The 110,243-nt window shown below is 37.8% G+C and overlaps 7 protein-coding genes and 1 pseudogene across 7 annotated transcripts; 6 read left to right on the plus strand and 2 right to left on the minus strand.

Moving 5' to 3' along the window:
- The first annotated feature begins 21,591 nt into the window (after positions 1–21,591).
- On the plus strand, positions 21,592–24,138 carry LOC121769922 (PGR5-like protein 1B, chloroplastic). Its single transcript, XM_042166704.1, has 10 exons — positions 21,592–21,800; positions 21,960–22,042; positions 22,401–22,497; positions 22,622–22,722; positions 22,948–23,004; positions 23,141–23,217; positions 23,310–23,352; positions 23,441–23,551; positions 23,625–23,722; positions 23,807–24,138. Exons 1-10 carry the CDS (start codon positions 21,641–21,643, stop codon positions 23,874–23,876), a joined length of 897 nt encoding a protein of 298 aa, XP_042022638.1. The 5' UTR covers positions 21,592–21,640; the 3' UTR covers positions 23,877–24,138.
- Positions 24,139–27,126: 2,988 nt separating this feature from the next.
- LOC121771339 lies at positions 27,127–33,648 on the plus strand (annotated as a pseudogene).
- Positions 33,649–38,141: 4,493 nt separating this feature from the next.
- On the plus strand, positions 38,142–42,367 carry LOC121772035 (protein FIZZY-RELATED 2-like). The gene is made up of 10 exons (XM_042168962.1): positions 38,142–38,756; positions 39,037–39,159; positions 39,242–39,346; positions 39,641–39,820; positions 39,936–39,998; positions 40,119–40,313; positions 41,219–41,320; positions 41,427–41,489; positions 41,609–41,677; positions 41,896–42,367. The coding sequence occupies exons 1-10, from the start codon at positions 38,268–38,270 to the stop codon at positions 41,947–41,949; spliced, it is 1,443 nt and encodes a 480-aa protein (XP_042024896.1). The 5' UTR covers positions 38,142–38,267; the 3' UTR covers positions 41,950–42,367.
- A 5,825-nt stretch (positions 42,368–48,192) lies between these two features.
- LOC121772425 (protein STAY-GREEN homolog, chloroplastic-like) lies at positions 48,193–50,098 on the minus strand. The gene is made up of 4 exons (XM_042169533.1): positions 49,699–50,098; positions 49,448–49,618; positions 48,893–49,060; positions 48,193–48,805 (listed from the first exon to the last, which is right to left on the minus strand). The coding sequence occupies exons 1-4, from the start codon at positions 49,816–49,818 to the stop codon at positions 48,449–48,451; spliced, it is 816 nt and encodes a 271-aa protein (XP_042025467.1). The 5' UTR covers positions 49,819–50,098; the 3' UTR covers positions 48,193–48,448.
- Positions 50,099–52,947: 2,849 nt separating this feature from the next.
- On the plus strand, positions 52,948–62,661 carry LOC121772598 (ubiquitin carboxyl-terminal hydrolase MINDY-1-like). The gene is made up of 12 exons (XM_042169762.1): positions 52,948–53,238; positions 53,821–53,939; positions 54,090–54,196; positions 54,324–54,411; positions 55,465–56,458; positions 56,620–56,674; positions 56,758–56,839; positions 57,965–58,045; positions 59,046–59,150; positions 59,222–59,271; positions 61,400–61,514; positions 62,251–62,661. The coding sequence occupies exons 1-12, from the start codon at positions 53,079–53,081 to the stop codon at positions 62,329–62,331; spliced, it is 2,037 nt and encodes a 678-aa protein (XP_042025696.1). The 5' UTR covers positions 52,948–53,078; the 3' UTR covers positions 62,332–62,661.
- Positions 62,662–87,323: 24,662 nt separating this feature from the next.
- LOC121772686 (homeobox protein HD1-like) lies at positions 87,324–91,656 on the plus strand. Its single transcript, XM_042169880.1, has 5 exons — positions 87,324–88,219; positions 88,399–88,519; positions 90,757–90,947; positions 91,034–91,165; positions 91,246–91,656. The coding sequence occupies exons 1-5, from the start codon at positions 87,911–87,913 to the stop codon at positions 91,384–91,386; spliced, it is 894 nt and encodes a 297-aa protein (XP_042025814.1). The 5' UTR covers positions 87,324–87,910; the 3' UTR covers positions 91,387–91,656.
- A 4,694-nt stretch (positions 91,657–96,350) lies between these two features.
- On the plus strand, positions 96,351–101,787 carry LOC121772685 (phospholipase D beta 1-like). The gene is made up of 10 exons (XM_042169878.1): positions 96,351–98,136; positions 98,418–98,531; positions 98,766–98,960; positions 99,123–99,371; positions 99,438–99,506; positions 99,594–99,741; positions 99,847–99,995; positions 100,314–100,487; positions 100,580–100,777; positions 101,293–101,787. The coding sequence occupies exons 1-10, from the start codon at positions 97,174–97,176 to the stop codon at positions 101,584–101,586; spliced, it is 2,553 nt and encodes an 850-aa protein (XP_042025812.1). The 5' UTR covers positions 96,351–97,173; the 3' UTR covers positions 101,587–101,787.
- Positions 101,788–105,741: 3,954 nt separating this feature from the next.
- On the minus strand, positions 105,742–108,936 carry LOC121770222 (cucumisin-like). Its single transcript, XM_042166993.1, has 10 exons — positions 108,853–108,936; positions 108,694–108,782; positions 108,505–108,602; positions 108,262–108,402; positions 108,086–108,185; positions 107,443–107,947; positions 107,036–107,364; positions 106,856–106,967; positions 106,542–106,755; positions 105,742–106,385 (listed from the first exon to the last, which is right to left on the minus strand). Exons 1-10 carry the CDS (start codon positions 108,934–108,936, stop codon positions 105,742–105,744), a joined length of 2,316 nt encoding a protein of 771 aa, XP_042022927.1.
- Positions 108,937–110,243: the final 1,307 nt, after the last annotated feature.

Raw genomic sequence — 110,243 nt, forward strand, 5'->3', positions numbered from 1 at the left:
GGGGTTGACCGACGAAGAAATAGAAGGAGCGATCAAGGAATTCTGTCAAAAGTCGGCGTTCATTGGAGCCGCAGGGGCCAAGCTTCCAGTCAGTACGGAAGAACCTTCAGGGGAAGACTTAAAGAAAGACGGGGAGGCCCAGAAAAACCCTCTACCCGAAGACACACTTCCACCCCAAGTCGAGCTAAAAAAGTTACCATCGAACTTGAAGTATGCCTACCTCGGGGAGGAGAACTCATATCCCGTAATCATCAACAGCAGTCTCACAAAAGAACAAGAAGCGCGGCTACTGACTGTGTTGAATAGGAATAAGAAGGCAATCGGATGGAGCCTTACAGATCTAGTAGGGATAAGCCCCGACGTTTGCATGCACCACATCAGGCTAGAAGAGGGAGCGAAGGCTCATCGAGATGCTCAAAGGAAGGTAAACCCTAACATGCGAGAGGAAATTTTAAAGGAAATCTTGAAGTTGTTGTCGCTAGGGATTATCTATTCAGTGCCGGACAGTGAGTGGGTCAGCCCGATCCACATGGTTCCAAAGAAATCCGGGATCCAAGTTGTCAAGAATGAGAGGAACGAGCTGATTCCAACAAGGCTGGTCACGGGTTGGCGAATGTGCATCGACTACCGGAAGCTGAACAACGCAACAAGGAAGGACCATTTTCCTTTGCCTTTCATCGACCAGATATTAGAGAGATTAGCTGGGAAAAAATTTTTCTGCTTCCTAGATGGGTACAGCGGGTACTTCCAAATTCACGTGGATCCTGAGGACCAGGACAAAACCACTTTTACTTGCCCGTTTGGAACCTATGCATACCGTCGCATGCCTTTCGGTTTATGCAACGCTCCAGGTACGTTTCAACGATGCATGATGAGCATATTTTCCGATTTGATTGAGGAGTGCATAGAAATATTTATGGATGACTTCACGGTTTACGGAGACTCGTTCGACTCTTGCCTTCATCATTTGGACATAGTTTTGGAAAGGTGTCAAGCAAAGAGTCTGGTTTTGAACTTCGAGAAGTGCCATTTTATGGTCACCGAAGGGATAGTCCTAGGACACGTAGTCTCAGAAAGAGGTATCCAGGTGGATCGAGCCAAGGTGGATGTCATATCCAAATTACCATTCCCTACTGATCAGAAGGGAATAAGGGGTTTCCTGGGACATGCTGGATTTTATCGAAGATTTATAAAGGATTTCTCCAAAATCGCCCAACCCCTTACCAGACTGCTTCAAAATGATGTGGAGTTCGTTTTTGATGAGCAATGCAAGGCAGCTTTCGATCTTCTCAAAGAAAAATTAGTATCCGCACCTATCATACGAGCTCCTGATTGGAACCATCCTTTCGAAGTAATGTGCGACGCCAGCGACTTTGCGGTAGGGGCCGTGCTGGGTCAGAAGATCGATGGGAGGAGGCACGTAATTTTTTATGCGTCCAAGACTCTAAATCAGGCCCAGCGGAATTACGATACCACCGAAAAGGAGATGCTGGCAGTGGTGTTTTCTTTCGAGAAGTTCCGGCCATATTTGCTGGGATCTAAGGTCGTAGTATACACTGACCATGCAGCCCTTAAGTATCTAGTTACCAAGAGAGAATCAAAACCACGCTTGATCCGATGGGTACTCTTGTTGCAAGAATTTGATTGGGAGGTGGAAGATAAGAGAGGAGTCGAAAACAAGGTGGCAGACCATTTGAGCAGAATAGTGCAAGAAGGAAACAGCGAGGAGGTGCACGACCAGTTTCCAGAGGAACACTTATGTGAGGTGATTTTTGCACCCAGAAAAATTGATTGGGAAGAAGTGTACAAACTTACTGGTCAGAATGATGCAGCAAAAGGAAAAGAGAAGGTAGGGCAGGAGCCATGGTATGCGGACCTGGCCAACTACCTAGTAACTGGAGAACTTCCAGAGGTACCAAGTGTTACCAAAGCCCAACGAATGAAGATCAAGAGTGAGGCAAAATATTATTTTTGGGACGACCCTTACCTATGGAGGGTAGGATCCGATCAAGTGATAAGAAGGTGCATTCCTGACTGGGAACAGCGGGATGTGTTGACCCACTGCCATTCGTTAGCATGTGGAGGGCACTTCGGATCCAAGAAGACGGCAAGGAAGATTCTGGATAGCGGCTTTTACTGGCCAACTCTCAACAAAGATGCATACGAGTTCTGCCGGAGCTGTGAGCGTTGCCAACTGACCGGTGGAATATCTGCCCAAGATGAGATGCCGCAAGTACCGATTATTGTTTGTGAATTATTCGACATATGGGGAATGGATTTCATGGGGCCTTTTCCCTCGTCCTATGGCAATTTGTATATCCTAGTCGCGGTGGATTACGTCTCCAAATGGGTAGAAGCGACGGCCACAAGTACGTGTGAAGCAAAGGAGGTGGCCAAATTCTTAAAGAGTCACATTTTCAGCCGTTTCGGAGTCCCAAGGGCGATCATCTCTGATCAAGGTACACACTTTTGTAATCGTACAATTGAAGCTTTAATGAAAAGTACGGTGTGCACCATAGACTTTCAAGCCCCTACCACCCGCAAGCTAACGGCCAAGCCGAGATCTCTAATCGAGAGATAAAGAAGATTTTGGAGAAAACTGTAAATCCTTCTCGGAAGGATTGGAGCGTGAGATTAGAGGATGCTCTCTGGGCATATCGAACAGCCTACAAGACCCCCATTGGTATGTCCCCTTACCGAATAGTTTTTGGAAAAATGTGCCACTTACCTGTAGGGATCGAGCACCGAGCATACTGGGCAGTACAGAAAGTGAATATGGATGCTACAGCCTGTGAGGAGGAAAGGAAGCTGCAATTACAGGAGCTTGAAGAACTTAGATTGGAATCTTTCGACTCGGCCATGTGGTACAAGGAGCGAACGAAATTATGGCATGATAGAAATCTGAGAACCAAGGAGCTCCATGTTGGCCAGAAAGTACTACTCTTCCAGTCGAGATTGAAGTTAATGCCCGGGAAACTCAAATCTAAGTGGACAGGACCGTACATCGTAACAGCCCTCCGAGCTAATGGAGCGGTGGAGATTTCAGGGAGTCTTTCTAACTCTGAGCCTTTTGTTGTGAATGGACATAGGTTGAAAATCTTTAGGGATAATAGTGAGGTGGGGGTAGTGGATGAAATTCCACTACTACCACATACTAAGGTCACATACTGATTAGTAAGATAGGAATTTGGAATTCCACGTGGCTAGTTTCATTTTGATAATATTCTGCATATACTGGCCAGGTAGGATTCCAAATTACCTAAGGAGAATGTAAATACTGTATATACGTAATTAATTTTTGCATGCTTGAAAATTTTCTAAAAATCCAAAAATATATTTTCGGGCCTTAAATTTAGGTTGGGGTACACTTTGACCAAGAGATTACCTATTTAGTGTCACTCCAATTTGTATTTAAGTGCCATTTTGAATTATTTTCCGTAATAGGTAAGTATAGAGGGAAATTGTGGATAGGGCGTAAATTTGAATTAAGCGTGTGCAGCTTTTGCAGGGTGGCAGTGCTGGAATGGTGTGGAGCAGAGAGAGTACACACGCTAGCCAATCAGGAACCAACACCTGTCGCCCAACCACTTTTCACATGAAGCGGCATGACCGGTAACCACTGATAGCCGGTTGAAATCACCTGCAACTGCCATTTCTAATCCGAACTAAACCAACCGACCCTCCCTTTCTCCCTCAAAAACCCTCATTTCCAAAATACCTTTCAAGAAATTCTCCTCTATCCCTCTCACAGAACCATCGTTCTCAAACCAAACCCTAATTTCTACCGTCAAATCACAAATTACAGTCATGGGTAAGAAAGCTATCGCGAGGAAAATCAAGCCCCGTCGTGCGAACACCCAAGATACGCAGCCGCTGCGAGAAGATACCCCGGAGGCCCAACCACAGTCGAACCAACCACCCGCACCGACTGCTCAACCGCCGGCCACTATTTCTTTGGATGCCGTAATGGTATTCCTTCGCCAACAAGACCCGACTAGGGACTGGACGGCGGCATTGACCAATTTCGGCCACACGGGGGGCATAGGAACCGCACCCAGTGAAATTCCTCATGCACAGGTCAGACACGCAGAACTACAGTCGGAGGAAGGATCTCCCTCAGCCACCGCGGCATCGGAACCCTCGGTACCAGATTCGGCAGACCTGGAAGCTATCGCCGCGTTTTACAGCTCCGACTCTGAGGAGCGAAAGAAAAGGTCCAGCCAAGTAAGGGAAACCCAGGGAGAGAGTGGCGGAGCAAAAATGACGCCCGAGAAGGACCCAATATTTCAAGAAGTAAGACGGCCAGAGATAGATCTGAACGAATCAGCCAGGAAACAGGGCCTCATGACGGACGAGGAGTTTGACTCGATAATGAACAGGGTAAGCCGAAGAGAGGAGACAACTGACTTGGTGGCTGAGGGTCTGGACCTCGCACCAAGATCAGTAGGAGAGAATGAACAAGCTTTTAGAGAACCCATACCGAAGGATAAGACATCCCAGTCAGAAGGAGAAGAGGAGAGGGAAAAGCAGAGTGAAGCCAAGGAAGCAGGAACAGAGACAACAGAACCAGAGGTAGAGGCATCCACCCCAGGGGCACCTCCGGTAGTTAAACCGATCCCCGTCAGAAGGAAACTGGTAGTGAAGACAGGCTCCAAGGCAGAGCCACCCAAACCGCAGAGGAAATCGCAACGTTGTTTGGGTAAGTGGGCACCCAACAGGGCGGAACCGAACACGGCGGAGGATCCCCTAGAGATCGTGAGTGACGACGAACCCTGTCCGGCGCAAGAGGATCAGGGTGTGGAAGCCGAGCGGGTGGCTGAGGGACTGGACCTCGCACCCGAGTCAGTGAGCCCCGAACAATTGGAGAAGGAAGATGCCAAGAAAGAGTGTAGCTCCACTACCCAGGAGACGCCACCAACCGAGGCGGAAGAGGAAGCTAGATACCAAGTAGAAAGGAAAAGAAAGGGCAAGACCGTTGTGGAGAAAAAATCAAAACCAAAAGAATGCGTACCCCGAACACAGGCATAGTGATCACTGAGACTGCCCGGAGGACCCCATCAAACCGGCAGACACAGAGCGATAGTGAGTACGAGGCCAGTGAAGAATCTGAATCAGATAGCGACACAACCATGGAAGAGGAGGAATACAAGGAGCGGGAACTCCCCAACGATCATCGAGAACTGTTGCATCCACCTGCCGAACCACTCCGGTATAAGCGTTGGACGGTGGAACTCACGGATGACGTTGTGGAAGAGATGAAGTTGTTTGACGACAAGAAGCTCCAGTCAGTTTACCGCACAAAGAACGCAAAAGGCAAGAAGGTTAAGTGTGGAAAGGTAATTCATCTCCCATCCTTAGATGAGATGCAAATTAGTGAATCGTTTCTAGCCTTTTTGCATGAGTTGGGTTTTGAATGGTTGTTGAGGAATGAGAAGTTAAGTGTCCCGGTCGATTTGGCCAAGGAGTTTTTCGCAACTTTTCGATTCGAAGTCACAACTGATTTGGATATAGAGTGTGTTAGCTTCAGGGTATTTGGAGGAGAAATTAGGATGAATCTGATTGAGTGGACTGTGAGGTTGGGTATATGCAGTTTGGAGGAGGCAATGGGACTTGAATGGAGAAACAGGGAGCGGGGGATTCCCCGCCGGCATGTGGAATTTGAGCCCCAGTCGGCTTGGGAGGAACTTACTCACCCCGGAGCAGGGCAGTTCCAATCCACGATCTCCCGATCGATCCACCTTAGCGACCCCGTTTTACGCCTGGTTCAACTTTTTTTAGACTACAATCTTTTGGGGCAGTCTAATTCGGCAGTCCGGACATCAATGACGGAGTTGTACCTTATATGGTGTGCAAAAAAGGGCAAGAAGCTGCACTTAGGGTTCTGGACTGCATACACATGTCACCTCGTCGCAACTCACCCAGCACGGAATATTTCCCTCTGCCATATATTGGGAATCTTCATGAGGAACAACATCACCGTTTCGGAGGACGAAGACCTAACCCCACTCACGATGGTGAGCGCCCCAGGATTGTTCGACATCCCTCTGTTCGTCCGAACGAACACGGTGTACATGAGGCAGGGCGTGCCCTACTTTTATGCGATGGGAGAAGAGGCAATACCCACTGCTCGGATAACAACAGCTCAGGAAGCACCAGGACATGACCAGAGGCGAGACAGAATTGAACAATCTGTGGAAAAGATGGCTGAGGAAAATAGACAGATGAGGGAAGAGATGATTCGTTTAGCGTCAGAAATGGAACAGGTATTGAAGGAGTCTGTGGAGCAGAGAATACTGACTCAGAAGCAAGCCGCTCTAGAAAGGACAGTCACTGATATGGCAGAGGAGAATCAGCAATTGAAGGCAGAGGTGATCAAGCTGGCAGGAGTTGTGGAAAGGATGTTGAAGGGCTCTGCAGAGCAGGATATGATGCATCAGAGGCAGGCGGCCATGGAAGCTATCGTATCAGATCTCGGGGAGGAAAACTCCAAGATGCAAAAAGCAATGAACAGAATGTTAACCAGTATGGATAACATCTTAGAAGAAATGACCTACCTGAGGAAGGAGCAAGCTGCAGGACCGAGTGGCCATGGTGGCCGGACTGATGAACCACATATCCAAGAGACCGGAGTAGAAGATGAGCAAGAGACAGCGGACGCCGAGGTGCCGGCAAGAGCCGAGGAGCCGGCGAAGGAAAATGAAACTGGAACGGAAGAGGACAACCCGAAGGAACAACCTGCACCACCTGCCCCACGAAGGAGCAGGCGACTTCGATAGACCCCCCCCTACTGACCAAGTTAGTTTTTTTTTAAGCTTTTTTAACTTTTCGTATTTTTGTTATGTTGTGGTATTCGGTTAGGTAGTATAATCTGTGTTTGCGAGCAAACCCCACTTCATAACACTTAGCCTATTCCATAGTCTAAGTGTGAGAAGTTAGGGTTTGTTTCTTGGTAGCATGTTTTCTGTGTTTCTTTTGTATATACGTGTTTCTTTGTTTAGTGGATTTTGTCCGGTGTTCAAACCTCTCCCACTTAGCCTATTCCATAGCCTAAGTGTGAGAAGTTTCTGTTTGAGTTGTTATTTTTGTTTGTTATTTTGTTGTCTGTGCGTCTACCATACTGGCCAGTACTTTTTCCACTTCACAGCCTTATCTGGGGCAGACACTTGTGAAGTAGGAGGAGGGACGTAATGGCCAGTATGATGTATATATGTGTGTTCTGTGTTTGTGCTCGTTTTGTGTTTTTTAGGTCTAGTTTTTTTTATGTTGTGTGCTGATTTGGGCTTAAAACTCAACCGTCCTGAGCTGGAGGTGAGGGGAATTGAGGGAGATAAGACAAGCTGGAAAACCGAAACCACTCTCCTTAGTACCTCCTGACCAGTATGGATGATGTGAGTATGAGAGAAAAGCCCACACTTAGAGCCAAACACGAAAGCCCTCTAAAATGTGAGTTATAAGCCTTAAAGTGGAACCACTTTCCACATACACTTAAAGAAAAGAGAGGCTGCCACAATTTGCCTAGGGTGAAGTGATCACGGGTAGCAAATACTGAAGGCAGTAGGAACCCCCCTTAAAAAAAAAAAAAAAAAAAAAAAAAAAAAAAAAACACCACCTTTAGAACCCTTTTTTTCTTAACCTTTTATACCCAGATAAACACCCCTAGCCCCTGGGACTGTGTGTAAGGCATGAAACAAATGGAGCTTACTGGCTAGGAAGAAGTGTGAAAAAAGCAGAAACCAGCTGGGCAGGAAAGTTAGAAGAAAATCGACCAGGGAGACATTCCAGGTCCAAAAAAAGGGAAGGGATAAGGGTGGCAAAGCCACGAAAAAAAAAAAAGAGAGGAAGGAAGAAAGAAAAGAAGAAAATGGTCAGAGATTTGACCACACAAAAAATGAAGGAATAAGGGTGGCGAAGCCACCAGAAGCCTACTAACCAGTTGGAAACTCAAGCCAGAAGCACCAGCTAAGAAAAGCAACTGATCAGAAGCCTGATGCACACAATCCCCCTTCATAAATTAAATAGAAGTTTTTGAACCTTAGAGCCTTAGGAACATCTACCCAAAACACTACAACCCAACAGCCCCGTTACAAGCCTTAAAGTCCTTCAGTAGCTGCACGTGAGATCTAAGTCCAAAGCAATTGTGGTTGAGCATGATGAGAGAATTCAGTCCTAACGTTCCTGGTGAGGTGCGAGAGACTGAGTGAACCTAGTGGTTGACCGAGAGTGTGGGCGATCTTGACAAGCAGATGTACTGACTGGGAGAGAAAGAGGGGGGCGGCAGAAGTTCAAGGCTGTCTAAGGCCGGATTGCACCTAATCCCGAGGGGAGGGATGGTTGAAAATGTAGCCCAATCTGTTAGTGTTTTATGTATTTCTGTGTTTGTGTTTGTGTTCTCTTTTTTTTCTTCGTCGTTGTAGTCTAGAGTCCAGTTTTAGGTAGAGTCAGGCAGGGAAGTAACCAGGCTAGAATGCGACTTATTGCTTTTTTGTTTGTTCTTCACGCTTGAGGGCAAGCATGTGGTAAGTGTGAGCAGTTTGATAAGTCGTATTCTAGGCCTCGGTTACTGGTCAGTATGACAGGTTTAAATGATTATATTTGCAAAGCAGTTGCTCAAAGTGTGCAGGATAAGTGTTCTGGCCAGTAGGGAAGTTCCGGAGTGTTCGGGTAGAAAAAGCGCCAGCATGGTCTCATACTGATCCGTATACGTGCTAAAACGGCTTGAGATGAAGAAGACGGATAGCTGGGACGGATTACCCACAATTAAGGGCAAAGAAGTCAAATTGCAGCGAGGATTTACCCTAAAATCAAGGGTAGCCTCCCTATAAAAGGTAGCCAAGTTGGAGAGAAAAGGGAAGGAAGAATTCACCATCATCTTTAGGTAGAGAGTTCTCTCGGTAATTTCAGTCTTTCAGCCGTGTCCACTTCTTGCCTCGCCGAGCCATGATCACCTGACGTTCAGAATGTTCCCGAGTTCCAGTCATCGTCCGTTCCAGTTAGCTAGATCGTAGTTCCAGTCAGAGATTTTATCGCCCGGAGTGGCAAACAATCTTTTAATTGCTTTCGTAGTTTAATTAGTTCTCCGTCTTTACGTTGGATTTCTGTTACATTTTGGGATTTTGTTGTTTTGAAATGCTTGCTTTGGATATCCGAATGTGTTAATGCTATGAAGTTGATTTCCGTTTCGTTCATTGTAGTGTTCTTTTCTTTCCTTGTCTAGTTAGCTTAGATCTAAGATTTCTCGGTGTTTTAAGTGCTAAATCTCTAAATTCTGTTACGTAACAAATTTCTTTAGGATAGGTAAACATGTACTATTTGATCTGGAAGTAGATCGTTGCATGCAAGGCTTCGTTTTATTTTCTGAATCGATCTTTCATGTTGACCAGCATGCAGAAGTCCAGTTTCAGCGTTTGATTTCAGATTTGATTTCTTAGTTTTAGATCTGTGTTCGCGAGTTGTTAATCTGCGTTTGCCGGGTTGGATCTGGAATTGTTATCTGAGTTTAAGTTGTGTTGTTGGAGAAGACGATGTCTACATCCAGATTGGGGACCACCTTACTTTTATTTACTTTTGCTTTCTTTTGTCCTTCACCTCTGGTTGTACCTGCAGATCTGTCAGCCTAGTCACCACCACCTCCACTACACTCTGAATATTCTGTTTAGCCAAAAATAGAAATACCGTCCTTTCCAAACAATTTCTGTTACACCATGTCCCCTCATTTCCACGTACACAGTTGCATTCCATGATCTGCTCCCCCATCCTAGTCAGTAGGACGCCACTCTTTAATTACTCGCCTAGGTAGAAACTCAACCCGAGCGTGGTAGCTAACCAACCCTCCAAAACATCATCGCAGTAGTTTAAACGCACCATCTCTGTGGGATTCGACCCTTACCTCCACTATACTGATCAGTAGAAGTGGGTTGAGGAATCTTTGAAGACGAGGTCTAGGCTTAGTTAGGATCTTTATCCTGCCAGTAGGATATACCCTCACTTGAACGACACCTACGCACCTCGTAACCTCTTCAATATTGTTTGAGCAAATCATTTCTTCCGAGTATGTTCTCTCTCTTCTTCCTGTTGTTGTCGCTAGTTGTTTCATGTTGTTTGTTCTGTACTTTCCATGTTGCGATTAACAGAGTAGAAAACGGTGTAACGATGATATTGATTTTTTCATTGATCTCTTTGGAGCTTAATAACTTATCTTTTTGTTGTCTGTAGGGGAAATTCCTTAAAGGATCCAGCTTTAGAAGCTTACTCAGTCTTTACTTCGTAACTTACATTCCTAGTCAATCCATTTGTTCAATTATTGGGGCAGAGTTTTGTAGAAGAATTTGGAGTCCTACTGGATGAAGTAAAAACCTAGTATAATGAAGTATTAAATTTTTGGAATGAAGTAATAAACCTACTGGAATAAATTGTGCTATTATTTACGGTAAGTAAAGTAAAAAAAATTCAATGAATTTGAAATAAACATGCCTTGAATCATGTGAAAACCTATTGGAATGAACTAAAATCCTATTTGAATTAAGTAATGACACATTTGAATGAAGTAATAAACCTACTGGAATAAAGTAAAAATATCTTCATTTCCAATTTATTACGTAATGGATGGAATGAAGTAATACACTTACTTGAATGAAGTATAAACTTACTAGAATGAAGTAAAAATATATTCATTTTCAATTTATTACGTACTGGATTGAAGTAATAAACCTATTGGAATGAAGTAAACACCTACTAAAATGAAGTAATACCTACTGGAAATAAGTTCTGCACTGGTATTTTTCAATTTATTAGTACAATATGTTATACGTCAATATTAATAGTCATTTGGTTCTTTTCATTTCTAATATTATTCATTCATTATATATTAATTCATTTAACCAAGCTATTACTTAATTCAGATAGTTCCATCACTTCATCTATTAGTTTGTAATTTATTACTTCATTTATTTGTTTTCTGACAATATAATGATACATTTATTTGTTTGTAATTTGTTACTTCATTCCAGTAGTTTTGATACTTCATTTCAGTGGTTAATTACTTCATTACATGTGGTTATAACATCATCAAGTACGTTATTTAGTTCATTACAAATATAATTTTTCACAAACTATGCATACAACACGGTTCAATTCATATTACTTCATTACTTGATGTTATTACTCCATCAAGTGTGTTATTTAGTTCATTAAAATTATAATTCTTCACAAACTATGCATATAATACAATTATGTTCATATCACTTAATTATTTGAGGTTATAACTTCATCAAGTGCGTTATTTAGTTCATTACAATATTAATTCTTCGCAAACTATACATACAACACAGTTCTCCAACTGTTCTTCTCCGCTCCCCAAAATTCCTTCAATCTACAGCGACGATTTCCACCAGAAATACTTCTAAATCAAACCGGATGACGATAAATTGTTCTCGAAGCTTCTCTAGCCCGAATCAAGCAATATATGCATTTTTAATGGATGAGATGAGATGATGTAGTGAAAATTTTCGCATTCATTAGGTAGCCAAATTACTTCAACCGAGTATATTTTTGTCAAATTACATTTTTAGTTTATTACTTCATCCAGTAGATTTATTACTTCATTCCAATAGTTAATTACTTCATTCCAGTATATTATTACTTCATTCTACTTTAAATTTGAATTTGTTTAACCTTTTTACAAAATTTAAAGCGAATAGACAGTGTGAAGTGTTTTCAAAATGAAGTATTTACTCTTTATTATGATGTATGTCAATATTGATGAAGCTATAACCTCATTTAATAAGGTAATGGACTGAAGTAATAACCCAATTGAAGTTCAATAAACTAAAATCCTATTGTGATGAAGTGGTATACTTGTTGAATGAAGTAAATGCACATATGAATGAAGTAGTGATCACTCTTCCTCATATGCTCAAGAATCCCTTAATGTAATAACCTAGTCGAATGAAGTGATAAAAATATTTGAATGAAATAATATAATAGAATAAAATGAAGTAGTGATCTAGTCAAATGAAGTAATATAGATAGTTAAATAATGAAGTAGTAATAATGTAGGTGAATGAAGTAATAATGTAACTGAATGAAGTAATAGTCTAGTTGAATGAAGTAATATAGAAATCTAAATAACGATGATTTTTATATTTTTTTTTTCTCCAAATTCGTAGCCAATAACAATACAAGTTGAATAAAATAACAACATAGCAATTACCAAGGGAGAGGCTGTTACCTATTTTGTACACCAAGGGAATTGCATAATTCAATCACCAAAGTGACAACAGAGCAATACCTAATGACAGAGGCGTGTATTACTTCATTTATAGTTTATTACTTCATCCAATAGATTTATTACTTCATTCCAATAGTTAATTACTTCATTCCAGTAGATTATTACTTCATTCCACTTTGAATTTGAATTTGTTTAACCTTTTTACAAAATTTAAAGCGAATAGACTTTGTGAAGTGTTTTCAAAATGAAGTATTTATTCTTTATTATGATGTATGTCAATGTTGATGAAGTTATAACCTCATTTAATAAGGTAATGGACTGAAGTAATAACCCAATTAAAGTTCAAGGTAGTTCAAATTACTTCATTACATGTGGTCATAACTTCATCAATTACGTTATTTAGTTCATTACAACTATAATCCTTCGCAAACGATGCATACAACACAGTTCAGTTCATATTACTTCATTACTTGAAATTATAACTTCATCAAGTACGTTATTTTGTTCATTACAATTATAATTCTTCGCAAACTATGCATATACTCCATCTATTCTTCTCCACTCAGAAATTCTTTCAATCTACCGCGACGATTTCCACCGGAAATCGTCCAATATCAAACCAGACCAGACAATATATGCATTTCTTGTTCGAGCAATTCCCCCTAGTGGTATTATATTTTCCATTGTATACAATTTCCCGTCAGAAATATGTATAACAACTAAATATGCAAAATCAAAATCAGCCACTCTTTTCAATTGAGGAATTTTTTTCCATGATCTTTACCACACGAAGATTAGGAACAAATTCAGTTTACTTTCAACGCAACAATTTCGAGAAACAATAATCTGTAAGTCTTCCCATAACTACAAGTTATGCCACTTTCTTTCAACTCCAAATCCAAGAGAAACCGAGAGGGAATTGGGGCTGCGTCGGTAAAAGAAGAAGAAGAAGATTTTTGCAGTTAGGAGTAGAGAGAGACAGACTTCTAGTTTTGTTTAGAGAAGAGGGACGTTGATGTTGAACTTTGGAAGAAGAATTTGATGAAGGAAGCAAGAAATTGGGAGAGAGACAGAAAGGAATTTGGGGCTTGTTTAGGTGGGGTGAAAAGAGAGAAAGAGGAGAATTGCACAGTAGCGAAGTCGGCGACAGTAGAGGGAAGTGTAACGGCAGAGACGACGGCTCCACCTCGGAGTAGGCTGAGTTCGGGGAGCAGCACCACCTGGGTGTGTTGACAGCAGGCCGGAAACTATGGCGGCTGGAGCAGCGGCGTGATTGGATACCGCCGTTAACTCCGTCGTCGTCGTACTACTCCACCGGAAAAAGCAAATCCTCCCGTAGCAGATCAAGATCGAAGCTCCTCATTCACAGCTTTTCTGAAAAGAATGAATCCGAAGAGCAGCGATAGTTTCTCTCCTTCTCCTCTAATTCCAAAACTACCCTTTTGGCAATTTGATTGAATAAAAAAAGTAGATAAGTTTTAATTTTTAATAACCATTAGATGTGATTAATGGGTGGATGAGATTTGGTCTCTAGTTCGGTCTTTAAAATTGGTTCGACATTGATCACAACTATATATATATATATGATTGTATTCAAATCCTTTTCACCTTATAAATCCTTTCTCCTTCTTAATCTCATCTGTGGATTTATAGTGATCTAATGGTTTAAATCTTAATCTGAAATTATCAAATTTTCTTAATTGTTAACGCTGGGGTAAAATAGAGAATAACAATTGGAGTTAGTTATGGAATGGTCCATGAATTACTCCGTTAAGGCTTTGTGCAGTTTCTCAACCTATTTTCTTCCCAAATTTCGCTGATTTCTTTCTCAATTAGTCCGGGTTTAATTTTGATTTGATCACACTGCGAGAAATTGGTATTTCACAAATTCGTTGTCTCTGTATCAAACGCATACAGTTTTAGATTTTCCACGATTGTTCGATTATCAATGGAAGAAGGTAATTCACCCGCTTTTCGCCCATGTTTATTGATTTCGTTTCATTCTTTCTCCATCGACGAGAGCAAGCTCTACGATCTGTTCAGCCACGTTGCGCCTGTCGCCTCCGTCAGGATTTGCAGAGATGTGACGCGCCGATCGTCGCTCGGATATGCCTACGTCAATTTTAATTCTCCGATCGACGGTGATCGTAATTCATTCTGTTTTTTCATTAGCATGCATCTCCAATTCATTACTCCTCATATTTTTTTTGTTGGAATATCATTGAATTAATAGTGATGATGGTGTGATTTGATTATTCAGATCCCCAATCTGAATGAACTGTGTGTGTACAATTTTCCAATTCGTATTTCCTTATGAATTATGATTCTCATTTAGCAACTTATAAGTGATGATAGATACAATTCCTGAGTGAAATATTTTATGTTTGATGGCTTAAAATTATGATAATGTGCAGCTTCTAATGCAAAAGATGCTTTGAATTTCACTCATGTCAATGGAAAGCCAATCCGGATCATGTTCTCTCACAGAGATCCTAGCCTCCGGAAAAGTGGATATGCTAATCTCTTCATCAAGAATCTGGATCAAGCAATCGACACAAAGGCGCTCTTTGAGACCTTCTCTGCCTTCGGAACTGTGCTCTCTTGCAAGATCGCAGTCGATCACAATGAGAACTCGATGGGCTATGGCTTCGTGCGGTTCGACAAGGAGGAAGCCGCGCAAAACGTACACATAATGTACATATTATATAGTATAATGCGTAGTTTAGTTTCTGTAATGCATTATTTGTGATATGTAATGAACATTATACTGACGCGTTTAATTTAAGTTTTGTCGTGTTTCGATGTTTGGCGCACGTTTCTTGTTTTCCCTAAGGGTTTAACAAGCCTAGGGGCTAGGGTGTAGTATGTTCTAAGTCTAAAAAACGTTGTCCAAATACACGAGCTGTAGTAATTCGTCTGGGTTTTCACATGCATAATGCGTAGGTATATTTTAAAACAGATATACATAATGTACATATTGTGAGTATAATGCATGATTTAGTTTCTGTAATGCATTATTTGTGGTATGTAATGAACATTTATCCTTACCCGTTTAATTTAGGTTGTGTCGTGTTTCGATGTTTTACGCACGTTTCTTGTTTTCCCTAAGGGTTTAACAAGCCTAGGGTGTAGTATGTTCTAAGTCTAAAAAACGTTGTCCAAATACACGAGCTGCAGTAATTCGTCTGGGGTTGCACATGCATAGCGCGTAGGCATTTTTTTAAAACAAATATACACAATATACATATTATGTAGTGTAATGCGTAGTTTTAGTTTCTGTAATGCTTTATTTGTGGTATGTAATGAACATTTATCGTGCCCCGTTTTATTTAGGTTGTGTCGTGTTTCGATGTTTTACGCACTTTTCTTGTTTTCCCTAAGGGTTTAACAAGTCTAGGGCTAGGGTGTAGTATGTTCTAAGTCTAAAAATCGTTGTCCAAATACACGAGCTGCAGTAATTCGTCTCGGGTTGCACATAGGGCTGGGGAAAAATATCGAAAAAATGATATATCGCTCGTATCGTATTGAAAAATATCGAAAAATTATCGGATTTTCGATATATCGTAATTTTCGATACGAAACGATACCGTATCGTAAGTTTTCGATACGATAACGATATGAATTTCCTTATATCGCGATATATCATTGTATATCGAATATACGATATATATCGATATTTTCGATATATCGTTTTATATCGAATATACGATATATATCGAATATACGATATATATTGATATTTTCGATATATCGAATTTCGGTACGATATATCAAATTTCGGTATGATATATCGTTTATATCGAATATACGATATATATCGAATATACTATATATATCAATATTTTCGATAAATAGAATTTCGGTACGATATATCGAAATATCGATACGATAACGATATAGATATCCTCCATATCGAAAGTTCGATATATCGAAATTCGATATATCGAAACTTTCGATACGATAACGATATGAAATTCTTTCATATCAATATTTTCGATACGATATACGATACAACGTTTTCGATACGATATATCGTATCGACCCACCCCTAGTTGCACATGCATAGCGCGTAGGTATTTTTTAAAACAGATATACATAATGTACATATTATGTAGTGTAATGCGTGGTTTTAGTTTATGTAATGCATTATTTGTGATATATAATGAACATTTATCCTGACCCGTGTAATTTAAGTTGTGTCGTGTTTCGATGTTTGGCGCACGTTTCTTGTTTTCCCTAAGGGTTTAACAAGCCTAGGGGCTAGTGTGTAGTATGTACAACAGCAACCACGTGATACCTAAAACAGGATAAATAATGCATTCAAATAGCCAAATAATGTACAGAATCACTCAAGTAATTAACATACAAATATTGCATTCATTCTTAGACTCATGTACAATAACAGTCTAATGATGCATAATACAGGATATATAATGCATAGAAATAGCTAAATAATGTACAAATATTGCATTTACTCTTAGACTCATGTACAAGTTCCATACGGCTTCCTTCTGCCGTGGAGTTAAACTCTTTATACAATTCAAAAACTCTGTAGGGGTTCGTCGACAATACAGATGGTCGACGTTCCTACCCCTTGGTTTCCTATCCTCCGTCTCTTCCGGAGCTGTACTAGTCCCGGCCTCTGCTAATCGCTCCCGGAATTTCTGGGCAATTCCTACTGGCAGTATATCATCGACCGCCTCGTTGATGTCCAATCTTAGCTGCTTTGATGTTGTACAACATACAGAATAATAACATACAATTAGTTACATAATGTACAGACTGAATAAAATAATGTGGACAGTTATACTGCATTCACTTATACACCCTTGTACAGAAGCATCAAAATAATGCCTAAAAACTGATACATAATGCATTTTAATAATCAAATAATGTTCAGAATAAATCAACAAATGTACCATGAATATTGCAATCACCCATTGTCACATGTCCAACTACAGTCACACAAAGCATAAACCATGATAAATAATGCACTAAAATAACTAAATAATTTACAGATCCGGTCAAGTAATAAACAAACAAATATTCCATTCACTCTTTGACATATGTACAACAATAGTCACATGATGCATAAAACAGGATAAATAATGCATTCAAATAGCCAAATAATGAACAGAATCACTCAAGTAATGAACATATAAAAATATTCCATTCACTCTTAGACTCATGTACAACAGCAGTCAAATGATGCATAAAACATGAAAAACAATGTATAGAAATAGCTACATAATGTACAGATTCAGGCTAGTTATGAACATAAAAATATTCCATTCACTCTTTAACTCATGTACAACAGCAAGCACTTGATGCATGAAACTTGTATATAATGCATAGAAATAGTTAAATAATGTACAAATTCATTAAAACAATTCACATAAAAATATTACCTTCGCTCTTCGAAGGCTTTACAAAAGCAGTCACATTATGTATAAAACATGGTAAATAATGCATTCAAACAGGCAAATAATGCACTGAGTAAATCAAGTAATAAACATACAACTATTCCATTCACTCTTTGACCATATACAACAACAGTCACATGATGCATGATACAAGATATATAATGCATAAAAATAGTTACATAATGTACAGATCCATTCAAGTAATGACCACACAAACATTGCATTCAAGTAATGACCACACAAACATTACATAATATACATATCCATTCAAGTAAACACCAAGAACCATACTGTACACCACGCCGTACAATAATGTACAAATAATCCAAAAAATATACAAGCAAATGCAAGTAATTGCTCACCTGCAGCCTGGGTTGGTTGGCTTTTGATAGGCATGCCTCTCTTCGTCATTGCAGATCTGTGAGACGAACCACAAATCAAAATCGGATACGATTTTCACTACAAAATCGCTCAATAGACAATAGTAAACCAGTCATTAACTACAAACTTCAATAATGTACATAACCCTAACAAAATCAAAAACGATTCTAAGATTTATGAAAATTCTCGGCAAAAACGAGTTTGAAAAACGTGATATTGTTTGGGAGAAAACATTGAATCGTCGATCCGGCGGTGAAAATCGTCGATTAACACTGTGTATTACGAAAAACTGAAGCATTTAAACCCTACCTTGTTGTCGATTTGAACTTGATGGTCACGGGCGAAGGGAGTGTGGTTTCGGCTGTGATTCGCCGGCGGCTAGGGTTTGGAAGATGGGGGAATTGAGGGAGACGAAATTTTGATTCTGGGTTGAGAAGAGTGACGGTTGGAGTGAGAGGGGGAGTGAGTAGATGGAAGGTCAATGAAAATCCCGCTGAAATCTCACTCATTCCATTTTAATTCATTGTTGTTTTACAATTATACCCATATAATGCACATAATGAGCCTAATAATGCAACACGGGATCATTAGTAAGCTTCTCATCCGGATCTTCCATCCCTCAAATCTAACGGTTCCAATTAAGAAGGAACTTAAATCTAAGGGAGGAAAAGGAGATTAACATTACCCTATATATATATATATATATATATATATATATATATATATATATATATATATATATATAGGGTAGTGATCAAGATATAACTAATCTTAAGTGTATAATTAGAGAATAAATCTGAGCCACGCATCTTAATGGAACAAATATTATTTATTTTAAAAATGTAAAATAGGCCAAGGGTATTTTTGGAAATCATTTTATGAAATTCGCTATTCTGCTGGAGAACTCGCTTCTGCATGGTCGGCCTCTCCGCCGCCGCAGCACATGTGCCGGTTCTTCCCCTGAAGGCGTCCTCCGCCGGGCTGTTCGTGGAGATGACGGCGGCGGTGAACAAGCTCCAACCCTCGCAGCTCGCTGAAGAGCAGCACAACGCCACCAGATTGTTCAAGCAACTGCACGAAGAGATCCAAACGACGCTGATCCTAACCGATCTCATTACCGAAACCGACGTCGCAAGCGCGATGGAGATAGTAGATCGTATGATTTTGGTTGCCCGGCCCATCGTGACAGGTCTCGATAACATTGTAAATGCAGCTCGCGGCTTGGAGGTCGAGATCAAATCTTTGACGGAAGCGGTTGATGATGGGGAGAAAGTGGCGGCGGTGGAAAATTGCTTCGTAGAATTACTACAGAATGATGAAAAATACAAGTGCGTTGGGTAGTACTCCTAGTAGTACTAGTTTTTATTTTCTGTTGGGTAGTTTGTTTTATTCTTTTTATTTGTAGTTATTAGTAGTTTTATATTCTTTCTATTTTATTTTGTATATTAGTGAGTAGTATTTTTTATTTTTTCTATTTTATTAAGTACTACTTAGTTAATATGTATACTTGGCCGTATTTTATTTTTTTTATAACAACCATGCATATTTAATTCTTAATACATTGGTATGAATTAGATTTTCTTTCTATTTTTGGTCAGCAGCCACAAGGGTAGTTTTTGTTGCCATAGTGTCACAAAACACATCACTCTTATTATGATTTTACTCCACTCTTGTTCACAAAATACATCACTCTTATTATGATTTTACTTCACTCTTGTTCACAAAACACATCACTCTTATTGTGATTTTACTTCACTCTTGTTTACAAAACATCACTCTTGTTCTGATTTCACTTAACTCTTGTTCACAAAACACATCACTCTTGTTCGGATTTCACTTCACTCTTGTTCACAAAACACATCACTCTTGTTCTGATTTCACTTCACTCTTGTTCACAAAACACATCACTCTTGTTCTGATTTCACTTCACTCTTGTTCTGATTTTACTTCACTCTTGTTCACAAAACACATCACTCTTGTTCTGATTTTACTTCACTCTTGTTCACAAAACACAACACTCTTAGCATGATTTTACTTCACTCTTGTTTACAAAACACATCACTCTTAGCATGATTTTACTTCACTCTTGTTTACAAAATACATCACTCTTAGAATGATCTTACTTCACTATTGTTTACAAAACACATCACTTTTAGCATGATTTTACTAAACAAATTGTTTGCTTTCACGAATTCAATTTTTCACCATAATAGTAAAAAAAAATATTAATCATATATTGCTAATTTTCGTTGTCATTAATTTATTTTTTAGTATAGGATTTATAAAAAATCGATGAAGGGGAGTGTCCCTCATAAGAAACGGAATCTGATTGAACAATCAATGATGCTATGATACAGTTTGTGTTCAATTTGTACAAAGAAGAGGCATGCACACCAAATCTCCACCAAAGAAGAAAAAATGGATTATATCGATTCAGAAATTCATAGCGACATTCCAGAATATGAAAAAAGAAAAACAAATCCCACAAAATTGCTAATTCCAAATTTGTATGAAGATTAGCTTTTAGCAGGCACGTCAGAAAAGGTAGATGAAATCCTGCTTCCCTCACCCCCACCACCCCTCCGCCTTCTCCCCCGCCGGCAAGCTCGTCGCCACTCTTCTCCAAAACCTGATTTTGGCTATGCAATGACCATAATACCCCCGCCTTATTATTATGGAGTAAATTAATGATTGAGGGAGTTAATATCTCCTTAAATTCAAAAATTAATACTAGCCCTTGATTTTTTTGATCTTGTGGCTATGATTTGTTCTCTAGTTATATGGTTAAGAGGTGTTTGCCATAGATCATGACCCTATATATATATATATATATATATATATATATATATATATATATATATATATATATATATATATATATCAAAATATTGTGGCTCATAAAATATGTTTCTTTTGAGGATAGTTGTTTATACAATTTTGATTGGCATTGCAGGATATTTGTTTTGTGCATATAATTACTACGATTTGCATTGTTACTGTCTTATTTGGTTTCTAGAATTTGGAATCGAGTCAGGCACTTAGAAGTTCAATATCAGCTTGCCAACTACCAATTACATTATATGTTAATTTTAGCAGTTTATTATCAGTATATTGCCTTAACCCCTTGGAATAATTGGAGTATTGCTATTGAATTAACGTCTACTTTTTATTGAAATTTTTGGGAATTACTGAAATCAACTAAGCTGCAACAGTTATGTGCTTTATAATAAGTTTACTGTTTAAAAGAATTTATAAATATTTCAATATAAATATATAGTAATTCAACAAGTCATTTATCTTCTAAGCAACCTATTCTCATTAATATTGGTTATCCAACATAATACTACTATTATTTCGGAATCGATTAACGGACAATTATTTCATATATAATCGAAGCTACCAAAAATGCCTATTTTTTCAATTTCATTTAATGAAACAGCAAGCTAGGTCAAACCACGTGGCGGTGTATTACAATAGCAGCAAGATCTTTTTAGTCAAACTTCCTCCACATATTACGTTATCCTTAAACTTACTCACACCATAACTAATTATATTTCCCGCCCCACCAAATGAGCAACGCCTCACCACCACCACCCCTATTCCGCCGCAGATGGCCACCGGACTTAGTTTCCACGCAACCAAACCCTTATTTCTTAGCACTACCTATAACTTCACAAACCTCTCTCATATTCCAACTTCTTCTTTGGCATCCCTCCGAAAGCTGTCGCTGAAACGGAATTTGGCTGTCAAAGCCACCACTGATCCATCAGGTTACGCATTTGCTTCTCAAATCACCGCAAAATCGAAATTCATCGTAATTAAACTAACAAAAATATTGCTTTTCCTTATTAACTATTTAGCCCCCTAGTTAATTGCAAATTAGACGTGGGAACTGAATTCAACTTTCAACATATCGTTACTCACCTCAGGTCAGGTTGAAAAGGATGAAGTCGTCGAGAAACCGAAAAGGACTGTAGGGGAGATGGAACAGGAATTTCTTCAAGCACTTCAGGTGCGTAGTATAGTAACACAGATTCCTTATTACTACTATAATATCTTTATTTTTACTCAATATAAATCAAGCAAAGTTATCTTAAATAATACTCCAGAGTTTATCAAGGGTTTTGGTATGTCCCAAATTAAGTTTAAATTATCCTATTAAACATGGATTAAATTACACAAATTTTCTCTAGACTAAACGCCCTTTGTAGACTTGGCCTAAAGATATTGATGGAATTCAACCTCATAACATTTTAGTCATAAACTCCCCATTAATATGATGTCTACTTTTAGTCTACTTCATGCATTCGTTGTGATTACGTTGCTATGTTAATTGGTTAGTATTATACCAACTGTTGTGCTCATTGCAGGCGTTCTATTATGAGGGGAAGTCTATAATGTCGAACGAAGAATTTGATAATCTCAAGGAAGAACTAATGTGGGAGGGAAGCAGTGTTGTAATGCTAAGTAATATATATTTGCATATTTGATTTGTTCCTTTTATGACATTAAATTGCTTAAATTTTTAAGAAATGATGCCTCTTAACTCATGAAATGCCTTTCTTTTACTTGTGTTGTCTTGCGTTTGCAGGTGCTGATGAGCAGAGGTTTTTGGAAGCTTCAATGGCTTACGTATCTGGAACCCCACTTCTGTCCGACAAGGAGTTTGATGAACTGAAACAGAAGCTTAAGGTACTTGCATTATTACAATGTAATTTCATAATATGATAACAAGCTATTTTAAATGCACAATTTGAAAGATTGCCAACTTTTTCTTACATTTTTATGAAAATATATAGTACCACAAATTATTATCTTGTTATCACTTATGTTCTTATATATGCTAGCATATATACTATTATTGTGTTCCTCAAAGAAGCTTCAGTTATTGATTTTCAATCCTTTAGCATCTTGTAGGCAGATGGTAGCGAAATTGTGATTGAAGGTCCTCGGTGCAGCCTCCGTAGTAGGAAGGTTAGTCCTATATCCTCAATTACTTTCCTTTATGTATGGTTATGTAGCAAGTCTTTCTTGCTTGATATTCATACAAATTTCTTATGTGACTGACTTAGAAATTATGTTTTATGTCTGGTTTTTATTTAAAATGCAGGTCTATAGTGATCTTTCTGTTGACTACCTAAAGATGTACCTTCTGTACGCTCCGGCTACAGTTGTTGCGTTAGTACTGTAAGTCACACCATACTTATGCATTACACGGACTTCATCAACCTTCTCTACCTTTAGAGCATAGCATGCTAACAAACTTCACTCTTCTGCAGGTTTTTCTTTATAGACGAAATAACTGGCTTTGAGATTGTAAAGGTGATCAAATGCCATTCAACTGAAATGTCACATATCAGCTATGCTTCCTCAATTCTCATTAGTTGAATCAATTCCAATGTCATTTCAGATTCCGGAGCCATTTGCTTTTCTCCTCACGTGGTTTGCAGCTCTGCCCTTCATAATATGGCTAGCGTTCACGCTCACAAATGCCGTTGTGAAAGATGTTTTAATCTTAGTGGTGAAATTCTCTCCAATGTTAAGTAACTGATTTTTTCTGCTGCATGTTTGACATTGATGTTTGGATATTTCAGGGGATCTGTCCAAACTGTGGCACCAAGAACAATTCCTTTTTCGGTTCCATACTATCGATATCTAGCGGGGGTTCCACCAACAACATGAAATGCTCCAAGTAAGCTCAATTATCTACCCAAAAGAGTCTGTTTATCTTGCTTTTTCTTGTCTGGATTGTTTAAATTGGTGGCATTGTTTTCAGTTGTGGGACTGCATTGGTGTATGATTCCAAGACTCGTTTGATTACGTTGCCTGAAGGAAGTGAGGCATAACTTGATAAGGTACCATCCTTGAAATCAGTGGCGGAGCCAGGAATTTTGCGGTGGGGGGCCCAAGAAGGAAAAATTTAGCTCTGCCACTGTTAATAGTTGTAGGGATCTCTCGGTGGTTTCGTCATTGAAATTAGTCGTAGTAAGACCCTTATATGTTTTTCCTTTTTTCATCATTTAGAATTAAAAGATCTTAAAATTAAAGGTATGTTTTCAGATATGTAATACTCAAGAAATAAATGCATATCAAGCAAATTTAATCTAATCAAGAATAATTGATATAAGCATTTTGTGATTACCTTTAAAAGAATTTTACCTACTAATAAAATTAATTTTTTCATAAGTAAAGCAAATTGCTTAATTGTACATAGGGGTGAGCAAAAAAACCGGAAACCGAATATCCGAACCGAACCAAACCGAAATTTTGAAATTCGGTTCGGTTATTTCAGTTTTTCGGTTCGGTTCGGTTTTGAAAATACAAAAATTTCGATTTTTCGGTTCGGTTCGGTTCGGTTCGGGCGAAGAAAAAAACCGAAAAACCGAATAACCGAATTATATATATATATATATATTCTACTAATTTAATATATTATATTATATATAATATATAGTATATTCTTTTAATAAATTCTACTATATTATATATATTATATGTATTATTAATTTTATATTATATATAAATATTCTATTAGTATATATAAAATAAATTAAATTACACATATATATATTAATATTATATTTATTTTTTCGGGTTTTTCGGTTTTTCGGTTTTGTTCGGGTTTTTCGGTTTTTTAAGTTCTGTTTTCGGTTTTTCGGTTTTGGTTTTTCGGTTTTTCGAGTTCGGTTCGGTTTGGATTTTAAACTAAATTTGATTTTTCGGTTATGGTTCGGTTTTGACAAAAAACCGAACCGAAACTCGAATGCACACCCCTAATTGTACATATTAGAACATTTTGATGAAACTATTAATTATATTACAATACCAATAACAAAGCAGTTTAAAATATAATATATATTACAATGTTTACAAATCATTGAACAAATAACATCCTTTCAAACTATAATCATTAAAAATCATTGATTAAAATTAAATAGTATAATACACCTCTTAAAATGATTTGACAGTAAAATTATTGGGTAAAAATAGCACATTTGTAAAATATAATTTGACAAAAAGTAAATTAGAATATAGCATTGGGTACAAGTTTTAAAATTATCTTTAAAAGTCATTTGGTAAGTATAGCACGTCTAGGATGATTTGAAAAGAAATGAATTACTAACATTGGGCAAATAGTAAAATTTATGGCGTGGGTGAGGATCGAACTCAGCACCTCACCACAAGCATGATCCAAAGGAGACCACTTGCCAACTGCGCTATCAAATTCTATAGCAATGGTTTCTGAATATATATTATACTAAAAGCGCAAATGGCTGGGGGGCCCAAGGGCCTCCCATGCCCCACCGTAGCTCCGCCCCTGCTTGAAATTACTCATGTTGTTAATTTCTTAACTTCATTGATCTTTCAATTTACTTAATTATAGATAGTTATGAATATAAAATATTTTATCTACTTTAACTTGTGAAAAATTTGTCAGTGTTCTACATGATTACTGAATTTACAAAAAATCTTATCTGGTCATGTGATAATAATTTATGTATTACTAATTTTATCTTTATATTTGTAATTGAGCTAATAAAAATTAAGATATGCACATTCAATCTCCAAAATATTTTGTCTGTTTTTTTTCCTCCAAAATCAGCTTCCATTGATCTGCTTATATTTGAACAAATTGGTGCAGGATGTTGTCGTTTTATTGGCTACCAATTATGTATTCCACAGGCTTCTCTGGTGCTGTATTATATCCTAGATACCACATTTCTTAAAGTACGTAGTTGCAATATTAATTTTTAATTTGCATACTCTGTGTATGTTGTAGAATCTGATGTATAGAGAAAACATAATTACTATTTATGAGAAGATATAACATCATATTATTAAATATGTCCCTCTCTCCCATAAAAGTTGAGTCACTTCATTTTTTGCACTCGTTTTGAAAAAATAGTAATAAATAATTAGAATGGATAAATAGTAAAGTAAATTTGAAAATAATGGTAAAATCGAGAATAGCGTAGATAAGAGTCTTCTCTACATTATTTTCAAATTTACTTTACTATTTACCCACTTTAACTATTTATTACGTTTTTTTCAAAACAAGTGTACAGAATGAAGTGACTCAACTTTTATGGGACATAGGGAGTATATTGTTGCTGACAAATTTTACCACACGCTATACAATGTTAGTAATTGGGGGTAAAATTATAAATCTACAACATCATACAACTCTGATACAGAGTGAGCCAATTGTACCGAAAAAATTCGACTAAATCAATTCATTTGAACAATATCATATAACGTTAATGATAATAGAAAAAAATACACATGGTGTTTAATGAAAATGTGATATCGGTTTACATTTAGGATGGTGATATCTTAGTTTTAAGAGGAGTAGGAGTATTTATCTTTTAGTATTTCTTTTACATTACCTTATTCTTCTAACTTCTTCTGTTGAATATTATGTTCAGTAGCAACCTAGATTTTTGTTTCTACATTTGATTATGATGTCAATGATGCATTATGTTTGTATGTCTGGGATATTGGTGAATGCTTACGGTGGTTCCATTCTATATCAAATGGTGTAGTGAACATGTCTTGTGCGATTAATGTACCTTATACGGGGCGAATTTTTTGTTTTGTAAAAGCACTGACTTGGCTACTAATTCCACATTGACTAAGCAAAATAACTAATATTATTTTTTCCCTCATATTTAAAATCTCCCTCTTAATTGGATTCTACAATAACCTTACAAGCCCCGAAAATTTATATACCCTCCCTTTAATTAACCTAATACAAACTCAATCCACATCTTGTTAATAAAAAAAAGTATACTAATTACTACATTAAGGCCAAATAGTATACCTGCGCGCACGTTCCCCCACATTTTAGGACTACGTGGTACAAATTCAAGCTTGTTTGCCCTTTAAAAATAAATTTTATATAAAAAAAAATTCAATTGATTGACCTGAAAGATATGCCAAGTGCTAACACGTTCGTGAATGTAATATTACACATTCTACATTCAAAAGAATACTATATAAACAACATCTCTAAACCCATAGTCATAGCCGATTATACAAAAATATAGTTCGAATTTCTTAGATACTAGTAGCAAGATTAGAGGTGAATAAAAAGCAATGGCTTATAATTTGGTTTATTCATGGTGCCTTGTGTTAGCGGTGGTAGTTGGTGGAGCAGCAGCGGGGGGATATTCAGCTAGCCCCAGCTGGATTTCAACCTACTCCATGGCAACATGCCTTTGCCACATTTTATGGTGATGAATCGGCTTCCGAAACCATGAGTCAGTAATTCTTCTTAATCTTGGTTTAGTGGTCGACAATTAGTGTTATGTAATATATATAGTCAATCACAATTGCATAAAATGTACTCTCATTTTTTTCTATTTCTACAATTGTCATGTATTTCTGCGATTTTGATTGACTGGCATACAACTATGAAGTGACAATATATTTGGATCATTAATTTTGTTTCAATGCTCAAGTGGAATATAGATTTGCATGTTATTTACAAAATCAATCAAAATAGCTTCACGTGAACATTAATCCCAACTATTTCAAGAAATGAACACATATAGTAATAATATGATATGGTGATAATTAAAAAAAATATAATGGGGCTATACAGGCGGAGCATGCGGATACGGTAACTTGTTCAACACCGGCTATGGCACCGACACGGCGGCGCTGAGCACAACGCTATTCGAAAACGGGTACGGGTGCGGGCAGTGCTTCCAGATCCGTTGCGTAAATTCAAAGTGGTGCAACAAGGGGTCACCCATCACGACCATCACCGCCACCAATCTCTGCCCGCCCAACTGGTCCCAGGACTCCAACAACGGAGGCTGGTGCAACCCGCCCCGCTCCCATTTCGACATGGCCAAGCCAGCTCTCATGAAGATTGCTCAGTGGACCGCTGGCATTGTTCCAGTCACATACCGCAGGTACGTAAAACCTTGGCCCATAACAAACAATCTTAGTAGTGGACAACACGAGTTTTAATGCAAAATTGATAAAAATAAGATAGCGATGGAGATTTATTACAAAATTAATAAAGTAAAATAATGACAGTGGCATCAAAATGACAAAGTATTTTTAATAGAAAATGGGTCCCACCGGGTGGATGGCCAGAAATGAAAAACAAATGATTATTTTTTGTGGACGAAAATAGTACAGTATTGAATTGAATTCGGAGAACACATATACAAATATGTTGTTTCAGAGTAGCATGCATTAGAAAGGGGGGCATAAGGTTCAAGTTCGAGGGGAACGGGTACTGGCTTCTGGTGTACGTGATGAACGTCGGGGGAGGGTCTCAAATATTGTGTGTGCATGCGTGCATGCAGTGAGCGAGCGAAGAAGCTTCCAGATCCTAGCTCAACGGTCGTCAGCTCAACGGCTACTTTTAGTTAGTTAGTTAGTTACTTGCTTGTATGTAGTTTGTAGACGATGAGATCACCAAGTATATAAGGTGAGTTCTCTCTTTGTATTCAACGCTTTTCAATCAATAAAAACAACACAAAGTTTCTTTTCTTTTGGCTTAATCATGTTGGGATCATGAACTTTTCATGGTATCAGAGCAAAATTTTTCCTTCCGCTAGTCTCTCTGATTCGATCTAATCTGCTCGGATCTGCTCCGATCTACTCCGATCCACTCCGATCTACTCCGATCTCTTTTTGCTCCGATCTGCTTTCTCATCATGAATACACGAAATCGTGCTCCGATTCCTCCTTCGGATGACACCTCAAGTCCTTATTTCCTACATCCAAGCGATAATCCTGGTGTAGTTCTCGTTCCACAACTGCTAATTGGATCAAACTACTCAACGTGGAGCCGCTCCTTCATCACGGCTTTACTAGCTAAGAACAAATTTGTTTTTGTGGATGGATCTATACTTCGACCGAATGGTGATGATCTGCTCTACCACGCATGGATCAGGTGTAATAGCATGGTCATTGCGTGGCTACGTAACTCTGTTTCTACTCAGATATGCTCAAGCATCATGTTTTTGGATAACGCTTATGAAATCTGGTCAGATCTGAGAGAACGCTTCTCAATCAGTGATTCAGCTCGTTTATATCAATTGAGGCAGCAATTGATGACTCTCAATCAAGGAACTTCTGATGTCAGTAGCTACTTTACTAATTTGAGAACCGTTTGGGATGAATTCAAAGATTCTCAACCTCACTCTTGGTGCAATTGTAATCGATGTACCTGCAATTCTGCTGCTAGATGGCATCAACACCAGGAAAATAATTGCACAATGCAATTTTTGATAGGCTTGAATCCTACTTTTTCACAGATCAGATCCAACATTCTAGCTAACACTCCTCTGCCTTCACTCTCTAAGGTTTTCTCCTTAGTTGTTCAGGAAGAGAGGCAACGGCGCATTGATGGAAAAGCCATATCATCAGCCTACTCTTCATCTCCTATTCCAACATCAAGTGAACAACCATTTGCAAATGCTGCTTCAAACTTTGGCAGAGGAGGATTCAACAAGTTTCTATGCAGTCATTGTGGTAAAACTAACCATAATGTGGATAAATGTTTCTTTCTTCATGGCTTTCCACCAGGTTATGGCCGAGACAAGCCCAAACCTACTGGTTTTACTCAATCTGGTCCATATAAACAGAGATCTGTGAATTGTGTTGAAGAAGGTTCTGATTCTTCTAACTGGAGAGGATCACAGCTTGGATCTCAGCTTGTTCCTACAAACTTACCTAGCATGGACCAATATCAACAGCTTGTGAATCTCTTGCAGAGTCAGCTCCACACTCAAAGTTCTCTCACCAATCCAGAACCTGCTGCTCAACCAAATTTTCAGCCTCAAGCTCAAAATGCTCAATCACCTTTTTCTGGTACAGTTAGCTTCTCATCTTCTATTTACACTTTATCTTCATCATATTCTAGCATTTCTACATGGATTTTAGACACAGGTGCCACACACCATGTATGCTATGATCCATCACTCCTCACTTCAGCTTCACCAACTTCCAATGCTTCTGTAAATCTACCTAATGGCCAAACAGCACCCATAACTCATATAGGTACTGTCAATCTCACTCCAAACATCACTCTCACCTCTGTTTTACATGTCCCTTCCTTCTCTTTCAATTTGCTCTCTGTCAGTGCTTTAACCAAGAATACCTCCTTCACTGTTACTTTCACTCATAGTGATTTCCAAATCCAGGAAGCTTCACGGGGGATCATGATTGGGAAGGGTAAACGCATTGGAAACCTCTACATACTTGATCTATCTCAACCTCCACATCCTGATCCAAGTGTGCCTAAATTTCTCAGTTCTGATACAGTCAGTTCTGATACAGTCAGTTCTGATAAAGCTCTTCAACCTTCTGTTTTTGCCAATTCTGTAATCACTTTGGATGTATGGCATCAACGCTTGGGTCACCCTTCACTAAATAAACTCAAGCTTTTATCTGATTTCTTATCACATTCAAATTCTCAGATTTCATCTTGTCATATATGTCCTATTGCCAAACAAAGAAAGTTGCCATTCTCAGATTCTTCTAATAAATCTACTGCCATATTTGACTTAATCCACTGTGATGTATGGGGGCCTTTCCATACCCCTACACATAATGGCTTTAGATACTTCCTTACAATTGTTGATGACTACTCAAGGTTTGTTTGGACGTTTCTGCTCACTCAAAAGTCCGAGGTCCCTTCTGTGATGTCTCAATTCTTCTCTACCATCCATACTCAATTTTCTAAAAAGATAAAGGTGTTAAGAACTGACAATGCCCCTGAATTCAATCTTACCTCTCTTCTCTCCACCTATGGAACTATTTCTCAACACTCTTGTGTAGAAACCCCCCAACAAAATGCAAGGGTGGAGAGGAAACATCAACACCTCTTGAATGTTGCAAGAAGTCTTCTCTTTCAATCTCATCTTCCCATTGAATTCTGGGGAGAGTGCATCCTTACAGCCTCTTTTCTTATCAACCGGATTCCCTCATATGTTCTGCCTGATAAACTCACTCCCTTTCAACTCCTGTTCAACAAATCCCCATCCTATACCAATCTGAGAGTTTTTGGATGTCTTTGCTTTGCCTCTACTTTGGACAGAAGCAAAGATAAGTTCTCACCAAGGGCAGTAAAATGCATTTTCATTGGCTATCCTTCTGGATACAAGGGTTATAAGGTTATGGATTTAGACAACAACAACATTTTTATCAGCAGAAATGTTGTGTTTCATGAGAATGAGTTTCCACTTTCATATCAGAGACCTATAGTCTTACCAGATTTTCCTCCTCATGAGTCAGGGGATGTTCTGCCGCAGCAAAACACTTCTCTTCCCATTCTGCCGCAGCAAAATACTTCTCTTCCCATTCTGCCGCAGCAAAACACTTCTCTTCCCATTCTGCCGCAGCAAAATGCCCAGCTATCTCAGCCTGAGCAAAATTCAAACACCAACCACTCTACTTCAGGAAGAGTTCTCAAAACCCCAGCACATCTTGCTGACTACTTTTGCAACTCAGTGGTCTCCAACTCCAAATATCCCATCTCAGCCTTTTTCTCTCTAGCTAAACTATCCAAGCCTTACCTCAAATTCATCATTCTTCTCTCCACCCTCACTGAGCCTAACACCTACAAACAAGCCTCCCAACATCATGAGTGGGTGCTGGCTATGCAAGAAGAGTTGCAAGCTTTAATAAGGACAGAAACCTGGATAATTACATTGTTGCCTCCAGGAAAGATTCCTATCTCCTGTAAATGGGTCTATAAGATCAAGTTCAAGGCTGATGCAACAGTAGAACGGTATAAAGCTAGGTTAGTTGCCAAGGGTTTTACACAACAGGCTGGAGTGGACTTTCATGATACTTTCTCACCTGTTGCAAAGCTTACAACTGTCAAAATGGTGCTTGCTCTTGCTGCTATACATGGGTGGAAACTTGCACATCTTGACATCAACAATGCCTTTTTATATGGAGAGCTTGATGAAGAAATATATATGACATTACCACCAGGCTTGCTTGTTCCAGAGGGTTCCCCAGAGTCTGGACAACTTGTTTGCAAGCTTAAGAAGTCTCTCTATGGCCTTAAACAAGCTTCTAGGCAATGGTATTTGAAGTTTTCACAAGTCCTATCTGGTTTTGGCTTATCCCAATCCGCATCAGATCATTCTTTCTTTTACAGACATTCAAAGAATGGATCTTTCTTTGGGATTGTGATCTATGTGGATGATATACTTGTGGCTTCGAGTGATGATACTCAGATTGCTGATTTCAAGGAATTCCTTACAGATCACTTCAAATACAAGGACCTAGGCACACCCAAATATTTCCTAGGAATTGAAATTGCAAGAAATGACAGTGGCATATTCATCTCACAACACAAGTATGCATTGGATCTTGTCACTGACGCAGGTTTACTTGGCTGTAAACCCTGCAACATTCCTATGGATGCATCAAGAACTCTGCAACAAGATGAAGGAGAACCTCTTTTAGATCCTACTGCATATAGAAGGCTCATTGGTCGATTGGTGTATCTCTGCATCACCAGACCTGATATTACCTTTGCAGTAAATAAATTGAGCCAATTTCTATCCAAGCCTTGCTCAGGGCATATGCAAGCAGCTGAAAGAATTCTCAGATACCTGAAGTGCACACTAGGTCATGGCTTGTTCTACTCAACACGGGCGGTTCCATCCCTAAGCATTTTTTCTGATGCTGACTGGGCAGCTTGTCCAGACACAAGAAGAAGTATAACTGGTTTTTGCTTATTCTTGGGTAGTTCTCTGATTTCTTGGCGTTCAAAGAAACAACACACAGTCTCGAGATCCTCGGCCGAAGCAGAGTATAGGGCCATGGCTTTAGCATGTTGTGAAGTGGTGTGGATTTTAGCCTTGTTGAAGGATTTTGGAGTTTATGTGAAGCAGCCGGTTCCTCTCTATTGCGACAATCAGGCTGCTGTATATATTAGCTCCAATCCGGTTTTTCACGAGCGCACCAAACACATAGAGATAGACTGCCACACTATTCGAGAAAAGTTGCTTGAAGGAATCATAAAACCAGTACATGTGCATAATAGCCTTCAACTTGCTGACATTTTTACAAAGCCCTTGGCATCTACACCTTTTCACAATCTCTTGTCCAAGATGGATTTCACAACCGTGTATAGTCCATCTTGAGGGGGGCTCTCAAATATTGTGTGTGCATGCGTGCATGCAGTGAGCGAGCGAAGAAGCTTCCAGATCCTAGCTCAACGGTCGTCAGCTCAACGGCTACTTTTAGTTAGTTAGTTAGTTACTTGCTTGTATGTAGTTTGTAGACGATGAGATCACCAAGTATATAAGGTGAGTTCTCTCTTTGTATTCAACGCTTTTCAATCAATAAAAACAACACAAAGTTTCTTTTCTTTTGGCTTAATCATGTTGGGATCATGAACTTTTCAGAGGGGGAGACGTGGCAAATATGTGGGTGAAGGGAAGCAAGACGAACTGGATTAGCATGAGCCATAACTGGGGTGCTTCATATCAAGCATTTGCAACACTTGGTGGGCAGCCGCTTTCGTTCAAGATCACTTCATACACATCACATCAAGTTTTAATTGCAAACTACGTCACCCCTGCAAATTGGCAAGCCGGAATGACTTACACTGCCAATCTTAATTTTCATTGATTTCACCTTCTCTTTTTACAACATTAATCAATATAATTACACCATCTACCACTGTTTTTTTTTTTGTTAAGTTTGCTTATTTACTCTTTCTACGAGTAACCTATAATGAAACATTCTTCAACAAAATTATTTTATAGTGAACTCTACATAAAAATATTTCTTTTCAACATCATCATCAAGATTAAAAAAAAGTTATTCTAATTAGCCTTTCTCGATTAGATTAAACTTCAATCCTAAGCTTGTTTATTTTGTATCGATCACCTCAAGGAGAATGTCATGAACCAATAACAGGATCGGTGGAAATAGAAGAATGAGATGGATTCAAATCAAATGGACAAGTAGCATATTGTCATTGACTTATATCGAAAAATCACCCGTGCTCTTCAACGAACTCATGGATATACAATGTGCTTCCCACATCTTTCATTCTCTATTTTGTTTTTTAATTAAGAAGGATTAATACACTTTCATCTTGCGGCCAGGCTCCTAACTATTTACTCTAACCATATCTACCAACTATTTGGAGGGGTATAAATTATGTTTAGTTACTGTTTTATAGTAAAATCCAATCATGTATAAACCAGAACGTTAATTATCTCACGCGACAAATATACCTTCCCACATAATTTTACCTTCTTCCAACAAAAGGTGACAAAAAACAAACTTTTGAGAAGTATTTATCAACGGCAGCCCAATGACATAAACGTAGAATGATCCCACTGTTGGAATTTGGAAATATCGATTTTGCCCATATATTTAATGCCAACTGAACAAAAACAAAATAAAAAATAACACCAGCCCCCAAGAATTAAAATAATAATTTTTCGCATGCGGCCCACGCTTCAGGCCTTCTAGGCTTCAAGCCCAGTAAACCACTTACATTTTTATTTTAGTTTTTTTTTCTCTCTAAAATAGACTTCATTATTCTGCACTTTAAGTCCATAGTGCACCTAAATTATTAACACCTTAATTATTATTTAGATTAGGCTCATTTAGTTAGCAACAGTATTTTCTCTCTCTTGATTATTGAAGGTTTCAAAAGTCAAAAATGAATTTCTTGAATCGAACCATTTTTCCTTTGATTATAGCCTTTCAATTATGCTTGTCCTTAATTTTATATTTTGTTTAGCATTTACAAACTAGAGCAGGCTCATTTATTCTAGAGTTTAGAGTAGTACGTGATAGTTAGTATAGTGATGGATCTTTAATTATTTATACTATTAACCATAGAGCGGCCTATTTCTTCTTAGTGTACGTGTTTTTGGATCTTGCATTCATTGATCACGTTTATGTATATTTAATTTGTTAAATTGAAATCGAGATTAAGGGAGTTCACAATTGATTAGGGTTACAAAATAATTTTGCATATATAAATTACAAAATAAAATCTACATATAATAAAAAAAAATTGAAACATTGACAGGGCAATGCCGGACTAGTTGCCGGGTCTTGTCCACCTCTCTACATGAATGTACATTCATTACATGACAACAATGGCTTAATATAAGGTCAAACGAAATCCTTATAAAAAAAATGAAATTGAGCAAACAATTGGAATATTAGCCGTATGAGATCTACAAATCTCTAGCATAATAATATTACATTATTTTAACGTCACTATTGTCGTTGTATATTACATGTGTTGAATGTCACGTTACTTGTTTTTTTGCTTTGACGTAAATCATGTTACTTTTATTAAAAACACCATATACACGCAACATGACAGATACCAACCATATATTGGTATATAGAAAACATGTGACTGCAATCATAGTGTCAGAAAATAAACTTATACATTAGTAAATCTTTTTTGTATTTTCTTTGAAAGAAACATGCTACTACAATATTATATTTATAGTGATGAAGATCTAAAATTGCATCTATAAGACTATAACCGAAACTGGATAATCTATTTTGTATGACTTTATCGGTATTCGCGGAAATCTAACTCTACAAATTGTTCATCTTAAGCATTGGGGCACTGATATGGAGAAGTATATAATATAAATGTATCACAAACTTTATCATAAATATTGAATATTGCTTGATTTACCTATCATTTTTACATTGCTAGATTATGTGATGAATTGATGATCACATAAGATCATACTAGCTTGTCAGTTCCTTGTAGAATAAGCAATTTTACAATCCAATTAGATATGAACAATCTATCTAGAAATGTTATATTGTCACTCTAATGTTACATTTATCTTAGGTAACTAAAGTTATGGATTACACATGTCATGAAAAACTAAAATGAAATCCACATAAATATATGTTCTTTCTTGTTGATCATGGAAATAGGAGGTCTCGACGATTGTTATTTCTCAATTTTATGTTGGTAACATTGAGTTTACGAGACTAATTTTGTGGAGTAATTGCTTTGGTTTATTAAAATATGTGAATTTTTGGCAATCCGTTGCCTTCGTTGAGTAGTTGTTGAGTCCCCTGTAGAAGCTCGAAAATGTTACTACTATTATGCAAATCTGGCTAGCTAAGTTAATTTCTTGTATAAGAATAAAATTTGAATTGTTCCATTAGTGAAAAATATACTACATTAATTCATTAACGCTGTAAACAAATTTAAAATTATAATGAAGATTAGATATTTTAGAGCGTCCACTATAACGTGGACGCGGCTATAGCCGCGAGCGGGGCGATGGCGGGGCGGAAGCGGGGCGGCTTATAGTGGGAAGGGTGTCCGCCGCGGGGGGTGGACGCGGCGGGTGAGGGGAGGGACGGCGGACGCGGAATCGCCGCGTGCGGGGCGAGGACGCGGCTGAGGGTGGAAGAGAGAGAAGGAGTGGGGCTATAGCCGCGGCTGACGCGGCGGTTCGAGAAGGGGGGCGGCGGTGGGAGGGGGCTGTCCGCCCCCTATAGTGGACACCCTTAAGCATAAGAGTCATTTAATTAAAATAGTCATATACGTAATACAGAGTATAGACCAAACTACACAATGCAATATTAATTCAATAGTAGAGTCCATAAATATTAAAGGACTTAAATAAGTTATGCGACTTAACTAAGTTATGCTAAACTTAATAGAATTAGGACCATTAGGAGACCAAGTCTTAACCCTCTAGTAATTTCTAACTTATCATATGACCTCTATAAATATGGGGTGAAGGACAAATGTTTAACGGTTGAATGGTTAATGCTCGAGATTAAAGATGTTGGATTCTAGTCCATCGTCTTTGAAACTGTCTATTAATTTCTCAAAAAAGGTAGCACACGAAAATTATGTGCATTTATGATCGAAAAATCGCTCCCCTCATATTCGCCGGAGACAATTTGTGCTTTTATAAAATTTGATCAATGTCCATTTATTATGCTTGGCGGAATAAGAAAAATACACTTTGGTATAAATTCCACATCCATAATTGGTTAAATTCTTCTTGAGTGCACTCGCATATTTTTTGGAATCTGTCAAATTCTAGTATGTTTTGGTTATTCTTGCCTTTCTCCCAAGTTAGAAGTAGGAGTCACTCTTATCTTATCCATACCATATATATGCTTCGACATTCACTCCATACCTTTTACCCATGACGTTATATAACACATTGTAAACCTCGAACTCTACAAGAATATACTAGACTTTATTCAAATCATATTTTCATACCACATACTTTTATACATTCTAAATAGAGATTTAGAATAAGATTCCCATGAATCATTTGAAATATTATGTCAACTGCAATAATGACAAAAACTTTTCATACATTCTAAATAGAGATTAGACTATGATTTCCAAGAATAATTTGAAATATTATACTAATGCATAATGACATAAAAACTTTTCATCTACATTCTGAATAGAGATTAGAATAGTTTTCCCAGAATAATTTAAAATATTATTCCACTATAACAGAAACTTTTCATTAATTTTCATCATATCTGATATTGCGTCTACAACCTGTAAAATCTAATTTCCAGGTCGCAATCTCATGGCAATTTTGTCAAGTTTTACTTTTAAAGGTTGTTGTAACATCATATGAATTGATTCAAATATGCTGGTAAAGCATTATAGTTGAATTATAATTACTGTTTTTTAATACGATATCGTATTTATACATATTTTTAATCTATATGGATATCGTATTAAATGAAACGCTCTGAAGTTTATATGTATACATATTTTTTTTTCTCATCTTAATAATACCAACCCATGTATTAATATCACAGAGTGAAATAGTAGTGAAAGTCAAACACGAAAAATACATAGTATATGGCTATATGCCAAAGTGCCAGCCAGAAAATGCAAATCACACATGTTTTCCCAAGGCTTCAAATTTTCAGATTTGATGGAATAATTTTAATAAAATTGATAAAAATAAAAAAATATATAAAAAGAAATTAATAAAGACTAATTTAAGTAGAAATTAAAATAACAAGACTATTACTATTAGAAGAGGTAAAAGAGTTTGACCAGTTTATTACTGAATAAATATATATAAATCTGGTTTTATTTACAGATATACCATTATCTCCCGCAGCAAATCTTCATTCTCACATATAATTCCCGGGAAAATCCAACGAATCTCCTCCACAATCATACCAGATCCGCCGCCGCCTGCCTGAATTGGGCGCCGCACCTTCCCGAAACAGCGATCTCGGAGCCTATGGAACCCCCCACCACGAGCACCTTCTCCCCCGACCCGAAAACTCCGTCGCCAAAGCTTCTCGGCTCCTCCTATCGCCGCCCCTCTTCCTCCCGCACAATTTACGGAGATCGCTTCATCCCCAGCCGCTCCTCTTCTAATTTTGCTCTCTTCAATCTCCCCAATTCTAGCTCCAATGCATCTTCCGATGATTCCAATTCGGCCTACACCAACCTCTTGAAGTCAGCCCTTTTCGGGCCCGAATGCGTCAGCGGATTCCAGCCATTGACGCCGGATAAATCTTCCTCCGGCGGGAGATTTAGTGGTCGGAGTAGCGGCAGTGATAGTGTTTTCCAGACTAGTCCTCCGAATTGCAACATTTTCAAGTATAAAACCGAAACGAGGAGGTCTCTGCATTCTCTGTCTCCGTTTGGATTTGATGATCAGCTCCCTGGGGTTCCTCATAGTCCTGTTAAGGCCCCAAGGAAAGTCCCTAGATCTCCTTACAAGGTTGGGGTTGTTTTTGAAGCTCTTTTATTTCTTTATTTTAAAAATTTTCCTCGCTCGATTTAGAAAATTGAATTGTGATTCATCATCTTAGGGTTTGGATTCTGTCGTTTCTAAGTTTTTGGCTTTTATGTGAACTATAATATGCAGTGTGTTTGGTTCTCTGTGTTGAATTGTTGTTTGGTTATTGTCGAGTATATTTCATTCCTCAAAAAATGGTGAATTTGAGCTTGTTTTGTGAGTGTGATCTCTATTTGAACTGCTCTATTGGTGTTTTGCATAGGTTCTGGATGCGCCTGCTTTGCAAGATGATTTCTATCTAAACCTAGTTGATTGGTCTTCGCACAATGTGTTGGCTGTGGGGCTGGGAAACTGTGTTTATCTGTGGCATGCTTCTAGCAGCAAGGTAAAGACTTTGTTCTTTTGTTATAACTGGTGATTATTGCCTTCATGAATGATGAGATTGGTCTCCTTGCATTTTTATACAGGTGGTGAAGCTGTGTGATTTAGGATCTGATGATAGTGTCTGTTCTGTCGGCTGGGCTCAACGCAACACACATCTTGCAGTTGGAACTAGCAACGGGAAAGTCCAAGTATGTTTTGAAATTGAAAGTATTCCTGACATGTCATTTACTAAAAATTTAGATTCACCTTCACTGCCATTTCTCGAAATAGTTTAGAATGTTGTTATCTACATGCAGTTGTATCATATATATGTTGGAGTTCACTTTTGGTGAACCACAACACCTTTACCTTAAGTTCCAAATTTAACTAAACTCTTCATTTGGTTTGGGACTTTGGTGGTGCGTCTAAATTGAATCTTGTTCTTTGCCTCTGTATTTTGAATGTAATTTCTCACGATTCGAGCTGAATTATATGGCTTGCAGTTGTGGGATGCCTCTCGTTGCAAGAGGATAAGAACCATGGAGGGACATCGGTTGCGAGTTGGGGCCCTAGCATGGAGTTCTTCCACATTATCGTCAGGAAGCCGCGACAAAAGTATTCTTCAGCGTGATATACGAGCTCAGGAAGACTATGTTAGCAAGTTAAGCGGACATAAATCAGAGGTATTGGCTCTTCATTAATTTTGCTTCTGGGCCATAGCTCACACTATACCGAGTATTGTCCTACTCTGAATCTTTGGGGGGTTGTATTTTCTCATTCCTTGCAATTGTGGTTTAGGTTTGTGGGTTGAAGTGGTCTTATGACAATCGAGAGTTAGCATCAGGTGGAAATGATAACAGGGTAAGTAAATATATTATTTGATATACCTTCATATTTTTTTGTCTTGTTTTTCTTCTTTTCTCTGTACAATTGTTTATTTTTCAATGACTCAATCATACATTATATGGCCTCGCATTGTAGCTTTTCGTATGGAACCAACATTCAACCCAGCCCGTGCTAAAATACTGTGAACACACTGCTGCTGTAAAAGCAATTGCATGGTCGCCCCATCTTCACGGACTCCTTGCTTCTGGGGGTGGCACTGCTGACCGATGCATTCGTTTCTGGAATACAACTACTAATACGAAGTTAAGTTGCATGGATACTGGAAGTCAGGTAACCTTCTTGTTCGTCTTGTGACAGCTGCAAGTCCATTAAGTTCACATTGATTCACCTGTTTTATGAATTGTGATAGTCATCACGTAAATCCTCTAGCTTGTCATGAAAAGGGTTCTCTCGTCCTAGATAGAAACCACTACGACCTCTTGGATCTTAAAATTTTTCTCTTGACCTTAGTTGACTGAAGAAATGGATGAATCTATTCATTTACTTCGTCTTGTGGTTTAAGAGCTATCTGCTAGATGACGTTTCCGATTGATTCTCTACATTATCTTTTAGTTGTCCATTGTTTATAAGAGTCTAGTAATTAGTTTGTTAGAGATAAGTTTTTCTCTTAGAGCTTGATTTGGTTTAAGAGTCTTGGCTTGTTTATGAGTCTTCTTCAATAGTATTATACCTCGTTAGAAGAGTTGTGTGTCTTGGAAAAATAGTTTGGTTAGAATGGTAGTTCCTAGGGCCTCACAAGAGGATTTATCTTGTGTATTTTACTATCCAGTTATTGTGTCACTCTGTGCATTATCATCCTATTTGTCTTGGAAATATAGTTTGGTTAGGACGGTAGTTCCTAGGGTCCCGTATGAGGATTTATCTTGTGTATTTATTATATAGTTATTGAGTTATTTCTAGTTCTCCTGCGTTGTCTCTCCTTTCTCTTGTGCTTCTGCTCTTTTTCCAGCCAAGCCACATTTACCCTATATCACAATCTGTGTTGGTTTGAATATGGATGCATAGCTCTTTAGGACGATCTAGATGCAATGACTTTACTAGAGCTATTGCTTTGTGTTATCCTACTTTTATGAATAAATTATTTTATGCAATTATCAAGGAGGTTTTGAGCAAACGATAGCTCTTAATTCGTTATTCTTAGAATGACACCCTGACTTGAAATAATACTATGCCAGGTATGCAATCTTGTGTGGTCGAAGAATGTCAATGAACTTGTGAGCACCCATGGCTACTCCCAAAACCAAATAATTGTGTGGAGATATCCTTCAATGTCAAAGGTGAGATAATCAAGTAGTATGAGAAAGAAAACAGTGTTACTGCAACTAAGTTTCCTTCTTCAATTTGTGCAATCACCTAATATATGTGAGTTAACTTTCAATGCAGTTGGCTACTCTAACAGGCCATACCTACAGGGTACTCTACCTTGCTATTTCACCGGATGGGCAGGTATGTCGAGGAATACCACTATTTTTTTTGTTTTTGTTTCAGAGACTATCCATTAACCAACTGAAGATACATCAATTGTCACTACTGATGTTCTTTTCTTATGCTGGATTTTTTTACAGACAATCGTGACAGGAGCTGGAGATGAAACACTTCGGTTCTGGAATGTTTTTCCTTCACCTAAATCTCAGGTGAATTTTCTGATTTCTTCGTCTTAATGTAACTTTCTAGTTTGGCTCTTAGAGCGCCAAACATGAATAACCAAATCGTGGTGAAGCTTGAAGTTGATACTAATCAAACTTTCTTCCACATTTTCTGAGATTTTACTCTATAATTTCAGTTCAACTTATATCATTACTGATAACTATCTGATGGTGTCTAATAATTGCTAATACCTACGGTTTTGTAGAACACTGAAAGTGAAATCGGGGCATCATCACTTGGAAGGACGCAAATTCGCTGATCCTCTGCTATGTATCACTCTGCGCATTATCATCCTATTTATTCCTTGTCGCTATGGTCACAAGAATGTTACGGCTCCTAGCACAGCAACGAGGCACATATAAGTTGGGAGACGACACAAAGCTGCGGAAAATTTTTCAGGAGGTCACAAATATCAGCTGATTGTACTCTCAACAATCAAGCAAAACTGGTAATATTAGATGTTTTTAATACTTTAGAAACATGACCAAAGTGTATAGGAATTGTCTTGCTCGGTAACATTTGGTTGACGTTGAAGAGTAGACAATGTCTAAGCATAAGAAGCTTTCGTTGCCCTATTTTATTTTATTGTAAATAATTATTCTTGGAGTGAGGAGATCGTCTATCGATCTCCAAGATACTTTTCATTAATATATAAGTTTTATAAATTTTTACCAAAATCTATAGATATATAAATAACTGCACTTCAAGCAGGTGACGGTAAACAGAAAGAAATGCAAAGAATGATTGATTCTACTTCATTCTTTTTCCCAACGTAAGCAGTCACAATATAGCCCCGCCCGTGGCTGTATTGCAGGACCTCTCTTCCCCTCATGGCCGCCGGTCTTTATGCGCCATGCCTGACTGGCAATTTATTATTTTATTTCCTTCTCATTTTTCACATCTCATTCTCTTTTCTCACACTTGTAAGTTTTTGTCTATCTTCAAATAATCAAATTTGTTGGAAATGAATCGAAGAAAGATTGGATTATTCTGAGAAAGATTCAACGAAGCCGGTTTCTAAGAACATTTCCCATTCGTTGAAGGTTGAGCACGTCCGCTTGATGACCAAGATGATCATGGAGCTTGAAAAAAAATTGAGATTTAAATTAATGTAGTTTTTATACTATAAATGTAAAAAAAATTATGTAATATATGAAGTAGTTTAAATGATGATTGTAAAATTAAGCTGAGATTGAAAAATGAAGATGAAATTGGATGGGGTTGTATTGAAAAATGGAGTTGGGGCTAGTTTTTTTGGGCCGACTATGAGTACCCCGAGATTCAAGTTACATTCGCCCCATTCCACGCGCCTATCATATTAGCAGAAAAATTGAAATATACTTAACTTTCCTAATTTCATAGCTGTATACAAAATTTATTCATATGTTTGTATTTCTAATTACATGTTAATAAATTACTTTTTCTAGTTAGTAGGAGTAGTATTTAACAAAGATTTTCTTAAGTTACAAATGAGTACACACGTTTGCTTTTAATTATATTAGCAAATATTTAACAAAACAATATGTTAAATTACAAAATAAAGTAGTAGTAATTTATAAATGAAAACAAAAACACCAAATTAATAATGAAAGAAACAAGTTTGATGAAAGGAAAGTGAATAAAAAATTAGAAAATTAAAAGAAACGAAAGGAAAATAAAATAAAATTACATAAAATATAGAAATTAAATAAAAACCATAAATATAAATTTGCACAGGCACGTGCACCACACGCACTCCTGTTGTGCACATTTAGGTGCGCGTCCTTACACAACCAGTGGCGGACGCAGGTGGAGGAGGTGAGGGGCTTAAGCCCCTCCCAAGCCATTTTTTTTATAAATTTCTACTGCAAATTTTTTTAAAAATTTTTGAACCTATAGTCAGCCCGCCAAGTTAATAGCTTTGATGTCTAAATTATTAGAGGTTTAATGGAAAGGAATGGTTGAAAATTAAAATCACAGATAAAAACTTTACATCTATGGAGCTGAGTTGAGAAGAGGAAGAAGACGATGAAGGAGTAATAGCAATTAAACTTAAGTGAATAAAATAATAAAAGTAATAGTCTATACTAGTGCCTATTCCCTATTTAAACGGACTACTGTCTGTTCCCTGTTCCCTATTCACTAACATACAAATAACTTAAATGAATAAAATAATAAAAGTATAAAAAGTCTCCTACTGCCCTATTCCCTAATTTAAAAGGCAGGTGTTTTGGTTTACCAAAAGAGTACCCAAAAGATAATTCCTCCCACGAGAATTCCTCCCACAACCGCTGAACCAAAAAAATCGAAACTCTTCCAACAAATTCCAAAAGAGAATTAATTGTTTTCTTCCCAACTTTAATTGCTAGAGTAAGGTCAGTTTTTCCTTTTCTTTTGTCATAGTTTACACAATCACAATGTGTTAGATACTTTAGATTAATAACTTTTAGTTACATAGTATTTTGTGATTTATTGTGTACATCTTCCACGGCAAGTTAGTAATTTTATTGCTAATATACGGTGTGATCCTCAATTTGTTGCGCTTAGTGATTTGGGAAGTTTTGCTATGAAAATGGTCAAAACTAAGAAGCATTTAGTTTTTCCATTGGTCTATCGGATTATTGAGTTGGCCTTGGTTTCACCTGTTGCTACTGCTTCTGTTGAGAGAGCATTTTCTGCAATGAAGACTATCAAGACTGATTTACGAAATCGAATGGGAGACGAGTGGATGAATGACAGTCTAGTTGTGTACATTGAGAAGGACATTTTTTCAACAATTGATAACGAGCCGATCCTGCAGCGTTTTCAATCGATGAAAACACGTAGAATTCAGTTGCCGCCGCTTTAGCAAACTGTATTATTCTTTTTATCAAACTTGTTTTGGATTAATTTTATGTATTAGATATTTATTTAGTTTTATAATTTTTATTATTGTTTTTTATAATATATATATATATATATATATATAGTGTGTGTCCCTCAGCCAAGATTTTTTAGTGAAGCCCCTGCCAAAATTTATTCCTGCGTCCGCCACTGTACACAACACGTCACTATCTTCCTAAGTCTGGGCCGCCGTGTCGGAAAATAGTCGGGTAGCAATGGCCATCTAAATTGAGCTGCTCTATTTTAACCTTTTGTGGCCTGAACAAGGTTTGGCTGATTCTTTATATAGATATTAAGGTCATCCGCAACGCGTCTCGTTGTCATCTCTATCTCGTCTCGGTGAGACGAGACAGCATCGAGACAGCATTGCAGCCCCGCGTCTCGTCCCAGCGAGACGGTTGGCGCGCCAGCTCGCCACGTGGCGCGCACTGGCGCTAGGCGTGACGCCCACTAGCCGGCCAGCGAGTGGGCGTCGTCACGCTGACGCAATAAATCATTTTTTTAAATTCGGTTTTAATAAATAAAAAATTAAAAAATGGTCATATGATCGTTCAACAGTTATTTTTTTATTTTTTCTTTTTAATTTTATAAATACTCCTCTTTCATCCTCATTATACACACAAATACACATCTATTCTTCTCAAATCATCTCCATTTCCTCTCCAATTTTCATCACAAAATGTCTGGCGAGGGAAACCCTGGCGGCTCCGGCGGCTTTGACATAAACACGTTTGGCGACTGGGGGCATGTACAATGTCTTGGGTGGTTCCGGTTCCAGCTCATCGATGCCTTGCACCCAAGGCTCGTCGACACCGGCGGCGTACCAACAACCCCATTTTGATGTGGATGCATACGCTCGTCCCTCCGCCCCGAGGTATTCGCAGGGATTATCCTAAATTAGGGAGGATTATCCGGATGAACCCAATCCGGAAGGAGGACGAGGCGGTGGAAGCTCCAGGGCTCGCGCATTCGACGCTGTGGAGGAAGAGGATGAGGTGGCCGAGGAGGAGGAGGATGTAGGTCGTCATCCATACAGCCGCAAGGACACGATGGCTCTGTACAACGCCTGGGTCAGCGTCTCGTATGACCCCATCGTCGGGAATCAACAAACCCGGAAGTGTTTTTGGGAAAAGGTCACCGACGCCTACAACGAGATTAAGCCAAAGGGGTCCCGCCGCCACACATTGAAGATGCTTCGCAGTCATTTTGACCGAGTTGACAGAGAAGTCAAAAATTTTTGTGGGATCTACAAGAATGAAGCGGCGAATTACCAAAGCGGAGCTAGTGGAGCCGACATTCTGAGAGCAGCTTTGCGAGTCTTTTTTTACGACAACGGCAAAGAATTCAAACATGTCGATGTTTGGGAGGTGGTCAGAGACGAGGAAAGGTGGGCTGGCGGTGTCCAGTCCAGCACAGGCTCGACCTCAAAACGCACGAAGCACACGGCGAGTGGCCAATACTCGTCTAGTGAGGACGGTTCAGGCAGCGCCACACAAGAGTTTGCCTCACGAGAGGTTGAGGGCACGCCCACCGATGCAGGGGCGTCCTCCCGTGGGCGCCGTCGGCCGCAAGGGACCAAGGCGGCGAAGGCGGTTAGATGGAGGAGGGGCCGAGGCGAATCAAGCCAGGCAAGCTCGGTCTCGAGCTCGAACACCCTATTGTCCATGTACTTGACCGTCACGATGGCTAACACTTCCCGCATGACGCATCTCCAATATCAAGCCCATCTTGCCGGAATTGAGTATATGGCAAGACAAATTGGTATTTCGCCTCCAGGTAGCTTGAGTGCACCGCCACCGCCTTCGGGGGATGATTCGCCGACGGAGTAGTTCTATTCAATTTATATAAAATTGTATTTTAAATTATGTATTTTTTTTAGGATTTTAATTATGTGTTTTTTTTTTTTTTTGAATTTTAAGTTTAATTTTATTTTATTTAATGAAGTGTGTGTTTATTAATTGAATTTGTTGGAAATAAAAATAAAAAATGAAAAGTTAAGGGATGAGATGGTTAAGAGATGTGGGGTTGTAGGTGTTTTCTCTTAGTTAAGAGATGTGTGAAAAGTACAGTGGGGCCCAAGAATAGTGAAGAGATGAGACGGTTAAAAGACAACGTTGTGGATGACCTAACTTACAAACCATAGGGCCCTATTTTAGAAAAATATCTATATTGATTATTAATTTTTTATTTTACCCTTATCCCAATAATTTTATTTCAATCCATTAACACCACAAATGACAAAATTCTGACATGATATTGATATAATTCGTAAATATTAATACTATCATTAATCATTATTTGAAAATTGAAATAATGGTGCTGTAACGAAAAAACGACAGAAAATTGTCCCCGGATTTATTCCTTATGCCACATTGAGATCAGACTGGGCCCGGCCGGGTTGAGCCTGGCAGAATGGGCCAACTTGCTATTTTGCCAATTCTGCTCACAACTAAATATATTAATGCGATTTAAATTCTTTCTTATTTGGAAAAGAGAAACTTACTCGTAAATAAACTCGATGTAATTACAAGCTTAAGTAGTACTACGAAAAATCAACTCAAGTAAAGATTGCAAAATTATGTAGCGTTACATTTTTTATAAGAGGGATAAAAAATATTCTCTGTCTTCATTATTATTCTAATCTCGGCCTAATGATTGGAGGGAAAACATTTTTTCCTAAGCTTTTCACCATATAAATAAACTAGTATTTATCCCCCCGGCCCTTGATTTTCAAAGGGTATAAAAATATTGGTGACTTTGTCTGACCTCATAAATGTAACTAATACTACTACATTGCAGTTAGATTCATTATAAAAAGTATTGAATTATACATAAATAAGTTTCAGCCGACCAAAAACAAATAATTGACCAATTGATGTAGGTTTTAATTTTCTCACGTTTCTACCGTGCTATATATTTATTGTGGTCTACAGTTTTTTACATTTTCTTTAATAGAAAAAGGTTTCGAAAAAATGAAAGGTCAAAGAAGCATTTCTTGTTTGTTTGCCGCGTGTTTTGTTTTTCTATATGGAGCGTGTTTTACTTTTAGCAAATAAAATCAATATATAAATTAATTATTTGAAATCTTAAGATCGTAAAATATGCTCAAAAATAATTAATTCACATATATATAAATAGTGAATTCGTTCAGACTATTTTTATCAATTTATTTTATCACAAGTAAACACTCCCATGGTGTTATACGATTGAACTGTAGCTTGTAGGGCAAAAATCGTTTTAGACCGGTCACAATTCTGCACATGTAAATTAATTTTATAAATACACATATTCATGTTTGTCGAGGCAAAAAATTGAGTTCAACAAAGATGAGTTTGATAGAAATTTTTATTTTCAAAGTGAGACTCCAACCAGCCTCTACTAATTAGTTTTAGATAGAAGATTGAAGTCATCCAGAGACTTAATCTGTACAAGTCTTTAATTAATACGATTAAAGAACATTAACTACTGAGAAATTATTGCACATTAAGGAGAAATTTGACAACACTCCAACACTAAAACTAGTGCAGTCAAATGAGATAATTAAATTAACTAACCAATAAGGCCACACACCTAAATACCTAAAATCCAGCTGCAAAGCAAAGCATCACCACAAATAATAAAGTTGATTAAACCAAACACATTACAACCAATTTATATTTCCTTCATTCCAAACGGCCTTAAACCTAAAATTACAAATTTTTTTCACACCCAACAATTTGCGCAATCAATACGCCAATTCAGTTTTGATACCACATTATGTAGTACTAATAGTTTAAACCCTAAAACATCATTGAGGCCTCTACACAAATATTAATATACATAGAGCCACTAGTCTAGAGATGCAATTTGCATATGTATAATTCACACAACAGTAGTTTTAATTTAAACAAGCATAGTCAAGAAGAACCACCGGATGGATAAGTTTGCGAGGCATCGAGAGATTCACAAGGGGCAGCAAGATCGTCGATGGCTTGGGCATGCTGGGGCCACGGAATCAAGCTCATTGGTGGAAAACAACAAGAGCAGTCCTCTTGGCAAGGCTGTAGATTATCGAAACCCGACCCATAATCATTGCCCTGAAATAGAGCATCCCCGCCGTGGGAGGGGGCGGATGCATCCCTGAGTGGGCCCCAGCACTCGACCTTGTTGAATTCCGGAATGTTGGAGTGGAAATACACCCAAACCAAAGACTCTTGTAGCTTCGGGTAGTTTTTGAACAAGTCCTCATCTCCATGCACAAAAGCCTTCAACACCTAATTATTCATGATATATTTATACTTGGTTAAATGAGATCTATCAACATGTATGAATTAGTTATATTGTTGTTATTAATTAATTACCACAGGAAGTTCTTTGGCAAAAATGTAGTATCTGAGCCTGGAGAAAAGGTCTAAGAGGAAGTGACCACCACTAATGTGACAATGGACGTGGAGAGACATCTTCCCTTTGATTTTCTTCCACTCTGCCACCACTTCATCTCTTTGTAACTTGTTGTACCATCCTTGCAACTGCATCCACAATCAACAAATTCATTACACCAATCTTGTTATTTTTATACATATATACAAATTAATAATTACACATTAATATTTAATTATTATAGGTCTGTCCAAATTTGATTGAATTCACATATTCAATTTGAGTTAGATCATCATTTTTCGTTGCGTCTTGTATTAGTATTTATAAGATGTCACGCTCATAAATTTTAATGAAAATGGGCAACTAATTATGATAATCATCATAAGCAAGTAAGTCAAAAATAGACGCGACATATTATTAAAAAAGAAAAATCTAGAAGATCCCAGTCATCATTGATCTTCAAAGATGGAACCGACCGCTCAAAAATAGTTTTTCCAAAAAAGATCGATAAAAAGGAAAATGAATATAGTAATTACCTGGGAATTGTTAATGGTTTGAGAGATGGCAAGAGTGAGCTTGGAAGTGATGTCACTGTGTGTAAGTGTGTAAGTTCTTGGATGCTTTCCTGGATGCTTTTTCTCTACCCCTAAAAACAGGACTTTGAGCTTTGATGCCTCAAATATTGCCGGCCCAAATAATCTTGCAACCTAACCGATGATCACACAAACTATATAATTCAGTTTATAATTAACTAAAGCCACCATTCAAATAAAATAAAATAACTTACAGGGATGATGGATTTATTCTTTCTGTCTCTCCTTCTTGCTCTGTGCAGAAACAGAGCGTTTCTTTCATCTGTTAATGGCGTTTTCGATGGGAGGAGCAAAGCAGCTGCCATAGTTCCCATCTAATTGAAAAAAAAATCAGAAAAGGGGTGTTTCAAATATTCAATTTTGATAGTTTAATTAATGGAGACTTGTGTTTTGAGTCAGAGAAGAAGAGTGGGGAATAAATGAAGGGGGTTGCTTTTTGGGGAATGTTTCCACTTTTTTCTTCTTTTTCTTGGTTTGTGATTCGGTGGTTTTAGTTTTGTTTGGATGCCAAACTGTTTGGAAAACTTGGAAGTTTGGCATTCATAATGTGTGTGTGGAAGTTTTGAGCGAAAGGGGATCGTGGCAAGAGCGGTTGGGGGTTGCTTCTACTCTTAAACCTCTTGCTCAATCAGCGCCTAAATTCTTGGATGGATATTACTAAACCACGTAAATATTCATGCCTATTTTGGCATTATTTCAATTTTCTACTCCGTCTAAATAAATGGCTCAGGACTGTGGAGATCGGCTAGACCAGCATCGGCAATGGCGCCCATCCCGGCGGACGTCCGCTGCAGACACCGGAGTTCCGCGGCATTCCGCGGACGTCCGTCATTGCGGAGTCACGACGGACGTCCCGATTTTTTAATTTTTTCATTTTTTTGTTGTTTAAAAGTCTATATATACGGCTCGTTGAACTTCATTTCATTCGCACCACTTGTTTTAACAAGTTTCTCTATCTCTAAATTTCTTTTATATATCCGTAATGGCTGGTAGTGGTAGTGGTAGTTGTAGTGGTGGGCATTATGAACACGTGATGCGGCTGATTCATGCACGTGTGCGGGAGGCAGCGGACAGGGAGGAACAAGCTGCCTTGGAGCCGGCGGTACCTCGACCCATCCATCGTCGATCTATAGTACCCCAGGACCACCTCGCTGCACACCGTCGGTTGTACGAGGATTACTTCGCTCCAGAGCCACGATATGGGGAGAACATGTTCCGGCGACGTTTTAGGATGCATCGTCCGCTCTTTCTGCGTATCGTGGGCGCTTTAGAGCGTCGATACGAGTATTTCAGGGTGCGGGAGGATGCGGCTGGTAAACCCGGCCACACGCCGATTCAGAAGTGCATTGCCGCAATCAGGCAGTTGGCATACGGAGGCGTTAGGGAGATATTCAGGGATAGGTATCTTCGGAAGCCAGTCGACATGTTCGACGAGTACCTCCACATCGGCGAGACGACTGCCCGCGAGTGCCTGAAGTATTTTTGTCAGGGCGTTAGGGAGATATTCAGGGATAGGTATCTTCGGAAGCCTACCCCCGAAGATTGTCAGGCTCTACTGGATATGCACGGAAATCAGCACGGGTTTTCGGGAATGTTAGGCAGCATAGATTGTATGCACTGGGAATAGAAGAACTGCCCCGCTGCCTGGAAAAGGATGTACACTACTGGTTTTAAGGCCAAGAATCCCACGATGATCCTTGAAGCGGTAGCTGACTACCGGCTATGGATTTGACATGCCTATTTTAGAGTATCTGGGTCTAACAACGACATCAACGTCCTCCAGTCGTCGCCCCTTTTCAACGAAAAGTGCATGGGCGTCGGTCCGGCCGTCAATTTCGTCGCCAACGGCAACCAGTACGATATGGGCTATTATTTGGCAGATGGGATATACCCGATGTGGCCCGTCTCTGTGAAGACAATCAGATGCCCAACGGATGAAAAGAAGATATACTTTGAGCAACGTAATGAGGCAGCGCGCAAGGATTTGGAACATGCATTTGGTGTGCTCCAATCTCGATGGGCGACAGTGAAGGGTCCATCACTGCTGTGGTATGTTGACAGCATCGCCGACATCATGTACGCATGTATTATCATGCACAACATGATTGTCGAAGATGAAGGTCCAGCGCTGACTGATTTGGCCAATGATGATGTTGATGCTGCTGGTCCAAGCCACGACGTGGCCATTGACAATGTACGCATAGGGATACTCCATGACGATGTCGATCGAGTCCATGCATTCGCCGACATGCGCCAAAAACAAACCCCATGTTCGACTCCAGAACGATATAATTGAAGAAGTATGACAGCTGATGGGTAGTCGTTGATGGAGTTTTTAATTGTTGAAATGTATTTTTTTTATTTTGGTGTAATGTACTTTTCTTTTTTTTAATTAATGAAAATTTTATTCCGTATTCGTTTCGAATTTTTAATTCCGTAAATTGTTTAAATCCGTAAATTGTTTAATTTGTGAATTTTTATTAATGTGGGAAGTCCGTCGGGATGTCCTTGGGGATGTCCGCCACTGTGCAGTGGGAAATCCATATGACGTGGCAGGAGGTGTTTTTGAGATGTCCACGGGAATGTCCGCCGGGACATCCGCACCACTACGGATTCCCTAAGTTCAGTAGGTATCTTTCTTTCAGATTGGTCAAAATTGCATTCCAATGAGCTAATAAGAACAAAGAGTAAAATTTAAGAATTATTTTTGTGCTATATTTGGTCAGATATAAATTTTCAGTATTATCTTTGGTCGAAATCATAATACTCAATTTGAATCTTTATGGTTTACGTTGAGAGAAATGGTGCTATTAGAATTGATATATATTATTAAAGACCGAGGTGTAACATATTACAACAAATATGTTTTGCCAAAATATATCACTATCAGTATGTTCTTTTCTCTAGGGGTGCTGTGGTTTAAACTACAGAGTTCGTTTGCTTACATATGGAAGTTTGGATATATTTTGTTGGACATGTTATTAGTAATTCGGTAGTGTAGTCATAATTGCTTCTTAAAAATGTTGGAATATTAATCATATTTTATGTTTTCAATATTTAGTACTCGATACAAATGACCGCAATATACGTTTTCTAAAAAAAATTAATGTACTTAATTTTGTGAAAAGTTAGACTTATATTACTTTATATAATCCGATAATAAAATGATGAACCACTCTTGGAACTACTACTATACATTAAGGAATTTGACTCAATTAATGATAAACATGAGTATTTGTTAAGATGACACATCAAAACAAATCTCAACAATCCATCTCCAAAAGGGAAACAAAGTAAAAAGAAATAGAAAAAAATAAATTGAATAATGAAGTATTCTCTCAAATTCAAGATACTTGGAATATTTAAGAGATTTAATGGAATATTACATTTTAAAGCATACTTAATGATTATTAATGGAATATTTAACTATAGAGTATTACTGTATTTATAGTTTCCCGGGAGAAGAGAGAGCAAAGCAAGCCCTCTATTTTCCTGCAATTCGACATTTGTTTTTATTACACACAAAAAGCTTACTATGTGATTTGACCTCTTCAAGATTCAGAGGCATTTCCAGATGGATTCTTCTTCTACATTGCCGCCATCGACCTCCGCCACGCCGCCGCCGACCTCGCTGGAGGAGATTGTGTACAAGATCAAAGTGATCGAATTCTTCGACCGAACAGCTCCCATCATTCTCCAAAACAATAATGGCCCCTGCCCCCTCCTCTCTATATGTACGCCCTTCTTTCTACATCTAGGGCTTTCTTTATTCATGTCACTGCCAAACCTATCTTGTACTTTTTTGGTGACTTTCATGGAACTAATTGAACATTTTCGGTCGAATCTGAGATGGTTGAATTTATTTTGTGATATACAGGAGAAAGTGTAACACAGACTGAAGAGTTTTTGACCAATGGAATGTTTAAAGTGTAGATATTGCTCTTCATTATCACATTGGAGAAAGTGATATATAAAGAAAATCAGTTACAATTTCTAGTCATTGCTTTATCGATTGTGTGTAGTGAAAATCTTTAGGCAATATAGAGGAAACAAATTCTATTTATTGCAGCTGTGTACTCAGTGATCTGAATCTGCATTGAGTTTCTTGCAGACTTCTAGCATTTATGCAGATTGACAATTTCATAGTGGTTGAGGTTTTGTATTTATATTTGATAGTGATATGTGCTGTATGAGTCTTGTTATTCAACCAAATGAACTGATGCCATCGTGACAACCGTTCTGATTTTTATGCAATTGTTACCTTGGTTGATTGCAATTTCTCCCCTACTAACTCAGTTACTGTATTTTTGTAATAGGTAATGTTCTCTCCCTAAAGAATAGTTTGAGTTCGAGTCTGGATACACCAGAGGTTTCACAGGATAAATTGCTTTCTCTGGTTGCTGACCGGTTGATTAATTCGAACAGTAAAATTGATGTAATTTCTTTTTTGTCCACTCCTTTTTCATCAATAGATTAGTTTGCGTTTTTCATACAATATGATCTTCCTATGCATACGTTCCCATCTTTCTTCCAAACCTGACCTGTTTTGATCTCAGCTGACTTGAGTTTGTTAATGCTGTGACAGAACAAAGATGCTGGCTATGTTAAGAATCAGCAGCAGAATATTACTGAGGCTATTGATTTACTTCCTAGGCTCACAACTGGCATTGATGTGAACATAAAATTCAGAAGGTGGATTAGGTTTCTTGTTAATAGTTTTCTGGTTTTCATTTTTCATAGTATCTCTAAGGTTAACACTACTAATATATAATCACATGTTACTAGATATATTCTGATGAATGTATATCTGAATTTTCAGAAATGATGATTTTGAGTTCACTCCAGAATGTGCAATATTTGATTTACTGGATATCCCACTTTACCATGGATGGAATGTTGATCCACAGGTTTCAAATTTTTGGCTTATCACTGCAAGAAATTTTCAGTTTCTAATGTTTTTATTTTGGGCACTGTGTGTATGGGATTTGAGTGTTTGATCACGCCGGAGTAAACTCGTGGGATTCAGTCTAGTAGTCCCTAAATGACATATAACCAAAGCATTAGTTAGAGGGTGTCTCAAGAGACTGAAATTTATTTGAGAATTGCATATTGAATGCTTCTCTTTATCACATACAGACATCTACATTTTCGATTAATTGTATGATTTAATAAACCCAATACAAATTTACCGCATGTACAATTCTTACAGTTCCTCTCAAACTAGGAGCATGGATATTAATCATCCCTAGATTGTTACAAAGATAACAGATGATCAGCTCTAACCCCATGCAGAGCCTTCGTGAGACTGTCTTTCCATTGATTCTCACTAGAAATCATTCATTGTTGAATCTTCTTATGACCAAACTTAATATCAACCTCAATATGTTTTGTTTGCTCATAAAAAAATCAGGTAACATGCAATTTGAAGTACAATCTGATTATCACACTACAACTTAGCTTATGAATGTCAAACCCACTTTACTGAGAAATTGATGTATCCATTCTATTTTGCACAGATTTGGTCATAGCTTGCTTTTCTTACTTTGCTCTTGAGCACGAAATCACATTTTATTTCTTGCTTTTCCACAAAATCAAATTACCTCCAGAAAAAGACAATATTATGAAGTGGATCTTTGATATTCATTTTACCCTACCGAATCAGCATCTAAGAAACATCCAATCTTATAATGACCTGGTCACTATAAACTATTCCCACTCCAGGTGCTCCTTTTATGCCTTAAGTAAATGAAACCAATCTTATTAAGACCGTGGTCACTATATGGGATTCCATGCCACACACTCCCTTTAAGTAGCACAGAATCTGCTCTACCACCCTCGAGTGATCAAAAGCTAGTAATGACATATAGGATGTGTCACGCTAAGATAGATAAACTTTCCAATCAATCTTCTATATATCTCAAGATCATCTACTTATGTTTTGGATTGTTTCTGTGTTTCAGGATATTGAAACTGCTGGTGCTATTGGCTCAAAATCATATAACTCTCTCATGAGTGAGCTTGTTTCTTTGGAAACACAAGCTATGGAGTGTGAAGAGAATGAGAATCTAGAAGAAGATAGTGTAGATTTTGTGGCTGCGACAACTGCAGTTCTTGGAATTCCTTCTCCTAGTCTTTCAAGAAGCCAATCCTTCACTGATTCACCCCGAAGTATGAAAAAGGGAGATATGGAAGAAGAAGGAGAAGTCTTGAGAGTCTTGAAGTTATCAGAGACTGAAATGCTTAGTTCAGCAATGGCCGGTGTAGTTGTAGATACTGATAGTGAACATATGGGGAAGTCTGAAGTGTTGATATGTTCAGAACCAGTGGGAAATCACGTTTCTGGTGAAACTATAAAGGATGGGGCATTAATTGACAGCGACAATTTGATCAGTCTCAGTAAAGATGAAAGAATTCCTGGAAAAGTCACCCAAGAAGCTGCTTGTTCACTCCCAAAGGCTGATCAAGAGGACAATTTTGTGCATGATGATGAATTTAAAAGATCTTGTGGAAGTGCACTTGATGAACCCAGGAATAGTGAACATGTTGATGAAACTCTCTCTTTAGAAGAAGTTCCTTCATCTTCTAGTCACTGTCTTGATGAACCCAGGAATAGTGAACATGTTGAAAATAAATTCACTTCCACTTCAGACCAGGATGAAAAAAGTAATTGCACAAATGATTGTACAGCTGGAGAATTACCAAGATTGTTGACTGCTTCTGCAGATTTAGGTTCATCAAGTGGCCCAGCACATAACACTGCTAGTCCTGTCCTCAATTCAGGTATTGATGTCACTGAACCCATGTACGAAGGGGAAGAGTGTATAATGGAATCAGGAACTGCAGTCTGTCAAAATCAAGAGCCCATTTATGAGGGTGAGATGGTTCTTGCCAAACAAGGGGATAGTGGTTGTGTTCATGAGGGCGACTCTACGGAAAGAATATCTATCACACAAGGTTAAGTCTCTGAGTGAATGACAGATATTTTCTTATTGATTAATTCTTTTAACTGTTTCCATTGAGGATAAAGCTAGAATCTGCCTTGTTACTTTATATATTTGTTTTCATGTGCAGTACATTCTTGCTAATGAATTTATCTACCCTATTGTACTTATTAGGAGAACTAATCAGGAACTTCATGAAGAACAGTGCTAGTCAGTTGACTATTTATGGGTAAGTTTTATGAAATTCTGCTGTGTGGTTCTTTCTTGGCTTTTATGGCTTCCAAAGGATTTGAGTGTTGGTTGTCTTTGCAGCCTATTTTGCTTACTAGATAAAGTGAAGGAACGTGAGCTGTGTGTTTTTTTCAGAAATAATCATTTCAACACTATGTTTAAGGTTAGTATGTTATGATGCCTACATTTTATATGTTTCTCTATTGGCAATCATGTTGGCATCTCTTAGGAGTTAGGAGTAGCTTACTTGTCTACTTACTGTTATTTCTCACTTGCGTGGAGAACTCACCGAAGACAAAATATGGTTGGTTAGTCTTTATAGCTAATTTCAATTGGAAGAGAATTCACTAAATCCGTGAACCTTTTGAATTAAGATACGGGATCCAGTGTCATGCGTTGACCCTAGCGAGGGGATCATCTAGTACATGTATATGCATGATTTCAGACTTCTGACGCTTTAAGTAAGGGAAAATTTTGATTTTGGGGTCACTCCCTTCGGTCCCCATTAAATGTCACATATTTGACCGGTGTGAGATTTAAGAAATTGATTGACTTTGTGAAACAAAGTGGGTGAAAAAAGTTAGTAGAATGTGGACCCTACTTTTGTATATTTGTTTTATAATAATCGTGAGTAAAATGTGGGGTCCACTTAGTGTAAATACTAAAAGTGAAATGAGACATTTAATGGGGACCGAAGGGAGTAATTTAAAAAATAAGGTTCCATAAAAGGGAACCATTTTTTTGACATTCTATAAATGGAAAAAACGTCAATCTCATTGTCGTTTCCATAAAAGGAAAAAACGCCATTCAAACTCAGGCTGAAGCCTATCACACAGCACCTAAGACCTTCGACCTTCGACCAAACCACTTGGGAAAACTCAACCTTCACGTTTTTTGATGAACTATGTTAAATTTAAATAAGCTAATCTCATTGCCGTTTTTCAACTTTAAAAACACCAATGAGATTGGCGTTTTTATCATTTATAGAATACAAAAAATAGTTCCCTTTTATGGAACCTTGTTTCCAAGTTAACCCCAAAATCAAAATTTTCCTTAAGTAAGTGAGTGACTGATCAAAGTAGTACTTATATGAAAATTATATGTTGTTCTTTTTTAGAGTTCAATAAGACATCAGAAAATTCCTATTTTAATTTTTTCCCATTTCTTTTGAGGTTTAAAATATGTAGTTCCTCTTTTTCCACTTTTTTCCATTGGGTTTAGAATAGTACTAACAATTAGTCTTGCTATTTTGGTGTTGGCTTTGAAGCTAATATTTGGTTGTTTGCAGTATGAAGGTGACTTGTATATATTGGCAACAGACCAAGGTTACATAAATCAGCCAGATTTAGTATGGGAAAAACTTAATGAGGTAAGAATCTTTTCTAGTGTATATTTTAATTTAATTATTTTACAGTTGGTCTCATTTCAGTGGATAATATAAAAGCATGCAAGTTATTATTGTGTTTGGCCAATCAAAGTCCCTAAGAAGATAATCTGTTGGTGGAATAAATTTACTTCTCCGCCTTTCTAATTTTGTCATCATGGGTGTGATTAGGGAGCACTCTTGATGCAGTTATTGAAATTCGATAACATCTCGGCTCTTTCATGTGTTCTCCAGAATGTATTGAAATTTGTTACGAGGGCATGTTTTAGATATAACTATCTCAGCTTCAGTAGACAGAATATTGAGTACACTGTTCAGCTGTATGACACAATTTATGGTACTCATGGGAATATCATAGATATAACAAGGAAATTATGCAGTAATTTTAGAAAATGTTAAGAAAGTTTATTTGGCACGCTGGAATCTATGTATAAATGTGTATCCAATTTTAGAAATGGATTTACATGTGGGACTCTGGCATGCCAAGTCAGAAATCCAATTTTGGAATTTTGATCCAATGAATTTTTTTGAAATATTGTAGCAAGGTTATCAGCAGTTTTATTTTTTCAAATTTCCAAGGTCATAATATTTTTGCAAAGCTCCCCACAATCAAGTTGTAACTTGACAAATGGTAATAAACATTTTATTGAAATTCAGAATTTCATGACTGTTCGGCAGTGTGTTAATTCTTTCCACAAAAGTAAGCAAATCTTTATTCTGATAATGTTAATATTGGAACTTCCACGACAGATTACAACCCGAGGCTGTTAAGTTAAAGTGTAGACTCTTCTAGGTGGATATAATTTCTTTTTTGTTTTTTCTTTTCTCCCTCTCTCTAATTTAATGTAGTCTCGAGAAATATATCCAAAAACATACATAAATACACTCTGGCTATTAAATGGGCTTTACTCTTGTATAGAGGACATCATTTAGTTTTCAGGTTTGCTATTTGTGATTTATATCTTGTAATTCTCTCCTTGACTAGGTGAATGGTGATACTGTGTATGTGATGGGAAACTTTAAGGATTTCAAGATGGATGATCCTTCCAACGTGACCTGGGATGAGCAGAATGCCATGTCCAGTACGGCTGTATGTGGTTCTCGTGTTTCTGATTTATGAAATGCATGACTACTACACTAAGCCTCAACTTTGTTTTGCAGGACTATATAGCTAGCATTGATAGTGTAGCTCAATCAAATTCCAATATCAAGTAATTTTTCTAACTTTACTGATAGCTAGCTTAATTTTTCAGTTTACTGATAGGAACAGATGAAATGATTCCGACTGTTATACATCACTAGAAAGATAGTACTCCTAATATTTAGTTAAATCAGTAGTACTTGAGAATCGGATGGTATCTGGTTTGACATGTATTTTCCTATCATTTTGGTAGTGTTAAGGTATGTGGGAAGGTGAGATGAAATTAACAAAAAATGCCCCATCAAAAGAGGCCCCTTCAGTAGGGCTGTCCCAAGATACTCAATCTGTGATACTGAAAACATAGCAATGAAACCCTATTTACGGATCCAAGCTCATGCAAATTGGCTTAGCCTACTAACAAAAAACCAACAATGAATAACAATAGTAAAGGAACTTAGTTTATAAATCATAATCTAATTAATTAACTAATGCACCCACATGCTATCAATTGCTCCCTCCCTCCACACAAACAGCCTTGTCCTCAAGGCTCTAGATGCCGACTGCTCATCAGGTACGTCCATTGCCATGCTCATATCCTCAAATGGCAGTCTGCATTTTAGGTGGGAGAAGATGTCCTTGGCATCTGTCTTGAGGCTGTATGCCGGGATGTCACTGTAGAATCGTGACCAGTTAAAGGCGGCCTGGTGGCAGGGGTTTGGTCGTGGGTAGGACAAGGGTGGATGTGTTAGAAGTCGAGCAGCAGGGCAGCAAAAATATTTAATGAATATATTGTACAGACTATTCGATGGAATGAATAACAGGAAATATTGCATACCAGATGTTCAATTTTTGACAAACTGAATCAGGAATTTAACTAACTAAATTCAACAACTTCAGTCCTCCAAAGAGGCCTGCTACAACTCAAGACTCGACACTCTCTTTCTAACCTCCAGATAGTATTTATTACCAACCATAGACTCCTACTCAACAATGAATCATAAACTTATCCCACTGCACTCTCTCTGAAAATATAAACTGAAATAACATGACATGAGAAACATAAACCAAAGACTATAGACTTGACTCTATGCTGCTGGCATTGACGCAATCTACATCTGATATAATGCGTACACATTAGGCTGTGTAGCGTGGTCCAGTTTCCAGGCCTCCTTGATTGCCATTGAATATGTATTGATCATCGGATACATCTGGGCACGCAATGACTTCTTCAATCCTGCTAAAAAGTACCCCACACATTCCGCTTCTGAAAATACCTTAAGCCATGCCATTTTACTTTCGAATTTGCATATATAATGCTCCAGGCTGCCGGTTTGTGTGGTATTCTTAAGAGCCTCATATTCGTTGAAGGCGGACACATTGCCGAATCGCACCAATATCTCCTGCGAGAATTGTTGCCAGGTAAGCTCGGGATTTAGACGCAACAACAATAGCATCCATGCAACCGCTGGCTCCACCATGGCTCCAAGGGCATACTTCACCCTGTTTGTCACTGGTATTTCGTGCACCAGAAAAAACTGCTCAGCTCGGATGAGCCACGCCTCGGGATAGAAGGGATCAAAATCTATCTTCTTGAAGCGATCAAAAGTGGGTAAATCTATCTTGTTGAATAGCTGTGGCGGTGAAGTTTTATGTTCCCGCAAGTTCTCTCCCCCGGAATCATTGCCGTTGATAGAAGCCTCGCTGATTGACAGCTTTGCCAATATGGCACTAACCTTGGCATCAAGCACTGCGTGGTTTGCTTGAACCTCAGGGATAAGGCCCTTCAAATCTTCAACATCATTCTCTAACTCTTCCAATTGGTTCCTCATTACGCCGCCCATCTCACAAATTGAAAGAGTTAAGGGGGTTTGTGTGAAGAAGAAACGATGAAACTGAAACAAACTTGAAGAAGCCCTTCAACTTCAAGAGTGCTGTTTCCAAATACTTATAATCTGAAAACCTAGCAACGAAACTACTAATGGTAATGGATCCAAGCCCATGCAAATTAGGCTTAGCCTATTAACAAGACTCCAGCAACTAATAATAGCAATAATAAAATAATAAACCATATTCTAATATATTATCTTATGCACGCTATCACATTTATTTCCGACTGATCAGTGGCCCCTACTTCCACCTCTCATTATTCTGTTTCTGATGTTTAGTAATCTTGATTTTATGCCTTTTATGTTTGGCAGTTCTGATTTGCAATTGGCTATAGCCCTTCAACAACAGGAATTTGAGCAACAACAACCTCAGCGATCAGTACACCCAACTGTTGCTAGTGATTCAGGGCTGGCCGTGGATCCTCAGGTAGCTGTTTTGAAGCAATCGATGTGCTGTGCATTGTTCTCATATTTTCTGGAATTGTTCATCCACATCTAAATGATAATTCTGTGATATTTTCTGGAATTGTTAAACGGCTGTTGCAGCGAGACAAGTCAATAATAGTTTGCAGTTTGAAGATTCTTCCCTGTAGCAAATAGTTCCTTTTATTAGATTTGGTTCTGTGATATGAGACCAACATAGCTGGAAAACCTGAATGTTTAATGCCTATTTAGGCTTTCTTAACCAAAGGGGTCATATTGACTATTAACTGCCATAATCATCTGTTTCCCAATCTCTGACTAATAATGTCCACTGGTAAGGATCTGCCAGGTTGATAGTTTGGTTTCTATGGAACTTAGCTAAACTCATGACCCTATCCAAAAGATGATATGTTTCACTTTATGGTTATTTATGTCTTGTTTTCAGTTTATGGGTTTGGTATAGATTATTATGTATTATATGGTTTGATTTAAAAAAAATGAAGAGCTAGGTTTTGTTTTCCACTTCTTCCTCTATTCAATAGAGAATCAAGGAAATTTCACTCTAATATGTGTTCTTTGTGGTTTCTTCCTCTTCTTTTTGAATCATACATAAACAGATTAGACACATCCTGCATCACCTATCCAACTTGCTAGTCACCATCCAATCAATATGGAGCATGTTTTTTACACTTCGAATAGTTGATAGAGGAAGTATTGTTCTTACCTCAATATCATTGCAGGTTTCACACAAAACCGGGAAACACACGCCTTCCTCAACTAAGCAAGAGTCCAAATCAAAAGAGAAGTGTGCCATCATGTGAATACTTTACGCTCGTTCCATGCAAGTTATGTGAATTCTGCAACTCTCTCTTGTGTATGCAGCTTACATGGTTCATAGCCCCATGTGTAAAGATAATCAGAAATCCCATTTTTGTAAATCACTGCTGAAAATTTGAACTCATAAATTTGCAGCCATTGATTTTCTCAGTTTAGTCATAAAGATCCATATGCTAATGGATTCTTAAGGATTTTGACTTCTAGGATCGGTAGGTGGTTTAAAGCTCAACTTCTGTATATTTCAGATACGTACACAATTATACTGTTCTTCAAAGAACTGATCAAAAATTTGGTGGATCTTTTATTCTCCCAAACATCATAGGCTTTAATAACTTCTCAATTTGGGAGGTGAACTCCCCCCAGCCTGAGCAAGCCTAAGCCTTTGTCTAATCCCTCTTGGTTTTGCAGCAAATTTTCTAGCAAATAGAGGCAGCATTGCCGTCTACTTCATTCTCTACTTCTTACAGATGCAACATGCTATCACGCCTCGCCAGCTTTCTTCTCTTACGCGTCTCTATGCTGCTTGCACTATGCAGGCTCCCCTGGTCCTCCATTGGCGAGCGTGCTGCAGCTTCTTGCTGTGCAACCTCTTGAACAGGTTCGCGAAGAATTTGAGGTTCTCTGCACGGAGAGTGAAGGTGGCTTCGTGTGGAGGCAGGGACCGGGAGCATGTGAGGAGCCCATTTTAGCAGTTTCTCGCTGCAGAAACCACCAAGCTTGAGCGTGATGGAATGGTATAATCCTAACCGTCTAACATGTTAGTTTGTATATTGAAAAGCATGCTTCCAGTATAGGTAAAAAAAGTCTCGTCTCAAGTAATTTTGTCACAGGATTTGCAAGTTATTTTCTGTTGATTATATATTACTATGAAAATGATATCCATTTACTATATTGTAGAATGATTGATGGATTCATAATAATATATAGTCATTCCTTAGTAGAATAAAGTACTAGTACATCCGTCTAAGGTTGACAATTTTTGACACCACACGAACCGGCATGAAATTAACGGGTTTGGGTCAGAGCTTATTGGGTTCGTGTCCTTATCGGGTCGACCCATTAATGACACGAAAATTTCGTGTTGTGTTCGTGTCGGGTTCGTGTTATCCGTTAAGAAATAATATTATAATATTATTAATTCTTATTATTTTCATTTTTGTTGAATTTTGTTGGATTTTGTTACTAAGAAATTATTGATGTTTTTATGTTTAGATCAGATTTTATAATTAGCAACTAGATGTTTTTAATAGGTTTAATCGTGATCAGGTCGTATTGTTATCGAGTCGCTATCGTGTCATCTCATGTACGTGTTGTTATCGTGTCGTGTTGACCCGAAGTGGTTCATGTCGTTAATGGGTTCTTGTCGTGTTTATGTCTGAGGGTAGCGAGTCGTGTTCGTGTTTGGGTTCTTAACGGGTCGTGTTCGTGTTTGTTGTTATCGTGTAGTGTCGTTATCGTGTCGACACGATAACGACCAGACACACACGATTTGCCACCCCTACTGTTCAGTCCCATAATAAGAGTCCAAATTTGACCAGCCGCTAATTTTAAGAAATTAAGTTTATATAAATTCAATTAAGTTTAGAATGATTAAAAGTGTAAAACTTTTGTACGGCTGTACAGGGGAAGAGATTCAATTCGTGTCGTGTGCAACTTCAAAAGTTCACTTAAAATACAAAAAGAGAATCACACAAGCCTAAAGGTTAAATCACCAATCATAAGCCATCTTTGACTCCCAAAATTAGTTTGAAAATTTCCACCAAGATAGACGAGTTAATTCCCCAACGTTTGATTAAACTCTGTAGCCCTGTACTATGTAGTATAAATACACAACACAATCAATATCCAAGAAATCAAACACAATTAAGTCCCAGAGCAATATCAAAATAATTCCGAAATTATTTAGTTCCAAAATTAAATAAAGAAAGACAACGGCAGATAGTGTAATCATGGGGGCGACCACAATAATGCAATATGGGAATGGCTGAAATAGTTAGTTGTGTAAATTAATATACGTACAATTCAAAATTAGAGAGGTAACATCACACTCTAGCCAAACCAAAAAAAAATTGAAAAAATGAATAATTAGACTTTAGGAATTAAAAAGATTTAAGTTTACATGGATTTCATAAAATTTTAAATAACCTCTTGTAAGATTGTAACATTGATTTATAAATTTTGCATAAATTATACTATTACTATTACAAGAGTTTGCAATTTTGTAAAATTCATATATAACTCTTTTTCATCAGTGCCAAAAATATGAATTTGGTTAGTATGTTCGTGAAATATTTAATTTTCTTTTTGAAAATGAGATGGGCCCCATTAAGTCTACACTAATTACGCATATATTGTTTGGTAGGAAGTCTGATGTATAGGCTAGAAACCGAAAGTTGGAGGAGCCACCATCATTGATAGCACCTCTCACCTCACTTTCTTATTTCACAATATTTATTTCATTGTCCATACACTTTTTCCAATTTAAATCAATTTTTTAAGATGATAAATAAACAAATTATTCTTACCTATTTGGACACATTTAACATCTCTTTTTAATTACTAGGAATAATATCACATGATGAAAAGTGATGCAAAACTCAACAAAAGTACGCGTTAGTACAAGAAATTTCAAAACTATTAAATTTCACATCCTAATAAATAACGTCAAACATAGGGAGGAAAAGGAAATTATGTAGGTTTCAGAAAACAAATTGGATTAATAATATCTGGCCTTATAAATCTAAGTTGTAACAAACTAAAGTTTTTGTTTGTAGTACTATATTTTATTTTCCCCACGTGACGTGAGTTATTTCCAGTTAAATTAATGTTAACATATTGTGAATCACGACGACAAAAAGTACTAACATAGATGCTACTGTAAATAGGAGTAGTAGACCATACAAAACGATGATCTTTTGTTGAATGTGATTTGTCGTCTTCACCTTTATCTCTTTTCATGTAAATCTATTTTTTTTGTGTAAATTAGCATTTACAGGTTTAGATGCAAACTGCAACCACTAAAAAAAAAAAGAGGTTTATTAAAGAATTTTGACGTAGATATTATATATATATATATATATATATATATATATATAGGGATGTATTCATTTTCTTTTCTCATATATCCTCATTTTTCCTTTTTAATCTCAACCTTTAATTCCAACAATCTTGTGGCTTAAAAAAATCGCTGATTCCATTTAATTATTATCAATTAAAAATCGATTAAGGGCAGATTTGGTAGATAATATTGTGTTAGTTATGGAAATTCCCTGATTCTCTCCTTTGCAAATATTACGGTTTATTTTCTTCTCTCACGTCGAAGAAGGCAGAGAAGCGTCAGACGTATATGATTCTGCATTACTATTTTTTTGGAAGGTTTCAATTATCACAAATCTAAATCCTATTGTTAATCAGTCGTTGGTAGTCAGAGTTTGATCTTAAGCAATGGAAGAAGGTAAATCATGAATTAGCATGTTTTTTTAATGTTGCGGATCTTTCTGTAGAAGTGGTAGCAGTTTGATTATTTGATTTTTAATCAACAATTAAATTGTGTTTTGTGTTGCCATGATATAACATTATTGCTTTCTGTGAGAACTTTCTCCATGGATTCGCTAGCGGCATATGTAGGGTATTAGGTTGAGACGAAGCATATAATGCACGTATTGACGATGTATAATGCACTTAGGTTTCTATATAATGCATAATTCATGAGAGGCAATGTTTCGGGTAAAAAAGATTTCGTCTGGATTGCGCGGTGTGGCGCACATTGCTTGTTTCCCCTAAGGGTTTAATAAGCCTAGGGGGTAGGGTGTCGTATGTACAAGTTGTATTAGTTTGATTAATTGATTTTTAATCAACAATAAAATCGTGTTTTTTGTTGACGTGGTATAACATTACTGCTTGTTGTGAGAAATTTCTCCAAGGATTCACGGGCGGCATATGTAGGGTATTAGGTTGAGACTCGGCATATAATGCACGTATTGATGACGTATGATGCACTTAGATGTCTATATAATGCATAATTAGTGAGCGAGATTGTTTCGGGTAAAAAAGATAGGGTCGTCTGGTTTGCGATTTGTGGCGCACCTTGCTTGTTTCCCCTAAGGGTTTAATAAGCCTAGGGGGTAGGGTGTAGTATGTAGGGGGTAGGTTTTAATCAACAATTAAATCGTGTTTTGTGTTGACATTGTATAACATTACTGATTGCTTTGAGAATTTTCTCATGGCTTCGCTAGCGGCATATGTAGGGTATTAGGTTGAGACGAAGCATATAATGCACGTATTGACGATGTATAATGCACTTAGGTTTCTATATAATGCATAATTCGTGAGAGGCAATGTTTCGGGTAAAAAAGATTTCGTCTGGATTGCGCGGTGTGGCGCACGTTGCTTGTTTCCCCTAAGGGTTTAATAAGCCTAGGGGGTAGGGTGTAGTATGTAAAAAACAACATTTTTAATACATATACCACAACATGTACTCCGTAACAACGTTTTTATTAGTATGTGTTATACGTATGCATAAATCACGTGTTTGTCTATCTGAATAATTTGACATATTGAGATCGTGAAAATCGTGCATTACTTGTCAGCATATTATATTGCAAAGTTGTTATATTATGCTGACCCCTTTTTTCCAATTATGTACAGTGGTTGTTGTACCTGAATGTCCTCCCTCGATGAAGCCTGTTGTAGGTCAGAAATTCCAGTCATTAGTTTTTACACGTTGAAATTCAAGCCCCTTGGTTACGGGATCCTCGATATTACAATCGTTTATCGCTTGCGTTGCAGCAGTTGTTGTTCTCTCATTAATGGAAGAAGGTAAGGCAAGCGATTTTGATCCGTATGCGTGTATTTGTTTATGTATCGGATGTCTTTCTACCAATTCAGACCAGTCCTTGTATATGCTACTTATTGAGCATGTATGTCAAGTACTGTGAAATCATGTTTAAACATGATGTCCAGTTTTGATTTGTTGCCGTTTAGGGTTCATGTTATGTCGGTATAAACAATGCACCAAATGAGAATGGATACTGAATGTTATTGACTATATAATGCGTTCTCTGGGAACTGCAATGTATAGGATAGAGTAAATAATGAGTGAACGCGATTATAAATCATTCATTTGGGGTTTTGGTTTAGCTTTTGGCGTGGCTAGGGTAGTAGTTTAAAACGATACAAATAATGCAACAAGTGATGATGTATAATGAATTGAATTGAGTATATAATGCATAATGCATAATTCGTGTTTGGCATTAACTGGATACATATAATGCACCAAATGGTTATGCATAATGATATCTATTGCCTGTATAATGCATAGTACGTTGGATGACTTAATGAAGGACCGCGAGTATGCCTCATTCCTTTACGGTTTAGATGTGCCGTGTTTCGATGTTTGGAACACGTTTCTTGTTTACCCTAAGGGTTTAATAAGCCCAGGGGCTAGGGTATAGTACATACACGTATTTTTGCTAATTTACATATTTAACCGAATAAAGTTATAAAAAAGGTGCATTACTTGTCAGAACAATCGATTGCTACATTGCACATTTTTGCTAACCTCTTTTTTTGCGTTTGTGTATAGAGAGTGTTGTTCGTGAATGTTCTCCGGAGCTTAAGCCTCATGTCGGTCTGAAATTCCAATCCTTGGAATTCGCTTTTGCTTTTTACGAGGTATAAGCCCGCGCAGTTAGCTTTGATACGCGCATACAAGCGATGAGAAAGGTCGATGATGTCACAACCTGGTATCTCGTAGTATGCAATAGGGAAGGAAAGAAGAAGTCGAACGAAGATGACCAATTGAATGCCCGGTCGGGTTTCAGTATCTAGCGGAGGAAGTTATCTAAGCGTTGTGGTTGTAAGGCTAGTATATCTTTCAAGCTTGAGTTATGTTATTTAAACAGCACATCACAGCTTTTGTTTGGGTCCTAGTAGTATTGTTGTTCAAATCTTTGTCGTAGTATTATAAGTTGAAACAGGTGGTTTGTTGCAACAGGTGGTTTGTTGCATTAGTAAACTTTTTCTGTTCATTAATGGATTATATATCAGTCGAGTACTATATATATCTGTGAAGTTAACTCAATGAAGTATCCATGACGCCATGGATACTTGTGTTCCCTACTGTATGCAAAATAATGAGCATTTGTTGATGCATAATGCACTCATTTAATCAAATAATGCACATATCTATTCTTCGTATCTATATCCACTTTTCAAAAAACAATGCAGCACATAACATAAGTAATATCAAATTTTATTTGTCTGACGCGGACAATGATAGTTCACAAATGTAATATACCAAATACGAAAGTACGTAAGAAACTAAACAAATACACGACTGTTAAGGACTACAAAACCAATTTACCCATATAAACAGGACAAATCTCATAATGCATAATATAATATAAATAATGCATTTGTATGTATACATAATGCACTGCATAAATAAACGTACTGCACATAATACATTTCTGAATAAGTGCATTATTTGTTTTACATCTTGCATTATTTACTGTGTCATTTACATTACGTGGAATATGATAAGGATTCAACTGCTTCAAGCAATTAAGGAATTCTGACGGCGTTCGTCGACAATAGAGTCGATCACCTTTTCGACCTGTAGGTTGATTTGGCTCACCCTCACTTCTAGACGTACTTGGGCCTACATCAGCCAATCTCTTTCTGAATTTTTTTGCCAACGCAATCTCTTTCAGACAATAGAGTCGATCACCTTTTCCACTGCGTCGTCTATCTTGTCTCTAAGCTGCTTCTCTGATATTAGCAACCAACACAACACATCAGAAAATATCACCAACTCAAAGGACAACATGATAGGAGTTGTGTAAGTTTGTTGTGGGAAGTGCATTAAGTTAATCAACACCCTGATACTTAATGCATAAAACAGAATCAAAAATGCGTATGACAAAGCAAATAATGCGTTAAACAAAGCAAATAATGCACATGTATTAATCACAACAAATATTGCCTCAGTCAGAACACATAATGCATAAAACAGTACCCATAATGCGTTTGTCAAATCAAATAATGCACTTATTACAATCAGATAAAATATTTGTCAATTTAATCAAAAACCTGAAACTTAGTTTCTGATACGAGGCAATTAACAAATACAATCAACACCGCTGATGTGCTTACTATACTCGTAATAGTTAACTACACCGGCTGCACAATGGCAGATTCTAATAATACCCTGTTATAATGCATACTATACTTAACATAATGTACATTTCATAGGACATAATGCATTGTCTAAACCCAAAAAATGCACATGTATTACACCAAAAAACTAGTAACCAATATCAAGAATACAACTCATAATGAACCATAAACTACAGCATATGCATGATTACAGATTTATGATGCACTTCCCACACCAAACAATAATCAGATTTATACTTTGCCGGAGTTGCTTAACCCCCGTAGCCAACACCCGTGTTAATGCATAATATAGCCAACATAATGCAAAAATCATGTTAAATAATGCATAGTACAACATAAATAATGCACAAATCTAATTTTGTCAGAGTCTAGTCAGTAAAAAACACAACACCCGCAATAATGCATCATTTACTTCACATAATGAAACCTACATATACACATAATGCAATAATCCAACATGCAATTATCCTTCCACAAAATAGACGGATAAAATATTGAATAGCACAAGCAGCGCCGCAAATATACCTGCAGCTTGGGATGGTTGTGAGCGCGGACGTCCTCGCTTAGGCATTCTAAATCTGTCGGGAAATAACCAAATCAAACACCAAAATCCATGATTTCAAACGCAAAACACAAAAACCACAGTCGGATGCAGAGAAATTTCAGCCCAAACAATATAACCCACTCGGATAACAATATCCATGCTTTTATACCCAAAACAATAAAATTCAGTGTGAATTTCATGAGCCGCGACAATTGTCGCTGTTCCAGTTTATATTTTTCGTGGCTACAACAAAATTACAGGAAAGTAACGTACCTTGACGCCGATATCGGTTCGGTCTTAGCAACGGTGGAGGGTGGGTGTTGAAATATTGGACGATTTCTTCAATGAATTCAGAGCGGCGAACGAGATCTAGGGTTTAAATAGTGGAGAGAGTGGAGAAAGGGTTTACAAAGCTTAATGACCGAGAATGAAGAGGCGGATGTTTCAAATCCCAAAAATTTCGCCATTTCCAAATTCTGGCAGTTCTATTTGTGTAGAATGACACTTTTAGCCTTATAATGCATAAACACAGGTTCCATAATGCAACACGGATAAATATTGGTAGTAGAAATCTGGACCGTTGATTACTACAATCTAACGCCTATTAATAAGAAGAACAAAGGATGTTAGTATTGAAAAGGAGAATAATGTTCCCCTATATATATATATATATATATATATATATATATATATATATAGGGTCATGTTAAAGTCCTTTTCGTGCATTAGATTTAAGTTGCTTCTCGATTTGGAGCGTCCGATCTGGAGGATGGACGATCCGGATTACAATCCTACTTAACCATCCCGTACTTCATTATTTAGTGATTTTCGTTCATTATGAGGGTTAATTAGTAATTTTATGTTCTAAAAAAATGCAAACGTTCTGGGTGAGATTTACGCGGGATTCACCCACTACTTTCCATCTACGCAACGCCGAATCAAATTCCGCTTCTCTCTCCCGCTCCGTTCTCAATTTCCCACCGATAGTAAAACCCTAGCCGCCACCACGCAAGGGCTCGCCGTTCATTCTGAAATTCAACGAGTGTTCCGTTGCTGTTCTGAAAAAGATATCACCGCGTTTGCTTCTGGAGGTAGTGTTTTTCGATTGTTATTGGACTGATTCAATCTACGAGTTGTTACAAGTGTGTCCGTGTTTTTGCCCGTAATACACCACCCACACCACGATTCAACCGATTAATCTGTCTGTCTAAATTCATTATATGCATCGTTAGATGAATTCTATATCTGCTGGTGGTGGTCACTGAGAATAGTATGTAGTCGAGTTTGTACATTATTTGCATGATTGTGTGCATTAATATAACTGATGTTGAGTGATTTTGCAGAGCCACCTCACGCAAAACACTAGCCTTCAAGATCTCAACCAACGCCGGCTGGAAGGTGAGGGATCTATTTCATTTGCATATAGAATTCATGGTATTGATGTAAATATTGCAATCCTGTTTTATGCATCATTTGACTGCTGTTGTACATCAGTTTAAGAGTGAATACAATATTTATATGTTCATTACTTGATTGATTGGGTATACGGGTGATTAGGTGAATGCAATATTCCTATGCGCATTATTTGATTGAATCTATACATTATTTAACTATTAGTATTCATTATTTATAAATTAATAGGGATTATTTGACTGCTTGTGTACATGAGTGAATGGGTGAATGCAATATTTCTGTGTGCAGTATTTATTGAATCTGTACATTATTTACCTAGTAATTTACATTATTTGTCAAGTATTGAGCATTATGTGACTGCTTGTGTACTTGGGTGAATGGCTGAATGCAATATTCTTGTGTGCATTATTTTATTGAATCTGGACATTATTTAGCTAATAGTTTACATTATTTATCAAGTATTGGGTATTATGTGAATGCTTGTGTACATGGGTGAATAGGTGAATGTCATATTCCGTAATCTTGTACATGGGTCAAAGAGTGAATGCAATATTTGCATGTTCATTACTTGATCGAATCTGTACATTATGTAGTTATTTCTATGCATTATATATCCTGTTTTATGCATCATTTGACTGCTGTTGTACACGAGTTTAAGAATGAGTACAATATTTATATGTTCATTACTTGAGTGATTCTGTTCATTATTTGGCTATTTGAATGCATTATTTATCCTTTTTATGCATCATGTGATTGCTGTTGTATATGAATCAAAGAGTGAATTGAATATTTGTATGTTCATTACTTGGCCGGATCTGTACATTATTTAGTTATTTTAGTGCATTATTTAACATGGTTTATGCTTTATGTGACTGTTGTTGGACATGAGACAATGAGTGATTACAATATTCTTGGTGCATTTGTTGATTTATTCTGAACATTATTTGATTATTAAAATGCATTATGTATCAGTTTTTAGGCATTATTTTGATGCTTCTGTACAATGGTGTATAAGTGAATGCAGTATAACTGTCCACATTATTTTATCCAGTCTGTAAATTATGTAACTAATTGTATGTTATTATTGTGTATGTTGTACAACATGAAAGTAGCTAAGATTGGACATCGATGAGGCGGTGGATGATATACTGCCAGTAGGAATTAACCATAAATTCAGGGAGCGCTTATCAGAGGCCGGGACTAGTACAGCTCCGGAAGAGACGGAGGATAGGAAACTAAGGGGTAGGAACGTCGACCATCTGTATTGTCGACGAACCCCTACAGAGTTTATGAATTGTATAAAGAGTTTAACTCCACGGCAGAAGGAAGACGTCACGGAACTTGTACATGAGTCTAAGAGTGAATGCAATATTTGTACATTATTTAGCTATTTCTATGAATTATTTATCTTGTTTTATGCATCAATAGACTGCTGTTGTACACGAGTCTAAGAATGAATGCAATATTTGTATGTTCATTATTTGAGTGATTTTATACATTATTTGGCTATTTGAATGCATTATTTTTCCTGTTTTATGCATCACGTGGTTGTTGTTGTACATACTAGACCCTAGCCCCTAGGCTCGTTAAACCCCTAGGGAAAACAAGAAACATGCGCCAAACATCGAAACACGGCACACCTGAAATTAAACGGATCAGGATAAATGTTCATTACATATCACATAAAATGCATTACAGAAACTAAACTACGCATTATACTACACTAAAATGTACATTATGTATATCTGTTTTAAAAAATACCTACGCGCTATACATGTGCAACCCGAGATGAATTACTGCCGCTCGTGTATTTATACAACATTTTTTAGACTTATAACATACTACACCCTAGCCTCTGGGCTTGTTAAACCCTTAGGGAAAACAAGAAACGTGCGCTAAATATCGAAACACGACACAACTTAAATGAAACGAGGCAGAATAAATGTTCATTACATATCACAAATAATGCATTACAGAAACTAAAACTACGCATTACACTACATAATATGTACATTATTTATATCTGTTTTTAAAAATGCCTACGCGCTATGCATGTGCAACCCCAGACGAATTACTGCAGCTCGTGTATTTAGACAACGTTTTTTAGACTTTGATCATACTACATCCTAGCCCCTAGGCTTATGAAACCCTTAGGGAAAACAAGAAATGTGTGTAAAACATCAAAACACGGCACAACCTAAATTAAACGGGTAAGGATAAATGTTCATTACATACCACAAATAATGCATTACAGAAACTAAACTACGCATTATACTACACAATATGTACATTATGTATATCTGTTTTAAAATATACCTACGCGTTATGCATGTGGAAACCCAAACGAATTACTCCAGCTCGTGTATTTGGACAACGTTTTTTAGACTTAGAACATACTACACCCTAGCCCCTAGGCTTGTCAAACCCTTAGGGAAAACAAGAAATGTTCGCCAAACAACGACACACGACACAACTTAAATTAAATGGGTCAGGATAAATGTTCATTACATATCACAAAGAATGCATTACAGAACCTAAACTACGCATTATACTATACAAAATATACATTATGTGCAACCCCAGACGAATTACTTCAGCTCGTGTATTTGGAAAATATTTTTTAGACTTAGAATATACTACACCCTAGACATGCCCACCGGTTCCGGTTCCGGCGGTTAACCGCCGAACCGGAACCGGCGGTTCCGGAACCGGAACCGGAACCGGCGCAATATTCCCGAACCGGAACCGGCGCAATTCGGTTCGCGGTCCGGTTCAGGTTCAAGATATTTCGAACCGGAACCGTCACCGAACCGGCGGTTCGGGACGGTTCGGAACCGGCGGTTAACCGTGGAACCGCCGGTTCCGGCGCTTAAATCGAGGCAGGGGGATGGGGGCCGGTGGTGATCTTCAAAAACGGTCGAAACCGCCGGTTTTTTCGGCGGTTAACCGGAAAAAACCGGCGGTTAACCGCCGGTTTTAGTGACTTTCGAGGCGGCGCAGAGCACGAGGCGACAATGGAGCAGCTTTTGCAGACGGTTCGTTGACCGAACCGGCGGTTTTATTTCGGAAACCGGCGGTTTTGGCCCGGAAACCGGCGGTTCCGCCGGTTCCGGCGGTTTTCCGCCAAAACCGCCGGTTTTGTGAAAATTCAAATTTTTTTTTTTTTTTTAAATTTCAAATTCGAATTCTTCCATTTTCCCCCTCATTTTTTTCTATAAATACCCCCCTCTATCCTCATTTACATTCACCCCACTCTTGTGTTAATAAGAGTTTCTCTCTTCAATCTCTCAATTCTCTCTCTTTGTCTCCAATTTCTCATTTGTGCTATTGTGCTTCCATTTAATTACGCAATTGCTACTCTTATTACGCATTGTTATACACTTATACAGTTATACTTGTTCCCGTAGTTCTATAAGTTGTCTTTCTTTCTCAATTACTAAAACAAAAAAAAATATATTATTCCATATTTCTACATTTCTACATACCATTCCAATATGTCTTCATCCCGAGAAGGTCGTGTTGATAAGGGAAAGGGAAAGGCCAAGAGGCCATCTCGGAGATCCGTTATTGATGAAATTTCTCAAATGAACATGGATGAGTGGCAGGTTAATATTTATTATCTACTAATTTCATTAATTTTGAATTACATTTCATTATTGTTCATAATTTTATTTTGTATTTACAATACAAATATTATTTTGTAGGCTCGAGAAGAGCAAGATGTGGCACATGCTATTGCTCTCTCTCGCTCTCAATACCAAGGCGATGCTTATGTTGGTACCGGTAGTGGTGCTCCCGGTCGCGGTGCCTATTCCCAACAAAGTCCAACCCCCGTGAATGTTGATGAAGACGATGATGATGATGATGATGACGACGAGGAGGAGGGGGAGGAGGTAGAAGAGGTTCAAGAAATGCCACCCCCACCACCACCAAGGAGTCGGCGTGGTCGTGGTCGTGGACGTGGACAACCTCCTCAACCTCCTAGACCAGCTGAAAGGTCTTTAACCTCAAACATCTTCGTGAAACATTTCAAGAGGGTACAAGATAGTAACGATCTAAACACTTATAATGTGTATTGCAACTATTGCGAAAACGTATACACATTCCGAAAGGGTGGAGGGTACGGTACATTTACCCGTCACCTGGAGAAAGCGCATCCGGTCGAGTTTGGTATCGCTCCAACCCAAACTCAACTCAACTTTCAACATGGAGTCGGAAGTGGGACGACGGGTTCATCCCAAACATCAGGTATGTGTAGCAATACTCTTTTGAAATATGATCACAAAAATGCTCTTAATGTGATGTCTAGATTTGCCGTTATGAAACATTTTCCATTCAATGCTTTTGATAACGATGCTTTTGAGTCGAGTATGCGGCAAGTATATAATGCCGCTGCAAGAAAATTGAGTCGAACTTCAATGACGCGAGCCGTTGTTCGACAATGCATGGAAAAGAAGGCGCAATTAGGTACGTTTATTATTAACTTAGGGCATAAAGTTTCTATTTGTTCTGATGTGTGGACTGATTGTTTTTGTAAAAATTCGTATATGGGCATCACGGTGCATTTCGTTGATCACAGTTGGACTTTAAACAAACGTTTGATTGCATTTCGGGAATTTCCCGCACCACACACTGCACAAGCAATTGCTCAATTGATCATTCAAGTTTTGAATGAATTTCAATTGATCAATAAAATTTTTTCTATTGGTTTTGACAATGCTAGCGCTAACACTGCTAGCATAGATGATTTAATCAGTGCATGTTCTCCTGTTATTGATGGTAAATATTTCCATGTGCGATGTATTGCCCATATTTTGAATTTGTGTGTTCAAGATGCCATCGATTTGTGGCAAAAGTATGTTGATCCTATTAGAACTGCTGTGAAGTTGATTCATAACAAAGCTCCTATTGGTAGAGCTTGGAAGAGATATTGTCATGGTAAGCAATGCAGGTACACCAACTTTCGTTTGGATGTTTCAACTCGGTGGAACTCGACATATGATATGTTGGAGTCGACTTTGAACCACATTGAGTATTTATGTGATTTTTTTAGAAGTTGTCCTCATGTTCCTTCTGATTTGATTTTGATACCCGCTTGTTGGGACCACAGCATGGATTTATTTCGATTATTCCGCGCTTTCAAAAATGCCACTGTTGAGTTATCCGGTGTTTATTATCCTACTTCTGTGCGCGTTTTGGAGCATTGCATGTATGTGGCAATTGGTTTTAAAACTTGTGTGAAAAATACTCAATTCGTTGAGTTGAAGGCTATTTTGTTTTACATGGTTGAAAAATGGTTAAAATATTTTTCACGTATTCCAAATGTGTTTTTGATTGCAAAATGCTTGGATCCAAAGTGGAAGTTGCATGGTGTTTATAAAATTTTAGACATGTACTATGGTTGTTTGCACGCTTTGGATTTTTCTCAACTCCGCGAAATGGGCTTGACAAGAGGAGAATGCTTCGAACTAAGTATTCCGGATGTTGATGAAATCAAACATAGGTTAGATAGTGCACTTCGTTCTCTCTACGCGGAATATGAAATGCGGTATAACACCGCTCACCAGGTACGTGCTCCTCCTAGTCCTTCTACATTTGATTTTGGTGGAGGGGATTTTTCCAATGTCATGATCGATCCCGACGTAGTATCACAATTGCAAGATCTATACGGTACTACAACCAATAGGACTAGAGCGACTAGTGAATTAGATATATATTTGGAATCGCGCTCTATTTTTCAAGATGCAGGTCCTCCTACTCAACAAATTGACGTCCTTAATTGGTGGGGAACACATGACAAAGAGTTTCCGATACTCTCCATCATGGCTAAGGAGATATTCGCCGTTCCCGCTTCCACCGTCGCCGTTGAACAAGCTTTTAGTGTCGGCGGTTGTGTCCTAGACGACAAAAGGAGCAATCTCTCCGCCAAGAACATGGAAGCCACTATGTTACTTGACGATTGGGCAAAGGCGGACATGAGAGCACAAGAGCCGGATTTCGACTTCCGTGTAGAGAGTGATGGTGAAGAATTTTCTTCCGATGGCGATGACGAGGTCAGAAGCGATAGCACTCAACATTAGCAATGAGTCGACGGGGGCGGTGAACGGCGAGCACTGCCGACCAAAAAGGTAAGCAAGGTAAGAGAACTACGTGGGCTTTGATTCCTCAATAAAATTGTGGATACGTAGGCACCTCAACTTAAATTTGAAAAGTTTAACTTCGAAAGTTTAAGTTGAGCTCAAGCCCTTTTCAATTTTTTTTTTCCCCCCTATTTCATAGATCATTCAGGATGCGGCTATGTTGTACTTGAAGATCATTAAAATATATTCCCCATTTGATAAATATCAAATGCGGAATATATTTTAATGATCTTCAAGTACAACTTAGCCGCATCCTGAATGATCTATGAAATCTTACCTTGGAATCAACCTTTTTTTCTTGCAAAATGTTGCCCATTTTCTAAGCAAACACATATCAGCACGCTATATACACATTGTTGCATTTCTAATAGGGGCAATTTGATCTTCCAAAGCAATCAATGCATCTCGAACACACATAGTCAGAACATTATTCAAGCATCTAGCATGGAAAAAATCAGAACAAACTATCTATTAGTACTAATTTTTTCCATGCTAGATGCTTGAATAATATTCTGACTATGTGTGTTCGAGATGCATTGATTGCTTTGGAAGATCAAATTGCCCCTATTAGAAATGTAGCAATGTGTATATAGCGTGTTGATATGTGTTTGCTTAGAAAATGGGCAACATTTTGCAAGAAAAAAGGGTTGATCCCAAGGTAAGAGAACTACGTGGGCTTTGATTCCTCAATAAAATTGTGGATACGTAGGCAACTCAACTTAAATTTGAAAAGTTTAACTTTGAAAGTTTAAGTTGATCTCAAGCCCTTTTCAATTTTTCCTTTTTCCCCCCCATTTCATTTTTTTTTAAATTTACCTTCCGAGTCCGACGAGGCGACGAGCCGACGCCCGACGACACTTGTAAATTATATTACATTGTTGTATGTTGTTGTATTGTATACTTATGTATTGTAAATTGTAATGTATCGTTGTCCGTTACAACTCAAAATCAATAAAATTTATTTCATTTTCTCCTTATTCGTCTTATTTGTGCTTGAATTATGCATTGTCTTGTTCCGATTTGTTGTATAAAGCCAAATTTCAAATTTAAAAAAAAAAAAAATAATAATTGAACCGGCGAAACCGCCGGTTCAAAAACCGGAACCGCCAAAACCGCCGGAAAACCGGCGGTTCCGAACCGGAACCGGAACCGCCCGGTTTTCGAACCGGAACCGGAACCGTGAAATAGCCTCACGGTCCGGTTCCGGTTCCGCTTCCGCCAAAACCGGAACCGGCGGTTCCGAACCGGAACCGCCGGTTTTCGAACCGTGGGCATCTCTACTACACCCTAGCCCCTAGGCTTTTCAAACCCTTAGGGAAAATAAGAAACGTTCGCCAAACAACGACACATGGCACAACTTAAATTAAACGGGTCAGGATAAATGTTCATTACATATCACAAAGAATGCATTATAGAATCTAAACTACGCATTATAATATACAAAATATACATTATGTGCAACCTCCGACGAATTACTGCAACTCGTGTATTTGGACAACGTTTTTTAGACGCATATCGAATCATCTTCTCGAACTTTTTGCATATTTGGACAACCGTACGACGCAGCGTCGCCACCGAGGTGCGACTCCACCTCCAGCTCAGACCGCTACGAGAATCTCCCTTTAATTCTCGGCATCGTCTCCGCGTACGCTTTCCTCGACGCTATCGAATCGTCTTCTCGAACTTTCTGTTCTTCCTCTTCTCTCTGTACCTCAGCACCCTCGCCTCTCTATCCATTCCCAGCACCGCCACGCTCTCGCTCTTCCCCAAGCTCTCCGCCGCCTCCGGCACCACCCCCACCTCCATTGACGACGACAACACCTGTAATTAGCAATTTCAAAATCAATTGCGCATATCCACCAAATTAGGGTTTATCAAATCAAAAGAGGGGAACAGGAGCATACTCTCTGGCTGATGGATTGCGAGGTGAAATTGTACATGAATGGCTTGGGCACCGCGTAATCCATTTCAAAAGTGGGGAATCCGTTCACGACGGGACCCGGTACGTATTGACCCGATTCGTTCTGCACCGGCACGACTCCGTCGGAGGAGAATGAATTAAACTAAATCTGGAACCAATTTTTCTGAGAAACTGCAATAATTCGCACGGAGGAAATCTCGCAGCATTCCATAACTAATTAGAATAGATAATCTCTATTCTACCCTTCTCACGTTAATAAATCATAAAATCTGATAATTCCATTCAAATATTTAATCCATTGGATCAGCACAAATACACGGTTGAGATTAAAAAGGAAATTGGATTAATTAGGGGAAAAGGATTTGAATACAATCCTATATATATATATATATATAGGATTGTATTCAAATCCTTTTCCCCTAATTAATCCAATCTCCTTCTCAATCTCGGTCATCCATTTTCAAGATCCTAAGGCCGAAAATAGAGCCTGATTATTTCTTTTTATTCATTGAAAAAATAGAAAAGGGCTTTTATGGTATACATATTAACGTCGGTTATGGAAAGTGCTTGATTATCTCCATCTAAAGATTGCAGCGGTTTTATTCAACGATTCCAGAATCATTTCTTCTCTGTCACCGGTTATTCTCCCATCATTCTCCATTGAAGACAATTGGTGTTCTAAATTTTTTGGCGAAATTTGCATTGGTTTTTATTTCGCGTTCAAATTCTATTTTCTTGGAGCACACCCGCATCGTTTTCGGCATATTATTGTTTTCGTTTTCTTCAACAATGGAAGAAGGTAATCTAAGTAGAATTTATGCTGAGATTAAATAGATTAGAGAACTTGAAAACCGTTTGGTTGTAGGTTTCGTTCATTGCAAAAAGGTTTTCCCACGTTTTGAAGTCTATGATTATTTTTCCCACGTTTCATTTATTCCCAAGGTGTTTAACAATTCTGGGGGCTAGGGTTGTAGTATATTGTGTGAAACACAAACTCTACGTAGGACCGCGAGTATGATGCATTCCTTTAGGTCTTAGTTTTCGTCGTGGCTAGGTTAGTAGTTTAAACGGCTTCAAATAATGCACCAAATGTGAATATGCAATGGATGATATTGCCTATATAATGCATGATATGTAAACGACAATGATTAGGTTTAATGAGCCGGTAGTCATGTCTCAATATATTTATATGGAAACATGATTCCAGGTTTTGATAAGGTGGGGTTTAGGTTTTCTTCATTCCCCTAGGGTTGCCCAATTCCGGTGGCTAGGGTAGTAGTATATTGGGTGAAACACAACTTGTACGTAGGACCGCGAGTATGACACACGTAATGTACGTATTATATTATATAATGGTTTTTTTAGGATATATAATGCATGATTTGTTATATGTAATGTAAATTTCTTCTGACCAATTTTATTTACAGTTGGTCGTGTATGATAGATAGACGCACGTTTCGTCTTTTCCCCGAGGGTTTAAGATTCCTTGGGGGTAGGGTGTAGTATGTACTAAGTTAAGCAAATCATCGCCAAAGTACACGAGATTCAGTCATTCATTTAGGGTTTATAAATCATATCCGCTAGGTAGTAGTTTTTAACTTATACACATAATGTACATATTATAGTATATAATGGTCATTTTAGGTTCTGTAATGCACGATTTGTGATCTATAATGTACACTTTTACTGACAAATTTAATTAAAGTTTGTCCGTGTTTGATTGTTCGGCGCACGTTTCTTATTTTCTGAAAGGGTTTAGTAGTCCTTGGGGCTAGGGTGTAGTATGTTCTAAGCCTTAAAAACATCGTCAAAGTACACGAGCTGCAGTCATTCATCTAGGGTTTAGAAAGCATAGCGGCTAGGTAGTATTTTGTAACTGATACACATAATGTACATATTTTGTAATATAATGGTTGTTTTAGGTTCTGTAATGCATCATTTGTGATCTATAATGTACATTTTTCATGACCACTTTAATTTAAGTTTTGTCGTGTTTGCTTGTTCGGCGCACGTTTCTTGTTTTCCCAAAGGGTTTAGCAATCCTTGGGGCTAGGGTGTAGTATGTACTAATTGACAAAATCATTACCAAAGTCCACGAGTTTCAGTTATAAAACGAGGGTTTAGATATCATCGCGGCTAGGGAGTAGTTTTGACTGATTTACATAATGTACATATTATACTAAATAATGGTTATTTTAGGTTCAGTAATGGTCGAGACATGAGCTGTCCTACATACAACATCATAACATTATTTAAATGGGAAGCTATCAATATTGTGTCACATTTTCATTAAATAATGCACCATGTCAACCAGCAGCCACATGATGCATGGAACATGGTATATAATTCATTAAAATCACCAAATAATGCACATATTAAATCAAATAATGAATATAACAAATATTCCATTCACTCTTTGACCATATACAAAAGCAGTAACATGTTGCATTAAATAAGGATATATAATGCATTGAATGAGTTACATAATGTAAAGATTTAATCATGTAATGAACATACAAATAATACATTCACTATTTGACCAAAGTACAACTGCAGTTACATGATGCATAACAAAAGGATACATAATGCATAGAACAGGATATTATATCGGGTAGGGAAGTAGTTTTTAGTGACACACATAATGTACATATATTACTCTATAATGGTTATTTTAATTTCTGTAATGGACCATTTATGATATATAACGTAAATGTTGGATGAGATGTTTTTTTGTTGATTTTGTACAGTGGTGATTGTACTCATGTACACAAGCAGTCAACTAATGCATAATACTTGGTAAATAATGTATAATACTTGATAAATAGTGTACAGAAGTAATGAAATAATGCACAAGGAAATATGACTTTCACCTATTCACCTATGTACACAGCGGTCAAATAATGCATAATATTTGATACATAATGTATACTACTAGTTTAATAATGTACAGATTCGTCTTCATCCATCTGCCTTCACAGTATTTATCTGCGATTTTTTTCACTTCATTGTTCCTGAATCTCAGCTACTTCGCTGCTGTCCTACATACAACATCATAACATTATTTAAATGGGAAGCTATCAATATTGTGTCACATTTTCATTAAATAATGCACCATGTCAACCAGCAACCACATGATGCATGGAACATGGTATATAATTCATTAAAATCACCAAATAATGTACAGATCCGGTCAAAAAATGAACATACAATTATTGCATTCACTCTTTGACCCATGTCAACCAGCAGTCACATGATGCATGAAACACGGTACATAATGCATTAAAATATCAAAATAATGCACAGATTACATCAAGTAATGATCATACAATTAGTACATTCACTCTTTGACCCATGTCCAACAGCAGTCTCATGATGAATAAAACATGGTACATAATGCATTCAAATAGCCAAATAATGCACATATTAAATCAAGTAATGAACATAACAAATATTCCATTCACTCTTTGACCATATACAAAAGCAGTAACATGCTGCATTAAATAAGGATATATAATGCATTGAATGAGTTACATAATGTAAAGATTTAATCATGTAATGAACATACAAATAATACATTCACTATTTGACCACAGTACAACTGCAGTTACATGATGCATAAAACAGGATACATAATGCATAGAAAAAGTAACACAATGAAAAAATTCAATCATATAATGAACATACAAATACTACATTCACCAAGTAATTCATGTACAGAATCAGACAACTATTCCATTAAATCGACATGCAAATGAGATAGAATGCCCACATTCAGATTGAGATTGCTGAGAGGTTGAAGGACGTCCTCTTTTCGTCAATATTAATCTGGGAAAAGTACCAAAAAATCTGAACCCTAGCAGATTTCGTATACAAATTGGGTCACAAAACACTTGTAACCCACCCAATAATTACCATATCAATTAAAGAGCCACCCCTAACCACAATGAATACGAAATAATTATTTAAATGGCAATCGTGTCGAATAAGATTTTGAAAAGATCCCGTTTTTGTGGGTTAAAAGTTGTGAATCCCCGAGTTGGTGTTTTGGTAGGCTGCGAAAAACGAGGATAAAGCGGCGACAATCGGCGAAAATGGCGAAAATCGAGTTGATGGAACCCAGAAATTAAACTTATTCAAACCTACCTCTTCGCCGACTTTTGGACCGGGAACCTGGCGACGATCAACGGCTAGGGTTTTTGAAGCGAGAATTGCGTTGAGCGATTGCGTTGGGAGATTGAGTGGAGAAGAAATTGTGGCGGCTAGGGTTTTTTAGTGAGGAATGTGTAGAGAGACTGCGTTGAGAGACGATTTGTGAAGACGATTTTGGAGAGAGAAGCGGGAGTAAATGCGGTTTATGATGAATGAGGCGGTAGATGGAAAGTAGTGGGTGTATCACGCTAAAATCGCGGCTCCTCGTTTTCTTCAGATTTGATAACATAAATTTACTGTTTCACCCTCATAATGAATCAAATTAACGAAATAATGAACTACGGAATGCTTATATACTACTTAAATCCGCTTCGTTCATCTAGCATATCCAACGATCAAAATCAAATTGGAACTTAAATCTAAGCATAGAAAAAGACTTTAACATGACCCTATATATATATATAGGGTTGTGATCAATTGAGATTTTTTAGCCTAATTGAGAATTGAGATGCATTATAAGCCACTCATTTTTATTAAATGAGTGGTCCAGAATTTGCCACATGGAAAATATTTTTACATTAATTAATTGTGAAAGGGCATATTTGTAATTTCATCATATATTTTATTTAATAATTATTTTTTAATTTTTTTAAAAAAATTATTTTTTTTTCGATTTTTTATTTTTTTATTTATTTTATTTATTTTTTTTTTTTTTGTCAACTACATATACAATTCATGTCAACTACATACATGTAATGTCAACTACATATACAATTCATGTCAACTACACACATATAATGTCAACTACATATACAATTCATGTCAACTACACATATATAATGTCAATTATAAGCTGTTGACATTTGATGTGCAGAGCTATTGACATTTGATGTGCAGACTACACATCGTAGTTGACATAATGTCTCAGTAGTTGATATCACGCGAAAATTTAAAAAAAAATAAAAAAAAATAAAAAAAATTAAAAAAAATTAAAAAAATTAAAAAAATTAATTTTTTTTAGTTGTTGACATTTTAATACGAGTTGTTGACATTTGATATTCTGGCTATTGAAATGAAATGACGATAATACCCCTTAGTTGACATAATCTACTTGCAGTTGACATTTTCAAAATGAGTGGCTGAAAATGCATCTCAATTCTCAATTAAGCTAAAAAATCTCAACCTAACAAGACCCTATATATATATATATATATATCGAATATGTCACTAAAAATTCCTAAATCAAAGACCATGGTTATAGAGTAAAAGTTGTTGCTACTTGATGTGTCTAGTCAATTCCAATCGCGAAAAAAGACTGAAGAATGAGAAAACTCAGGAAAATGACTTATGCAATTGTGATTGACTACATATTATGCGGAGATGTGTCTTAACCATTAAATTTTAAAAAAAATTAAAAAATAAAAAAAAATTTGATATCGCGCGAAAATTTAAAAAAAAATAAAAAAAATTAAAAAAAATAAAAAAAAAATTAAAAAAATTTAAAAAATTAATTTTTTTTAGTTGTTGACATTTTAATACGAGTTGTTGACATTTGATATTCTGGCTATTGAAATGAAATGACGATAATACCCCTTAGTTGACATAATCTACTTGCAGTTGACATTTCAAAATGAGTGGCTGAAAATGCATCTCAATTCTCAATTAAGCTAAAAAATCTCAACCTAACAAGACCATATATATATATATATATCGAATATGTCACTAAAAATTCCTAAATCAAAGACCATGGTTATAGAGTAAAAGTTGTTGCTACTTGATGTGTCTAGTCAATTCCAATCGCGAAAAAAGACTGAAGAATGAGAAAACTCAGGAAAATGACTTATGCAATTGTGATTGACTACATATTATGCGGAGATGTGTCTTAACCATTAAATTTTTATTCCATAGTTATATATGTATGTATCATCACTTACGTATTTATCGTTTGCAATATAACTATGAAAACTTTCTAGTACCAAATGATGTAATCCTCAAATAATAGGTAACCAAAATAAAAGTCAAAATTATAATCTAAATTTATAATAAATACTGCGTTTGATAGTTATAAATAATAGGCATAAATCACTTAGTGCTTTATTAGTTTCCAGCATTTGAACTAATTTTGCACTTGAATTCACCACTAATGGAGTAATGGTATCAATGCTGTGCATATTCTGATCTTAAGTAGGAACAATTCTAGATGTAAGAAAATATTCTGATATTCTAACTCACACTTTAATTGTCACATGGGCTCCGACCAATGAGCTCATATCTTTAATCTACGTCCTTTATTTAATTTATGATTTAATTATAGTAATTAATTAAGTCACAATATCCTAATCACATCATTAATATTTCAATTCGACTAAAAAAATCTTTAAGTTTGGGCCAAACATGACAATGTGGTTTTGAAACATACATGTATTCCAAAAACAAAAAAAAATAATCATGGTTTTCCAATTTCATGATAAGAAAAAATGAATAACGTGACTGTTTACTGTTGTCGTCTGCCCCCCTCCGTATCTGCAGAGAATATAAAGGTGAGATTTGATGTTGTAAACTGCAAAATTCAATATCCTTACCTTGTTTATATGTTGACTTGTGAAATTTTACTACTTCTCCATAACTTGCTCTGTACATATGTCACAAGTATCTGCTAATCACTTGGATATTTATTGCCCTCACAGGTTAAAAAGTAACTGCAGGTTTCTTTGAAAATACATTGGCACTATTTATGGGATGGAAAATGCTATTTTCAATGACCAGTTTTTCACTTTCCCTTCTACTTTTATAGTGTATAAAATATTTACTCCTTATTTTCTTCTACAGTAGTATATTGGGTTTAAAAGAGACTATTGTGGAGTAATATTTGTAATAAAATGACTTCTGCAGCAATTAATTATCAAATGAGATGTCCCTATCAGAAACAATAGTTAGAACGATTTAATTTTAAATTATCGACTATATCACCTGATTCAGCCCTAGACAGTACTTGTTTCACGTCTAAGCATCTACTCTGACATCACACCAATTGTCTCTAACTAGATATTTTATGCTAAATTGCACTTTGCTTCTTCATATGCAAATTATACATATTTTATTACTAATTTATTATCATTTATTTTAATGATGAAATTAATAAATTAGTTATTCCAGATGCATGTGGTGACCGATATAAACCGTTTATGAGGTGCCTTTATTAAGTATGTGTTGCAGATACCATGCAAACATTCAATGTGTGTAAAATGATATTTTGCACATGGGTGTTATTGAAAAGAAAATACAACCTAATCTCATCTCATTAAGGGTATCAATTACACATTTAAAATTTAATATAATTGACGGCAATAACTCTCCATACCAAACATGTTAAAGTATTGAGAACTATTATTGCTTGCACATAAATGTTCTTACATAAATAATTAAATTTAACACACAAAATGAAAATTGTTTTGGGGGGAGGCCTTTGATGCATCTTTATCATTGATATCTTTATCTGACATCTCACATCTCTCTCTCTCTCTCTCTCTCCTCTTCTGGCAATGATTCCACACCTCTTTCTTCATCTCCAACTTCTCTATATATTTCTCTCTACTCACAGCAAAAGATTAAAAAAGGCAACAAAAAGTGACAAAATTGAATATTTTCCGAAATATCATTTCCCCCATCAGTAAAATGGCTTTTGCTCTATATGTGTAACATTGCATCTCTGCTGAGTAGGTGCAGAAAGTTTTGTGCCTCTGATCCCAATATAAGGCCTCCCTCTCTCTCCCATCAATATCAACAAATTAAACTGCCCTCTCTCTTTTCAATATATATATCTCAATACCAAATTTTCTGCAACCAAAAACTAGTTTATTTGAAAAAAATTAGTTCAATACATAATTGTGAAACATCTGAAGAAGTCTGAGGAGATCAGTGAATATATATCACATCAGCAGATGAAGGCTTTGCTTGTGTGAACAATAAACCCTTTTCCAAGTGGTCCTCACCACATCACTTCAAACCTCAACATCACCTTTCAAATCCTCTTTTCTCTTCTTTTTCATAGCTTTGATTTCCTCACAAAACCGCCTCTTTCTCCTTTTCTTTATTTCTCTTCTCTCTCACCGTATCATACGGCAAAAGGGACCATACACTTAGTTACATATATCCATATATATCAACACACACACACACACACACACACACACACTCATAAAAAAGGTTCGATCTTTATGCAAAATATGCAAGAACAAGGCATGAGCATGATGGGTTCTGGCCCAATTGGAGGGATGAATGATGTGGCGATGTCGGCGGCTCCGGCGGAGGTGAACCACCAGCTCAAGGCGGAGATCGCCACACACCCCCTCTACGAGCAGCTGCTGTCGGCACACGTGGCATGCCTCCGCGTCGCCACGCCGATCGATCAGCTTCCCCTTATCGACGTGCAGCTCTCTCAGTCTCACCACATCTTGCGTTCCTACGCCCAGAATCACTCCCACTCTTTCTCCCCCCATGAAAGGCAGGAGCTTGACAATTTCTTGGTAGGTTTTTTCAGTTTTCTCCTTTTGATTTCTTGTTGTTTTCCATCGTGGGCTTTGTTAAAAATCTGTGATCTTTCGTGGGTTTTCACTCTTTTGAATGATTAATCACTATTTTGTGTAAAGATTCGATTTTTATTTTGTCTTTCCTGTTTGGGTGTGTTTGTTTTGTGTGAAAACAGGCACAGTATTTGTTAGTTTTGTGCTCATTTAGAGAGCAGCTGCAGCAGCATGTCAGAGTCCATGCTGTGGAAGCAGTCATGGCCTGCCGTGAAATTGAACAGAATCTGCAATCTCTCACTGGTATCATTCACCTCTCCTCTCTATATTTTATCTGTGCAAAATCTTATGAAATACATATTTTGTCTCAATTATGGGGTTAGAAAAGAGTAGAGTATAAGAAACATACGTATTTTATTGTTATTTATCATTGTGCTATGTATATATATATGATTCAAAGAATTATTCAAGAGTTGTGGCTATTTAATCTTAAAAGTTTTAACCCTAGATAAGTCTCCATCCATGTAAATTAGTTTTGATATTTACGCATATGTAAGAATATCTACACTAATCCCACTTGAGTTTGAATCAATGTGTATTGATATAATTAAATATTATGGATGGCCTGATTCATTTGGTAGGCAAGAGGATAAGAAAGTGATTTGGGGTATTTTGTAAGATAGTGAGACCGTACAACAAGAGGTGGTTGGAGTGCTCTCTATCGAAAGAGTAGTTTATTTTGTTAGGAAGAGATTATAGGTGGGGTTTGAGTGTTGAAGGAATTGCACAACAAATTGACAATCAAAGTTACTCACAATTAAACTATATTTCCCACTAACAACCGATTAGGATGCATTTCTATATTGCTTGCTATTGTTGCATTGCTATATATAATTGTAGTTTGAATCAACTAGACCTTTGATTTAAAATCCCAACTACCTTGGGTAGTAGTAGAAGACAACTTCATCTTTCAAATACTCATCTTGTTGAGTAGCGTTTACTTTGAGCTATATACTTGATTGTCAATAAATATGATTGAATAATTGGACAATTACATGGTCAAATCATGTACTCCACATTAATAATCTTTATTTATGAATCTATATATCATCCAAAGTAAACACCTCTCTATTTTTCTCTATTTCTTGATGTATATGTGCTAACTATATTTTGCTTCGTTGTAGTAGTATTTGTGAAACATTAAATATGTTAGATGCATTTTACTAATGTAAATAACATGAATTCTTTATGCTAAAATTGTAGCTCATCTCACCTTATTTTGCAAAAATTCAAACACACAGCACCATTTGACATGCCATTAGTTCTCAAGGTTTTTAGAAAGAAAGGTTAATACGTGAAATATTGTATTTATAAATCATCGGCAAAAAAACACTTTGAAATAAATGATGAAGCCATCTAACTTTTTCCTGTCTTCTAATTATTACATACATATGTTTTTATATCTACCATTTCTCTGCGTGGTGATATGATGATATAGTTACCAACTACTCTATGAGTTGTGCATTAAATTTTCAACTAGACAAGATATTACGGTTGAAGAGCTTGCCTCATGTTTTTTCATGCTCAATGAAGACACCATAATTCAATAGCAATTATTGATCATTTATAAAATAGTCTGGTCAATAGAAAAGACAAATATTAAAGCTTCAGAAACAACTGAGGTTCAATTATCGTTGTATTCAGTCAATTGTATAAAACACGCCCAGTGGTTTCATGTGGGAACTCTCACGGTGCGTTTTTTGAAAACATATATTTGCACAATTTTCCCACTTTTTCCATATGTTTTGTACAGTAGATAATGAAAAAAGAAAATTTCCAAACAGCCTATTTTCCATCCAATTTATGATATTTTACTAGTATTATTAATTAGATATTGATATGATAAGATTTTTTCATATTTTCCACTCTAGAGAACACTAGATAGAGAAGGTGGGAACCACTAAACTATAATAAAGTTTTCCAATCTTTTGTTAATTATTGTTCATTTTCTTAAAATAAATTTACAAAACACATTCCTCAAAGTAATACTACCTTGTCTTGCAAGAATGTTCATTCATGCTTGCCACTTTCTATTTTGTAGTACTTGACTTCCAACAATCAATAAAGATTGTTTTTTTCAATGCAACCTAACACTTATAAATTAATACATTCTAGTATTTACATTGATGAATTGCTTAATTGTAAACTTACTTGGCCATCTTATTTTTCATATACTCAGTTCTACGATTATCAATCTACTTATCATTCTCAAATTACACACCCTCAAATTGTGTATATAAAAATCCACCAAAGTAATTCTCAATGAACCATGGTTGATCTATTTTATATCATCAGCAACAATTGGATCATTGCACCATTGGATTATTGTAAAAATTCCAACTACAAAACCAGAAGAAAATATGTTGCATATGCATGATCGAAACTCTGTTTGCATTTGGCGTGATGTTATTCTGTATTAGTAGAAACTGATATCTATAGAGATAGACCAATACGTTCCGTTGTTGTTTCGAAATGAACAGGGGCAGCACTTGGAGAGGGAAGTGGTGCAACCATGTCTGATGATGAGGATGAACTCCAAATGGACTTCTCTTTGGACCAATCCGGGGGGGAAGGGCACGACCTCATGGGCTTCGGCCCGTTGCTTCCCACTGAGTCGGAGCGAAGTTTGATGGAGCGAGTAAGGCAAGAACTCAAAATTGAGCTAAAACAGGTGAAACCTTTTCCTTGTCATGCTTCAAAGTTATCAACATTGTTGTAGCAAATATGATCATCTTAATGAACTGAATGAATTTGCAGGGATTCAAATCAAGAATCGAAGACGTGAGAGAGGAAATACTAAGGAAGAGAAGGGCAGGGAAGTTGCCAGGTGACACAACCACTGTGCTCAAAAATTGGTGGCAGCAACACTCTAAGTGGCCTTATCCCACTGTAAGTCTCTTAAATATCGAGCCTCAGAAAAGGCGTTGTTTAGAAGTTTATGCGCGATGGTGGTGTGGTGTGCTATGCAGGAGGATGACAAGGCAAAGCTGGTGGAGAAGACGGGTCTGCAGCTGAAGCAGATAAACAATTGGTTCATCAACCAAAGGAAGCGAAACTGGCACAGCAATTCGCAGTCAGCTACGTCTCTCAAGTCCAAGAGAAAGAGGTAGACGACGAGCTGAGAGAGCGTATATGATATGTTTACAAGGCAAGCTCAGCTCTGCTGACTGATGATTAGCTAAATCATAGATAATATCTTAGGTTGTCCGAGGATCGAATATATACATGCATATATCTATAATATGTATGTATGTTTGTAGATTTTGTATCTTCAGAGGTTGAGTTAAACCTGCTAACAGATTCACTTCTGTGAACATCTTTGAAATAACTGCTCTGTAATGAGTAATAATTCATCGTGTGATGTTATCTTAGTTTTGTTATTTCAATTTGTATCTGTCCTTTGCATTTGTTCATGACTCTTAGATAGATGTTAGAAATAGATAATCCATCAATTGCATCAAGAATAATGAATTAAGTATTATCATACTGATGTGGTGATGTGAAAATGCTGAATTAAAAAGAGTGATAGTATTATTTTTATGGATAAAGATGAAAATGAAATGAGAGAATTTTCCTAAATATGGTTGGAGAACATTTATGTACCTCTGTTTGTAGGGGGCGATTTTGGCTCTCTAAAACGGTTGAGACAGTTGCCTAACTTGGTCATGGGCTAATAAGCTAGAGCTAGGAATTCTTAGAAAGATTGAATAACCTAACATCATTAGTATTGTATATTTATGGGTCCAATATTACTAACATTTATCTATTTGAATTGAAAAATCCAACTGTTTGTCACATAATTCATATTACAAAAATCACGCATTTTGAGATATTTGGTACTACAACACAATTCGATTAGTAAATATTTCACCTCCAATTAATAAGCATAACTTAATTAATAGGAGTACTAAAATATTCTCTCCAATCAATAAGCGTTGGCGTGAGTCATTAAGTGTGTCAGTTGCAACTAAATTATTACTACTATTATTTCACATATTTATATGCCAACAATATTACACGTATATATATATATATATTATCCAACCATATAACAACACAAACATTATTAAATAGGAAGAAATTACTCTATCGGCTTGATTTTATACAATAATCTTTTCAGTTTCTCAAGACCAGGGAGACATCATTAACTCGGATTCTTCCGATATAAGCGAAATTATGCAATAATATTCAAGTATCATGTAATTAACATTATTACTCAATTTATTTTTGGATGCTGACTGACTTATTATTTGATTATTGTTGTTAGTTTCGGTTGGTGCACCAGTTTTGATTTTTCTTTTTGGCCAATAACTTTTTATTTTTGGCCATGGTTGATTAGAATATGATATAGTATGAGAATTTAGGAATGACAAAAACATAAATTTATATCTTAATCTACAAAATACTAATAGATGAGTTAACAAATGTATCATTTTTTTTTTATCTTGGTGTTAGTATTTTATAGTATATCAAATAATAACATTATGTTTTATCTTGATATTAATCTCTATTTTTATCTCAATTTTAATTATAGTTTTCATTTTACTATCAAACGAGCCCAAGGATTAGGCCATTAGCAATGGGGCGCCTTATGTCATCATTTTTATCCTCCTACCCCCACCTGCAATGTGACGCCCTAAGGCGCGCCCTATGAATTTTCATTTTATTTGAATATTTAAATAACAACAAAAATTGAGAAAAAACTTCATTTCATTTATAGAAATTAATACATTACAATACGAATTAAAAAAATACGCAAACTCAGCGACGGCGGTTACGGGCCCACATTTCTTCAATCTTGTCGTTCATGAGCTGAACATGGTCTTGTTGGTTGCGCATTGAGGCATGTCTAGCTAGAACCTCATTGAAGCCCGACGGTAATACTCTAGCGGGGGGCTCGGTCGCCGCTGGGCTAAGCATTCCGCCATGGCCTCTTCAACGGTTGCATCTAAGGCTTCCGAGGTCGAACTACCCGACTCCGAGGAGCTAGAACTAGTGGCGTCATCGTCGTGGTTTATTTTGGTATTTGAGAGAGGTAGAAATGTGACAAATGAGCGAAATGAGAGAGGTGCGATGTTCGTACGAACAAGTGAATGAGAAAAGATGTTTAATAGCCATCGAAAACGCGTGCTATCGTCCGTGATCATCGTCCGCCGATCCCGCAATGGGGCGCCCGATGGCGCGGACGATGGTGCGGACGATAGGCCATCGTTCGCGACGTAGGGCGCGCCCCATTGCGGGATCGGCCGCGGACGTAGGCCGCGGACGATGGCGGCCACCCACAATATGGGCATCGTCCGGGCCCGAGGACGATGGACGCCATCGGGCGCCCCATTGCGGGTGGCCTTAATAAGTAATACCAGGTCAAATACGGCAGCTCGTCCACATATGAATACACGACAATCTTACACCCAAACTTCTTCACAATTTTCATATATAATTGTGACTGCATAAATTATTATCCAAATGTATCGTTTCGCAAACCCAATTCAAAATGCCTTTTGCGGTATTTGAAAATTCCATTTGCAATCTGATATAATTACTAAATCTACAACAATGGAGTAACGTACAAATATTTTTTCACGTCATTATTTTTATTCGAGCCTCAGTTCTACCCAAATTTTCAGTTGAAAAACTAACCATTTATTATTATGTTTAAAATTTAAAATAAATGTTAAATGTAAAAGTGTAACTAACCTTTTGAACTTGACTTATCAAATAAACGATAATCAACTTTGCAACGACTAAAGTTAGTTAATTAATAATTATATCCAGAAAAGGGTAAATATATAGCATCTCCAATGGCGGACGTCCGGTCGGACATCCGGTCGGACGTCGCGACGGGCGACCCGGACGTCCGCCACTGTGGCGTTTAGGGTCGGATACGGACGTCCCGTGAGGACGTCGGGTGTCCTCGGACGTCCCTGCGACGGGTGGGCGGACGTCTGCCACTGTGGCAAGGGTCGGACGTCCCGCTCGGACGTCCGAATTTTTTTTATTTTTTTTAAACCCTATATATACGGCTCGTTGAACTTCATTTCATTTGCACCACTTGTTGTTAACAAGTTTCTCTCTTCTTTTACTACAAATTTCATTTCTACTTTTAATGGAGAACGATAGGAACTCCCCGGCCACGAGCGAGTCGCAGACTCCGGCGTTTCCCATCGACCTGGAGGGAAACGTAAGCGGAAATGCGACAACGGTACCGGGAATGGGACATATGGGGGCCATGGGTGGGATGATGTCCCCTTATATGTACAATTGGATGGGACAGATGGGTGGTATGGGTGGTATGATGCCCAGGGCAGCCGGGATGGGGGGCATGACCCCAAATATGATGATGCCGGGGATGGGGATGGGGGGCATGACCCCAAATATGATGGGGGGCATGACCCCAAATATGATGATGCCGGGGATGATGCCGGGGATGATGGCGGGGATGATGTCGGGGATGATGCATGTGGGAGGGGGTGGCAGGGGTCCTGAACCACTAGCGGACGATGTCTATCGACCGATTGTGGATATGCAGTCTACTGATACCCCTTCCACTTATGTTCCGGATACTCAGTTCACCGGCATAGACACTTTCTCTTTTGAGGAGTTGGGGATATCTCCAGTCAGGCAGACGCCCGATGATATGAGCGGGGGCAGGGGGAAGGGACGTGGCAAGGGCAAGGGGAAAGCCCCAGGGTCTTCCTCACGAACGGTGGTAGAGGAGGAGGATGAGGAGACGGGAAAGAGGACGATCTGGAGCCAGTGGGAAAACGTCGCGCTTGCGAAGGCTTGGATTGCAATTGTCGAGGATCCCTATGTCGGTGCCAACCAGCATATTGACAGACTGTGGCATCGGATCGCTGAAGCCTACCACACACACAAACCGGCTGGGGCGAAGCGTCGCCTTCCCGAACAGTGCCGGAAACAGTGGGAGCGGTTGAGGCCTAAGCTTAGTCGATTTGCTGGCCTCTACCAAAACAACCTCCGCCAGGCAAGCAGCGGTATGTCCGAGGAGGATGTCCGGAACCGTGCCTTTGCTCAGTACCCTGACAAAGCCTTGAAATTCAAACAATTCGACCAGTGGGAGGCCTTTCTCGTGGTGAAGGATTCCCCAAAGTTTTGTGGGGGAGTCGAATCGGGCTGGGCGAAGCGGACGAAGATCAACGCTTCCGGTGAATACAGCAGCAGTGCTGGTTCGCACGAGCTCCCGGAAGCCGACGAAGTGTCCCCGCTACCGCAATCAGACTCTCGCCGTCGTCGTCGCCCGGTTGGGCAAAAGGCTGCGCAGCGGAGGGCTAGGGGAACCAGCGGCGGTAGCGGGTCGTTCGAGGTCGAATCGGAGGCCCCTGCTCCCCAAGAAGATATCGACCGCCTCGCCCGCGCGCAGTTAACGACAAGCTTGGTCCGAACCATGCATAGGTGGCATAGCACGACCGATTCGCTGTACAAGAGGATGCTGAAGGATGTCATCGATGGATGTCGGCGCGATTTGGGGATACCCCCCATTGGAGATGATGGCGCCGAGATTAGCGGAGGGGACGATGGGGGCGGCACGGGCGACGGTGACGGCACGGGTGACGGGGGCGGCACGGGCGACGAGGACAGCGCGGAGTGAGCCGGGGATGTTGGATTATGTATTTTTCTTTTTTTTAATGACTATGTATTTTGCTTTTTTCTAACTATGTGTTTTTTATGTTTTATGAATATGTATTTTTGCCCGTATTTTGATTTCCCGTATTCCGTGTCAAAATTATATTTCCGTTTTTACGTAATTAAATTATTGTGATTTTTTTATTGCGGGATGTCCTAGTGGGAAGGGCGGACATAGGAGGGGATGTCCTAGTGACGTGGCAGTGGGATGGGAAGTCCTAGTGACGTGGCAGAAGGTTTTTTTGGGATGTCCTAGTGGATGTCCTAGTGGGATGTCCGCCCACTGGAGATGCTCTTAGGCCCGCCATTTAAGAAGAGGTGTGATTTCCCCTTTACTTCTCGAAACGAGCCGGCAACGCTGTCCTTTTCTTGCCAAGTCTAGTCCATCATTTGACGAAACCAACGAGGACAAACTTCTATGTACCACCAATTTCAATTGGCCTCTTCTTCCCCAAAAGTCACCATTCGGCACCTCTTGTTTTATGGGTTTTTGAGTTAAAAAGGGCAAATTTTCACAGTGACTCCATGCACTCACTGTTTAAACCATATAGGCATTTATTTGAGGGTAATTGGTAACTGTAAGGTGCAATATTAGTTCAAGGGCGGAAAAAAAATTAAGTGAAAGTTCATTGACCTAAGCGCAATTATCCATTGTTAAGTTTGTCTTAGATGAGTATTTTATTACTCAACCAATGGTTGAATATTCCGTCAGTAGGCCGGCTTCTGTATTTAATGCGTCGTGGTCGTTTGTAGCGTTTCTCTGAATCTATATAAGTCAACCCATCTATGCTATTAATGATTTCTGCCGCATTTTGTTGTTCCATTTATATTTTGTAGCGACAGTTAATTTAGAATTTTGATCTTGCTTCATATTTTATTCACCCTGCTTTGTACGTGGGCTTTATGAGAATCTGGAGATGATTTTTTGCTAGCTGGGAGATTTCTTTTGATGCTTAATCTATTCTTCTCTCAACTTTTTTTGATTTGAATGCTTTGTATTTCGTTTGCTTTGCTGCTTGTACTCTGATCTTGAGATATATATATATATATATATACAATTGTATGGTTGTTGCATAAACAGATTAGCTGAATGTTCAATCTTGATTCCCATTTGTGAGTTTGGTTTGAACAAAATCTGTTTTAGTCTTGTTTAGTGTCGAGATCCCATATACTGCTTGATTCTGAGTGTTGAAAAGATCCCTTTTTTGTAAAGATAGTTAGTGGGAAGTAAGAATAGAGGAAAATTCACGAACATGGCTCACTTAAGTTACTCTGATTCAATGTCTGGGAGCTCTCAGCACGGCCAAGGCGTGCAGTTTGTTCCGTTTAAGACCTCAACAGGGTCACTTAGGGTGTTGTTGTTGCACGGGAATTTGGATATTTGGGTGAAAGAAGCCAAGAATCTCCCAAATATGGATATGTTCCACAAGAACTTAGGTGATATGTTTGGGAGGTTGTCTGGCAAGTTCTTGAGTAAAGTGGAAGGCACGCCGCCTGTCAAGATCACGAGTGATCCTTATGTTACCATCTCCGTGTCTAATGCTGTGATTGGTAGGACCTTTGTGATTAGTAACAGCGAGAACCCCGTTTGGAGTCAGCATTTCAATCTGCCAGTCGCGCATTATGGTGCAGAGGTGCACTTTGTGGTAAAAGATAGTGATGTTGTGGGATCTCAGATGATAGGGGCTGTTGGGATCCCTGTGGAGCAGTTGATATCTGGTGTGCGAATCGAGGGTACTTATCCGATTCTTGCTGAAAACGGGAAGCAGTGCAATCCGGGGGCTGTTTTGACCCTTTCCATTGAGTATACACCAATGGAGAGAGTGCCCCTCTACCATGGTGGGGTAGGTGGAGATGTCTCGTATCAAGGTGTGCCTGGTACCTACTTTCCTATCCGGAGAGGGGGCAGAGTCACGCTGTATCAAGACGCTCATGCTGATGATGAGTTGCTTCCTAAGCTGTGTTTGGCTAATGGTAGGTATTATAACCATGGACATTGTTGGCATGATATCTATGATGCAATCTGCCAGGCTCGTCGTCTGATTTATATCACTGGATGGTCTGTATATCACCTTGTTCAGCTTGTGCGGGATGGGCCTAATGCCAAAAACAGTGTTTTGGGTGAAGTTTTGAAAACCAAGTCTCAAGAAGGCGTGCGTGTCTTGCTCTTGATATGGGATGATCCTACATCCACTAGCATCTTGGGGTATAAAACGGTAAGACTTTTGTTTAATCCCTTTTTAAGTTGAAACAATTCATCATCTGGTCATTTTTAGTTAACATTCTATATTTAGACATAAGTATCATATACAGGTTTCTTTTATTTTGAAACAAATCAAAAGATTCTGTTGCTTGTGATACAGCATGCTTTCTATAATCAGCTTTTACTCATGATGCAACTTTTTTTATAATAAATGGCAGCCACTGCAGTTTTGTTAACTTGCTTTTGCTTCAGTTATGGTCAAGACTAATAGGCCACACTTTTTATGACATTCAGGAAGGTGTAATGAACACAAACGATGAAGAAACACGCCGTTATTTCAAGCATTCATCTGTTCAAGTGCTGCTATGTCCACGATCTGCTGGGAAGGGTAGCTGGGCCAAAAAACAGGTTTAGTATCATATTAGTTTCTCCTCACACGTATAAGACTTTTCGTCGAGTATATTGTTTCATCTCTTAACTGTTTCAGTCGGACGTATAAAGGAGTCCCTGAAGGGATCGGTCCCTTATAAACGATCAAGATTATTTTCTTGTTAATATATACTATGACTACACAATTCTTTTTAAGTGAATTCCTGTTTGTATTCGAAGAAATAAAGACCCAACTTTTCGTTATGCCATCAGGAAACTGGAACGATCTATACTCATCATCAAAAGAGTGTGATAGTAGATGCAGATGCAGGTCAAAACAGGAGAAAGATTGTTTCCTTTGTTGGGGGCCTTGATCTTTGCAAGGGAAGATATGATACTCAGAAACACTCAATTTTCAACACACTTCAAACTGTTCACAAAGATGATTTTCATCAACCTAATTTTGCTGTGAGTGAATATTTTATTTATGCTTGACCACATCCAAGTTGTGTATTAGTACTTCTTTGTCATTTTTATATATGGAGGCTCAGAATGAGAAAACATCTTATGATGAGACTAAAAGGATACACAGATAGAAATCATCTCAACACCACGTTATCTCTTTGTTAGGGGGCAACTTCTGGTTGTCCGAGAGAGCCGTGGCATGATCTACACTGTAAGATTGATGGTCCGGCAGCATATGATGTATTGACCAATTTTCAAGAACGTTGGTTAATGGCCTCAAAGCGCCACGGCCTTCAAAAACTGAAAACTTCATATGATGATTCCTTACTCAAACTCGAAAGAATCCCTGACGTGCTAGGGATAGATGGGGCTGCTGAGCAAGCTAGAAATGATCCTGAGGGTTGGCATGTTCAGGTATAAATAAAATTGCTCTTTAAAACCTTTCCTCTTCTTCGAGGCTAAATTTACTACATGTCGTAGGTATTCCGATCCATCGATTCAAACTCTGTTGAAGGCTTCCCCAAGGATCCTAAGGACGCTCCAGGAAAGGTCGGATCCTATTTTCTTTTTCTCTATTCCATTAGATTGGACTTTATGATGGTAGTATGGCATAATAACTTTTTTTCTTTGCGACAGAATCTGGTCTGTGGGAAGAATCTGCTGATTGATATGAGTATACATACTGCTTACGTGAAGGCAATTCGCGCTGCACAACATTTTATCTACATTGAGAACCAGTACTTCCTTGGGTCTTCATTCAATTGGTCTAATTATAATGACTTGGGTGAGAAACTAGGCGTTTGTTGTCACGTTTTAGTCTTAATTTTCCATCTAAGTCTGCATTCTAAACTAAGCTGACGATGATGGTGGAAACTCCTTATATTTTCAGGTGCAAACAACTTAATCCCTATGGAAATCGCTCTCAAGATCGCCAACAAAATCAGAGCACGAGAGAGGTTTGCTGTATACATTATCGTTCCAATGTGGCCGGAGGGGGCTCCTACAAGTACTCCCACGCAAAGAATTCTCTTTTGGCAGGTGAAATCTCGCACCTCATGTTTTCTTCGCCTTTAAGAATGATATATAATAAGGAACTCAATCTGCTTATGTAATACTACCTAGAGACTAGAGTTGAGAATCTTGAGATCAGATAAAACCCTGTTTTCTTGCACTTAATCTATTAGTAATTCGCAAAGTTTGCTAAGTGTGGTGCGCGTGTGTTAGCCTAACAGTAAAGTAGTTAATGTGTGAGGCCAAAGGTCTCGGGTGCAGGTACACATGGGCATGGTCTTAAATTTAATGTTGCAATTACCAGAAAAGAATAAATATTGAAATGAAAGTTGTGCATACGTGCAGTATAACACAATGCAAATGATGTACGAAACCATCTACAAAGCTTTACAAGAGGTGGGGATGGAGAATGAGTACGAGCCCCAGGATTACTTGAATTTCTTCTGCCTCGGGAATCGTGAGACAGATGTCAGTGGAGGCAAGCCCAGCACAAAGAGCTCCAGTGGAACTACCCCACAAGTACACATTCATTCTCTCAATTCCTACATGTCAATGTTGATTCATTTCGCTCTTGATTCTTGACTTTGAATGCGATATTGTCATGTGTCCAGGCACTTAGTCGGAAAAACAGCCGATTCATGATCTACGTTCACTCGAAGGGGATGATAGTAGATGACGAGTTTGTGCTCATGGGTTCTGCAAACATTAACCAACGCTCTCTGGAAGGAACCAGGGATACTGAAATTGCCATGGGCGCGTATCAACCTCAGTATATATGGGCAAACAAACATGCTAATCCACATGGAGAGGTATGATATAAATCTGATAACATTTTGTTTTGATATGTTACGCTCTTTCAACTCAAACCTGGAGTGGAGATGATCGTTCGTATAGTTTTTTTGGTAAAATTGCAGTTTAATACCCAAACTACATATAATAACATTGAAAGACCAAAACCATGACATTTTAATAAAAATATCCGGAGCTATATATAATAACGATTTGATCCAAACTATCACAAAACTGACAAAAATGTCCCAAAATTTCAATTTCCAGTTACAAGTAGGTTGGCCGCATGGCTAGTAGGACATTGACATGAATGTTATAACAAATATACTGAAAATGAGCTAGCATCAAAGTAGTGGTGTTTCACTACCTAAAATTTTATTTTTTGTTAGTCCAGGTATTAAACTGTAATTTTTCCCAGTAGTTTTTGACATAGCTCTTTCTCATTTTTAGTATGAGCATAAATGTGGCTTTGTCTTCATTAATGTTAACCAAAGTCACCTGCTTGCATATATGACCAAGTTGTTATATGCTACAGATCTATGGATATAGGATGTCGCTATGGGCTGAGCACACTGGTACAATTGAGACATGCTTTGAGCAACCGGAGAGTTTAGAATGCGTGAGGCGCGTGAGATGGATGGGCGAGCTGAACTGGAAACAGTTTGCTGCTAATGAAGTGAGTGATATGCGCGGCCACCTGCTTAAGTATCCGGTTGAGGTCGACAGAACTGGGAAGGTGAGGCCTCTTCCCGGCAACGAAACATTTCCAGACATGGGTGGCAAGATTATAGGAACATTCAGTGGCATTCAAGAGAATCTCACTATTTGATCTAAACTAAACCTCAGATTTTACTGTTCTTGTGCATCATTCCTTCATTTTTGATGCTAGATTCATGGCTTTGATAATTTGTTTTGATCCACTCATCATTATAGGAAAACTAGATTGAGTTGTAACCTTGACTACAGAAACTAATAAGGGGTTTATTTTTCTTGATTTTAATAAATAATTATGTAATCCGTAATCTATTTATTTATAGGGCTATGTATCATTATATTTCAAATTACACTGGTTCCATTTTCCTAGGTTTATATATATGACTTTTTTTGGGCAATAAGGTACTTTTCAAAGAATAAAATATCATGTGGCCTTATTTTCATATAAAACGTGCCCATTGGCTTTTGTAGTTTATGAGGTGTTGTGGTTTTCTAATTTCTAAATAAGTAGAGATTTTTTTGAAAAAACTACTTGTAATTTAGAGTTATAGGTTTGGCAATGAAAATACGTAGGTTTAGTTTTCAACATTGAGTTCGTAGTTGATATTGAAAATTGACTATTTTGGGGTTAGTACTCATGAATTTAACATATCTCAGCCAAAGAAGCACATAAGCATTAACTTGAAAGTCTCACTAATGGTTGAAAGAAAAGCACGATCGACTATAAAATCTCTTTCTGATAAAAGACTAACATTCGATGCAGGCACAAAAAGAACAGTTTGTTAAGCCAAAAAAAACATGGTAAAAGTTTAACCCTCTAAAATATGATTGCACAAAGCATTCTATTTTGTACCCCAAGACAAATCAAATATGTCAGGAGATATTTGTATACATAATTTCAAAATGATCAAAGTAGTCATTCCGAAACCAAAATACAGCAGCTCAAGGAATTTCAGTGAATCTGAGACAATGTTTGCATTCTATTTCTAGAGAGAAATCTCAAAAAGAAACTAGCAAGATTTAACATCGTGTTCCAAACATATCCAAAGATACATCGTCTTCAAGGAACCTCACATACCTTCAAGATATCTGATACGAGAGAAAAATAAGTGTCCAATTAATAGTGTTACCTTAGCCCACGTGCCAAACATAAATTCACAGGATCTGAGAAATCTAAACAACTCTGTTGAAAATAAATACTCCCTCCATCCCACCGAAGATGACCCATTCCTAAAAATAAAACCCCTTTATCTATACTTTATTCCTTCTCTCTTACTTTATTCTATCCATCTAACACACAATAAAACTACATAAATTCCCATGCCGCCCAAGGAATGGGTCTTCTTCCTTGTGACAGAAATGGGTCATCGTCCTTGTGACGGAGGGGGTAATGTCTATGAGTCTGGCAGAATTCTTAACCAACACACTCCAAAAAGATGCACTACTTTACTGCAAGTATGCGGATAACTTTTTTCCTTCCCACTCTATTCTCCTGTCTAAGGAGTTCACAGCCCCACACAGTAACGCTACTCAATAAGAGTTCCAATCATGAACTCATAATTCATAAACTGATGTAAACACATTAAGGAATTCATTGTAACTAGTTTAGAAATAACTGTTTAATAATTTATAATATCCATACAATCATCTTGGACTTGATTTCTTTTCCCACTAGTTTATTCTTCCCTAATGATTCCCCATGTCTGATGTTTTGGAAGCAACCAATATAGTTGAAAAACTAGATAAAGCCATTCTATTAAGGGGACATTCCTGCCTTACAAATCACATACATTATATATCTTTTACAAATATAAACCATATAACTGCCGATATCACCACACAGCAACAACTTCATAACTCATTTGTAACACACTCTGATTCACATATCCAGCATACCTACTGTCATCCCTATTGTCGAGCTGGGGATCCGAACTGTATTTCAGTAGAGAAATACACAGATGTGGAAGAATCTTTTAAACAGAAAAATGATATGAAAATATTGAAGGAGTTGCTATAATTATTCTCTAAAAGGTTTGCAAAAGTTATGTTCAGAGTTCAGACAGAACAAATGATAAGTATATATTGAGGAAATAGGCCATAATTGGAAAATAGAACAGAATCAGTAGATCTCTTAAATTGTCCAGTACGGAGTATAAATATACTCACTAGAATAACCTAAAATACTATTCATGAGTCTTAATTCTTTAAAGTACATACCCTGCACTTTTAAGCTATGTGTGCATCTGTGTATTTTGACAGAGGATTAGTAATCACCAACTTTAAAAGGAACATATTCTGATCATCCAGAAAGATCATGATTCGTAATAGTACAACTTTTTAAAACACATTCTAGTTCCTTCAATGTCTTTTCTTTCATTATCAAACATATATATGACCAAGGAAACCCTAAGACAAAGAACTTCAATAAATACATGAAAGTTGAAACAAATCCTACTTACCAATTAAAACAATCCCTTGAAATAAAGGGTGGCAAGCATCACCCTGATACCATTTTCACAACGATGCACAGCAAATTGAGAAGTATAAGAGGCACTCTTAAGTACTGAGTTGCGTAAATAAGACCAAGTATCTGTCCCTTGAATGAGTTTCTCTTAATTCCAGAATACTCCTGGAAGCTCCATCCCCTAGGGGCAAGGAACCGATCTTCATTTAGTATGGCCAGAGCATTTGCAAGAAGCAGAAAGCCTTCTACAAGTGTCCACAACCCCATTCCTGTATGATATAGCAGTTTAGAATCACTTTCCTAGATTAGTTTATGGCATAACAAGGCTTTACAGAAACATCTATACTAGCTCAAGCTTGGTGCTGTTATTTCTCAAAAGTTGGTTGCTTCAAAAACTAAACCTAATTGTTGCAAATGACCAACAGAACATTTAGAACAGTTCTGTTAAGAGCAACTCCTTGATTTGAAACAATTTTGGTAACTCTCACATCCTCGAGGATCAATTACTATGGAGGAGCTTGATTTTCAGAGTCTAGACACCACACAATAACACTGATCAACTGGCAGACTCGAAGGAAGAAGCATTGATTCAATCATTTGATTTTAAGCCCAAATCTCATTACAAATTAAAAACTACCGTTCAATAAATCATATAAATTGGTAGGGCATAAAAGAACCCTATGATTTGCTTTAATATAAACTAGCGAGGTAATCTGTGCTATGAGCGAAGACCAGAACATCTAAATGATAATAATTCAAATTAGAAAAAACCTGGACTCTGGAGCTGAATCGCAGAAGGATCTTCAAAGGGAGCAGATACGTGAAGCAGATGTGGTTGGCGGCGGCAGGATCCCCGGATTTGAAGAAATCGCAGAGTCCGCGTAGATTACTTCTTCCTTTTGCCTTTACTTCTTCATTCCTATTCCATTTTATTTCACTTTAATCCTCCGCGTAAAGAATATTTTTCACTTAAAACATGATAGTATATAATTTTAGGTTTCGTTTGTAGTGTGAAGGAAAGGAATTATCGAAGTTGAGAAATTGAAATATAGTAGTAATATAAAAATCTATTTATAATAATATATTTATATACTTTAAATGTTTTTTTGAAAAAGTAGGGGATCGTATTGATTTTTTCAAATTTCCATTGTGAAATCATAATTTTATAATAATAGTAGTATTCATTTTTTTCCCCCAAAATATGTTATGCCAATCCATTATGGGATATTTATATCTATCTAATATGCACATCATCACTTTCAACTTTTACTAGTGTCGTGCTGTACTCAATTTTATCGTGAATTTATTTAGTTTGTTATTACTTTGAGATGTGCTTGAGAAAGATTAATTTTACCTCTTTAAGGCCGATATATCAATTCAAGGACACCAATCAAGATGTAATTCATCTTGCAATATAAGGTTCCTTCATATCATTTGTTTTTTCTATTGTAATATAATTGGCTTCTACACAATATTTTAATTCGATATATGAAGTATTTTGGTTTAAAAATATTTATTGAAAATAAAACGAAGAATATACATACAAAAAAGTGCGCCTTTCTAATGAGAAGTTATTCCAAGACACAGACAATGAGAAGAAAATCCAACATACTATATAAGTATTTCCTTAAGATATGATTAAAGAAGTGAATCCAAGAGGAGTACAATAAAACGTGACGCTTGCTGTCGTTGAATGCAACAACCGTCTTATTTGTAATTAACATTTCAACAAGGGCAAGCTAAGAGCTGCTTTAATTCTGTAAGTTGCTATCTCGAAACACGACTTTGCCATGTCCGATTTCACATTTACAACTGTGGATGGGGTTTAAGCAGTTCAAGCTTCCCACTCCTAGAATTGCGGAAAGGCAGCTTTCCTGTAGCAGCGGCGGCGCTCTCGTAGAGGTTGTACGGCGCGCCGGGGATGTAGTTATACACCACCAGCGGCGTCCTCACCACGCGCTTCCCATCCCTCCAAACAATACCCCCCGAAACAATCGGCTGCTGCGCAATCGCAGGCCCCTCCACGCTTACGGTGAAGTTCTGCGCCTCTCCCACGCTCGAGAACGTCAGAACCGGCGGCGAAAGGGACACTTTGATGAGCGGCGACGGCATGTAGAGGCTGGCTGTGTAGGTGGAGTTTGCGTCGCCTACGTTGGTGACTGTACGAGTGAAGACGGCGCTGATCTTGTCGCCGTCTTCCACGTAGAGAGAGAAGGAGGGGTAGTTGAGGTCCCAGGCTCGCCCGGCGGCTGTGGAGGCGCAGGTGCTGTTGTCGCCGGTGATCAGGCGGAGGTTGGTGGTGTTGTAGCCTTGCTTGCACAGGAAGTTGACGTAATCGTCCTCGTTTGCGTCGAAGACTAGGCCCGGGTCTTGAGCCACGACCGGGTTGATCTGCCCTGACCCGTAGGCGAACTCCAGATCGCGGTGCTTCCTCGGGTCCATCACGTAAGCTGATCACATAATATATTTAAGTTATAAATGCTAGTATCAATAATTGTTAATGAGGTTGCACTACTTTCCTTGTTTTCTGGATTCTGATTCTGATTCCGATTTAAGTATAAATTAAGAAATGGTTTTACTAATGGTCTTAATAATTGAAGAATGACCTGTTGTCATGAGGGCAGACTTGATGGCAGCGGGAGACCAGTTGGGGTGAAGGGCTTTGACATAAGCAGCGGCGGCGCTAGCATGAGGGCAAGACATGGATGTACCGGAGATGATATTGAACAGGGACCTCCTCGGGTCGTCCTGGTCCACGGAAGTCCCCACCAACGGCGACCATCCGGCCAGAATATCCACTCCAGGGGCAGTGATATCAGGCTGTTTATAAATATGGAGTAGTATTTATTTTTTTTGGTATTTTTGAGAGACAGTATTTCACATGATCATCATATATATACAAAAATGGATGAAGAGGGACCTTGAGAATGTCGGGACTGATGGGGCTGGGCCCTCTCGAAGAAAACGATGCTACAATTGGAGCCATCCCGTCCTTCATCCCATCGCTCACAAATATGGTCGCCACAGGGTTGCTGAGAGAAAGCATTCAATCAACTTCAAAATTCAACCAATGAGAATTAGAGTAGTGGCACTTAATTACCTTGAACTTCTGATGTAGTTTAAGACCTTCTTTCCATCTTCGGGGTTGATGAATGTGGCTGGCAATGACCAGCTGAAGGCATAGTCAGGAGTGTCGAAAGTGACGTCCGACATAATGGTGCCAACGCCGTTAGCGAGCAGGATGGCAACGCCGTCAAAGAGCGCCTCGCAGTAGACAATTTTTCCAGCTAGAATGTCGGTGTTCATCGCGCCCTCCAAGCAGTATCTGGCGTAGTCGGGGCTGGAGCCGATGGTATAGTTGGCGGCATCTCCACCCCAAATTAAAGGGTATGAAGTCCCATTCAGATCAAAGGTGTTTATGAGGATTCCCTACATTCAGATTCAGTCCTTTTTTTAGGAGGAAATTACAATCTCAATCTTTGCCTGCCTAATTGATCATATTCTTACTGTTAGAATCTGGCCATCTCCGAGCTGGAGTCTAGCGACGAATTTTCTATCAATGGTGCTTGCAGCAACGGTGAGGGACCAAGGAGAATAGTTAGCAACGGACACAGGGTAAGGCCCAGAGTTCCCAGCGGAATTGGAGGTCAAAATCCCATTCTTCATGGCGTGGAAAGATCCAATGGCGATGACATCGTCAATGTAATCAGCGGGCCAGCTGGATCCCAGGGAGACGGAGATGACATCGACTCCGTCGGCAATGGCATCGTCGAAGGCTTTCAGGATGTCGGCGGAGTTGCAGCCGAACGACCAGCACACTTTGTAGACCGCGATTCTGGAACTGGGGACGCCTCCTCTGGCTACGCCCGCACCAAGGCCGAAGTAGCTGGCGTCCACCTCCACACCCGCAGCAGTTGACGCCGTGTGGGTCCCGTGTCCTTCCGTGTCTCTTGGGGATTGGTCCTCGCCCGAGTAACCGTCGCTGTTGTAATATCTCGCTCCGATGATCTTGCTGCAACCATTTTAATTATGAAAGATTTCGGAATAAGGAATTTTTATCTTTTTATATTTATGTGAAAAGAATTTAACCACTTTGGAATTTATTCCTTTGTTTCTAAACTATTTTGGTCAATGTGTGTAAGCTGATTACTTATTGCAGGTGAAGTTTTGGCCCGTACAGGCTCCCTTCCATTTGGGTGGCGGAGGGCTGAAACCGGTGTCGTTGAAACTTGGATGCTCCGGCCAAACTCCTATAAATATATAAAAAAAAAACAAAACATTATAAAAAAATTATCTTTTTCAAGAGTTAGGATTAGAGTGAATCACCGGTGTCTAGGAGGCCAATTACGACATCAGATAGAGAAGGAGCTCCGAGTTTGTCGGTTGTAAGGTTCAAGAAATCCCAAGACCTCGTTGTGTGCAGCTTGTACACCTGGTTCTGGTTAACTGATACCACTCCTTCCATTTCTGCATTTGTGTGTAAAAATTTCTCTTAAGTAATTAATTTAAGCACAAAATATTTTGAATGAATACTTTGTCAATTTTAATTGCAATAATAGATGATCCCACCAGCAATCCTTTTGGCTTCGTCATTAGTCAGCTTAGCTGCAAATCCGTTGAAACTTCTTCCGTAGCTGTAAACCAGTGCTTCTTTGGCAGAACTAGCACTGCAAATGCAGGTTAATTAATCTCATTTCATAAGTAAGAAGATGGAAATGAAGATTGTTATATGGTGTATATGTATAGCTAGGTAGCAACCTTCCTAGTACTTGATGCAACATGGAATGGTGGTTGGATGCAACGGATGCATCGCCATCAGGCCGAGCTCCCATGTACACAATGTGCAGCTGCAAGCAAATTAAGTCAGCTCATAAATATACTCAATCATGTATATTACTATGAATTATGAATACTTACAGTCCTCTCTTGGCAATGACAGCTGATCACAAGAGCTGAAAGCAAAAGAGGATAGAGAAGGGAAAACGCCGCTGCTTTCACCATCTTTACTAAGTGTGTCTGATGTTAATATGTTATCTTAATTAACTGATGAAGAGACTTGATGTTTATATAGCCACACTAGTAGTATTGTTTTCTTCGCATTGGATTAGCCTTAGCAGGCAGAAATCTGCATTTTGAAAATGCCGCCATATTTTATGTATATGTATAACCTTAAATTAAAGCCAGATTATTCGGTAACCGTTTCTAGTGATTGCTTTGTTTTAAGTTCATTTGTAACTATATATATTCCTTGAAATCTCCATCTGCATTAGGGACAAAGACAAAGAATTAACCACATTTTTCAGTTTTTTATGTGCTATCCTCATTTACCAGTAATTTAGCATATAAAGGTTTATGTAGAAATTTGAAGTATTTTATTACACTCCAGAATGAATTAATTTCCTCCAACAAAATATAGCAGTACTAGTATTATTTTGGGTTAATTCAAAGTACCAAGATAATGCTAATTAATAGTAATATAAATGAAATGTATTTTGCTTATGAAATTATAATGTTTAATTTATCTGCCAATATCGACAATTAAAATTAATTTTATGTATAAAGGAATAATTTTCATATGCTTAATAATCATTTGGTGCATGAAGGCTCGTCGTATTGGACAGCAATCAAGCTTATGCGGTGAAAACAATATACTACTAATTTCGACCAATCTAGAAAATGTTTTGACAACTTGCAATTAGAAGAGGATATTGAACTCATCAATTGGAAATGCATTCTCATCCACAATAGGACTTTAAATTTTCATAGTATAATAATAATAATAATAATATACAATCAAAATCATACTCCATTAATGGTAGAAATCATCTCAAGTTCTTTAATCCAATTCTGGTACCTCCAAAGTACATTATTGAGCTTATGTATAATGATACATCAATCTATAACATGATTGCAAAGACATAATATAAAGTTTCTAAGTTGAGAGTTAGACCATGATTGCAAAGTCACATAATATAAAGTTTCTACGTTTGAGAGTTAGACTAAGAGTATCTCCAACAATTTACATTAAACTCAAACTCATTACAGTATAAGTGTCACATCAAATCCATTTTTACTCCAACCATTTACACTAAACTCAAAATTAAAAGAATATTTTCTATATTATGCCTTTTTTACTCACAAGATTTCAAAAACTTTTGGGTTTGAGTTTAGTGTAAACCTAAAGATAGGTATTTTTTTCCAAAAAACAAAAATGTAATTGATTTTGGAGTACTATTAGAGTTAATTACCTATCCCATTTTAAGTTTTAGCGTACCCTTGAAGATGGTCTAATTTCCTAGAGTTTTTGG

Source organism: Salvia splendens, chromosome 16 (assembly GCF_004379255.2).
Source record: "Salvia splendens isolate huo1 chromosome 16, SspV2, whole genome shotgun sequence".
Taxonomy (NCBI): Eukaryota; Viridiplantae; Streptophyta; class Magnoliopsida; order Lamiales; family Lamiaceae; genus Salvia; species Salvia splendens.

Coding starts and splice junctions, on each gene's coding strand:
- LOC121769922 (XM_042166704.1), top strand. CDS start 21,641: ATGGCCACCGGACTTAGTTTCCACGCAACCAAACCCTTATTTCTTAGC. Junction 23,005..23,140: donor GCAGCCTCCGTAGTAGGAAG/GTTAGTCCTATA, acceptor TTTAAAATGCAG/GTCTATAGTGATCTTTCTGT. Junction 23,353..23,440: donor CTGGCTTTGAGATTGTAAAG/GTGATCAAATGC, acceptor ATGTCATTTCAG/ATTCCGGAGCCATTTGCTTT.
- LOC121772035 (XM_042168962.1), top strand. CDS start 38,268: ATGGAACCCCCCACCACGAGCACCTTCTCCCCCGACCCGAAAACTCCG. Junction 38,757..39,036: donor TCCCTAGATCTCCTTACAAG/GTTGGGGTTGTT, acceptor TGTTTTGCATAG/GTTCTGGATGCGCCTGCTTT. Junction 39,347..39,640: donor CTAGCAACGGGAAAGTCCAA/GTATGTTTTGAA, acceptor TATGGCTTGCAG/TTGTGGGATGCCTCTCGTTG.
- LOC121772425 (XM_042169533.1), bottom strand. CDS start 49,818: ATGGGAACTATGGCAGCTGCTTTGCTCCTCCCATCGAAAACGCCATTA. Junction 49,061..49,447: donor AAACCATTAACAATTCCCAG/GTAATTACTATA, acceptor TTGTGGATGCAG/TTGCAAGGATGGTACAACAA. Junction 48,806..48,892: donor TTGCCAAAGAACTTCCTGTG/GTAATTAATTAA, acceptor ATGAATAATTAG/GTGTTGAAGGCTTTTGTGCA.
- LOC121772598 (XM_042169762.1), top strand. CDS start 53,079: ATGGATTCTTCTTCTACATTGCCGCCATCGACCTCCGCCACGCCGCCG. Junction 53,940..54,089: donor ATTCGAACAGTAAAATTGAT/GTAATTTCTTTT, acceptor ATGCTGTGACAG/AACAAAGATGCTGGCTATGT. Junction 56,675..56,757: donor AGTCAGTTGACTATTTATGG/GTAAGTTTTATG, acceptor TTGTCTTTGCAG/CCTATTTTGCTTACTAGATA.
- LOC121772686 (XM_042169880.1), top strand. CDS start 87,911: ATGCAAAATATGCAAGAACAAGGCATGAGCATGATGGGTTCTGGCCCA. Junction 88,220..88,398: donor AGGAGCTTGACAATTTCTTG/GTAGGTTTTTTC, acceptor GTGTGAAAACAG/GCACAGTATTTGTTAGTTTT. Junction 91,166..91,245: donor CTAAGTGGCCTTATCCCACT/GTAAGTCTCTTA, acceptor TGTGCTATGCAG/GAGGATGACAAGGCAAAGCT.
- LOC121772685 (XM_042169878.1), top strand. CDS start 97,174: ATGGCTCACTTAAGTTACTCTGATTCAATGTCTGGGAGCTCTCAGCAC. Junction 99,372..99,437: donor CTGAGGGTTGGCATGTTCAG/GTATAAATAAAA, acceptor TACATGTCGTAG/GTATTCCGATCCATCGATTC. Junction 99,996..100,313: donor AAAGAATTCTCTTTTGGCAG/GTGAAATCTCGC, acceptor GCATACGTGCAG/TATAACACAATGCAAATGAT.
- LOC121770222 (XM_042166993.1), bottom strand. CDS start 108,936: ATGGTGAAAGCAGCGGCGTTTTCCCTTCTCTATCCTCTTTTGCTTTCA. Junction 108,783..108,852: donor GTCATTGCCAAGAGAGGACT/GTAAGTATTCAT, acceptor ATTTGCTTGCAG/CTGCACATTGTGTACATGGG. Junction 106,756..106,855: donor TCAGTCCCGACATTCTCAAG/GTCCCTCTTCAT, acceptor ATTTATAAACAG/CCTGATATCACTGCCCCTGG.